The sequence below is a fragment of the Lethenteron reissneri genome, chromosome 7 (assembly GCF_015708825.2).
Source record: "Lethenteron reissneri isolate LAM-NWPU_2019-01 chromosome 7, ASM1570882v1, whole genome shotgun sequence".
Classification (NCBI taxonomy): Eukaryota; Metazoa; Chordata; class Hyperoartia; order Petromyzontiformes; family Petromyzontidae; genus Lethenteron; species Lethenteron reissneri.
This window is the reverse complement of record NC_083785.1, coordinates 3,955,299-4,060,917: the sequence shown is the minus strand read 5'-3', so window position 1 is coordinate 4,060,917 and position 105,619 is coordinate 3,955,299. Positions and strand designations below refer to the sequence as shown.

Genomic DNA, 105,619 nt, shown 5'->3' with positions numbered 1-105,619 from the left:
TAGATGTTTTACAAATGAAACTTTCTACATTATCAACAGTGCAAACATTTCATTTGCAATCCTGGCGATGAAACATTTCCTCGGGTAATTTAAGAAAGAAAAACACCATGTAGATTTTTTTTACAAATGGAACTGAAAACGTTACCAACAGCGTGAGAATGTGCATTTGCCTGAATGCGTGTCATGGAAACTTCGTAACGAGAAACTTCGCAATTATTTGAAGAGTGTACGGTTTCCTGATGTTGATGCTCCAAAATTGCCAACCATGGGCATATTAATGGTACGTTTATGCACAATTCATTTCCAGCCGTATCCCCAAGTCACATTTAGAGTACAAAAGATGAGTCCCCATATTTCTTATGGATTGTTGTTAGCAAGCATTTCTTACGCCTGGCCACAGTGCATGAAGGTAAAGTGTAGCCAGCGCCACACTAATCCACCTTTGTCTCCCCAGTGATGACATTTACCCACCACACTCGGCGCTTAAGGCTTAGTTAACATTTGACGGGAGGTCTAGAACAAGTTTAGGTTTTCAACTTGCCTCTGATGTTATCTTTGGCCGTAAATGAAACTCTGATCACGGATTCGTGGAACACTGTGGTAACCATTGTAATACCACACAAATAATCCCCAAACTGAGTGTAGAACAGTTGGGGTACGACTGTCAATGGCCACCTATTAAGGCTGGTGCAGTATACATAGGGGTGGTTGCTGCCAGTACCACGTGCTCCACCACCTGTTTTCTGCATTGCTGCTGATATTCACTTTACACCAATAAGAGGTTGTTTGGGTAAGATCGCGTAAATGTGTCGTTAAACCCGCCACAGCCAATTAGTCATGTTTGTCATGTAAACGTTTTTCCTAGTGCGAAGTTTCGCCGTACTCGAATTGTAAATGCTTTGGGTTTACTCTCCAACACACCGGTGTGCTGAACTAGTAACTAATTGGCATCTTTGTTTTACGTGACAATCCTTACTAATTGGCTGTGGGTGGTGGCGGATTTAACGACATATTTATATTTACGTGATCTAACCCAAAAAAACCTCTTATGGATAGCACGAGGACCTACATGTTAAATGTCGCATTTAATGCAGTTATTTTCATTTTATTATTTTTATTTTTCATCTACATGACTTTACCGAAAGAACCAAAGAGTATGGATCCTTACAGTCATGAAAACTTCAAATCTATAATGTTGCACCAAGTTTACATATTTAAGAGTTGGCCTAGCAGATTCCCTTTTTGGTTAAGGTAAAGATTTCAGGAACCTCCCCCTCAGCAGAGCCTGTCACTGGCCATAATTCAAGATCCTCTCTGCTAGGCCAACGGGCATACATGCACAACACCAATGACATTTGCTCCTGGTGTCGTGCATCACAGCCAGGAACCGAAACTGGGCGGCGAGAGATCGTAATTGGGTCTTCGCGGCCTCTCACACATGCATGCGTAACACATTTGGGTGAATACAGGTGTACCACAGTTGGTTTCAGACAAATCTCACCCAGCTTTAAGGGCTATCATTTGTTAATGCATTGCATGACTGTCATGCAGCGAACCATTCCTTGAGGGTAGTAAGAAGCACCACATCGTTGTGGGTGATAGGCGCCGATTGAAGCGATTTCAGAAGTAGTTTTGTGGTGTCCTCTTTCCGGACTGTTCCCTGACACGAGGCCCTGCCGATTGAAGGAGTTGCATGTGATCGGTATTTTTCATCCTGTGATTTCGCTTTACAGAGCGCAAAAGGAACACGAATGGCGAGTCCCCAAACTAAAAACCAGCTAAAAACAAATACGCAAAATTCTGTTCACACTTCAAAATGTTGCCTTTAATAATAAAATACAGTATAAACATACAACAAAATAGGTAACGACCTTACATACAATATCATTTTACAACAAAACTGTTTTATTATATTTAACATATTATTCTTTAAATATGAAAACCATAAAATCCATACAAGCATACTGTTGCAGACCATTGTGTGTAGTAAATGTATACATTCTGGCTCCATCGCACATAAAATAGACATTTAACTTACACAACATTTTTATTATATTTCTTATGCTTTGAGTTATGCTTTCCAAAAGGAATAGAAACACTAGACAAAAAAAAAGCCGGAAGAAAATTACAAACAAAACAAACTTGCATTTACGTGCGCAAAACAGTGTCCTTCAAGTACTTTTACTGTTTATCTTTGTAATTTAAACTGTGGATGTGTCAATGATGTTGCACAAACGTTGGGTTGTAGCTATAAGTCAGGAACATACGAGAACTTGCCATTTGGATTGACTCAACTTTTCACGTGCTTTCCATCCTGCTAGGTAGAATAAAAAGCGCACCACTTTCTTGGGAAGTGACCAAAAAAATGAAACACCCTGACCTCTTGGAAGTTCTCACCTGGTTCAACAAATCAACCTGAAACCAATATCAATAAAACGCCAAGCCAGAGGCCGGCAACCAGAATAACAGGAATAGCCATTTGTATTTGATTTCAGTAAAAAAAACAATCTATATTTCAAGAGCCGCAATGGGAGACGGTGGTCATAAATGACGTCACGAAGCAGTCCTTAAAGAGCCGCATGCGGCTCTGGACCCCTCCTCCCCTACTCCAGCGCTGGCTCTAAGCAGCCAACAGAGAGATTAGCAAGGCTCAACACTCATACGCCATACGCGTATGGCATATATTTACGTTTGGCTATCAGCTAATGCCATCATCGACTCAAAGAACACTGTTTTTAAAGTACGCCGTCAATGCCAAGCCATCAAACGTTACATTGGACCCAATGACAAGAATTAGTTAATGCACCCAACCACCTACCTCCTGCTTTGGGGAATCCATATTCCGAGAAGCAATTTGTTACGCCATAAATGTCACCGCTAAGTTGACAGACGCAAATTCTTGCAAACAAATGCCAATGCCAGATTAATAATCATCAGTTCTTGCTAAATTAATTCATTCTTAAATACATTTCTGCTCATATAAAAAAAGACAAGGCAACATGAACCACATACAGTTTAAACTCCGTGTACCGTGATATTTATTTACATATTTTACTGCAACAGTCGTTTTTTTTTCAGGACAGGATATAACAACTATAGTTGTCATTTAAGCAGTTTTTTTGTTATCATTATTTAAATATAGTGTAGACAATTTATAAAACAATTATATGAAAATTATTGAATGTTTTTTTTCAGCAGTAACTACACCAAAATATCAGTCACAACACCCATGCCAAAAGTGACTTATTGGAAATGGCTATGCAAAAACAGTAGCGAGTTACTGGAATGAGTTGTGCCAATAAAAATAAATAAATCAGAAAATAGGGCAGCTGTACAGAACTTTATTGTTGGTACGTTTTTTTGTCAAATTATATTGTAATTAAATGCCCTCTGATGTGATCGTTGATATAAATCCCATACAAATTTCACATTGTAGTTAAAGGTAAGGTTAATAATGCAAAAGGAATCAAAACAGGATGTTTAAAAAGTAACGGATTAACTACAAAATCATTGCAGTCTTGGATCACATCTTAGCAACCGCTTGTCTTCGAATTCCAGTTCTCATTCCACACCAACTTCTACTTTGTTCTGGTTGCCGAGATTACGTCATGAAATATATGCCAGCCAAGGGTAGCCACGTGTAGCCTTGAATTCAGCACGGCAACAGTAAAAGGCCGGCAGATCTACTAACGACACCATCACGCGCTTGACTCCCAATGCGCTGGGATGTGGAGGTGGCCAGTATATGACAGTACAACAAGCGGGATACTGACCTCCAGAGTTGCTCCTTTGTATGCAAGTGTGTTGTCCGAGTACCATAGTTTTGTCCAAAAACAAACACGTTTTGCCAAAACACCCCAATACAGGACCCTCAAACTAAAATAATCTCGTGAGCCAGAGGCATTTCAAGATAAATTTTCTCCACAGTCAAATGAGTGCAGGGTGGTGATCATCGGTGTTGGCAGCTCTGAGCAGTGGTAGAAATCCTAGATCATATAGTATGAGCCAGATCAATTTTTTTTTAAGATTCTTGTAATTAATCAGGTCCTACACCTTTGCATGCGATTGTCAATTGTTAATGTATCCTGGCCAAAAGAGAATAGAGTTTGATAAACCCAGTCCCAGGCAATGAAATATTAAAATATCAAGCTAATGGAGTATTTAATCAATTTTTTGGGACAATTTATAATGGACTCCATAATCTGGCTGGGTGCCAATGCTCACAAATGCATAACGTAATTATATGAGGCTATACAAGTTCAAATCTTTCTTGGGGGTCGACTAAGACCATCGTTTATCCGGCTTAAATAAAATGAGTAGCATTTTTGTGGGAAGTCAACGATACTTCACTTCCACCATGGGAATTTGTAATTTTAAACGTGGGCTTTGGGCCACCAACAGAGACGAGTGATGTCGTATTGCTTGAGTAGGGAGACACTCTTGACTCTTGCCTTAGCACCTGTATATGAGACACGCTTACAGCAAAGGCTGGTGCATGTGTTGGGCCTGTGCATGAATAAGCGGTTGTGCAGACACATAACCTGGGTTCACAGACACTTGATTGTGCACCTGGTATCCTGGATATTGCTGTTGCTGCTGCTGTGGCGGATATCCAGAAGGCTGCTGTTGGCTAGCAAAGGCTGGTGGCATCGGAGGCGTCCCGTACGGATGCGAGGGAGCGTAGCTTGCCGCCTGCCCGGCCATTGCCGGTAGAGATGCGTACTGCATTGCAGGTGGCATGGAGCCGACACCAATGCTGTAATGAAATATCAGCATAAACCCTGTTAATGAGAATAACCAGCATTTCTATGCTCAAATGAGTGGTTGAGCAGTACATGCGTTTGCCGCTTGTTGCAGAGATTCATGTAAATAATTCATCGGCCGCCCTGATTAATGCCACGTATATCAATTATTAAAATACTACACGCCATCCACTTTCACAGTGCACGTTAAAGATCCCATGACCTCAATCGGCAAGAGCAGGCCATTGTGTGCCGACCTCATGGCTGAAATTAGCCAAATTAGAAAATTAGCCGCAAATTACTCAATGGGAATATACACGGCAATAACCCCCCCCCCCCCGCCCCACCCTGTGACCCCCCTCTGGGAAAAAAAGTTCTGAAACTCAAGTGAGGCTTTCCTGGTCAAACACGCAAAATAATCACAATAATAATGTGCATCTCGTTTTTCGTCAATCCAATGCTGGATGAGGGCCTCTCCACGCCTCGTGGACCATGAGGGATATTGTGGGGGGAGTGCAAAACTTTTGCTGCACTGCCCTCTACTGCCCACAACGTATATTCAACTTTTTTGAACCTGGGGGTCACCCATCAAAGCACTTAACTCGACTAAACCCTCCTTAGCATTCCGAGATCAGATGCGAATGGGTGTATTCTGGGTGATTTGGTCAACGACTAAGTGGTACTCCGCTCTCTTGGCAGTCCTGAGTCAGCAAGCAGGAGCAATTCCACATTCCTATGGAGGGGGGCTGTCTCTCCGTATTAAGGCCAATGTTTACAAAGCAAAATATGGTTCGGCTGTACCAGGGGATACCCATATTAAATCCATGTAAAATACAAACAAGGCAAACATAGCCCAGTTTAGTTTTACAGACTGTAGGGGCAAGTGCTGTTGTCGAACGACTATTATGACCGATACTGAACATGAGTGGATGGTGTGGCCAGCGGCAAAACCTGCCTGCCTGGTCACTATTGTCTCCCCAGTACTTCTGTTTACACACCACTCCAGCTACCCATTGACATCTGAGTTTACTTAAAGGAGGGCCCACCTGGGAATTTAATCAGGTCACCAGGATGGCAGTGCAATGGTGCGCATGAACTGCTGCGCCACCAATCTTCACGTAAACATACAGCATATACTCACGCAAAAACACACCCAAACCCATGGTAAATCCCCTGTTGAATAAAGGCCTCCCCCTAAGTGGCAACCATGTCTTGTGATCCTTCGATATAATTGCATACTTAGATACACATCCTTCATTTTTGTACTTTGAACTTCGTAGCCAACACCGCTAATCCATAACACACCTGGGGTTAGTTGTGTGCTGTGGGGGCGGCTGGACATGATGAGGTGCAGTCGGGAATTGTGGCAGTGAGTTCAAGGGGGCCGGCTGTTCATTGGGGGGCACGTAGCCTTGCGGGGGTGCATAGTGAGGCCCGCTTGGCCCAGCATAACCCTGCAAAAAGTGCAAATGTGCGCACACACATACACACGAGTGTGCATGCACACATACAAGCATGGAATACAAACGCAGGCACGTAGACGAACACAGCATACATACACAAGCCCGCATACATAACAAGAGCTGATATTCACCATTAAGTGGCTATGATGCCACCATAACACGATTGCCAGACGAGGCTAGGTGGACTTAGAATCCATATACAGTGGCGTTGCCTACTAGCAGTCAGTCAAATGACAGAGCCAGATGTTACAAGTTTGCACACACGCCACCTGGGCTCTTCCCCATTGCGTCAACTTGCTGCGTTTTATTCATCCGACACTCAGCCCATTGTTGCTCGTGTCCTGGATAAAGGAGATTAGTTTTACCTTATAGCGAGTATAGCATTGGTAATAGCCATGCACCGAGGTGGTTGAATAGGCATACCTGTGACCCTGAGGCAGATTGCTGGCCAGGGTAGTACTGATGCTCGGTGTGCACCTTGGAGTAGGGGCAGTAGTAATGAGTCTCCTTCATCAGCCGATTGTACAAGCTAATGGCGTCGCCAAGGTTTGCATTCATCTCCGAGAGCTCCGAGTGCTTCCTGTTTGCATGAGCGCGAGTGAGGGACAATGGAGATGCAGGGAGGGAGCAGTGAGGCCGGTAGAACTGACAGCAGATGCTTGCGGCTCAGTGTGCCCTTCTTATAGTCTTACGGCTACGTCCGCACACACACTTAAGTCATTTGCCCACTGGACCACACGAGACTTAGATGGTGGATGCCGGTAATGCAGCAGACTTGGAGGCAGGGTTGGTGAATCATGCAGAGAATATCACACGCATGACTATGAGGTGGAAAGTAGTTGATAGCATAACTAGGGTTTCTAACCTCTCTGTATTTTTTTTTGTATGTGGGTCTATCAATACGAGGATTGGCTAAACAGCAACATATATCAGAATCACTTTTCGTGCTGAAAAAAAACCCCACATTTTTACAGGGAGTGGCCTTTCCAATACAATCTAGTAAATCAAAGCATTTATTTTAGTTAGCCTGAAATCAAAACGTAAAAACTACTCTGGTTTTCTTGATTGCTTGCACAGACCCTCCTGGTTAACACAGGTTTAGAAGGCAAATAGTGTGAAAGTAGCAAAAACACATTTTACAAAAAGGATGTGGACAATCTGTGCATTTGTTTTCAGTGTTATGCACAGGTTTGTATGGAATGTGTTTTTTTTTCTTGGACACTCTCATTCTCTCATGCGCGAAAATATCCAAGTGTGAAATTAGCCAAAAATCCAAATGCAGGACACTCATGAAAATGGAGGATACCCATGAAAAAAAAAACGAATCTTGATTCTCAGCGAAAACTTCCCAGAGGAATACAACTATTTACTATTAACATCACAAGATGTTAATAGACGGTGCTGTCGATAGCGCTCGACCGAAAATCACAAGATCATGGGCGAAATGCCTGATGAGTGGTTGACTCGGACCACGAATTTGTTAAAAGCCAGAGTGACTATCTGACGCAGACACCGACCATCAACGTGAGAATGTGGCTCAGGGGGAACTAATGAAGGCGAGCACTGCCCCACACTACTTTACCGTATCACGTCACGTTGACCCTGTTATTGTACAGGGAGTCAATTTCTGGCAAGTGGATTCCAGGTCATGGTGAAGACGTATGGTCCTCTGGCAGGTGTCAATGATCGAGGCATGTTTACATGCAACATATCCAGCAGTATCAACAAATGAAGCAAAATTATAGTTTGCAGAGATTGAAGTTTCCATCTTAAAAAGTGTTATCTTTGCACATTTTGTCTTAATAGACAAATAATATATATTTTAAATACTGCCCATTCTCCACATTGCAAATTTGAGTTATTTTAGCAGCTTCATAAAACCTTAGGCAGAAGGGTAAATCGTTTTATTTTTCTCACAAAGCATCCCAAGTGAATTCACACAAAATAAATCCAATAATGCCACTCACTGACCTACCTAGGTTAACCTATCAATCACATTTACACAGCGAGTCTTGCTACATCTGTCATAAAACATGTAATTTATGTGGCGAACATTCGAATACATTTTGATCACCATTGGAGGCGAGGCTCTAAGAAAAGCTGTCTCGGGTGTGGACCAATCAATTTCAAGGACAGTGCATACATTATCAGAGTTGTGTTTTTTGTTTGCATTCCGACCGCAGGTATTGTGGTCAATGCAAACATGACTAATTGTATAAAAGGTGTCAGTTTTATTGCCAGATAAAAGGGTAAAAAAACAATTATCACATTTTGATCAATGAGAGTTATCTGAAATCCACTCTTCTGCTTCTCATATCTCCTGCCTGTGATGCTGAAGACTGCGAGAATTTTGAGTGGGATTGCGACGGCTGCGTCAAAGCACTAATCTTGTGCCACCTATGGGGGGGGGGGGGCCTGGTTTCAAATGTGCATTTGGGTCATTCATTAGGTTCTCAAGTGTGGCGAGTTGTGCAATAAGTAAAATTAACTTTTCTTCATCCTCATGAGACGACTGATAGAACCGGGATGTAATGCTTCTGTATGTTTAACCACCTGCAAGTACAGTGCATGAGCATCGGACATCTGACGTTACCTGTCTATTTCTTCCAACTTCTGGTCAATCAACGGCCCCATCTGGTGGCAAGATTCTGTGAACAGCAACATATGCGAGGCACACATGATGCTTTACTCATAACTTCAGCCAGGAATCACTGGCTTGTTTAAAGTCAATTCCATATCCTTCACTTAAGCAGGTGACGAAGCCTGTACATTGATTGCTCTTTTAAATAACATAACGGTAAACTTCGATTTAAAGCTTTCGTGACTGCAGGGATTCATATTCTTGGTTCTTTTGGTAAAGTCACGGAGAAGGGAAATAATAAAAAAAATACAAATAAAACTATAAAATTCTCACGACGTTTCGATTGCAACACAAGCAATCATCATCAGGTGTGAAAACCACAGCAAGAAAATGTTCTTGCTGTGAAAACATCGTGAGAATTGTATTTTATTATTTTATTATTTCCCTTCTACGTGACTTTACCGAAAGAACCAATAATATGATGGTAAATGTTATTAAGTAAAAACTGTTCTTATATCAAAATGTTTAGAGACAAAAGTATCTTCCTGCCCAAATTAGTCTGCTGATCTTCAACAGCAACTCTGAGATAGCAGAAATTCAACATTCCTATGGCAGGGACCTGTATTATCAACTCCAGAGAAACAATTGGCGAACTTGACTCCCGACCAGAATTTGAACTCACAACCTTCAGATTGCGAGTCAAGCACTTGATCCCCATCACCCATGCAGATACATTTGCTTTTACGAAAGTTTAGTTTGTGGGTAAAACTTTTAAAAAATTGCATCTGGCCTATAACAGAGGAACATTACGGTATACTCAGTAATGACCACTGGCAGAAGTTACGAGGCAGCTACAACAATCTAAACATGTATTTAGTATCATAATAATGCTACTGGCGTTGTACTATCGTGACTATAATTCGGAGGAACCTTCAAGACGTAGTAGTTCTGCAGACTCAGGACGATCATCTTTGGGATCCAGGCTTTGCAACATGTGCAGCACGTGATCCATGCGCTCCTGTACACAAAAACATCCCGCGGTCAGACTGTGTTGGGGTTCAGTTCTGCTGTGCCAGCATCTAGAGGCATGTGCGGCTATAATATTGAACGGGGAGCCCACTTTGACTTGATTGTGACATGTTAAATTCAAAGTTTATTTCTGTTAAAACAAGCAATGTGGAATGGTGCAATCTCCATCCGTGGCCCTGCAGCAGTGTTAGAAATTATCTACCCCAGTGGTGTGGCAGTCTCCATAGGATGGCTGCTATTAAATTAGACTAACCCCAGGAAAAGTCAGAAATAATGCAACAAATCTAGTCATTATAACTATTATTATGAACATTTTTTTTTAAATCCAGGAATTCCTGACCAAATACCAAACTCTTTTCCAGGAAGGCTTTGCCAAGTTTTTTGTTACAGCAGCGGTGATAATTGCTATGCGTTTCCCAATTAAGTAATTTTTGGAGTAATCTTGGACCATGACGCGAAAACACACAATGGCCTTCTCTTCTTTTAATAAGGTTATGGGATCTCCGATGTCAACTTTGAGGCATGGTTCATTTCGCGCGTATATCATGGTTCATACATCCACAGTACTCACCAGTGAAACGATGTACTCGAATTGTAAATGTTGTAGGTTTACTCTCCAAGGCACCAGTGTGCTCAAGCTGTAACTAATTAGCACATTTTGTTTACGTGACAAACCTTACTAATTGGCTATGTCGGGTGGTTTGGGTTTAACGACACATTTATATTTACGCAATATAACCCAAAAAAAACTCGATTATGGATATTCGTCATAAAAGCCTACTCCCATGTGTTAAACATCCACAGGATTAATGAGGGCACCCCTGCCGAATTCGAACCACGAACCTCTGCAATAAGTGGCAAACGCGCTACTGCTGGGCCACGTCACCTTGCACTGCTTCGGTACACTCGTTGTGCTGGTGAATTTGCAAAGGATCAAATGTGGCAGGGTGAATTTTAGATATGAAGCTCACTTGCGAGCCACCGTCTGGCCGGTGTGTGCACCTTCACCTCATTAATAGACAGGGGTTCTGGGTCAGGTTCGGCAGTGGGAACTTCCTCTGGTTCTTCCCTGATCTCGTACCTTCGCACTGCACACATAAAACCCACACAGCCATTCAAAAAGACAAATGTCCTTTAGTTATCCAGGACATCCTTGCTGACTTTAAATACACTTTGAGGGTCCTGCTGTGGAGGAAACAACTGCCCAGGTTAAATCTACACAAATGTGGGAATAGGTCTTATAGGTAAAAACCTACCTACTGTACTGTATTCTAAGTCATAGCTTTCGACGGTCACTGCATCGCGCGCTTCCAGATGCGCCTCTGCGGCCATCTGGAACGCTCTTCCTTCCGATACTAGGAAGCCACTGGAGCTATGCTCTTTTAAACATAGATTGAAAACTAATTTATTTAGAACTGCTTTTTGTGATTAGTTTGTTGGCCTTCCCCCGCACCTCCGATTAGCACAGCTGGCGACGTACGGTGCAAAAAAAGTTCAACATACACAGATACATAGCTTCAGGTGGGGCGTTTCAAGCATGTGGCGATCTCTGCGTGATCTACAAACCCTCCCTTCGAAGCGTTGGATTACAGGCATGGGCGGTGTAATACTAGCTTCGGCATGTCTCGCCATTACGGCTGTGTCCAAAGTTGTCGTCAGATTGTTGCAATAGATTAATTACGAGTGGCGTGCTAGGCCTACTCTCTTTGCCTTGTCTAAACATGTTCTTTTGTGCCCTCCCTAGTATTCAATCAATGTCTATTTATTTTTCGACTTGCATATAGCAGTGAGGCAACAATTGGCAAGGTGATTCTTGTCTAACATTAAACATTTTTGCTCAATGTCCAAGCCAGCTGATGCCCTTTCAAAATAATCTAGCGTTTTTGATAGGGGGGGATTTGTTTTGTAGAATTTTGGGGTATTCCTCATCCATTTACTACTTTTTGTTACAATGGGAATGATTGACAGACATTCTTAAATAAATCAATATTAGTATGATGTTGAGGGTGGTAAATTTGATGATTATGAATTGTTACATTTATATATAGTTAAATGTTGATTATAGATGATGATGTTCAAACACCAAACACAGATGATTTGATTACAAGCGTCAATTACAGAAGCTCATGTCGATGATGATGTCAACGATGATGACAGTGTTAATTGTTGATGATCATGAAGGACAAAATTTACCACTCTCTGGTTCTGCGGTGAGATCAGCCGTCACAAAGTTGGAGGGAAACAACCCGAGGCCACTCTCTGTCTCGCCTTTCCACCAGTTGGCATCGCTACACACAGACCAAACCACAACAGGGCTTTAGTGAGAATCCTATTTATATAGTATCTTATGTTACCACTCAACTACCTGGCTGTGTGGTGCAGTGGGTTAAAGTGCCTCAAGATCAGCAGTGGAGTTGATGCAACTCCAATGCTCATTTGAGCAGGGTGACACATTTATTTCAACATCATAACTTAATGGATGATTCTTGCGTTTGATATCAGGCCTCCCAGTAACAATAATTATAAAAAGGCCCACCCATTAAGTTAAAACCGATCCAGAGCTGTGACATTTTAACAAAAACATTTTTTGGGGAAATATTAATCCATCTTCATACATGATGTATTGTGGGAGTCACTCTTCGCAAGTCTATGCAGCCGAGTGCGCAGATGAGAATTAAACAATCCGTAAAAAGACAGCACACAATCCTGTAGCGGGGTAAGGTGGCACTAATTTCATATTTAAACAAACAGATGTCAATTGACACATTGATATCGATGAATATTGCTTTATCATCCAGGTGAAATGTTCACAATTCCTAGTTGTCTCACTAGGAATATCATAGGAGAGGCTAAGCAACTTGGAAATAGCAAATGGCAAGAAAGCATTGTCGACAAACAGGAAGAGGAGGTTGCAGTAAGTGGGGCACATTCATTTTAAAGGTAGACAGGCTTCTGAGACAGGCATTGGAGTGACACTCCAAGGTCAGCAACCAGGAAGACTGAAATGCAGTTGTGGTCTTGATACTGTATAAGAGCACACCTTAGAGGTAATGTGTTTGCAGTGCAACAGTGGACGCATAACCATGCGATGGTGAGTTGACTTAACATCAATGGCATTGATTTGAACTTATTTTTTTATTTTTTCTCCCATATAAATATTCCAATTGTGAAACTGTACCCATGTCATGGGACAGATACATTTCCATTCACAACTCTCGCAACTAGCAGTGATAGCATAATATAAGTACTTCCGAAATCACTTCAATAGGCCGCAATATGCACACATGGAGGGTACAGCCTTTAAAGCTGAATAATACCATTTTTTTGGAGGGTCATTCATCACCAGGTTGAGTGAATTGACTCACTCTGCTTGAGAACACAGTTTAATAATGTGGCTACCCTAATTTGAAGTGTCAGTTCGTAGTTATAATCTGGCATTACCCATCCCCTGAACGACCGAGTGAACTTAATTGTTTTAAAGTATTTTTTATTTATAAAAAACAATGGCTGTCTGTACCTGTCATCCAGCACAGTCAAGATTTCTCCAGCCCTGAAGGTCAGCTCATTATCTTCGGCTGCTTCGAAGTCGTACAAGGCGCGCACTTTACGCACTACACCGCTCGGTGCTCCGAGCGGGATGGATGTCATTACAGCCTGTGGGTACAGGCTCGGTGGGGAGGCGAGCGACGGGCCGACTGACGAGGTGGTGGAAGAGGAGGAGCCTCCAACACCGGACAATGAAGGATACTGCTTTTGCTCCTTGATAGAAAGCTCGATGGCTAAAAGAGGGGGAGGGAGAGACATGAGAAACAGAATTGCACAAACGAGTCAACGTGTCTCTGTGTTTGAATGAGCACGGTGGCGAGATGTTAAATACCTCCCCTGTTATACAGGAGTCATGGGTTCGATCCCAACCCTGACTCCTGTATATTTGGAGTTGGAAAGTTTTCCCCATGGTCGCGTGTATTTTTCTCCAGGTCCTCCAGTTTTCCCCCCCACATTTAGAAACATGTGTTTAAGAGTATTTGGCTGCAATACATTTCCACATGATAAGCCACTTTGTTGAGCTATCATTTGTGGCCAGGTCGCTTCTGAAAATGGCTATAGAGGCTGAGTGGGCCTTACCTGATAAAATACGTTTTTTTTTACGAGGTTGTGCTCAGCTACAGCTCTACCATAAGGCAGCAGTTGAGATTCCACACTTTCATGCCTGTGGCCAGTCTCTCCATAGAATATGCAGTGTTTATATAAATTTGTCTTGTTCCCAATTATATAATTGTGCTAGAGGCATAGCGAGACGAATATGTCCATTCTGAACTTTCACAGATAGCAGGGCATCACCCAATGTTTGAGAACAACCTTTTGGAAGGTGATATGACAGATCTGCTTATGATTTAGTTGTATTGCATCTTAGCTATACCTGTAGCTAAATTAATGATGAAGCAGTAGTAATTTTACCAGACCTGGTAGGAATGATGGGCCAAATCAGTCTCGTACCATAATTGCAACTTATAACCTTCTGATTATGAGTCAAGGCCTCGAAACACATTATATATTTTACATGTTGTGCATGCTTTTAAAATGTGTATGTTGCCTGCCACTGACACACATTTGTCTATTATGTCGAACAATGCCATGGGGTCTTTAGTGTCCTCTACACCTTTTGTTTTGTAACTACTAATCAAGTGGATGTTAATGAGGAGGCAGTTGATAATTGATGGATGTATGATGATGACTATACACAAACCTTTTGCAAGATCATCTTCCTCCTTTGACCTGACCACACCTTTTGAAGGCTCCTTTGCAGGGGATCCAAAGCCAGCCTTAGCAGCCTCCATCTCCTGTGTAATCACAAGCACGTCACATTATACAGATCATTGATAGCAGCCAGGCCAGCTCATCAGCAGGCGACAGTGATGATGATAATGATGACCATGTTCACAATGATGGACTGATTAGATGATGATATAAGCAATTGAGATGCAAATGATAATAGCAATAAGTTGACTACAATAACAATACAAGAAACAACACGCACAAGCTGTCAATGTGCCTGTACCTTTGAGCCAAGGGCCGGAAACTCAATTTCCTTATCCTTTAGATTCTTGATGATGAAGAAGAGGAGACACATCTGGGAGTCATTCTTAAACTTCTCCCACCACTCCACCAGCATTGCCTTTAATCGATCGCACACCTTCGGATGTGCCTGCAATCACAACCAATAATCAAAGCATAACCCAACATTTACCTGCAATTTTATTTAAATGAATTCATATTCAGGTGCAGCCTTGGTGGAATGGTCAGCACACCGCCCGTGCAATCCAGAGGTCACTGCTTTGATTTGATCTCCTGGCGCGGCAGGTGAAAGAGCGGTAACGTTTCTTAAATTCCCCAGCCTCTATCCACTCAACAGTATAAACGAGTACAAAACATTCGTGACTGCAGGGATTCATATTCTTGGTTCTTTCGGTAAAGTCACGTAGAAGGGAAATAATAAAAAAATATAAAAAAATCCTCACGACGATTCGATTGCAACACAAGCAATCATCATCAGGTGTGAAAACCACAAGGCCTAGCAGTAGTTGCGTTCGTCACTTGTTGTAGAGTTTTCAAATACAGCAGCCGCCTTGACTGTTACTGCGAGTTTGATAACCATAACAATGCGATCCATCTGCTTCACAGGAGACGGATATTAAAGATCCCTGGCATAATTCGCACTGTGCCATCGGCAGGGTCCAAAGTTGTAAAAAAGAAATTACCCGCAAATTAATCCATTGGGATTATACATTCCTGGTCTCTTGAATTCTCACCTGGTTACACTAAATAATCTATATTCAAAAAAAATGTTTTACCATCATCTGGCTGAGTAGCACTGCTCAACTTGCAATCAGACAGGGAGTTTATTCAAATTCCATTTGTGAGTTGCTGCTGTCCATTATCCATCCATGGAGCAAGAAGACATTGACAAGCTATTTAACCAACAGAGAACATCTACTGAGATTCTATTTCTCTTTTTTTTAAGCTGTCAAACCACAGTTAGTTTAGGGCACTCTTAAACATTTCCAATTAAGTATATCCTTGCTCGGCAAGTGTGCGGTGTCAATTATGACCACTGGAGGTTCTGAGCCAGTGTTGAAAACTTTGATCCCTATGGCAGTGGGTGTAATGTTTTCACAGGATAAACACGGTTGGATATCTTTAGAGTGGGATGTAAACTTGGGGGCACACTGGCTTTGGTGTCTATGTTACAAATTAATCCTTTCCCGTTCCCGTGATGTACGTGTACGTCATTAGTTTTTCTTCCGATTCCGTTCCGATGACTTATGTGTACATAATGAAAACGAAACCGGAAGAAAAACTAAAATAAAATAACATTATCAGTATCGAGGCTCCCACCAGGCCATGCGGGAGGGCGTGTAGCACAGTTTGATGTCAGCTATCATTGAGTGCGGTTGTGTCGCTACAGTTCTCTGCGGTGAATACAATGTCTTTAAACACAACGGCGCTACGGCTCTCTAAATTAATTAAACGCTGAGCCACTTGCACGTGCCAAGATTCAGAGGTGAACAGGACCCACCCTGCAACTTGGGGACATCTCGGAACGTGAAAGGGTTAAGGTTGTTATGTTTCTCAATGTGTCATTGGTATGTGGTGTGATGCAGCATCACTCACCTTCTCCAGAACCTTCGTGACTTCATCGGAGAATTCCTTCGAGCAAATCTGCACTTGGAAGGGCTTCCCACAACTTGACACACAAGCCTCCAGCAGCTGCAACATTGAAATTAACGACATTATAACGAGTCTCAATGGAATCATCTAAATCAAATGTAATTATTACCACCAACACAATCATCTTCATTAGTTCGACCCGGCCCTAATGTGTGGTCAATTATTCAGCAAAAAAATTATTACACTATTGTGGACTATTACTCAGGCCACGTTTTCAAACATTGGCAGTCCTCACAATCTGCCTCCCGAATGAAGGAAACGCCCTCCAAGCCATGCGCAGGGTGGTGGCAAATAATAATGCCAATAACCGATGTGGTACATTTTTTGTTCAGTTATTGATGCGTTTAATATAAGCATGGGCCAGGTAAAACTACTTGGGTTAGCATAAATGTGTATTGTAATTTTCCAGTATTTTAGCACAAAAATGGCCAGGAAGTTAAACAAAGCGAGAGATGTAATGAGGGACGAGCCTTGGCCTGACAGACCCCAGAGTTGACGCTGCTATAAGCATGAAGTACAGCTTCAGGAGGAGCTCAGGGGCCAAGGTCCCAAGCCCTCATGGGTTCAGCACAATGCCAGCACTACATTACCCAGGTTCCCACTGGCTGTGGAAATCAGGTACTGGTATCCAGTCTCCTTCATCCTGCACACATGGCCTACCCATCACAGCCTACAATGCCATGTTCTATTCAAAACATTAAAGTTGCTTACCCGACACTATCCTGCCATGAACATCTTATCGCATGCCATATGCACCTATAGTCAAATAATCTGGCTTTTTGTAAATCTAGCTACACCATTGATTATACTCACTGTCAGAGAATGCATAGCCACCAAAGGAACCTTGTGCTGTACTCTCTTCATGATTGCCATTAAGCAGTCTTTGGACCTGCAAGCATTACACAGGTGAAAAATATATAGAACATGTGTTCTCATGAAGTACAAAAGTAATAGCTGTTGCTTTGCACCTATTCTGCTAGGTTATGTGAAAAAATTGCAAAATTTAATCTGAATGGACTCATTCATTTGTACCTGATGATGGTTGCTTGTGTTGCAATCGAAACGTCGTATTCTATTATTATTGAATTTGATTTATTTTTATGTGACTTAAAAAAAGAACCAAAGAGTAATTCCTGCAGTCACTGAAAGCTTCGAATCTAGTTTGAACCACCTCCACGGGGAGGGTTTGTCGTGCTTGTTTGTTCCACACTTAACTTCTAATTTAGCAATCTTTGGAAGAACGTAATCAACCAGGCTATGCGTTAACTGTGTGCTAACCGACTCTCTGTGTTGCATTGCATTACACTTCCTAATTTGACTAAATTTGCCTTCTACCGTGCTTGTTTACAAGTCCATTCTCTCCTCCGGCTGCTATGGGCAGGAATTCCACACAACGCTCCGTGCTTGTTTGTTTAGAAGTCCAGTGTCCAGCTCGTCCGTCCCATATGGGCAGTAATTCCACACAACTCCCCCTCTGCCCCCCCCCCCCCTGTCTCTCTCTATTTAAGGCCTCGACACAGAGACGTTGTCTTTCTGTGTGCCTATGTGTGTGTGTGTGTGTCTCTCTGTTTGTCTCTGTGTGAGTCTCTCTCTGCTTGTGTCTGTCTGTGTGTCTCCGTGTCTATGTTTTGTCTATCTCTCAAAATTTAGCAATCTTTTGAAGGACGTAATCAACCAGGTGGGGTGTTGACTCTTGTTGGCCGACTCTGTGTTGTATTGCATTATATTTCCAAGTTTACTATGTTTGTTTTCTCATAAATTTGTACCTGATGATGGTTGCTTGTGTTGCAGTCGAAACGTCGTATTCTATTATTATTTTATTTCTTTCTACGTGACTTTACCGAAAGGACCAAAGAGTAGGGCTCGAACATGGATAAAATAAAGCACATTCAACTTAATTTTAAATCTTGATTTGAAGTTTTGGTGACTGCAGGAATCCACACTCTTTGGTTCCTTTTGCTAAAGTCACGTAGGTAGAAAAAAGAAATAATCAATCACGACGTTTCGATCGCAACACAAGCAATCGTCATCTGGCAGAAAGACACAGCAGCAGAACTGCCGAACAAGAAAGGGCTGTTGCAACCAGAGTTTACATACAGGTTTGAGGTGGGTGTCACCCAAGGGCAAGTAGGTGGGGTCCGAGATGGAAATGAGTCCCGTCACGGTGCTCATTTTTAAATCCTTTATATTAAGTTCACTTGCTTGCTTGCTTAGGACCGTGCAAATCTTTCAGTCGTTTTTTAACCCACTTCCCGTGATCCAATCAAGCTGACATTTTCCACACAGACTCGTTGTGCGTGACAATTAATGTTCGTGAAAAAAAAAATCCAAAATTTTACACTTTTTAGGCAAAAATGTTTTATTTTACATATATTCAAATAGAACTCATTCATGGCTTTGGCTGAACGTCACAGTGTAGGAGCCCAGAGCGTGACACCTCCACAGGCCCTGGCGGAGTAGCGCAGTTGGTAGCGCCCTCGCTTCCCATGCCAAAAGTTGCGGGATCGATCCCCGCGTCCTCCACAGGCGAATATATTTTTAAATCCTTTATTAAATCCTTTATATTAAGTTCGCTTGCTTGCTTGCGCGCTTACGACCGTGCAAATCTTTCGGTCGTTTTTTAACCCACTTACCGTGATCCAATCGAGCTGACATTTTGCACACAGACTCGTTATGCGAGACAATGAATGTTCATGAATTTTTTTTTCAAAATTTTACACTGTTTAGGGAAAACAAATTAAATATTTAATTACCAATTGCTTAATGGTGGCATGCAATCATCTGACCCATAGGTGGCATCCATCTCAAACCAGAGGACGAGAGGACTCTAGCCGCCACGCATATAAAGGATTTAGAGTGAAAAACTTTGTTTTTACGGGTTATACTTATTAAATCCTTTATATTAAGTTCGCTTGCGTGCTTGCTTGCTTACGACCGTGCAAACCTTTCGGTCGTTTTTTAACCCACTTCCCGTGATCCAATCGATCTGACATTTAGCACACAGACTCGTTATGCGAGACAATTAATGTTCGTGAAATTTTTTTTCCAAAATTTTACACTGTTTAGGGAAAACAAATTAAATATTTAATTACCAATTGTTTAATACTGCAGACAATCATCTGACCCATAGGTGGCAGCCATCTCAAGCCAGAGGACGAGAGGACTCTAGCCACCACGCATATAAAGGATTTAGAGTGAAAAACTTTGTTTTTACAGGTTATACTTATTCCCATTGTGCTCGTTAGCATTTGCATGCCAATCCTCCTTTGGCGTGGCTGTTGTCCGTGCACACGGCAACGGGACTCCTTTCCATCACGGACCCCGTCTACTTTGCCCTTGGGTGACACCCACCTCAAACCTGTAGATCACCTCTGGTTGCGACAGCCCTTTCTTGTTCTGCTGCTGTGTCTTTTTGCCTGTTGACGATTGCTTGTGTTGCGATAGAAACGCCGTGATTTAATATTTATTTTTTCTACCTACGTGACTTTAGCAAAATAACCAAAGAGTATTAATTTTAAATGTTGTAAATAAGTAAAAGTCCAATTGTTTCTCTTCTCCAGTGAGCAGTGCTCATGTCCAATGACGGCTCTGAGCCAGTAGAGGAAACTCCACATTCCTATGGAATGCGGCCATACAATTGCTCTGAAGACAGGTCATCACTTTAAATGTCGACTCATTATATAATTTTCGATTATAAGGCAGAGTTATTGATGATGGTGATTAATGTTTGTGATTTCCCACCAAGTTGTATTAATTTAATGGACCTTGGAAGGCATGTGAGATGACTATCATCATCATTGCCATAGGCAATCCGATGCTGGATGAAGGCCTCCCCAAGCCTCCGCCATCTCTCACGATCCTGCGATGTAATATGTGACATGATTAAAAATGGTAAAATGTAAGTTACCCATTGGGAGATGCTTCAACTTGACTGCAGATGTCTGTGATTAGAGACCAGTCTTCGGTTGAGTTGCTTTCACTAGTTGCTCGTTCTGTATATGAACAAGATACACACAGAAAATGTACACAAGAGGACAAAGATCTCTCAATTTACCTTAAAAAGCAAAGCAGCAAGTGCCCTTAGCAAGCACCTATTAAGGCCAGTAAGGCACAATGAGGGGTTGGTGTGGCAAGTGTAATAATGCTGGTCACTTGTGTCCTGAACACTGCACCAAATTTAAGGTTAAATGGACTAGAACAGAAGAACAGTTTCAGACAACCGTTGCTACGAATGTATATGGCTGGGAATCGAACCCAGGTAATCAGGATAGTAACGCAGTACATAAACTACTGTAAATGTATAATCTCTGGACATACACACCCGAGCACACAGCAGGCAGCAACATTAAGTAGCAGTTATGTGACCAATGAGCACTTTGTGCCAAGTTCGGTGCACTGTGAGACCATTTGGAGTGGCAAAAACTTGAGTTTACATGACATAAAACGTTGCTATGAGTAAACATGACACAGCTTCAAGCGCCCAATAAAAAATCATGGTGTAGAGATGCACAGATGGTACATTTACCAGTCCTCTGTTCGGTGACCCCAAAACATACACAAACATTCACCAATAGCTATATACTCTTCGGAAAAGCGTCGTTGGAACACCTATCAAGGCCTGGAATGATATAAGAGGGGTAGGTGTGGCCCCAATCCCACACCTGACCACCATTCTCTCTCCAGTGCTAATGTTTATACACCACACAAAATATTAACTTAATGATGAGTGGACCCAGGTAAGGCCCAGGACAATTTCATGTACTTTCCATTGATATTAGCCATTTGCGGAAATCAAACTCGGGCCGACGGGTTTGTGGTGCATTAATCGCTACAAGTAATGCTTTCTCTCTAAACCACATAACAGACAGACATACCACAATTATCATAATAAGGATATCATAACCATGATATTGGTTAGTAGCGCTTGGTGTTACGTTCACCAAAATGTGTTAAAATCTGTGTTACAAACGCAGGACAACTTAAACCCATTGTGAAAACCCACAGATCAAATCTGTTAGGCACTTAAGGAGCACAGTGCAAACATTGGGCATACTGTAATGGCCGGGGTATAATGACTCACCTCTATAATTAGCGTTTTAGAGGCAGAATTGGGTGGAACAAGCGGTGGCTATACAAGGTTACCTAAAGAGATGACATGCAACTTGTCTGCGAAGATTTCAAAATGTTATCTCCTTATTGTATGGGTTTTCACCAGGTACACTATCGTTTTCTTTCCCCTGCAAAACGTTTGGTTAAATATCCCAATTTAGGACCCTTCCGAAGAAGTATTGAGACATAATGAGGCTTTGCTAAACCAATACAAAACATATTACATTACAGCAATAATACTATTGGTACACAATGTTCCACTGTTAAATATAGAGCTACAGGTTGTGGAGTATTTGTATAATGTACACAATTATATATGGCCAATATAGTGTACAAAATCAACATAAGTAATATAAAAAAACGTTTTCAAAAACACGCTTTCATGAAATGTACCCTACTAGTAATTGAAGAACTCCACGACTCCAGGAAGTGGCCCCGAAGCTTGCCATAACAGAAGGGACCGTGGTCAATTACAGCCAACATCAGTTTACCGTGGACAATAAGACCCAAGCTGAAACATAACATCTAAAAAAGATTGTTTAAAAATATTTGTTATTTTTTTATGATATAATATAGTATTGTCATCAGTATGACATAAGTATACCAAGTTTGCAGTCGATACCACATTGGAAAGTGGGTTAAAATTGAGTTACAAGATTTGAAGATACGACAACAACGACAGAGTGAGTTAAATAAAAGCGTGTAATTAAGTCTAAAAACGTAAAGGTGCAGCCCTGCAATTACTTGCTCACACCACTACTGGCTGAAAGGCCTCCCCCTAGGGGGAGCTCGAGAGAGCCCCCTTTGGAGGCTACTTTGGCCTACTCTTCCATGCGCTGCTTAGGCGACGTGAAAGATGGGGGGAGTACCCACACGTTTCCCCACTGCACGCAACCTGTCTAATCAACATCTTCTTTCGTATGGTTGCAGAGCAACAACTACAATTTGACATTGAGGTGGTTAAGCCAGATAGGGCATTTGTGGATCAGGCATTGCCATCGTGATATGTTGTAGAGTCTGTTCTGGATGACCACAGTCGCCCAATAGAGAGTTTTTAGTTTCATTTTATGCATCAGGTATCTGCATCTGCCATGGTTTGTGCGGATGTGGTTTAGGGTGGACCATGAGCTTCGTGGAAGAACCAAACCCAGGCGGATCTTCTGTTGCGTCTTTCACAAGGTGGCCGAGTTCTTTTGAACTCCACTCAGCTTTCCTAATCGACCACCTGTGACGAACCCATTTATCCTGCTGGGTGGACAGAGGCAGTGGGGGGGGATTAAGAAACTTTTCCATTGTTTCAAAAGCCGTTGAAAAGGGCCTAATAGTTAATCGGATTCCTCCAGTATAAATAAGATTCTGATTCTGCATCGAACTGGTGACTGCAAGTCCGGTGTGATAACCATTAGACCACGGCAGCATGCTTAACATTTAAATGCAGATGTATTCAGAAAATTTACAATTCCTTACACCAAAATAAAACATTAACTATACGTTGATGTTTGATTCAACAAGGTCCTAGTTACGCCTTATGAAAGCAAGGGAATTACCCAACTGTATATTTTAAAAACTCAACATAACTCGTGTAACTGTAACCTGATTCAACAAATACTATTTAACAACGATTTCTTAAATATTTGCAAAACATTAGTTCCTTCTTTACATTTCGAAGTATTCCATGACAAATCATGACGCTTCAATCCAGTTTAAATTGCTAAAAACTGTATCGAATATCCATATTGTTTTTAAAACGTAACTCCCTAGGGTAAAATTACATCTTCTTCCCTGTATAGTACTCGGTTCTCCTTTAAAATACACATCCACATCATCATGGTGATGTGTGGGTGTCAAAAAAGAATAGGCTATCTTCAATTGATGTGCTATGTAAAGGATTAACTTTTGAAATGTTGGCCAATCCAGTCAGTTCCCCAGGTCTCCAATTAAATATACAATAGACTTCACAATCTCAATGTGGTTTCACCTGGTTAATGCACAATGTTACAATACTGTAATCCATTACCGAAAAGTGTCATTATTTGACGAGTGAATTATTAAGGTCCGTTCCTTGCATCGTTCCCAGTTCTCCCCTGCAACCATATTACAGTACATTTGGCAATATTTTAATGGTTTAAAATAGTTAAATTATAGGAAATCAAAGTTGTCGTTATCTAAGAGTATCATTTTGTGGACCATTTAGGGTTCATTGTTTGCACCCCTCGAAATAAAGGATAACATTATCTCATTTGACAACTTAACTCGCAAAGCATTACCTCTATCCCTTTAAAATCCCACTTCTGGTAATGTTTTGAACCCGCCCCTAGTGGGCATCCGTGAAAAGAGCTTCATAGCTCAACGGATCCCTCCAGGAGAACTCAACATTCTCATTCTGATACCGCCTCTCTCAATCACAAAGTCAACCTCAAAATAAAAGCTGGACATTTGTATGCAAGCAATCTACTAGTGCTAGCGTTAAGAAAAAAACGCCACTTTTTTCAAATGTTCTTGCTGTGGTTTTCACACCTGATGATGATGATTGCTTGTGTTGCAATCGAAACGTCGTGATAATTGTATTGTTTTTATTATTTCCCTTCTACGTGACTTCACCGAAAGAACCAAGAATATAAAGCTACACCGTCTCATGCCTCGAGCATTACACGTCTCTCTTCTTGACCCTGAAACAAGCGGTGGAAAATCCACATTCCCACACAGCATTGGCCATCATTATCAAACACTGTTAATCCACTATTGGATGAGGGCCTTACCTACCCGCCTGAGATGAAATAATCCACGTCCTCTGGTTTACAATGCTCGTACGTGTAGAGGTGAACTTAGTGGTGTTTCCAGATCCAACGAGCAGTGGTGGAAATTCCACATTCCCTCGTCGAAGCGCATCATTTGCACAAGATAATAAACGAGCTATCAATGTACATTGTGTTTCACAGGCCTTGTATAATCCGCTGGTGGGGGGCAAAAGGCCTTAACCGTGGTGAGTGTCTGGTCATGCTTCACCGCGCTGGTCAGCGATGGGTTGGTAAAGTGTGTGAGCAACAACCGGACCGATCTCGATATTACTCGCCACCGATGTTATACCGTGGTCGTGAATGAATGCAGTGGGACGAACCACTGCGCCACCGATCCGACACCAGATGTCCATGGTGTGGCAATGACGTTACACATGAAAGAGACTTTGGTGGTGGGGGTAACACCATTGTGTTCCGCGTCCACGGTCGTGGTGAACACCTTACGCCTACCCTGGCGACGTAAACTCGCATTTACATTGCGCAAGTTGTACGTTAATTACAGATTTGCGAATTGTTCAAAATGCGAGTACAGTGCGAGCGCGGTACAGTGCTTCGTGTTGTGATGAGGAAGAGAGCGGCACTCACCCACGTCGCCGTCGAACGGGTTGGTGGGCGAGAAGAGCGGCATCTTAGCAATCTAAATTATTGAACAACAACAACAAGTTGGGTCGACGATAGCGAGAGACGTTGGAACAGCAGCAACGACGACGACGGAGGCGACGAGGCGGAGAGAGAATTGGTGGCTGCGTGTCGGCGGGGATACCCGGGAGGTGTGACGTCACGGCGCACGTGACGTCACCACAGTCAGCTGACGGGAGGCGGCGGCATTTAATTAAATATTTATTGATCACACGCAATGATGGGGCAATCGTCGCTTTTAAATCAGCCGGTTCTAAACCTTTTTTTCTTTGGAATGCTTGTTGCAATTTTGTTTTGTTTCAACCCACCACCCACCCGCCCCCATCAAACATGGTTGGTATCTGAGAAATTCTTATTAAATAATTATTGATTACACACAAACGGGGCAATGATGGGGCAATCGTGGCTTTTAAATCAGCCGGTTCTAAACCCTTTTTTTAATGTTTGTTGCAATGTTTTTGTTTCAACCGACCCCCCCCCCCCCAAACATGGTTGGTATCTGAGAAATTCTTATTAAATAATTATTGATCACACACAAACGGGGCAATGATGGGGCAATCGTCGCTTTTAAATCAGTCGGTTCTAAACCCTTTTTCTTTAAATGCTTGTTGCAATTTTGTTTTTGTTTAAACCGACAACCCCACCCGCCCCACCAAACATGGTTGGTATCTGAGAAAAATAATGGTACGAATAATAAACGTTAATATTTTAATCAATTGTTCATTTTATCCTCATACCTGTCAACTCCTTATCGATGCCCTACCTTGTTACAGACCAATTCGGGACCTTATTGGTCACCCCGTGCCCTTATAGATCTCAACGTTCATCCTACAAAGTCCCATCACAAGGGAGAAACACAAACAAATAGACAAAACATGTTTTTTTGTTGCCCGTATTGAAACGGCTGTACGCCGTATGGACCTGAAAAACGCAACTTCCCTGTACAAGAATACTGGTCAACCGTATGGGTTGACAGGTATTGTTACGAGCAATTAGTTTAGGTTACCACATGGATTTAAATGTTATCGTAGTTATTTATATTGCCACATTCATACATGATTGTTCACCAATGACTCATGTATGTATTATATAATTCCACACAATGTATTAATCGCCTCATTGTGAACCACTGGCTTACAGCATACAAATAACTCACATTCCCCAGTAAAAATGTGTGGCCCGGAAATAAACTATATACAATGGTATAATAGGCGACATTTCAGGCAAAGGCCCAACTTCACAGCACACGCAGAGTGGCCTGAGAGAGTGGTTAATAAGTGGCACTTGTTTTAAAATGTTTTATGATGTACACATTTTAAATTGGCATATACAGTAGTTGGATAATTGCTGACGCTCTAAACATTTAACTTCTTTTAATGAAGACAAAAATTATAGGCAAGCATATTTTAATCCGATGCTGAAAATTCTACATTCGTATGGCGAGTACCAGTGCACCCATATGATGAAAGAGTACTAATTTTATGGACCTTATTATGCTCATGTGATTGGGTCAATCTTGATCAATATATTTATTTTGATTCAAGGCTGGGAGCTCTTTTTGGATATAAGCGACAATTTCAATTGTGTTATAGCAATTATTTACATAATACACAATTATATATATTACGTATTCAGCTTACATAACATTGCAACGTGGTGCTTTCATAACTGTTGCCAGTGGAGCTGGGATATAAACGAGTACACTATAGGATTTAAGTAATCGATTGTCCACTCCCTCACCTGGATGTATACAGGATGTCGTCAGTTCGATCACCGACCCTGACCTCTGTATATTTGGAGTTTGCATGTCTCTCTTCCCTTGGTCGCGTGGATTCATCTCCGGGTCCTCCAGTTTTTCCCTCCATATTTAGAAGCATGATGCAATTCATTTCCACGTGATAAGCCACTTGATATAGCTATCATTTGTGATAGCCAGGTCGCCTGTGCATCCATTCACTCTCTCATTTGCACCGACTCCGGTTTGTGTGCCGCGCAATGAGCCTCCGATTATCACGGTTGGCTGTGTACGGTGCGAAATAAGTTCAAAATACTCTACATATGTAGATCTATGGGAGCTTTTTTCCAGTATCAAGACGATAAAAAAATAAGAATAGGTGTCACCCCTTCTGGCAATAAATTAGGTATCACGATATTAATGCATGCAGTGGCAAATCAATCCACTCTATATCATCAAACTATATCATCAAACTGCACCGACCCTAGTTTGTGTGCAATGCAGTGCAATTAATTGACCCTATCAACTCGCTCCATGCTTCTTTGTGCACTTATAAGTTTTCGTTCAATATCTCTCGTTAATGTCCATTTCTCGGAATCATGTCAAAGCAAGGAGCACGTACTCATTTAAATCAGTGCCCTCTGTTTAATTCAGTTAGAGGTGGAGATCAATGCGTGTTATTTCCCTCCTCCGTTGCGTTGGTGGAAGGATGATCGAAGTGTGTGAGACACACACACACGGGGTCTATCAGGTCCCTGTATAAGGCAGTCTTGAGACAACTAGAACTGCTTTTTGTATGTAGTTGTCCTTCCCATGCACCTCCGAATAGCAATTCATTCAGCCTATCATTTCCACCGAGTCCGGTTTCAGTGCAGAGCAGTGCAATTCATTCACAAGTTCATGTATTAGGTATAGCCCTGTGAGCCATTCGGCTCTTGAATCGGGTGCAACCGCAACAAACAAAAAACAAAAACATGAACAAGAAAACATCTTAAAGTGAATATGTGACTAAGTGCAAACAGAAAATCCAAGAAAAGACAGCAAAATATTGCAGAAAAAACACCGTACACCAACGCTGTGTGCAAAAATCCCAGTGGGATGCAAGTCAAATAACAACAACCACACGGCAACTTAGATTAAGGCCATCCGTCTTACTCCGTACTACAACAAACAAACATGGCTAAACTAATAAACTTTTCGAAATCACCAAAATAAAGCCATGAAAGCAATGAAATAGTGATCACCCTGCACCGACCCCAGTTTCAGTACAAAGCGCAGTGCAATTCATTCACAGCATTCGTGACTGCAGGGATTCATCTTCTTGGTTATTTCGGTAAAGTCACGTAAAAGGGAAGTAATAAAATAATAAAAATAAAACATAATAAAATAATTCTCACGACGTTTCGGCCACAACGCAAGCAGCCGTCCTCAGGTGAAGAACATGTCTGTCGATAAGACAGAGTCTGAGTCTCAGACTCTGAGTCTCAGACTCTGAGTCTCAGACTGTGAGTCTCAGACTCTGTCTTATCGACAGACTCTGTCTTATCGACAGACATGTTCTTCACCTGAGGACGGCTGCTTGCGTTGTGGCCGAAACGTTGTGAGAATTATTTTATTATGTTTTATTTTTATTATTTTATTACTTCCCTTCTACGTGACTTTACCGAAAGAACCAAGAAGATCATTCACAGCACCCAATCACAACTGCAACCGACCCCGGTCTCAGTGCAATTCATTCACGGCACCCTATCTCATTGCACCGACCCCAGTTTCAGTGCAAAGCGCAGTTCAATTCATTCACGGCAACCAATCACAATTGCAACCGAACCCGGTCTCAGTGCAACCAGCAGTTCAATTCATTCACGGCAACCAATCACAGCCGCCACCGATGCACGGCGCACGCTGATAGGACGCCGAGCAGCGCGTTCGTGACGTGGCCACGCCCCCAGCCCCCCCCCCCCCTCTCACCCCCCCCAGCCCCCACCCTCGGCAATTGTTTCTCTGCAACAAAAAAAATGGCTGCAGAGGTGGAGGGTGCCGAGGCGGCTCAGCCCGCGGCCTCCGCGGAGAAGAAGAAGAAGGCTGCGGCTGCGAGCCGGGGCAAGGCGAGCTTCCTCGCCACGGCCTGGCTCATCCTCTACAACACGGTCATGACCGCCGGGTAAAAGTTGAACCCCCTCCTCCCCCCCCCTACTCGGCAACTCTTGCTGCCGCACCATCACCACCACCACCATCACCACCACCATCATCACCACCATCACCATCATCACCACCACCATCACCACCACCACCATCATCACCACCACCACCACCATCATCACCACCACCACCATCATCAAGTCACCACTCAACCACGTTGGCTGTCAGTCACTGGCGCGTGTGGAGAGAGTTGAGTTGCAACAGTGTCACGCGTGCGGCGAAACGTCTTCGTGCTTGGATGCACTCGCTGTGGTTGTTGGTGTTGCGTTTGATGTCGGTAGAGTGTGTTTCTGTTCGTTTGTTTTATGTTGGCGGATTGTCCAAGGCCTTGGCGATGCTAAGAAATCTCAGATGCTGCATTCGCCTCAAGCTCTGACATTGGCACAGTGTTTAATATAACGCTTTACTAATTGCAACGTAAGCATCGTCTGCTTGTCGTTGTGATTATTTAAGCTTGCGCTGCATTCACAATAATCGATGGTTTACGTTTTAATATCGCATATAATGGGTTCACGTGGCATGTCCAGCCACTAGAGGCCGCCACATTTAACACATCTTTAAAACTATAATAATTGACACTTGCACGGGATCGCATAATTGATCGAATCGCGAGGATGGCGAAGCTTATCTGACCCCTAGTTGTCATTAGTAACAGGTAAAAGTACAGCCCTGTCATTTACAACCCAGGTCACTGCTTGCGGAAGGGCCTTCTTCACCAGAGGGAAGCAGAGGATCGAACCCTATATGCCCCAATGTTGTTGATAACAGTTAATCGTAATCACTCCTCTAAGGATTCACATAGTCTGGATAATATTTTGGTCTACTCTTTCGCGCTGGCCAAGATTGGAGTATCCCACGCTTTACCCCCATCGCAGCTAACCTGCAATAAGTGAAATATTCCACTTTAAGTGGGCATTAATCGGGCTCTATGTGCCTGTGGTCATAATTCATCTTAAGAATCCTTAAGGATTGACTTAATCTGACTCTTATGGAGCCCCAGTGATTAAAGTGAACCCAACGAGTTTACACATAACACTGGGGTTTGAGCCACGATAATTATCAGTGAACCTAAATAATCGTACAAGTTAGCTGGGCTCGTTTGAGCCTCGTGTAAATAATACTGCATGCTAAGAACCCTAACGCTTAATTAGTCTGGCAACTGTGATCCTTGGGGAATAACGCTGATTTTAAAAAAACCAAGGATTGCCTTAAGTCTGGCTGGCTCTATGATACCCGGGTATTGACGACGAAACCTTAGAATATTGGTGACGTTAATCAGCCTCTCTGAGTCACTGTCCCACATAGAGGCCTGAGAGTTTTGAGCGTGCGTTCATTTTATTTATTGCACTGATTCCCCCATGTACCAGGAATCGTAAGGGTACCTTGGTCTGGCTCTGTGGCCTAGTTTTTATAGATTCTAAAGTACAGTCCTGGATGAAAAAAAATCATGTACTGTGCTTTAAATAAGGGAATGTGTACATGTTTATCCAAGTTTTATCTAATGTACAGTAATGCATTTCTAAGTATGGTTTTTATTTATTAAAGTGTGCTTCCTGGAAACAGACTGGGAGGTACACATAGTGTCCGACGAAAACTAGTACCAGCCAAATACGCCCGGGTCCAGATGGTTTCAATTTAATCACAAAGTCCGCTGTCCCCTTTGCATGCGGATAAGCACACTGTAGCAGTTGGACTTTATTTTTAAAGTTGTGTGATACCGAGTGAAGAAAATTATTTGTGGAACCACGTTGCAGCAAATTTATAAAACATGTCTCCTTTACAAGAGAGACTTTGACTTACTCAGCACTTCAAGTCTGAAAGTCAGATGTCTCATTGCTCGCATGAGCCTGTCTGTCCATTTCAGCGGTTTGGAGCCGATGGTGAAAAATGTTGCATTTTTATGATAGGGCTCATCTATTCATCAGACAGCTACTGTCTTAGCACCATAAGACGTGCTTATTTTTTCACTTCGGCGAGACGATGGGCTGGGTTGAGCCCTCGTAGCTGAGATTTAAATGTTCGCCATCAAGCCTGGTTTAGATTCAACCTTAATTTTAAACCAAGTTAAAGTACTGTCCATCCGCTTACCTACCCAGCCATACAGCTACCGACCTCCTCATCCACCCAGTGAATCGTGGTGTGGAATGAAATCGGAATGGAGAAAGCCAACTCTTTAGACAGGCATAAGTCAAAAGCCTTCTTGTCATACTACCTAATACATGAGACTCCCACCAACGCCATGTGAGTGAGAATCTGTTTCACATGATCAACTGCGCCATCTACTCCCCTTGAGATGCGCGTCATCATGCACAGTATGCAAGCACTCTGTAAATTAATCAGCCCACAGGGAGACAAAAGCAGCTGGGTGTGTGGTTTACTGGCCACATCACCCCACTGTGGCATATATATCAAGCTTAATAGGCGTTTGCTAACATTGCCTGCATCTGGGAAGATAAGATTTGTTGACAACTGGTACAAGTTGTTTGTGTGGACGAAGCTCGCGAAGTTGTACCACTGGGCAGGGTGCGCCACCAGCTGGGATTCGGCAAGCTCCGGAAAAGGTGCTTGAATCTTCTTGTTCCCGGATTGACGTGAATGCAGACTGGCTCTAACTTGCTTCATCGTCAAACATGCCACCCTCCAGTGCTGACTTCAATTCATCACCGTGTGACTGTCGCAATCGGACAGCCATTGCCAACATGCGCGTCACGTTACAATAACCGTGCATTCTTGCATGGGGTCACAAGCGGCCTAAAAAAAAGTTCAGTTACAGTATATCTTCTGGTTGTACTACCAGCGTCATGTGATGAGACAAATACGTTGTCACTCAGAACCGTCACAGCAAGAAGTGCATAACCTTGTGATAAAGAACGCCTCCCAGAAAATAATGACAGAGGTGACAGAACTACTTCCAAGTTACCTAATTTAGACCTCTTTTTCCACACTGGGTGTCAAGCTTTTTTATATGCCCTGTTTGTGTTCACCACATAGAAAGTTGACTTTTAACATTTATTTTAATAAATAGGTCAAATTAAGTGACAGTTTGGAGTAATAATCTTGGTTCTTTCGGTGAAATATAAAACAATAACATTTTATTTGATTGTTTAATATTTTTAAAATTGTATTATTTCCCTTCTACGTGACTTTACCAAAAGAACCAAGAATATCAATCCCTGCAGTCACGAAAGCTTTAAATTAAAAGTTTGGAGTAAAGTTTACTTTTAGTGCAGTTACATATGTAGAGCTGAGATCATCAGTTTTCTACACTTGCAAAATCTGTTTAATTAGAGCTGTCAGAAACCTAGATACAAATTTAGGATCTTATTGTTTGCAGCACAATAACCTCAATCACTCGCTGATATAATTTTACTAACTATTCCCCAAAATCGCAAATAACAATTTCGCATTATGTTAAAGAAAAGTATATCTGTGCTACATTCATCAGCATATTTTACATTGTACACAGTCTGAGCTGCGTCACAAAGAGAGGTAGGAAGTTTTGTGGGCTCATAATGTCTGCATCAGATCCGTTGGACCAACACAGCCGAGATATAATAGGTTTTAACCCAGATTTAATTAACTGTTGATCAATCATGCAGAAGTTTATTGTGTGGTCTCAGCTGGGTTGCCTTTTACTCAACTCAAAATGTCTCCTTGTTCATCTCATCTCTGTTGTTTTCTCTGAGCCGGTGGTGAAAATTCTACATTCCCATGACTTGGGCCAGTATGTTCATATCACTACTGCTTTTGACGTCTCAAAATGTGGTACTAATTTAATGAACCCTGAATGTACATTGCGTTGAATGGGTCATTTTCAATCTCATTGTGAGCCAAGCACTCTAACCACATTGCCATCATGCCTGATTTTCAATCTGCAATATTATACAACTAAAATCTACAATATATTCTTTCATACTCTTTAGTTTTTTCGGTAAAGTCACGTAGGTAGAATTTTTTAAATTTTATATATATATATTTTTCTACCTACGTGCCTTTACCGAAAGAACCAAAGAGTATGGATTCCTGCGGTCACGAAAGCTTCAAATCAATATTCTTTCATGTTTTTATATCTATGGATTTCAAAAATTTGCTTCACTTTACAGCTTATTTTTATAAAAATTATAAATGCAAACAAAAAATGTGTAAACCAAGAAGCACATTTTCCCCTGTGTACACTGTAGACTAAAAACTGCTCATGTCGAGGTGACTAGATGCACAGCCATATCATTCACATTCCTTCTGATATGACCCACCAAGGTAATAGCTCATACAGCTCCAAAGGTTCATCATCTTTGGCACGTTGGCCCTATGGGTCGTACAATTTGTACAGCACTCGGGCTGATAATACAGTGTTTGTATTAGAGTGTGTCGGGACTATATTTAGCATGAAGCACATTGCAGAACACTTTCTAATGAGCAGTGCCATTCAAGTCTTGAGCTATACTTCAGTTTCACTTTAAATAAATTCCTAAATTTGGCTTTACACTGTTGATTTTATGGCTTTTAGTTGATGGTCTTCGTAATGGGGAAAGTATTTTTTATTTATTTAAGTTTGTAATCCATACCTGTGTATGTGTGCAAGCTACTAATACAGAGATATGTGAATTTCGTGACCGTCAGAAATTCATAGGACAATGGCGTGTTTTGGCTATCTTAAGGATATACGTAATGCGCTCTCATGAGAAATGCATGGAATTAACCAAACTCAGAAATTGCAGCGAAGCCCTATGTGGTGCCTCGTGTTGTAATCATAAGTCAACCTGGTCAATGAAAAGTTTTCCATACCTGCTTGGTTTCCAAAATAGCTGATTTTGCCCATTTTGGAAAAGGCTATGTAGCAAAGTTTACTGCATAGATCAATGGTGTATTGTGCCATTCAGTGTGCCATATTCATTTATCATAAGTAAAAACACTCCATTTGCAATCTAAAAATACAGGCCTTAACACTCCTGTGCTACACTGTACTTTCATTCTACTATGCTTGTCTTTATAGATGTAAGAAACACAAGTGATAGTGGGTAATTATATATTTTTAAACCAATGGGACTAGTTTTTTAATTACATGTTAGTGCTGATGTATTCGTTGTCTTGCTATGTGAAACAGGTGTTGAAAAAGCACACTTATTTCATAAATGTTTTTTCTGTTGCACAAAACCCGATGTCGCGGGAGCGATGAGAAACACCTTGGATTGCTCGTAAGTTTACGGTGGTGGAGAAGGGACCATTACATTTCCAGCTGTGGAAATATTGGGCTGTGATTAATAATGAGGAGCTAATGCATGACGGAGCGTGTAATGTGTGCACGTCATGCACAGACGTTATTTGAGCATACTTTACCATGCTGGTCAGTGTGGATTACTGCTGTTGGGGAGGTGGAAGCCTCATTATATAAATACAATAATGCAGTGCTTATGTTCTGCTTAGCTTGCAAGATCAGATGAGATTGCGTGCATTCGGTGTGATTTGTCATACACACAATGAATTGTATATCAATAGTAAAATAAATTGTGGCATTTTAAATGTATCCATGTATGTAATATATAATTAAGGGGCCTCTGTTACCCTAAGGTTGATGAATCCTGAACCGAGGCACTGTGTGAGGGCCTGCAAATTAATGGGTTTGTCTCTGGTTTCTTCACACTCAGGTGGCTGGTGTTGGCTGTGTCCATGGCTCGTTATGGGCTGGCCAAGGGCTCAAACAGGGGGCTCTATCGCTCAATAGAGAAGACCCTAAAAATCTTCCAAACGGGCGCTCTCTTGGAGGTAATTATGATCATGGTATCATCGTGCCATCATCATCATCGTCGCGTTCACAATTAGCAACATCGTAATAGTATAATTATCATGAATATAAATATAATCATCACTGTGATCGTAATCACCATCATTACTATTTTAACTTACATGATTATCACCTACGACCCCTGTCATCATGGCTATGGCCCATCATCATTATCCCCTCAATCTTTTTCATCATCCCAGAAATCACTGTTTGCCATGATGATTATAATTGGCCATCCTAAATGATCATAAATCATGATCATTATCAAGTCCATGATTTTGTGTCACATTGCAGGAGTCTCAAAAGTGAATGAGTATCAATCATAATTTAATGAGATCTGAATTAGGTAAATATTTATGCAAAACTGATACGTGACTTGCATTGAGCAACAGTCTAATAACGGGCCATCATCAGGAATCTGTTATAATAATAACCCAAGCAGGTTTCAGCTTTTGACTCAGAGAGACCAGTGTATTTTAGTCAACTAGTTAAACATTTGCTCTCTATAGTTCAGTTAGTAAACATTGGAGGCATTTTACTGGAGTATATGTCGCTGTAAAACAAAGTTCACCTGCCACAGAGCTGGCTTAAAAAAATACTTTGGTTTTTGCTGTATCCTTTTTAATGTTACAAGATAAAATCTCATAGTGCAATGATTACTGTGATATCAGTTTCTCATAGCTGTGTAGTTGTATTTCACAATTGTATTGTACTTGTTTTTGTGCTTTGCTGTGCTCATGTACAAATAAAGATACTTATAAGTTCTTCACCTGCAGTTCGCTCAGCTTCATCGGTTAAAATTTTAAATCTATAATTTGTATTGTTGTATCTTTTATTTATCCAATAGATTAAATAAACCCATTTAGACACAATGCAACTTTCCAGCAACATTTTATCATTTTACTCTGAATATAAATAAGCTTATTTATAATACTGTGTATTATTATTATTGAAGTGGTTTTTCTGCTGCTCAATAACTAATATTAGTGTAATTATTCATATGCCTGTTTAAAAACTGATCATCATAAAACATTCTACGAATAAAATTTTCATCACGGCCCCAATGCAAAGGCAAGCTGGGTTAGCACACATGCTGTCTGTTACAATGAAACGTGCTTAACCCTTTCCCATTGCGAGACGTCCACAAGTTGGTCCCGTTCATCCACGTCATCGGAATGGGGAAGGGTTAAATAATTAAGTGAATTGTGAAAATGACGATACAATAACCACCATCAGTTACTTCAGAAAAACATTACGCAGCACTTAATTTATGAATAAGAGTGATGTATTACAACTTTATTGAGTACATTATTTCGTAAATATTTTCTCAGGAAATATGATATTTGAGAAAAATAAAATGACTAACTATTATAACAATGATGATATTTTGCAAAACAAACAATACACTTATCACGGATCTTGTATCGTACGATATATTGTAGTATCGCCATATCATGCCAACGATAAAAATAACCAAAGCCGTACATTTTACGTTAAAGACCCGGTAACATGCTTCGCAGAAGGAGGCCGATATTTGTTATCATGGCCGATATTCAAATTCAATTGTAACTAAACTTCCGCAAAGCATTTTGTAGAGGGAAGCAATTTAATTTAAAGGAGAAACCCATGGGTACTTAAGAGTTTGTTTTGTAATTTCCTATTCTATAAAATGCTGTTTTAATATATCCGTATAACAGACAGGGGATCAACCATGTGAAAACATCTGTAATAGCCTGCACAGACAAACCTTATTAACTGTATATGTGGCAGTGCCGTTCGCGAGCACCTGGTAAGGTCTGCCGCTTGTGATATAGCTGAGGACATTACGCCTGCCAGTATTCATCTCTTCAGTAATGATATTCACACACTGAACACTGGTACACATTAAGGCCGAGTAGACCTGAATTTCTATCTTATATTATAGATATCTAGCAATATTCTAACTGTACTTGTCAATTGCTCTTCATAAACAAACCCACTTTGTTTTTTTTTTCACAGGTGGTTCACTGTGCCACTGGTAAGTCTGTAGTCATCTACCTATTCATGTGTGTATTTGCAGAGTGGTGCATTGTTTAGAGTTATCTTCCCACTACAATCCACAATTCCCTTGTGTGTACCTTGCTTGCATTAATAAGTCCTCACAGACAACAGTTGCCTCTATGGTCTGTAAGATTAAATAGGGAACTTCTTCGTGTATGTGTGCACAGAATGGGTGATTAAATTATAATGTGCTTTGGAAAGTATCTGTACAGCACGTTCTTCTTCACCGTTTCAGTATAAGATGTTGCCAATTGTTGTGACATTTAAATAACTGCCTATGAACGGTCTGGGACATCATCCTTAAGGGAAATCTTCGGATATGATGCCTGGTGACTCTAGGTCTCCAGGAGTTAAGGAAGAACCAGGGTTTCGTTACCTCGTGATGTGACTGAACCTGGCAACACAAGTTTGATTCCTGGCTGGGCGAATGATATCTTAATTGATCCAGGGCTTCATTCACCGTTCCATATAGACCAGCATGAAGAAGCATGCTCAATTCCCCCTCAAATAGGCATGGTGTGGTGAGGCCTTATCATGATAGCTTCAGCATACATATCCTAAAAAGACTCTTAAATTAAATAAAATCTGTATTCCCATTATTGATGGTTTATTGTGATATCGGCATTTATAAAAATGATAAAGCCACAGCATTTCAATAAAGCATACATTTTTTTTTCATAATTTTAAGAAATGCAAACCAGATGGCACTCCCAGAAAAGTGCTAAATTCACAGTCACAAAGTTAGCAAGTTCATATCCTGTTTGAGGGTTGACTCAACCTATCATATTTCCCAGGGACTTTAAATTTAGCACTCGTGTCTGGGATGTCCACAGTTGTCATCTTAAGTGTGTTCACTGTCCCCTTGCCAAGAACATGTGGCATTTCCAGTACTGGCTTTTGACTGCCATTGAAAATCGGACCACCTATCCAATTAAAGTAATTCGATGAGTGACTTACATTTAACAAGGGATGTTCTTCTGCCAGTTTGTAGTCATATGATATTTACAGTGAGGCAGTACTGTTATCCGCAACAATTAAAAAGGACGTGCCTAAAATCCCGCTACCCCTTGTTCATCCATAACCTAAAAATTACAGTCTAGCCATAATGAAAATGCTGACTGCAAGTGCGACTATTTCTGTAGCAGCCGCGAGCTGTCCCTCTGCCCTGTGCCTTGTCTCCCTCTCGCATAATCCAGGCGTGGTTTACGGAGGCTTGTGTGGTTAGAGCTGTGGCTAGAGCAGTGTTCTTCACTAACTTTCAGAGAGGTGGCCACTTTCGCAGATAATACATCGTCAGTGCGAGGGCCACCACATATTTGACACCTTTGTGTTTGACAGCATGATGGGGTGTTTTCACATTTGTGTATTGTGGGGGGCCACACGTCAGGGCCAGCACTAAAGGCCAGTGGCTTGTGGGCCTTGCAATGAAACGCATTGGGCTAGAGCATTAGACTAGCAAACACAACGTTTGCAGGTTCAAATCCCAGTTGGTGAGCCAATCATAAGCATCCCTCTGAGATTTATAAAGTGAGTACCACCTTGTTGGAAGTAAAAAGTGGTCCCTATGGTAAGACTGGCTTCCCATAGCAAACATTTAGAATTTTAAACACTGGGCCAAGGCTGCTAAGGAATATGAACCAACTCTAATGCTTATAGGAGTATGAAGACACTTACATGAAAAAATATATAGATATAATTTATAACGGTGTAGCCCTTGCAATGCATTGCCCACGTCACTGCTGGTCGAAGGGCCTCCAAGGAGGTCCAGACATCGTGAAAGAAGTCGGAGTTATTACACTTTACCCCACCACACGCAACCTGCCGATCAGCTAATTGTTGTATACCGTTTTATATTACTGGGTGGACAGAGTATGGGAATTAAAGAAACTTGCCCATAGTTTAAACTGTTGTACGGGAGATCAAATTGAATTGCAGCATCTATATTTACATAAATATACTTTGTGTGTTTATATATGGATAATCAATGATACTATTGCCATTATTTGAACATTAAATCGAGACATTTTCATCTGGAACACTCACAGTGAACAATGTAACACAGTGTATAATCACATTTTGTAAGCGAATACTGGTGGAAATTTACACTACTGATGAAGCCACTTTAATAATCCTCCCTTGCTGAACTTTAATTGGTGCTTTGTTTATGCCCAGACAATATTGCCACACAAGACACAAACCTAAAAGTCATTGTATGTCAAACAACTTAGCTATAATATGCCACGTTAAATTAACACCACGTTTAAGATCAGCTTGCACTGTGCCACGGAGATTATGTTTTAATAACTTGCACCCGAAATGCACATTCAAACCAATGGTCTTTATCTTGCTGGCTCTGTGCTCTAACATGTCCAACACGAGCCTGCTGATCCAGAATTTAATTTTAAACACCAAGGCCAGTGAGCATGCTTGTGTTGCTCTTCCCGCAGGGATTGTGCCGTCTTCAGCTGTGCTCACCGCGTTTCAGGTGTCGTCTCGAGTTTTCTTGGTGTGGGCTGTCACAGACAGCGTGAAGCCAGTAAGACCACACATCACCATCTTCACGATCCATCCTAGCCACCGTCATCAAATGTACACGTTTTGCGCAATAAAAATTTGAAGTCGCTGGGTGGCTCGGACCATGTCCAAGCACCACAACAATCGCCATTTGCCACTAAGTGGCGGTAATGTCACCACAGCGCTTGTGCCAGACAATGTGCACGTTAAGCCCACGTGAAGTGTTGAACGCCCGTTGGCGGGAGGTTACAGGTCAGACCCAGGTGCCATGGGTTGACTGAATGAGATGACTGGCCGATGCACCACCTGTGCCCCTACTGTGCCAACTTGCTGCGTTTTAACCAGCTGGCACTCTGCTCATTGTTGTGAGCGTCGTTCCTCTGCCCTCCATTGTTGCTGAAGGGTGACTGCTTCCAACTGCCCAGTAACATCCTTCACGAGCCTCCTCCCCAGAGGCCAATCTTGACACCGCTGTTATCAGTCATTGGCAAGTCCACTCAGCTCCACGTCCAAGCACGGGCATGGCAAGACCCTCCAATGATTAAACTTGATTCTCAAGTGGAATGAGTTGTATTTATTCCAAGAAAAAAATACATGTTTGTTCCACTTTGGCTTATTCCAGCTGTGCAAACTAAATTTTTCGGCTTGATTGGCATAAGACAAACACTATTGGCAGGGAATGTAAAACGAGTGCTTGTGTGGATAAAGATGCCTTTGGGATGGATTTATGAATTAGTTATGTGATGTTCTCTTTTGGGTTTTTTCTTTTAACTCAAGTTGGCACCTCGTAGTTAGCTTCCCAAGTGAAATGTCTTCATCAACTTAGTGCCGATTGGAATATAATTATGTAAAGGAGTTCCAGCCTGGGTGTGAGTCTTGAACTTTGTCTTCATTACGTCTTCCACGCAGTACATCGCACAACTGGGAATTACTTCGTTCATGAGCCACTCTTCACCCCTTTATATCCCTCAAATGATCTGTCACTCATCAATAATGAGTCATCAATTAAGATGTGGTTGTCATTCTAATAGACAACTAATGTTGACGGCTTCTCATGTTTGCATCCTCGAAGGAATCATGCACTGAGTCAACGCTATGCTGAGATTTGAACGCCACAACCTTAAGACTTTTGAGTGGACTGTATGCAACAGCACCATCCAGCCAAACAGCCTCGGTACAAAGCAAGCAGTTAATTAAGATAAACAGGTTAATCTGATGAATAATCTGAAATAGCAATACCATCGCATTTTATTGCAATGTTAGAAAACGGTTAACTTGGTGCATTTTGATCAAATAACTTCGCTTCCATGGCTGTCATTACATTAAATAACCAATCCAATGTTTTTGGGTCCCACACTCTTCCAATGGCCATTTTCACTCAAACGAGACCATACTTCAGATTTCGGTTACTTGGGTAATTGGATAGGAATAAAAGCTCGTGCACGAAATGAATAAATGCATTTTATATTAGCACGTTTGTATAAACATATCTATTTTTTATATTTGGAATAATATGGGTACATCATTATGCTGTCGAATGTCTGATGCATTGCATATTCTGAACTGTATGAATATAAGACATATGCACGCACAAACCAAAGTCAAAATGTCTACGTTTTTGAATAAGCAATGGGGTGGAGTTCAGAGCTATTGATTGAAACTCCACATTCTCATGGTGGATGCCGTTTGAACATGTACACAAATGATGTTTTTCAGGTTCAGAATGAATACAGTGTCCTGATTTACCTGAGTGCCTGGACTCTGACGGAGATCGTCCGCTACTCATTCTACACCTTCAGTCTTCTCAAGTACCTCCCACGTGCCATCAAATGGGCCCGGTGAGCCACACGTCACTATCAATTAAGTTACCGCTTTGCCCAAGCGCTCGAGGGGACTCAGACGGTGTGCTGGAAAATCACGTGGCTCTGACTTTTCGGCTGGTAGCGTGGCGCAGTTGTACCACTTGTGCCTCAGCAGAAAGGTCCTGGGTTCTATTCCCTACTCGAGCGCCATTCTGCGTGTAGTTTGTACATTCCCCCACCCCCCTGTTCTGCACGGGTTTCTTCCAGGTTCTCCCGGTTTCTTTCCACAGCAAAAAAAACACATTGTAACTAGTATTGACCAAACACCTCTGCAAATTATTCAACTGGGAATACAAATAGTAACATCGTCTCCTACTACAATAATGTGGCAGTACCATCCTGAAAAAGTGTCTAAAGGACTGGGTGAGGCTTTCCTGTTAAACAAGTGAAATAAATAAATGTTACTTTCAGCTTCAAGCTTATGTTGGGATAGCCTTGGGAAGGACAACATAGGTTGCGTATCTGCGGAATATGACTCGATTATTTTCTGAGTTGCATCTGATTTGGACGTATATATTTATACAGGTAGGAACAGTTCCACATTGCCCACCAGGGATGATTTGTCTGTCTGGCGTGCATAGCCACGCCCTCGATTTATATTTCATAGAGCGCTTCGGGTGGGCTCAGCACGTGACGTGCCGCCCCACGCAGATTGCGCCACGTGACACGGATCGCACGAATGCGCTGTCCAACCAAGTTCCTACCTGCCAACTCCGAAAGAACGTGTTTGAGGCAACCGTGCTAATCGGAGCGACGGGCTTGGCGGGCATTTTGCTGTGACGTTGCCCATTTAGGTACACGCTATTCATCGTGCTGTACCCACTGGGCGTGACGGGCGAACTGCTCACCATCTACCATGCGCTGCCCCACGTCTACCGCTCCAAGCTCTTCGCGTACCCACTCCCCAATGCCCTCAATATCTCCTTCGACTACTACTACTTCCTCATCATCGTCATGATCTCCTACATGCCAAGTGAGTGCTCAAGGCCTTTTGTGTCATTTTAATAAAGTCATGAGGAAATAATGACATTGTACTGCATTTGCCCAGGAACGCCTCATCGTTGGACCATAACACTGGTGGCGAGATGTTAACTACCTCGACTGGTATACAGGAGGTGGTGGGTTCGATCCCAACCCTGATGCCTATATATTTGGAGTTTGCTTTTTCTCGCTGTGGTCGCATGGATTTTTCTCGAGGTCCTCCGGTTTTTCTCTCCACATTTAGAAACGTGTGTTTAGAGTAATTTGGCTGCTATACATTTGTACATGATAAGCCACTTAGTTGAGCTATTATTTATTGCCAGGTTGCTTCTGAAAAAGAGCAATGAAGCTCAGTAGGCCTTACTTGGTAAGATAAAAATAGTGAAATAGTTTTAAATTTAAGATTCGATACAAAATATTGCCAGATGATAAATGTATTATCGGTGATTGGGCTGAAACTACAAACTATGCTTGAATCTGTATTAATTACATGCTGTGAAACCCTAGATTTCATTGTTTCTGGCTTACTGCTGTGACACAGCCTTTGATCTCTTCTAGTTTCCTAGCCACCTCACTAGACTCTTCTTTTGAGGTGATAATAATGTTGCCCTTTGTGTATCCAGCAGAGCCTAGCTGAGTAGCGATGCTCTTCTCAGCAGGCTCTTGCATGCAGATGCTTGGTCCCTTTATTTTCAATGTGTTTTTGAAAATGAGAGCAAGTTGGAGAACCGTGTGAAAGCCCATGAATATTATAATCGTTTATACTGGTAGGAACGAAGTGAACCAGCCTACAATAGATGATATCGTCCGTCCGTCCGATGTCCGATTAGGTGTAGCAACATCGCCCCCTACTGCAAACACTTGGCAGGACCCTACAAAAACCTTTAGACTCAGTGAGGCTTTCCTGGCTAAATAAACAAGTGTAACATTCCCTTATAATTCCCTGACATAGTTTTTAATTAAAACATTTAAATTAAAAATTAACTCACAGCGGCCTAAAGCCTACAGCTAGGCGTAAAGCCTAGAACTAGGCCTCAAACTCTCCCTTCGTATCGTACCCCCGCGGGTGTGAAAGGGAGTTAATGTTTAACAATGTTACATTCCCTGATGTTTTTAAATAGAAACATTTAAATTTAAAGCTTTTACATTAATAATTAAAACATTTAAATTAAAAATTAACTCACAGCGGCCTAAAGCCTACAGCTAGGCCTAAAGCCTAGAACTAGGCCTCAAACTCTCCCTTCGTATCGTCCGATTAGGTGTAGCAACATCGCCCCCTACTGCAAACACTTGGCAGGACCCTACAAAAACCTTTAGACTCAGTGAGGCTTTCCTGGCTAAACAAGTGTAATAATACATTGTTTATATTCTTTGGTTATTCGTTCCTACCAGCCCACCCCGCAGGGACCTGTTCTAGGAATGCCTCGTTGAGCCTCGTGAATATTTTTTTGGAGCGTCCCGCTAACAGTTGGGGGCTATAATTGCTTTGTAAGTTCCAATTTTGAAATTTGCGGGTCATTTTTCAAATTTGACAAAGATATGTTGAACTTTTTTCGCACTGGACGTAACCATCTGTGCTAATTGGAGGTGCAGAGGGAAGGACGAAACTAAACACAAAAATCAGTTCTAAATAAATGGGTTTTAAATCCAGATTTACAAGTGCATAGCTCCAGTGGCTTCCTAATATCGGCCGCAGAAATGCATCTGAAAGCACGCGATGCGGTTACTGCGCGATGCGGTTACCATTTTTGTTCGATGGCTAGCCAAAAAAATTACCAAGACGCCAATACACAATGGCCTGCTCTTGCGAATGATGTCGCAGGATCTTTGTCGTTGACTGTGAAGCAGACGGCTTATTTTTACCGTGAATCCACCTGCAGTACCAATCAGGCCGGTTGCTGGAGTATAACCATGAGCCTCTGCAACAGGCAGTGAATGCACAACCACAAGGTGCTGTCGCCCTTGAAGGCATCGCACTCAAAACAGTCCTCAGCAATAGGTTTGAAGCCCACTTGCTTCAAAGCTTTCTCCTAGATACTCTGCAAAGTAGTGGATTAGGAGTTCCAACGCCGCATGTATGGCTCTCCGTTGTTTTTGGGTTTTACCACATGTTGTTCGGCATGATGTCCGACATTTCACTCGACGAGTTCCCGAAGAAGCTCCCAGCACATGAAGCGACGTGTCAGATATAATGCTTGAACAATGCGCAGCAAGACCCAAAAGCACATCGGAGGGCAGTGCTTGTTTACGAAACCTACATGAGCCAATCCCACATAAAATCTGCGGCATATGTCGCTATCATGTCTAGCTGTTGACGATTACATTGTGTCTTTCCTTTGGTCCCTTTCACCAGTCTTCCCACAGCTCTACTTCCATATGATGTCCCAACGCAAGAAAGTTCTTGGAGAGCCGAAAGCCAAAGAATCGTAACGGGCCACAACCTGTACACCAGCCGTCACGGAACATCAGGGACAAGGCTTTCAAAGGAAGATGCAACCCAAAACACAAATGGGCAGTATTTGTCATCATTACTAAAATACAAATCAACCATGATGCGAGTTACAATCTGCTTCTTTAAATCAAAAACTGTCGTTTCACCTCCCAAATCCCTCCTCCCGTTTACGAGACAAAGCGCTGCCAATACGGTTTATAAACGAATGTGAAGAGACCCTCACAATGAACTGCAGCACGTTGGGATGCAGAAGGCTTGGGGCTGCTGCTGCTGCCTCGTGAACGGCGGTGGAGACTCGAGTGCCTTGATTGTCGTGACGGCTGTGGGTTTTGTGTTGCGGTTGCTAGAATGCATCACTTGTGCAGCTGCATGGTGCAGTAATAGACAGATTGTGTGAGCAGGACAGGAGGGTGTTGTCCCCAATATCACACTTGTGATTTTCACCCACGCACACACAAGTCATGAGACGTGTTTTACAGCCATGCCCTGGTGACATCAGTAGAGGGCGCTGTAGCGAATGCCCCTTTCACATTCACGTTCCTCTGCACTTACTAAAACTTAAAACTCGTGTCAGGCGTCGCAGAATATAGACACTATGTGTGCATATCTGCATTTTGGATTGCTTCTTCATAACATTGTAATAGTTTTTCTTCCTCACTGCGTGGAAGACCATTTGATTTTTAGAATCCACTGGAATTTTGTTTAATCTTGTTATAACCATTTGAGGTTGGCATCACTTAAATTAATCATCAGGATAGCCATTGTAACCTTTAGCTGGTTATATATATATTTTTTTCTTTTTTGCAGACACAGTAATTTATCATTTGGCTTTTGATGTCAGAGTGTATAGCATCTATTTAAAAGCATTGGGCTTTGTTTTTTTCCCTTTTAAATGAGTAGGCAGCTGTCGACGTCAAGTCAATTTGGCTTGGCAGATACTGCACTAAATGCATAAAACACTGATTGCAAAGTAAAAATACTAATGTTTTTTTTAAAATATTGGTATGCACCCATCCTAAAATGTGAAATGGGGTGGTGCTCATCTTCGTTGGCAGTGGTGGAATTCCACATTCCTATGACGGAGACCAGTCTCTTTCCCATGACCTATTGCCAGCGAGCTTTTGCCACTATACTTTCTTTAGCTGGCAAAATTGCCGTGCTGGTCACAGCCAAATGGTGACTGTGTTGGCTGGTCGGTTGAGAGGGCAGGTGCAAGACAACCATCATGGTAGTCTTGATGTCCAGTTTTTTTATTGGTCCTCCATGGACTGGTGACTACCATCCTCTCCCCTCTCATCGCTATTGCCCTCCACGAGCTCCAGCAAAGCTTTCTGTTGAATCCCTCAATCTTCGCTCCGTGGGAGGTTGCTCATTCTTCTCTACTGCACCCATAGGCTGGGACTCTTTTTCTACCGCACCGTCCGTGCTGTCAACTCCTGTTCCAGTCCAAAGACGATTTTTCCAACCTGCCTTAAAATATGTTCAGTGTTTCTCTACAGCATCTTGAGATGCAATTACATTTCAAGTCATTACAATTTTTATCATGTCTGCACCTAATCTGCATGGTCATTGACATTTTTAATACGCATTTGCATATTTACCGTCGATATCAAGAACAGATATCCATACATTGCCAATTGAGGACAATTCTGTTTTATGTATGATCTAATACAAATTGGGTTTAAATCTGAATGGGAAATGATACAATTTTCACCCCTATGTATGTAAAATATTTTGGTTTAACCCATATCAGAGTTTGATGAAACACTTATACTTTTTCCCCTCATTAACAAAGGTTAAAAAGCTGCTAAATCACCCAGAACACAGCATATGAATCTCCTTAGAACTATTTTTAAGTTGCATCTTCAGTCTGTGAATGCATTTGTCTTGTATGTTAAAGAGAAAGTAATCAAGTCACATAAATCATCTGACCCAAACAGTGTACAAAAGAGCTAAGTGAAAAATACAAAGCACAAGCCAATTGAAACTGTGACACAAAACATTACCAAGGCTAAATGTTACACAACTTGGGAAAACTTTGCACTCACCTGCTTAAAGTTAGTGAAGTGTTCACATGCTACTTGCTGCCCTTAATCATGTTTACACAGATACAAGCTTACTAAATTATACACTTTTCGACAATGCTTTAGCAGTAGGGCTTTATTTTAAAGTGTGGTTGGTTAAGGGTTTAATTGTGGCAACGCAATAGTAGAGTACTCGTGAAGTTGGTAACAATACTATTGTGGAAATGTATGCCCCAAGAGATGTTGGTGAATGTTCTAATTCATCCGATTGTTGGTGAAACACATGCCGATGTTTGTGTTGTCAACAATTACAAGCTTAGCAAAGGCAATGTGTTGCAGCTGTGTAATCAACATGTGAAACTGGCCCATAGATTTGTAAAGCTGGTGGTGTTATTGGCCTGTTGTGCATACACTGTATTGGTTACCATATGGGCTTTTCCCCACAACACAATGGACTCTTAAACACAAAGGATACAAATAAACGAATGAAACAATTGCTCAAAAGTGTTCGTGTTTTTTCTTCCATATACACAGCTGGCAATATACAGCTGGCAACATGTAAGAACATTTAATATCATATTCTTCTGCGGGCTTTTGCTTGTGTTATGGGCCCTTGATGTGCAGAAGAAACATTCGACGGTGCAGCATCTGTAACCTGAAAAAACAAACGTACCATGTAAAATGAAGAGATGCATACGATACACTATATAGTTGCCAAACTATCCTGTCTTTAAAGTGTCAAAGAGTCTCTGCTCAACTCCACAATGGGGTATTGCTCATCTCTGATGATGGCCCTGAACCAGCCCGTGGAAATACCACATTCCGCTGGGGCCATTCCCTCAACGGGACAACCTCTTGACTTCAACTCGTTTTCGACTTGGGGAAGGGCGGCAGCCTGAATTGATCCTTGTATGGGAAGGGATACAGAGAAGCTGTTTTATTAAAACCCAGAAATTCAATGGTACTGGCTCAGTGCATTAACAGGAACATTGATGATCTCCCTGAGAAATTCCAGCCACCTCTATAAGATGCTACCATTTCGGGTTTTAATTGATTGTGTTCACGCTTACGGTGACTTTCAGACCGCATTCCATTCTCTTCTTCTCCCCCCTCCTCTTTTCCGAACATAGATGGACTCGCCCACCTGACCAACTGTCAAATCGCTGTCCGTGGTGCTGACGTTAAAAAAACGCCACTTTTTAAAAATTTTCTTTCTGTGGATTTCGCACCTGATGATGATTGCTTGTGTTGCAGTCGAAACGTCGTGAGAATTTTATTGTTTTATATTTGTATTATTTTATTATTTCCCTTCTACGTGACTTTACCGAAAGAACCAAGAATAAGATGCTACTCCTTAAAGTGGTGGTCACGTTGATGACATTACTGATCACATTGTTAATAACACTTAAAGTAATATGATGAATGTGAATGCTATTAATGATACTGTTACTGCGATTGAGCATGATGATAATGTTGATTTCAATGATTATTTTATGGTCCTGTTGATGCTGGTGACATGCTGTCGCTACGTGATACTTTGCTCGTGCCACAATGCTCGTCGGTAAGTGACCTACCTGTCGTATGCGATTCCGTATAAGTTCGGCCGAGGCATTGAGCGACGCATCTCCCAGGTCCACGTCCTTGGGGATCTCCGGAGGCAGCATCGGCCCAACCAGCGGCTCATTCACATCCTGATGAGACGTCCGTCCACCCATACCTCCCTCCAACCTCAGCTGATTCCGAGCCTCCAGCAGCGCTGATCGTGGCACAAACCGCGCCACTGCCTCATTCTTCCTCCGCGAGCCTTCGTGGTTCAAGGGACCCCTGGATTCTGTATGTCCTGCAAGCGTTGCTCGTTGCCGAGAATCGGAGTGCTCCCTGGATTCTCGGTACCCCTCCATGTCTTCACTCCGGCGCCATGAGGGCGGCATGCGGGCGGCGGGCGGAAGGTGCTGAGGGGGCGGTGGGATCATGGGGAAAGAATACGTTGGAAATGATGGTTCCTGGTCCCCGCTTGCTTGCTCATCTTCGTTGTGTGGTTCTCTCCGTCCGCGTTTAGGCTCGTGGTGAGGAGGGGAACGGCTCGTGGGTTTACCAGTGTCATCGTGTTTGTCGTCTGCAAAGACCATGCGTGTGGTTAGTATCACTGATTATAACAGCATCTGCATGGCACCCATCAAAGGATATAGACAAATAAAATATAATGAGGGGCAGTGCTTATGTCGATTTGCTGCTTTTAGCCAGTGGTGGAAATTCCTTGTTCTTATGGCAAAGGTCAGTCTATCCACAAGAAAGCACTGTTGGTCTTCCCACAAAGTGGTGCTCATTTTGTTGACCGGGGGGTGGGGGGGGGTAATGGGTTCACAGTGCCAAGTATCATTTGTAAACAAACATAGAATGTTTTCAATGTTGCTCTTACCAATGTATGTCTCATGGATGAAAAATAGTGCAAAGATGGACTTCATATACATGAATAGGCATGCATGCATATAAAATAGCTTGGTAGATTTGTACATCGCCTTTATGTAAACCTGATTATAGTCTAATAAGACACCAGTTGCAATCAAATATCCACACTACGAACTACCTACAAATAACACAAACGGTGAACTCCCCCTTTCCACCCTGCAGATAACAAAAATTCTCAGAAGTCCCACGGCAAATGGCTGCACCTGGCAAGACGGGGCCGGGCATGCGTGCAATTCGCTCGACGTAACGCCGTCTCGCCTGCAGCTTGCTCCGTGCCTCCTCCACGCTCTCAAACTCGGGAGCGTAGCACACGTGCAGCACTCCTCCAAAGAAGCTCCTCTCGTCCAGCCGCCTCTTGGCCACCCTGTAACAGCGAGGCAGAGCCAGGCAGCGGGATTGTGTAGAGGGGGCCATTTTTAATTGGGAGTGGACAAAGCAAAGCCTCCATCATCACAGATGTCCTCAACTCAGTGTTATTTTCTTCTGCTCGGTGCATCAGTGGTTGCAAAGCCAACATGCTGCCTTCAAGGCCCACTCTTTTAGTATTGCCACCAATACTAATGCTCTTGGTAGCATATATTTTGGTGTCACTTCAGTGTCTGGCTCCATAACCCGCCCTCCCTCTATGCTGATCCGTGTGCCACCCACCACAACTCCCTTTTCCTGACTATACAGTAAAACCTTGGATTGCGAGCATAATTCGTTCCGGAAACGTGTTTGTAATCCAAAGCACTCGTATATCAAAGCACTTCAGTTGTGATCACGTGCCGCTCGGCAGACAAAGCGTATATGTACTACTCGTATTGCAAGACCTCGCTCGTTTATAAAATTTATATTTACGTAAAAATTTTGCTCGTCTTGCAAAACACTCGCAAACGAAGTAACTCGCAATCCAAGGTTTTACTGTATATGCCATGCTTTCTAACTCCATTCTGTTGCTTTACCGTATTCCACGTTACTTTCACTACGTCCTGCCAATGCTGGGATCTTCACTTCCTGAAGAAGACCCCAGAACTTGGGGTGTTGACGTCCAACGCTTCTTTGAGAACCGAAGCTCCCAGCATGTGCAGTGAAACGCAAGCCATTGTTCCGAACAACACGCGGACACAACCCCCAAATAAATCCAAGGAGAGCTAAGACGTCACCATGACTGCGGCCCTCTATACCGCGGGTACTTGCGTGCAAGCGGCGAGGAGGACCTTATACCTGGCGCTGTGCACGTCGCCGTACTTGATGAGGTAGACGTCGGTGAAGGGCTCGGCTGGATACTCGTCCATGGCGTGGTATTCCTGCACGGCGCCGTACAGGGCAAACAGCTGCACCAGCTCCTGTGCAGCCCCCAAGGCTGGGACGCCCTGCACCAGCAGGTAGCGCGACTCCTGCGCGATGGTGTACACCTGCAGGAGGCCACAGTCGTGGGTATCAGACAGAGGTCGCAAACGGGTTTTGATTCCTTACCCATACCCGTACCCGGCCGCACCAGGGTCGCAAACGGGTACCCGCTACCCGTACCCTACCCGATACCCGGCTACCCGTACCCGGCCGGGTACGGGTAGGGTACGGGTATCGGGTACCCGATTGCGACCTCTGGGATGAAGCCATGTTGCAGGCGCGGGTGGGTTGATTCTAGGAACTTGAATTGTGAGAAGAGACAAGACGTTGGGAAATGAGTGACAAACAGTTACTCACCAGTGACTCACGGCCTACCCATACCCGGCCGCACCAGGGTCGCAAACGGGTACCTGTACCCGGCCGGGTACAGGTAGCCGGGTATCGGGTAGGGTATCGAGTACCCGGTTGCGACCTCTGGTATCAGACACATCTGGCAAAGCGATGCACTGCAGCAATGATGATATATCACGGCCAATGAAGAGTAACGATTCAGTGGGTGAAATGCAGATACACACCGCCTTAAAATGCATATTTGGGGAAGCACGAAGTTCTATGGGCCACGGTTTGGTGTTTGTAGCCAGAGTTGCAATCCTTACTGCACCGCAGGCATAAGGAGATGTATATCGATGAGTGGCAGGCAGTGCCGGCTTCAAACATGTGCAATGCGGACCCACTTTTTGAAAGCACCTCACAGTAAAAGTGTTTTGTCTATTTCGATTTAAAGCTTTCGTGACTGAAGAACAGAGCTGTCGGAAAGACAGCGTCCTAATTACCTGAGGACGGCTGCTTGCGTTGTGACCGAAACGTCGTGAGAATTTTATTATGTTTTATTTGCATTGTGTTATTTCCCTTCTACGTGACTTTACCGAAAGAACCAAGAATATGTTTTGTCTGTATTCTTGTCTGTGTTGTTTCTTGTACCCCGTGTCTTCTTCCTCCATGCCGATCATCCGTGCGCATCTCTCCCCCTGGGCTCTGAATGTGTCTCACCGCATCTCTCCCATCTCTGCATGCCTGCATCTCTTCACATCTGTTCCTTTCCGGGACTATTTCTGTATCTTTCTCCGCTTCTATTTGCCTCTCCGTGTCTCTCCGTGTCTGCCTGCGTGTACCGTGCGTGTCTCTATCACTCTCAGACCAGTAACTCGCCAGGGCCCCAGCTCGGACAATTGACTTTTGTCTGCCGAACAACACGCTCTAGAGTCCGACGTTTTGCTCCACTTGCCGAAGAATTGCACAACGTGGCTGCGGGGGAGACGTCAAGTGAGGGATGAATGGCAAAAAACCGCGTGAATCCGTAGCTTAAAATCTATCAATTCAATCCACATCGAGGGGAGGTGGGGAAGGAATTGCCTTCCATTCAAGTGCACTAAATCATCTCGTAGTACTGTACAACAATGCTGGGGAGTGAAAGTGTCTCCCGGCTCACTGAGCAATCGATCGGTGGTGGAAATTACACATTACTATGGCGGGCAGCACGCGGCATGTATCTGCTACTGGCGTGTATTTGCTGTACGTGGGGAAAACAGGCAGGGAAATGTTTCAGTACTTTCCTCACATATAAGTCGAAGCCAATATAGCACATTCGAGTGTAAGAATTATAAAATGCGACGTGTTTCGCTACTCAAAATGAGCAACGCTGCGGCGTCAGCCGTGGAAATTCCGCATTCATATGGCGGGCGCCAGTACATCCACAGACAGGCCAACCAATGTTACCTTCTCGCAACGTGTTACTGTCGTCACCAATCCCGCGGTTAAATGCGATACCGCTGCTGCGTTGGCAGTGCTCCACAAGCCACAATTAACGACAACAAAACATTTGTGAATAACATCGCGGCCTTAATGTATAACAGGCGACGTTTCGGTCAATGGCCCTTCGCGTTTGTATTTACCTTCACGGCCCTGGGCCGGTTCCCCTCACGGTATTTAGGTCGATTGAAGCAATGGGGCTGCTGCTGGTGATGTTTATGAGGCTCCATAACGTTGACAATGACATTAACAATCGGAAATGTTTAAAACTTTCCCGACACCGAACACGGCGGGGGAAGTGCGCGGTGCGTGCCCACTCGCAAGTGGCGGCCATCTTACTCGGGGAAGCGAAGCGAGGCGGGGAGGAATCGTGATGACGTCACTTACGAGCGGTCATCTTCCGTTGTCAGTATGTCCCTTAGCAATATGTCTGCGTATCCCTTACAAACATGTCTGTGTACCCCTTACCAATATGTCTGCGTATCCCTTACAAACATGTCTGTGTACCCCTTACCAATATGTCTGCGTATCCCTTAGCAATATGTCTGCGTATCCCTTAGCAATATGTCTGCGTATCCCTTACAAACATGTCTGTGTACCCCTTACCAATATGTCTGCGTATCCCTTAGCAATATGTCTGCGTATCCCTTAGCAATATGTCTGCGTATCCCTTACAAACATGTCTGTGTACCCCTTACCAATATGTCTGCGTATCCCTTAGCAATATGTCTGCGTATCCCTTAGCAATATGTCTGCGTATCCCTTACAAACATGTCTGTGTACCCCTTACCAATATGTCTGCGTATCCCTTAGCAATATGTCTGCGTATCCCTTAGAAATATGTCTGCGTATCCCTTACAAACATGTCTGTGTACCCCTTACCAATATGTCTGCGTATCCCTTAGCAATATGTCTGCGTATCCCTTAGCAATATGTCTGCGTATGCCTTACAAACATGTCTGTGTACCCCTTACCAATATGTCTGCGTATCCCTTACCAATATTGATGTGCATCTCTTACCAATATGTCTGTGTACCTCTTACACTGTCTGTGCATTCCTTACACTATTTCTGTGCATCCCTTGCCAATATGTCTGCGTGTCCCTTAACAAAATGTCTGCGTATCCCTTACCAATATGTCTATGTGCCCCTTACCAACATGTCTGCGTACCCCTTACCAATATGTCTGTGTACTCCTTACCAATGTCTGCGTACCCCTTACCAATATGTCTGCGTATCCTTTACCAATATGTCTGCGTGCCCCTTACCAATATGTCTGCGTATCCCTTAGCAATATGTCTGTGTACCCTTACCAATATGTGTGCGTGCCCCTTACCAACATGTCTGCGTACCCCTTACCAATATGTCTGCGTATCCTTTACCAATATGTCTGCGTGCCCCTTACCAATATGTCTGCGTATCCCTTAGCAATATGTCTGTGTACCCTTACCAATATGTGTGCGTGCCCCTTACCAATATGTCTGTGTACCCCTTACCAACATGTCTGCGTATCCCTTAGCAATATGGCGGTTGTGTACCCGGCGTCATCACAGGGCGCCTCACAAACACTGACCCCGTTGGTGATCGCCTCTCTGCGCCTACGGTCAGTTGACGAGCGTATTGTTGCTGTGCTTGGCACGTTCATTGCAATATAAACACGAGTTCTTTTGCATTCGGTGATCCGTCTGAATGATTGAAGCGCTTGCGAATTGCGAACTAAACCCGCGCGGCCGACGCAAAGCGAACACGCAACAGCAGCGTCTTGTCTGTGTGGGGTGTGGAAGAGCTTGCGAGCTCATCGGATTCCTCCAGTGTGAGTAGATATTCTGATTTTGATTCCGTGTGGTTACGTTGTTATGATGTGAGAGCTGCCACGGTTCGGGTCGATTTTGGGGGGGGGGTAGGCAGTTTAAAGAATGCGCGCAAGTTTTTATTTAATCACCCCCCAAATTTCGATTTCAGACGCTGTCTTTCTGACAGACCTGTTCTTCACCTGAGGACGGCTGCTTGCGTTGTGGCCGAAACGTCGTGGGAATTATTTTATTATGTTTTATTTGTATTGTTTTATTATTTCCATTCTACGTGACTTTACCGAAAGAACCAAGAAGATGCACCCCCCAAATGTGTAACACATCAGTCCCATTATTGGCAGGTTGTGGTGTGGTGGAGTCAAAGTGTGGGTGCTCACAGGCCTCTTCCTTCCAAGACGTCTGACCCGGCGTGGAAGAGTAGACCAAGATGCCCTCTCTAGAGCTCCCCGTGGTTGGAGTCTCTCTCCAAACCGTGGCGTGAGCAAGCAAATTACGACTCTGCGTTCACCTAAACCAGGGGTCGGGAACCTTTTTGACTGGGAGAGCCATAAAAGCCAAATATTTCTTAATATATTGCATTGAGAGCCATATAGTATTTTTAACGTATAAGAAATTAAATGTGTATTACTTTTAATGCAACTTCTGGTGCTGCGTGGTTTTGCTGATGGCCTTGTAGTCTGGTTCGTACGTGGTGAGGTTGAGCTTCGTGCAGGCGTGACCCTGTGAAATTTATCTTCAAAACTAATTTCTGTTTACTTTAAAATGACACAGTATTATTAAGCAATATCACAAGTATTTTAAAATCAGTTCCAAACTGATTTTTTTTTTCAACTCAAAATTGTCTGGGAGCCATATGCCGTCACCAGAAGAGCCATATATGGCTCGCGAGCCATAGGTTCCCGACCGCTGACCTAAAATGTCAAACAAAAATCTCTCAATGCACTGCTGTGCTATGTTGTGTAGGAAATGTGTGTGTAGAGTTTGAGTGTTCGGTACTGCACGGGTCCCCTGCCTGTGGTGCCGAGATGTTCCATTCGCCAGAATGTAAACACAAGAGGTGGTTGCCATAAGAACATAATGTCAGTGCACTGCTGCTGTGCTGTGTTGTGTAGGGATCTGTGTGTAGAGTTTGAGTGTTCGGTGTTGCCCGGGTCCCCTGCCGTGGTGCCGAGATGTTCCATTCGCCAGAATGTAAACACAAGAGGCGGTTGCCATGAGCACACACAACTCTTTGGTTCTTTCGGCAAAGTCATGTAGGTATAAAATAAATCACGACGTTTCGGGCGCAACACAAGCGTCCGTCATCAGGTGGGAAAGCATGGTCTGCTGCTGAGGCAGACTTTTAAATGGTTTGAAATGGGTGTAGCTCAAGGGTCATAAAGAAGTGGCCGTGGCTAGTGATGTTAATGTGAGAAATTAGCATGTAACTGTAAGATAGATGACGGACGCTTGTGTTGCGCCCAAAACGTGATTTATTTTATGTTATACATACGTGACTTTACCGAAAGAACCAAAGTGTATGGATTCCTGCAGTCACGAAAGCTTCAAATCAAGAATGAGCAGACATGTCAATGCACTTTTCCATCTTCATCGTGTCTCCTTTCCAACCTATATGGCCATTTCCCTAATATTCTGTACAGGCCACCGCTTCAAGTGTTAGTATTACCAAATATTGAGGAGTGCTTTGCAGTGCTGCAGGGAATCTCAGGAGATGACCTATGGTTTGCTTCTCCTGACAAGCACAGTGTTCGGTTTGCGCAGAAGCCCCATGATTTCATGAGAGAGTTGCATCTGCCGAAACCCACTCTCAGTCTGTTTAGGCTCCGCCATGTGAGCCATTTGGAATTGGAGCCAGGTGCGAGCTCCTCACTGGGGATGTTTTTTCGCCGACTTCATTCAGCAGTTTTTGTCGCCTGATTTTTCCCGTTCTTTTTGGCAGAGGGAAGTTCTTGCAGATTCCGGTGATGTGGTCAGTCGTACGGGGTGGAGGACTAGAAGCTGTTTCTCTATGACAGACGACGGTGGTGCTGGCTCATGGCCACGTAGCGGATGACGGACGTCCCACTTTATGACTTGCCGGTCGTGGTCACCTGCTAACCTCCTCCTGATGTTAGGGGCGCTATGCCCGTGCATATAGGCAGGGAACACGGGTGGCTCTCAGGCACCCTGATATGATTCTGCACGTGTCATTTAGGGCGGTGTCGACATGTTTACTGTGGGTTGAGCATCTCCAGGCAGAGCATGCATATTCAGCCACAGAGAAACAAAGTCAATGCACTGCTGTGTTGTGTATGGATGTGCGTGTCGACATTGGATGCTGGTGCTAGCCCGGGTTCTCTGTTGTGGTGCCGAGATGTTCCATTTACCAGAATGTAAACACAACACCAGTGACGATTATCTGAACTGGAACCGAGCACCCCCCTAGCCTCAAATGAGTACCTGGTGCGGTGTGTAAACATCGACAATGGAGAGAAAAAGGCGGTCGGGCATGGAGCTGGCCACCCACTCCCTCGTCTGCCGTGCCAGCCTCCATAGGTGCTCGCTAACAGCTCTTGCCCCAACAGTTTGTTAATACTATATGGGGGATATTTGTCTTTGCAGAGTTGAGTGCTGGTGCATGGTGCAGCCCTGTTTCCCTGCTGTGGTGCGCGATGTTTCTGGTCGGTCTCACGGGAGGCATTGCGTCTGGGAAGAGCACCGTCGCCTCAATCTTCCGAGAGCTGGGATGCCCCGTCATCGACGCCGATGAAATTGCTCGTCTTGGTAAATTTAATCAGAATCTGTTCATCTATTCCCATGTAAAATGTGTCCAGGAGTACCAATCAAACATTCCCAAAGTACCTCGGCAAAATGAGCACTAGGTGGCGCCCATATGCACCTTTAAATTCAGATTGGAATTTTTTTTCTTCTATCGAACTGCTTTTTGTGCACAGTTTCTTGTCCTTCCCCTGCATCCTCCGATTAGCACGGTTGGCTAAGCTAAAAAAGATGTTCAACATACATACATATCCATTGTGGCAGCTTTGAACCACAGAAATACCTAATTTATATTCAAATGGACAGCAATGGTGATTATTGCGCTTCGACCACCCGAGTTTGATACCAGGCAATAGCTAAAATGAGTTGCAAGTGTTATATGACCTAGTCCTGAGCCTCCCAGGACCGATGCTAGGCCTATTTGAACCTTGAATTTTAGACGACAACCTATTATTGAGTGGTGCATTTGGTCACAGCCTTGCTTGGTCAGATAACAGAACTAGAATATCCCAAAATAAATCAAACATATTTCAGACACTAACTTTTTTCGAATCAGCAGCCCCGTGTGTTTATTTTTTTCTAATGAGTCGGTGTTACCGAAAGTCGTTGCAGTCTTTTTAGTTTGGCTTGTGCTTTTAAACCACTGCCATAACTGGCCCTTAATTTTTTTGTTAATTAACTGATTGATTGTCGCTTGGTGATGTCATGCACGTGTGTTTGTAGTTGTGGAGCCAGGCCGGCCAGCGTTGAAGAAAATTGTTGAATTCTTTGGAGCGGAGGTGCTGCATTCAGATGGACGTCTCAATCGCGACAAGCTCGGTGCCATCATCTTTGCTGAGCCACAGAAACGCCGACTGCTCAACTCCATTACGCACCCCGACATCCGACGGCATATGCTCAAGCAAATCCTGTGGCACTTTGTGCGTGGTGAGAGCTTCACCAAGTTTGGTTGCATTCCCATTGCATTTACTTATCAATATTAAGTAAAATGTCTCTAGCTAAGATCGCCGGCGTTGTGATCCGAGTGTGAGACTCGCAAGCAGGAAGTGAATTCAGACCAAAGTCGGGGGTTGTGTCAGCCCATCATTCCGAAGGAAGTGAGTCATGTTCTTTAGGAAGTCAACATTGGTCCTATTGGTATACTGCCACACAGTAAGACGACGTATGATTGGGACAATTGTTTATGCTTAACGTGTTTTCTCTTAATGCAGTGCTTATCAGTAACGCATCTACCATGTTAAACGAGGAATATGTATATACACATAGTTTTGGGACAATTACTGTTTGAAAAGTGATCAGTTCTTGATATAGTTATTATTTAAAGGATTAGAGGTAGACTTTTAGCCCATATTTAGGAGTTGTATTAACGTAGAAGTTTTATTGACGTACCATTTACTTGCAATAAATTACATTGGGTTTATTTATTCTGGGAAATAACACTATGCTATGGTTGTAGGCATTTTAACCTTCATACATATGCATTAACTCCTCCTATCTTTGAATTAATGTCATCATAGCCAAAGCTATCGATGTCACCACATATCACCAATGCTTTGCAAGCCTCCTACCAGATCCTGCAACTGCTGCATAGTAGACATGTGACCTCCACGATCTGCTGTAACTGGATCCTACCTACTTGTCCTAAGCCTTCCCCTTACTGGATGTCCTCTTGGAGACCACTCCAATGCCTAACTCGGTCATCGACCCTCCCCCATACCGCACATGTCCCAACCAGCTCAGCCATTTTTAAATCCTTTATATTAAGTTCGCTTGCTTGCTTGCTTGCGTGCTTGCGTGCTTGCGTGCTTGCTTGCTTGCTTACGACCGTGCAAATCTTTCGGTCGTTTTTTAACCCACTTCCCGTGATCCAATCGAGCTGACATTTTGCACACAGACTCGTTGTGCGAGACAATTAATGTTCGTGAAAAAAAATGCAAAAATTTTACACTGTTTAGGGAAAACAAATTAAATATTTAATTACCAATTGCTTAATACTGGCAGACAATCATCTGACCCATAGGTGGCAGCCATCTCAAGCCAGAGGACGAGATGACTCTAGCCGCCACGCATATAAAGGATTTATAGTGAAAAACTTTGTTTTTACGGGTTATACTTATTCCCTATTATATATACAAATTACCTGCCGTGTTCTGTTCTGGGCTTCTGCATTGCTTATCCTTTCTTGCGGTAAAAGTCTGAGCATCCATCACCGATGCTCTGATGCCATCAAATATATTAGAGCTGCATGGGTTCCAGCTCTTTCATCCATACTGTAATACGGATGTCAGTGACACCTCAAATACCCTTTTCTTTACACTTTGACTTATCTCTCTTCTCTTCCAACGTGGTTTCCATTGCCCATCAACAATCTGAAATATAGCAATGTGCCTCTTCACCAAGAAGGGGAAACATCAAAATGGTTTTATGTTGGGACAGGTGTCATCTAGAGTTGTATGTTGTCTCCTATTTAGTGTAATGTTGTGCTTGACTATGCCCAAACACTGTGTGTAGGGTTAGCACAGCAGAAAACCCAGGTATGAATACCAGTGAGATGAATGTGTGGGACTTTGAATGTGCAGATGATGCTGGTTTGGTGCCGAGAAATTGACCATTACCACGTTTTTTTAGTTTTTGTTATAAAATTAGTAATGACATGGAATCACCTGGTTGATTCAAAGGAACACTAATCCAATTGCACAATGAAGATATTGTAATCATGCAAGAATTCCAAGAGCTGGCTTTGACAATCTGATTATAGCAATGTACTAACCCTGGTATGCAGGAGGATTCGATCCCGACCCTGGCACCTGCATATTTGGAGTTTGCATGTTCTCGCTCCCCGTGGTCACGTGGATTTTTCTCCGGGTCCTCTGGTTTTTTCCCTCCACATTTAGAAACATGGGTTTAGAAGATTTGGCTACGATAATGTACACATGATAAGCCACTTCGTTGAGCTATTATTTGTGGCCAGGTCACTTATGAAAACGAGCTATATAGCTCAGTGGGCCTTACCTGGTAAAGTAAAAAGTGTAGTTTATATTTTGTTGTTACTTCCAACTCGGGTTGGCTCCACTGACAAAAATTATTTTAAGCAAGTTAATACTCAGCTTTAAATGCTGATGAACAGAATAATGTATTCAGTTTTCGTCTGAAGAACAAAAGATGCTCTTTCAGTGCACCCCTACACTTCACTTATTACCCTCGGCTAACAGTCTTGGGGTGTACATGTGTAACTGGCATCCCTTCTACACGGTGTGTGTGTCCACCCTTTCAGGATACCACTATGTGATCCTTGATGTCCCTCTGCTTTTCGAGAATAAGACGATGAGCAGATTCATCAAGCACTCCATTGTGGTCTACTGGTGAGTATAACACAACAGCAGTGCCCTCTGTAATTATTCACTACCAGTATTAATTTACTTATAGTAATGTTTTATGATAGTCCCTCCTAGACGTGAATTTTCTCCCAGCTGTCTGTTTTCTGTCAATGCCTTACGATCAATAATTAGACAAATATTCAAACGAATACTTTGCGTGAATATGCAATCGCTAAGGCATACGTGATGTAGTGGGTGAAACAAAGGTGGGTGACTGATGCACGTGATATAATCCTCTTAGCACTTTCTACAACAGTCTTTATACAGCTGTATATGTCGAAACAAGTAAATGTCCTCCATATACAATGCCTATACATCGTGTGTATGTTGAACTTCTTTTGCATCGTACGTAGCTAACCGTGCTAACCGGAGGTGCGGGGGAAGGACAACAAACTAAATGCAAAAAGCAGTTCTAAAAAAATGAGTTGCAAGTGTGTCACTGCGATTTCTTAATTGCAAACAAGCCATGTACATCTTTAATCGGAGGATTTCTTGAATAGAGGATTATTATTATTACATTTGTTGTAAATCGTTTACTTTTCTTCTGATATTATTTGCACAAATTCCAATTAAGCTCTGCCAAAATGAACTACAATCTAGTGGATAGTATATCGGTCACAAATGCAGGCTTTTTAAATCCTTTATATTAAGTTCGCTTGCTTGCTTGCTTGCATGCTTGCGTGCTTGCTTGCTTACGACCGTGCAAATCTTTCGGTCGTTCTTTAACCCACTTCCCGTGATCCAATCGAGCTGACATTTTGCACACAGACTCGTTGTGCGAGACAATAAATGTTCGTGAAATTTTTTTCTCCAAAATTTTACACTGTTTAGGGAAAACAAATTAAATATTTAATTACCAATTGCTTAATACTGGCAGACAATCATCTGACCCATAGGTGGCAGCCTTCTCAAGCCAGAGGACGAGAGGACTCTAGCCACCACGCATATAAAGGATTTAAAGTGAAAAACTTTGTTTTTACGGGTTATACTTATTTAACAGCTGCTATTGGGCGCATAGTGATAGTCATCAATGGGACCATCGTAAGGATAGGCTTGGGCGCACCATGCAAATGTCGACTTTTTACCACATTAGGATACATACGGTGTGAAGGAAGTTATACATACTATTTAAATGTTGCCAGTAAGCAGACTCCATTGCTCGTATGAGCACTTTCATACAACCACCAGTGTGTGGTGCTATTGATCCATGCTGCTGAATTTCAGACACCAAGGTGACCAATATAGCTTGCTGTTGTGCCTGTGGACGTGACTTGGTATCAATCAGTCAGCAGTACGACACGTCTCTTGCAGAAACTAACTGGCGAGGTGGTGCTGCGGTCAGAGCATTGGACTCGCATTTGGAAGTTTACTGGTTCAACTCCCAGCTGGGAGTCACCTCTGCCTATCCTCCCCACTGGTGTCAATAAAATGAGCACCGTTGTGTTAACGGCATGTGTCCGATGGAGAGACTCAACCATGCCATAGGAATGTGAAATGTCACATGCTGGCTCATGGCTAGCAACAGCAGTGAGCAGCACCACTTAGCATTTCTTTGAGGGTGGAGACAATGTTGTTTATGATTAACGATGTTCAAAGTAAATAAAAAGTGTCTCCACAATGCAATTTGGGGCAGAATTAATTGAAATAATTCAGTTTATTGGGTGATGCTACAGTTATTAATACCCATTTTTCAATCAGAAAAGTTGCAAGTTTAAATCCCAATCGGGTATCAACTCAGCTTATCATTCTGCTGGGATTTACAGAGAGCCACTCAATTTGTCGAAATCTAACAATGGTGCACCTATAAACAAACTAGTTACTGCCATGGGAATGAGGACTTTCCACCATTGATCTAGAAATGCCATTTTGAACGAGTACCGTTTCATATTCAGAAGCTGCTTTTTCGTGAAATTAACAGTATTTGTGTTACGGTGAGACTGGTCGCCAACATAAAATTCTGTAAATTCTATCACTGACTCAGAAATACCCACAGAGATGATTTCCCACACACCCAATGTTCGTTTAAGCAGCAAACCACTTTCACTCATTGAGGCTTCCCTGAATAAACGAAGCACCTTGAATGAAGTAGCAGCAGTCTCATGCGCAACGTCGTCTCTCTCTCTCCGCCCGTTGTGCCCCGGGCGCAGTGACCCCGAGAGCCAGCTCTCTCGCCTGATGCAGAGGAACTCGCTGTCGCGGCACGAGGCCGAGCTGCGCGTGCGAGCTCAGATTCCGCTGGACCAGAAGCGCCTGCTCGCCGACCACGTGATCGACAACTGCGGCGAGCGAGAGGCGACACGGCGGCAGGTGGTGCGGCTGCACACTCTGCTCGACGCCTCGCTCCACCACCTGCCCGTCCGCCTGCTCGCCGTGCTTGCCCTGAGCGCGGCGGGCGGTGTCGCAGTGTGGTTGCTCGGCAAATTGTGCGTCGGAGCCGGCAGTGGCCCTTTGGGGCTGGGTTGAAATGCAGGGGAGGGTGCTCGCTCGCTCGCTCGCTCGCTCTGGTTTGTGTGAAATATGAGGGCGATTGAAATTGAAAGGTCTGCACCGTTGTGTAGAAGAAATGAAAAGTGGCATGGAATGAACGGTGGTGATTTGTCTGCAAGCAAATTTTTTGATTTGGTCATTCCGATATAATCACCCTGAATGTGACTGATCTCGACAAATCAGGTTGAGCCAAGGGTTTGGATTGGGCTGTGAGGTGGCCAGGAGATGGCAGTACAGCAATGGATAAAAGCCATCTGTATAGAGATTTGAGACCTACTTCTGGTTTTATTGGGTTTAATGATTTCTTCCAACATGCTATAAACGGTTATGGCATTGGCCAAACATCACATTGTCGGATCCTCCTTGAAAAAAATCTTGAGACTCATGATGGTTTTCTGAATAATGTACATGTTTTTATGATTATTATGAACTAAAATTGACTGTTCAGTTAAATTATACGTTAAATAATGAACATTGTATCGGAGTAAATGAATGCCATAATTTTCACGGGTGACGAAAATAATCAAAATTTCAAGTATTGGAAAATTGAAAAAAATTTGGAAAAGCCAGAAAATTATGACTCAATTTTTTAACAAAGCCTAAATCATGTTTCCCTTCTACGTGACTTTACCGAAAGAACCAAGAATATGAATCCCTGCAGTCACGAAAGCTTTAAATCAAAAGCCTAAATCCTAAGACTTTTTTTAGGAGACCTTGCATTGGGATGTTTTTAAATCCTTTATATTAAGTTCGCTTGCTTGCTTAGGACCGTGCAAATCTTTCGGTCGTTTTTTAACCCACTTCCCGTGATTCAATCAAGCTGACATTTTGCACACAGACTCGTGCGAGACAATGTTTGTGAAAAATTTTTTCCTAAATTTTACACTTTTTAGGCAAAAAAAATTATTTTACATTTATTCAAATAGAACTCATTCATGGCTTTGGCTGAACGTCACAGTGTAGGAGCCCAGAGCGTAACCCCTCCACAGGCCGTGGCGGAGTAGCGCAGTTGGTAGCGCCCTCGCTTCCCATGCCAAAGGTCGCGGGATCGATCCCCGCATCTTCCACAGGCGAATATATTTTTAAATCCTTTATTAAATCCTTTATATTAAGTTCGCTTGCTTGCTTAGGACCGTGCAAATCTTTCGGTCGTTTTTTAACCCACTTCCCGTGATCCAATCGAGCTGACATTTTCCATACAGACTCGTGCGTGACAATTAATGTGCGTGAAAATTTTTTTCCAAAATTTTACACTTTTTAGGACAAAAATATTATATTTAATTACCAATTGCTTAATGGTGCAATGCAATCATCTGACCCATAGTTGGCAGCCATCTCAAGCCAGAGGACGAGAGGACTCTAGCCGCCACGCATATAAAGGATTTATAGTGAAAAGCTTTGTTTTTACTGGTTATACTTATTGCCAATTCCTTTTGATCTCGCGTTTTGCATGTGGGATAAAACCAGGACACCTGAAGAAAACCCACACACACAGAGGATAGTCACGTCAAATTTTATTTTTTAAACACGTGGACACCTTTCTGACACAAATCTGCCACTCAAAGGATAGCGCTCGAAGTTCTGGACAGATGGTTTCGAGACCCGGCCTTTTGTACTGCCATACTTGTTCCACGTAGCAAATTTGACAGTTTTACGAAAACTGATCATCCAACCTTCATCTGCAAAGCACACTAATGTGTCTTGATTTGAAGCTTTCGTGACTGCAGGAATCCATACTCTCTGGTTCTTTCGGTAAAGTCACGTAGATAGAAAAAAATAGCAAAAGAAAACACGACGTTTCGGTCGCAACACAAGCGTCCGTCTTCAACTGACTTGGAACCAAAGTGCACACTAATGTGGTCACGTGTCGGCACGCCCAACTAAAACCAGATAAAATACAGGAATATCTGGATTAAACCCGGACCAGTTCTGCCTGCTCGTGACTTCCATATGTTGTCTTGAGTAAAATAAATTGCGTGGAAGAGAATTCTTCGAGTGACAAGTGATGTGTGTTATGAAGTATTTTCTTGAGAAGTGAGACAATTATTCTGGCTGCGGAGTAAAAAGTCTTGGAACGTTAGTTGACCAAAGTGCATTGAACTTCGATGGTACAAAAATAAGATAATTACGTAGACAAGAAGCGTCCTTCTCGTGTCTATTCCTCCACGTAAAAAAGTGAACTCATCTCAACAGATTTCTGCAAGTGCATTATTTCAAGAGAGTTGGTTTAACAAGCAAACTGGACCGGTTTCAGAATTCATCGTCATGTCAGCAAGTCAGACTTGCTTGAACTAATACTGATGAATTGCCAGATATGTATAGGCACGGACCCTCTTCGTTAAATTGTTAAATACGTAACGTTAAATAATCATAAGCTTGACTGCTGATGAGACACTGTCAAAACGGGTCCAGATTTTGCTGTATTGAATCAATGCTGCTGAAAATGTCGTACTCCCAGAAGCCCATGTGGCTTAATGGAATGTGTAAATCATACTTTGAGTAGATGTAACTTACAATACTTGTTTTTTTTTATCTGGATGAAGAGATATGGGAAGTAGACGTATTTCCTGCTTATGTTTTCTTACCCGGATTCCCCACAACGATGAAAATATTTCTTTTGTGTGGTCAATCATCAATTTCTCTGTTAGGACACAGACTTTTAAATCAGCCTCGTATGATATTTGTCGTTCAAATGTATTGCACGTCTTGCATTTGAACACGAAACCTTCTGGCTGTCACTTAAGCACCCTGATCACTGGCACCACAATGCCTTGCAGTGAAATGAACTCGTCCCAGATAATGGCCCTATATTCTGAAGTCACTTCAACCGTGATTTTATCCACACTAGTGCCTCTTTATGTACGCTGTAAAAAAGGCATTTGTCACATTTCAATCAAAATGATATGAATAGTAATCGGACCTCAATAATAAATATTATTTGAACGAGCTAATATAATATTTTTATTTAAATTACATTTCAGTAATTGGTGACGAGGTGAGACCATCTACTTTCCGACACTTGATGAACCCGTTTGGCGTTTCATTGAAGCCTAATCCAGTGGTGAACCACTCAATATAGAACACCGAAGAGCACTGTTGACTGCTAAGAGATTGCAAGGAATTATTCGTGGTGTAACGATTCATATTGTAATGTCACCTATGAAGGCAGCAATTCCACTCAATAATCAATTGTTTTCGCTTTCATTTTGGCCGTCTCGTTTCTATTGTTGCTAAATTGTGATGTTTTTGTTTTGCTCAGCATTTATTTTGCACACTTATGGATTCATGGAAAGATGCTAGCTCTTGTCGACACAATTCGATACATGTATCTTGAGCCTTAAGCATGGACAACGATTGATGAATCGATGCATCTTTACACCCCTCGTAGTTATGACTGTGTTTATCCTGCTGGGTAGGCGGGTAGCTTCTGCGGTTCGAGTGTTATAGTCGTAATTGGAGTTGTGGCATGTTTAATTAGCCTATCCTGGAGTTGCTAATAATATGCATCACATTGTGGGAAGTAAACAGTGGTTTAAACTTTATTTGAAGCTTTCGTGACTGCAGGAATTACTCTTTGGTTCTTTCGGTAAAGTCACGTAGAAAGAAAATGAATTAAATAGAATACGACGTTTCGATTGCAACATAAACAGTCGTCATCAGGTAGAACTAAATTTGAGAGACAAAACACAGACACGGAGACACAGACAGACACAAGCAGAGAGAGACACACAACATAGACACAGAGACCCAATGCCTCTGTGTCGTGGCCTTAAATAGAGAGAGGAGAGGGGGGCAGAGAGAGAGGTGGGTCTGCTAGAGCAGAGAAATTATTAGCATGTCAATGAGAGCTGTGTAGAAAATCCACCCCGAAGATTGCTAAATTAGCAATTTGGTGTATTTCCACACAGCTCTAATTTAGCAATCTTTGGAGAATGTAATCAACCAGGCTATGCGTTAACTGTGTGTTAGCCGACTCTGCGTTGCATTGCATTACATTTCCAATATTTTGCTAAGTTTGTTTTCTCAAACTGCCTATTTCTCTCTCAAAAATTTACCTGGCTCTCATAGGTCCATTCGCTCTTTCTCTTCCCCGGCCGCTTCGGGGTGGATTTCCACACAACTCTTTCATTGACATGCTAATTTCTCTGCTCCAGCAGACCCACCTCTCTCTCTGCCCCCCCCCCCCCCCCGACACAGAGGCATTGGGTCTCTGTGTCGATGTTGTGTCTCTCTCTGTGTGTCTCTGTGTTGTCTCTCTCTGCTTGTGTGTCTGTGTGTCTCCGTGTCTGTGTTTTGTCTCTCTCTAAAATTTAGTTCTACCTGATGACGGCTGCTTGTGTTGCAATCGAAACGTCGTATTCTATTATTTAATGTATTTTCTTTCTACGTGACTTTACCGACAGAACCAAAGAGTAAACAGTGGTTGTCTTATGCAGTGGCTGGCCCCTACGATAGGTATGGGGCAGGGGATTTGTTTTACATGCACTCAGATATAAGTGTTGACCTATTGCTTATTTGAGTAGAAATAACATAATTCTAGAAAAGTAGATATCACAAAATGTCAGGAAAATATAATTGTAGGATCGTATAATGTGCTAATTTCAATGACATTGATTCAAAGTTTTCTTTTATAGACATCGGAATGCTTTGATCATCACTTAATTATCAGAATAAATTACTGAAAAATATAGCAGGAATCGAATTGTCAACACTGAACAAAGGGACTTGGTGGCATGTGGTATGACGACCAGGCTATACAGCTGTCACGCTTTGTATATGCTCTGTATATGCTCTGCTTACGAGTGTATTCTAACTTTCATTCACGAATGCAGTAAAACTGAACACTATGTTCTGGGATATTCGAGAATGATTTACATTCTTGGGTGAGATTTTTGTGGGCAGGCTCAGAAATAAATGAAACAATTGTTTTAGAGGACATTGATAATATTGGGGGGGGGACCCAGACAGTTAAAGTTCAGTGCAGCATTTTTAAAAGCTGTTTTGTTTTTTATGAATACATTTATTGACAGTTTTAGCCTAATTGGAGTAAGACAGTTTTTCATTTACGTTGACATTTGATCAATGTGATGTACGCTCCCTGTTTTTAATGAATGATTCATATAAATCTGATTATGCGAGACTTCCTCGCTTATATTATATAAACAGATGCGTGTCTTGCGATTGAATTGCATTTTAATGAATGTTGAGTGCAATAGACCATTGTTGATGCAATGGGCATTGCGTAATTGCTGACTACTTAAACTGTTGACAGTATACGTTTTGCATTCATGTATAAATGTGTGGGTGCTCGTGTGTGGATTTGTATGAATACTGCCATGTGTGGGTGTGTTTATTTATTTGTGTGAGGAGCGGTGATGTGGTAGTGTTAAGGACTCTTGTGTTACAACCCCTACAACCTGAGTTAAATTCCATGCCATGCACACCAGTGACGAGTGGTATCTGACTTTGTTTCGAGCCTCCCTGAGATTAACTCGGCCTTGTACACGTGTCACTGAAGGGGGGGGAGGTAACGAGAGCTCCTCTCTTAGCTACCTGTCTCCCCGCTTGCGATGTTTACATACCACACCAGTTACTCATTAAAAGCCAAGCTCACCCAGGGACTTGCTGTATACAGATAGGAATTGCCACAATTGACAATGTGCATCCATAGGATTCGAATTCGTGTCATTGGGACCTTAGCTTGTTGTGCTTACCACTGTACAAGTAGCAGGCATGGCTTGCATGCTGTTGTCCCCGATACCCACCCCTTCGTGTTCCCTAATAGGTGCTCACTAACAGCACTTGCCCATACACTACACAATTGGTAGTTGTAGTGGTTGCAGTCTTAATGGACTTTTAAAGCCATGTTTGTGTATCTGCAACGTGTTTCGAAGTTGTGCATTGACACTTCTGAAGGAAATGAGGTGCTGAGGACTATGATTATGATCATCACTTTTATCACAGGAGACCCAAGGTTCGGTCCTGGCCATACCACCCCCGCGTATGCCATACCGTCTGTCATGCTAAATTGTGAATATTTGAAGCATACATTGCCATACTCTTTGTTCTTTCGGTAAAGTCACGGTATGAAAGAAAATACATCACGACGTTTTGGGCGCAACACAAGCGTCCAATCATCACCTGATGCAGTCACGAAAGCTTCAAATCATGAATTGCCAGTTGCAGAAGTGTGGCTGGTGGATCACTTGCCCTCGGTATGTTTAGTGTCGGAAACCCACCTGTGGGATAGCGAGGTGGTGCCTGTGAGAGACAGTAAGCAGCAAAAAATAAAATGAATGAAAACAACTAAATTAAATCCCGACGTTTCGGGCGCAACACAAGCGTCCGTCATCGGGTGGGAAAGCATGACCTACTGCTGATGCAGACTGTTTTAAACCTTTAAACCTACGTGACTTTACCGATAAAACCAAAGATTATGAATCCTTGCAGTCACGAAAGCTTCACATCTAGAAGTATACAGCAAGTCTATCTTTGACTCGCCACGCTTGTCCGAGGTTCCCTCCACTCGCGCCACCCGAGTCGTTCTCTCTCTTTGAGAGCGAGCCGATGCTGTGCGCCTTTTAATTTGCAAGTATGTTAGGCAAATAAGTTACAAAAGAAATCCTCAACACTCGTCACACCAACATTGCCTTCCAAGAAAAAAACATAAATTGACGATGTTTTGAGCAATGGCTATGAAAAAGGGCCATTGCCTGAAACGTCATCGATTATATATTTTATTATTTAAGGCAGTGTTGCTGATGAGTGTCCAGTTCGTTTGTGACTTGTGCTGTGCATCACTGCTAACGCAGCATAACCAAATAATGTGTGTACATATATGAGTGGGCTACTGAATATTATCTAATGCAGGATTTGAGTTTGCCTCTCGTATGTGTGGGTTGCTTCCTGAACATCAATATTGAAATCGGTCCTTCATCCTCAACCCTTTTGGAAATGCGTTTTAGAACTCAGCGTGGCTCTCATGGGTCTAAGTGTTTTTTCAAGCTAAGAAAATTGTTTATCTTTTTTCTAATTATTCATAGTAAAACCTCATCTTATATCTATTTATATTTCAGTTTCGTCAAATAAGCCATTCGATAATGTAGATGAATGTATATAACAACATTAATTAAAAACCATCATCTCTAATGAATGGCATGACAAGCACTTCACTAATACAGTCATAAAGGTGTTGATCATATTGTGGCAGTGATTAACGCCCGCCTCGCACTTTTTGTGTAAATGTAACACACAAGTTTAAATTACCAATTTACAAATTCACGGATATTGTTTTTACATTAAAGAAGCAGCATGCACATTTGCCTGAAGACATAATTTGCACTGTCTGTGTGTTACTGCCGGGTGGTGGTGTTGGCTATGCACATGGCCTGTAATCCAGCACGGTGAAGGCAGCGAGGGTTGGTGGATTGCGCAAACGTTGGGAAAACTCCCTTCCCGCAGGTGTCGAGTTACCATCACCCTGGCCTCTCCTATCTGTATGGGATGTGTCCCCCTCACACGTGGCGGGTGTTCTCCTGGTGCTCCGGTTTCCTCCCGCATGTGTAAACAATCATTAACTGGCTAGAAACACATTTTATCTGTGCGCCTCCCATGTATCCGGATTGTGCAGCGTTGTGTGACGTCGTATAAATGATACTGTTCTATTTTTTAAAAACCTCAATATTGTCACCTGTCACGTCATGGACCAACAACATAGACAATGACAAAGATGATAGAATAAAAAGATAAAAGTGAACCGTGAAGGGATGGAACGATGAATGCTTTGCATTAAACTGAGATAGAAGGGGTGACGTGTGGATCGGGGAACAAATGAAAATCGGACATCTTCACTGTGAATGAACGTAGGTGTGCTTGAGCAGGGCACATCGTTACAAGGGATGATGGGCGATGAATGATCGAATAGCAGCCAAAGGATATAACTTTACCGAGAGATTGACTGTGGAGATGAGGCGATCTAAGTTCACGTGCAAGAGTGAAACGGATTGTGGCATAACGGAACCGCGAGGGATGGAGATGGTCGAAACGATTCCTTCATCTAGCAGTCGATCATGGAGGATTGTGATAATGCAGTTACGTGTAGGCTAATGGGATGGACACATTGCATAAACTAGATGACAAATTAGAAATATTCTTTGGGTCTTTCGGTAAAGCCACGTAGATAGAAAAATAATACAATTATCACGACGTTTCGATCGCAACACAAGCAATCGTCATCAGGTGAAAAAAATATAGCGAGAGAGCTGCCGAGGCAGGAGAAAATACAGCGGGAGAGCTGCTGAAACACGAAGTTATATAGGCTTGAGATGGGCTCAGCCCAAGGGTAAGTGGGCGGGGCTAGAGGTGGAATTTGCATGTCAATGTAAGATCGGTGATGTACCTCCACGATGACGATGCAGCTGTGGAGGTGGCCACTGTATTGTGAGAGATTAGCATGTCAATGTAAACGAACCAACGCACCGGTGGCTGTGCTAGTGAGACATCCAGCTCGTTAAAATACGAGAAACAACGCCAAATCTAGAAAAGGGAGCAACAGTGGCTGTGTGAGTGAGACGTTTAGCTTGTATGTAACTCGGAGAGACGTAAATAACTGCTAGCATCATCAGGTAGGATGGAAACATCACAGCCAGTTATGACTTAAACTGGTTAATAACATCCTTCTAATGATTGCTCAATTTGTACCCATCTTCTCGGTTGAAGTTATGTCTGTGTTTATATATTTGGATGGCTTCATGATCAAATCTTTGATGGTAGCCCGAAGGTTTGCAGAGTACATTGATCTCGGAAAAAAACAATGTTGTGTGAGCTCACCGCGTTCAAGCAGTGATCATCCACGACAGAGGTATTGGTTCCGCCGTGTTTCAAATCTGCCTTGTGTTTGCGAACACAGTCCGAGACATGTCGTTTCGTTTCCCCAATGTAACTGCTACCGCAGACACAACTTAGTTTGTAGACACCAGGGTATTGCATGTCAGGAATCACATCTTTCACAGATGGAATCAGCTTCTTGTTTCTTTCGGTAAAGTCACGTAGAAGGGAAGTAATCAAAAATAATAAAAATAAAACATAATAAAACAATTCTCACCTATTTTATTTTTATTATTTTTGATTACTTCCCTTCTACGTGACTTTACCGAAAGAAACAAGAAGATGAATCCCTGCAGTCACGAAAGCTTTAAATCGAGATGGAATCAGGTCACAGCTTTTGTGTACTGTGTTGAATTGAAGTTGGATCTTGGGTTTGTTCAACATTTTGGAAATATTTTTGGTAACCCCTGCTATGTATGGCAAGGTGATGGTTTTGATTGGGTCCTCAGATGATTTTCTACCCATGGTTGGGGATACAGCTTTGCGGATTGTGCAGCCCGAATATCCATTCATCTTGAGGGCTTGGCGTACCTGCTCCAGTTCACTGGATAGGTAGTGCTGGTCAGAGATGCAATGGGCCCTATGGTATAGTGTTTTGATGAGGTAATTCTTCTGGACTGGATGGTGGTGGGAATCAGGCTTTAGATAGGAATCCGTGTGGGTGGCTTTCCTGTAGACAGCTGTCCCAACGAGCCATCAGGTCTCTTCTCGATCAAAACATCCAGGAAAGGTAGCTTGCCATCATTTTCCACTTCTATGGTGAATTTGATAGATGTGTGTATGGAATTGATGTGGTTGGAAAATTGGTTCAGTGCTGACAGGCCATGTGGCCAGATGACGAACGTGTCGTCTACGTATCTCTTCCACAAGGAGGGACGTAGGGTGGATGTCTGGATGGCATCTGTCTAAAATGTAGCCGTAAAAACATTCGCTACCACTGGCGATAAGGGAGAACCCATTGGGGTACCCTTATTTTGTTTGTAGAATGTACCATTCCAGGTAAAGTAAGTGTTAGTAAGGCAGTGCCTCACTAAAGTTGGTACATCAGGATTCAGTCCCTGTTGGACCAAGTCTTCAATGATTGCAATGGTGTTAGGTACAGGTTACCTTGGTGAACAGGGAGACTACATCGAAACTGACAAGCAAATCATCTGGACACATTGAGATTTCCTTGATTAGAGAGACCAAGTGAGCTGAGTTAAGTACAGCTGAGGTGGTCTTGCCCGTGAAAGGAAGCATGGTCTCAGACAGAAATCGGGCCAGTTTGTAGGTGGGTGAGTTTATTGTAGAGATGATTGGACAGAGCGAAGTACCTTCTTTATGGATTTTTGGAAGGCTATAAACTCTGGGTGGTCTAGCAGCCCAATGTTTTAGGCAGAGCTGCTTGGTCGGTTCGATTAGAGAAGTCGAATTAGTGATGATATTGTTGGTTTTCGTGGCCAGGCGGTTGGTAGGATCTCTATTGATTTTGGTATAACTGCCATCATTAAGAAGGTCCTGCATTTTTTGTTGTAAGTGGTTTTATCCATGATGACAGTAGCATTGCCCTTGTCGGCTGAGAGGATGACAATGTCATCTCTCTTTTTCAATTGAGCGAGTTCAAAACGCTCATCCTTGCTGATGTTGCTAATGGGTATCTTAGCGTTTTTGAGGATAGCAGCTATTTCAAATCTTGCAACGTCTGCCGGGATGTGTCCCAAACCTTTGAGGGCTACGTCGACCTGGGCAATGATATCATCCACTGGGATGTCTTTAGGGGTGACTGTGAAATTCAAGCCTTTAGCTCGTACCAATTTTAGACTGTCGAAAATTGGGCTGTTATTGTGATTGATGACAATCTTGTTAACATCTAACTTTTTAAGTGTGGCTCTGGCTTTTTTTTTGACAGGAGGTTGAATTTAGCAATCAGGTTAACTTTACATTTGGTTGACATTGAAGTAGTTGAAGAAGCTGTCATGTTATCTAAATGGTCCCAATGATATGTGGACTTTTTTCTGTTAATGCTAGGTGTGATTGTAAGAGAGTCTTGTCTACATTATCAAGATCAAATCGGAGCAGTCTTATTCTCTCTGAGTTTAAAGCTAGGCTAGCCCTAATCAATATCCGTTTAGCATTAGGAGAAGTGATAGCAGCAGATGTGTGTGTAAAGGCGATCGGTATTACCTTGGTGTCGCGGCATCTCTTCAGAAAGGTGAGCGACTCAATAAGGTGAGCCTTCTTGTCTCGCAGTCTGTTAAAATATCTAACAGTTGTGTGAAAACCCTCCCCGTAGAAGCACTTTATCCCCCTAGTGGCTGATATACCATCAATACACATTGACATGCTAATCTCTCACAATACAATGGCCACCTCCTCAGCACAAGCTCCAGCCCCCACCCTCTTGACCGATGCGGCAACCCCCCCCCCCTCCCGGCTCTATTTTCAGGACTTGTTTCAGCAGCCTGTTTCTCACTCCCACCTGAAGAAGGTTACTTGTGTGGTGATCGAAACGTCGTGATCTATTATTATTTTTCTATCGACGTGACTTTACTGAAAGTACCAAAGAGTATGCGTTCCTGCAGTCACGAAAGCTTCAAATCAAGATTGAACCACCTCTACGGGGAAGTTTCCCACACAACTCAAACATGACTTCAACCGAGAAGATGGATGCAACATTTTGCAATCTTTGGAAGCACGTTGATCAACCAGGTGTAGTGTTAACGGTTGTGTTGGCCGACTCTCTGAGTTGCATTACATTTCTAAGTTTTCTAAGTTTGATATCTTTTCTCACTCTATCACCTTGTTCCCTCTGTAAATTGCATTAGCTGACGTTTACTAGCCTTACGTTTGCTAGCCTTACATTTACTTGCAAATTCCATCCCTAGCCCCGCCCACTTACCCTTGGGTTGTGCCCACCACAAACGTCTATAACCTCTGGTTGCAGTAGCTCTCTCGCTACATTTCCTCCTGCCTCAGCAGTCCGCCTGCTGTATTGTTTCACCTAAAGACGATTGCTTGTGTTGCAATCGAAACGTCGTGATCTATTAGCTATTTTTAAATCCTTTATATTAAGTTCACTTGCTTGCTTGCTTGCACGCTTACGACCGTGCAAATCTTTCGGTCGTTTTTTAACCCACTTCCCGTGATCCAATCGAGCTGACATTTTGCACACAGACTCGTTGTGCGTGACAATTTATTTTCGTGAAATTTTTTTTCCAAAATTTTACACTTTTTAGGAAAAAAGAAATTATATTTAATCACCAATTGCTTAATGGTGGCAGGCAATCATCTGACCCATAGGTGGCAGCCATCTCAAGCCAGAGGACGAGAGGACTCTAGCCGCCACGCATATAAAGGATTTATAGTGAAAAACTTAGTTTTTACGGGTTATACTTATTAAATCCTTTATATTAAGTTCGCTTACGTGCTTGCTTTACGGGTAAAATTTTTCTACCTACGTGACTTTACCGAAAGAACCAAAGAGTATTAATTCCTGCAGTCACGAAAGCTTCAAATCAAGATTGGTTTTTTTGTGTTGGTATTTATAAACAGGTATTTATTTCGGCCGAGCTTGGTCCCCTGTTTTTCGTCCTGGGTGAGCACCACAGGGATCGTGTGAGTGGATCTGGCAGAATAGATGGGAGTAAACGTACGCCTACGTTGTTCCACCCACAGGCTTCACACATTGATACTTTCCTCCGTGACTTCAAATTATTCTTAACTCTCAACAAGTGTTTCGTGCCATGTCACGCATATCAACGACTTTGTTGTTTTTGTTGCCAAAGTGTCACACATTGCCCCTCCATTCACACTTCGCCTACCTCTGGGAGCATGTTTATTTCTGCTGTATTGTAATGCGGATCCTTTGTCTCCCGATGCGAACCTTCAAAATGTAACCAATTATTTGGCGATACTGCGTTGGCAGTGACTGCACACGCACAGCTATGAAAAAAAATACTCATCTGTCAATAAGTCTGTGGGCTTTATAGGAAAGGTATATAATCGATGACGTTTCGGGTAACGACTCTAGCTCACAGCACATCAGAAGCAGGACTATTGCCCGACACATCGCCAGTTTTACTTTTCCTTTAAACACCACACAATGTCACTGACGAATGTATTAAGTGTGTGTGTGTTTTGTTAAATATTCAAGCCCCAGTCCAACAATACGCTTGCTGGTGCCCCTCTGACAATGTTTACGGCACAATGGTTACAAAATTCGACTCATTTACCCAACCACAGTGGTGCTTTGGGAGGACAGCCTTTGAAATGTTATTCGTCTCCGACTACTGCTTTAAAATCACAATCAGTCATGGTTGGTCCACTGCTGTAGTGGCCAAATCGAACACTGGATACAGGGCAATGCTATATTAGGGAGCAATGTGTACATTGTTGCGTATTTGATAATGTAAAACAAGTAATTGTAGATTGGGACAAACTCACAATTGCCTGCACATTACATCGAGATTTAATTGTCAATTAAACATGATGTCTCTACTGCTGGATGAAGGCCCCCCCCCCCCCCCCCCCCCACTGTCAACATCTCTCAGATTTGCGATGCGACAATCCATCCAGCTCCTGCACACAAGCTCATTTGAGTAATCCGTCACCGTGGTGGGCGTTTTCTCAACCGTGCTCCCTGCTTGGGCTTCTTCTTCTTTCGTACGGCTGGTGTCGATTCAGAGCAACCGCTACAATGTCACATTCAGGTGTCCAAACCAGATAACGGCGTCAGGACTATCGGGGTGTATCGCTGTGATGTCTCCGTATTTGTGGATCGAGCATTGCGTCGGTATGTGTTGTACGGTCTGTTCTGGATGACCACAGTTGCACATTACCGGAGAGTTTTGAATTTTCCATTTGTGCAGCAGGTATCCGCATCTGTCACAATTTGTGCGGATGCCATTTAGGGTGGCTCAAACCAATGGGATCTTTTGTGTTTGTGAGTTATTTTGAACTCCATTCAGCTCTTGGGCTGCTATTTCTCCATTAGTTTCGACCACTGGCCATTATCCCTTCTGGCCATATGTCGTACCCTAGCCCAATTCTTAAGGGTCAAAATTACGTCTGTAACTGTTTGATGTCTTCCCATCCACATGATCCCCGCCTGCCTATATGCCTAACTCCAAGCATGCGCGTCCCTATCATTCTTTACTCAATTTTAAGCGTTTGTTATTTTTCTTTGTTCGTGTCCTTTGTTGATGGTTCACATGTCATCGCAGGTAATATGCACCGATTGCAAACGTGAATCTTTAGGCACATTTGGTTGAGTTGCTTTTCATGATTATGTTCAGTTTTCTAATTGCAGTCTCAACGAGCTCTCGCGTCAGTATTTCATTATTTTTCTAATCCCAATCCACCTCCGGTAATTGTCCTCAAGGCACACACACTCCGATGTGTTTTGCAGCTGTGTCTTTTCAACAGATATGTTTTAGTTGTTAAGTGAACTTTTTGTAATAAGTGACTAATTAGAATTATGTATTTTGAGCCCCACCTTATAGCCTTCTTTATTGAGTTCATGCATTCCCTGCAATTGATTTCTATCGGTTGTTATAATAACCGCTTCTCCAGCAAATCTGAGATCATTGACCTTTTCTCCACTTAAAATATTTGCCTTAAAAGTCCCAGGGCTAGAAGAGAAATTGGTACCACGTAAGGTAGCCAAGCTTCAATAGGACACATTTATTGACGTGGCCCATAGAAGTTAATAATTCGAGAACCCACTTACCTTAATTAGTTATAACAATAATTCACCGGCATTGGCCACATGCAGACGTTGGAACCTCTGAAGCTCTGCCACCTCAGGTGGTATTGCTAAGTGAAATATCTCATTTGGGCTCAAGGACTATCATTTATTTGATCCAATGTTTTTAGAAAAGATATTCTCACGTTTCCGTCAATACCTTTGGTCAAAAGCGCATCCTCTTGAATGACTCTCGTCACCTGTGCTTTGTTACTTAATTCATGAATGCAATCTCGGTGTAGCTGCGTTTCGTGTAATTTCCCACTGGCACTGGCATAGTAAATGGATCGTGCATTGAAAGTAGGGGGGGAAGGTTTAAAAGCAACAAGGGAAAGTTTGCATAACAATGCTAAATAAATGGGAAGACTAGAAATAGGAGAGATATAAAGTTCATGGAGATGCTAAATAAAATATTGTAGACACAACTTCATGCAAAAATAATAATTGTAGTCAACCAAATCATGCGTCGTTATTTCTACAGTATTGTTATGTACGTATTATTTTTTTGAAATCCTTAATGAACAGGACTGCGATGACATTAATGTAGGCTTTGTATCGCATGTGTAGTGAGTCCAACCGAGTCGCAGACGTTATTCTTCAGAGCCAACACATTTATTTGCAACACGTATATACAAAGGGGTAACTACCCCTTTACCAGATACAGCCTAGGGTGGTGACCACCCAGCTAACTACACAACACGCTACGATGGGTCAGACCCTCACTCGGGTCCCCGGCCACGTGTTGGTGCCTCTTCAGACGTAGGACGTAGAACGTCGAGCTCCCAGCTTGTAGGACGTGGAGCTTCAGCTTGTAGGACGTAGAGCTTCCAGCTTGTAGACGTGGAGCTTCCAGCTTGTAGAATGAAGCGACCCCGGTCCCTCTCAGGGACCCACCTTTTATCCTCCCGGGTCGGGGCCGGCCCCGCCCTCAGCCCCGCCCACCTTCTCGAGCGTTCAAGCTCCCTCTTAATCCCTCTCGAGAGCTCTCCCCGGACACGTGATCACCCCCTAGCCCCGCCCCCCCCCACCTGGGGCCCTCTCTGTGGACACTCCAGATCACGTGTCTGCGGGGTCAACCAGAGTGCCATGGCCTGGGGCAACCCTGCCCCTGGGCTGACACTCTCCCCCTGGTGGGAGCCCGCACTGCACGCCGTGCGTGGTGCCCGCGCTATCCCAGCGCTCACCAAGCCCCGCTAGGGCTGGTACTACACCCACCTACGGGGTGTACGCAATGATGGTGCATCGCACGCCGTGCTGCGCTAGAGCCGGCCTCACTCAGCAACACACCCGGCGCTGTCCGCGATGTGAGTACATCGCACGCCACAGCCCTCCCGGGCCGGCACCATACAGTGACATCCCCGATGTCACTGCACATGGATGTGCTGCTGTCATTGCATTAACCTAAGCTACTGATACAATGTAATTCTAGATTTGAAGTTTTCGTGACTGCAAGGATTCATGCTCTTAGGTTTTTCGGTAAAGTCACGTTGAAATAATAATAGAAATAAAATAATAAATCACTGAATTATTATTTTACTTCTATTATTATTCCAATTATATTTGTATTATTTATTTTTACCTACGTGACTTTACCGAAAAACCTAAGAGTATGATACAATCTATTTTAATTGCTTTTGGAATCATTTTAGCGTAAGTAGAAATTAAATCATAAACAGTTACAACCTGTTGCATGCCAAGTAAAAAAATGGTGCAATTGAATGGGATTGCGCAAACTTTTAATTGGTAATGTGACTACTGTGCACCGGAGCGTTGCTTCCCATCACTGCTGAAACAACATGGCAGTGATGAGCACCACCACCACCACTGAGAGTTGAGTGGGGTGGTGGTGGTGGCTCTCCACATGGCCTGTAACCCAGCACTGTGGAGGCAGCAAGGGTTGGTCGATCACACAAATGATGTAAAACTCACTTCCCGTGGTGGTGGGCGTCGAACAGTGGCCATACCTTGGCTTGCCGGGAGAATGCGATAGAGAAAAACGCGGACTCCGCCTGTTCAATCTGCATTATATCGAGTGGGTGGCCCTCCACACGCATGGGATTTGTCTCGTTGTTCTGGTTTCCGCCCACGTGTAATACTCATTGGTTGGCTTGTAATAGAGGGTGTCCGAAAATGAATATACTGATAAGAAAGCTGAATAGTTGATTGTTACGCGAGATACTGACATACATTTCATATGTATGAATATATATGAAATTAATGTTAGTTTAATAAGTCCGCCTGTTAACCCGAATTAACACCATTACATTTATTATCTGGGGGTTTTTTTTAAAGTAAAGTCCACACGAGCAAACCAAGGGACCTTGAAGAACATAAACAATGCATCGTTGATGCTGCTGCTGTGTCATCACCCATCCCCTACAGCTGTGTTGTAAAATGTTTTCTCGGAGTTTTGACGCCGAATTAGATTAATGATAGTGAATGATTGACGACATGTCGACGTGTATGAATAATTCGAGAATAGCTAATCAATATCATGACGAAAAAACCCGTACAAGTCTATTACGTTAATTCACGTTACATTTAGAGAACCACCGCTTGCCTAAGATTGTGCTGTATGGGGAACTGTCCTCTGGCCATCGCGACATAGGGGCACCACGAAAGCGATACAAAGACTCCCTGAAGAAGTCCGTCGCTGCTTGCTGCATCGATCACCGTCAGTGGGCAACACAAGCAGCTGATCGCAACTCCTGGCGGCACACAGCCCACCAGGCCACCTCCTTCTTCGAAGATACCCGCAGGGCCCGTATGGAGGACAAAAGGAGGAGGAGGAAGAACCATGATCCCTCAGCACCCATCCCAGATCAGACCTATACTTGCAGCCGTTGTGGCAGGACCTGCTTGTCCCGCATAGGCCTCGTCAGCCACCAGCGTTCTTGCAGAAGACGTGGATGTCCTTCCTAGATCTTCGTTCGCGAAGCCAAGCCATGGCTGACTGACTGTGTCAGTATCTCGAATAACAATAACACTATTCAACGCTCTTTTTAGCATTTAATTTTCGTACACCCTCTATATAGAGGACTGCAGAGCTTGGGGAGGAATTTGGCACCGGCTCACCACCTGACCGCTGTTGCTACTTTCCCGCTTGGCTCTGGTTCCTCGCTCCTCTGCGTCATTCGCTGTCTTCGAGAGCGACTGTCCAAATCAGCCAGCAGTGGACTGACAATGAGCTGTACTTTTATAATGAACAGAGTCTCCATGCTGAACTGAACAACGGATGAGGGGTGGGCAAGTGGCCACTCCTATTTGCAGCCTGGACCGGTGGTGGAAAATCCACATCTAAATATTCCGGACCAACTATGCAAACGTAAAAAGATGGGCTTCACTACGAACAGTCAGTGGTACGTGTGAACATGTATTCACGCCTCCGATCAGAGTCGGCCCTAGACCTTTGGGGGCCCTAAGCAAAATTTGGTTGGAGGCCCCTTTGATGTATGCTTTTTTTCACCCACTAGCTCGCAGTGACTCTAGGGGGCCCTCTGCTGGCCACGGGGCTCTTTGCAATTGCAAGGGTCGCTTAGTGGCTGGGCCGGCTCTGCCTCCGATTAGCACGGTTGTCTACTTACGGTTCCAAAGAAGTTCAACACACGTGCAATGATTGGTTGTACTCTACCACCTTTTTTCGTAAAAAATATATTCAATATTCAATATGGCAGGCTAAATATAAAGTGATTGATTAAGCTCAGGTAAATGTCAACGAGGAGGTATTTAGGAAATGTCTTGTATGTTTCCGTCATTATTGAATTCCCATGTTTTGAAAATTGCCTGCAGCTATATGGTTCCAAAAGAGTAATTAATAGCTATAAGTGGACGTGAAATTATCACCATGAGTCAAGTGTTAGGTTTCATTGGTGGAACTTCCACATCTACATGGTGTGTGCCAGTCACTTCCTAGTGTGACCATTTTTGACATTCGGATTAAGTGCTGTTAATTTTAATGTCGGTACTCGGTTAACATTCTACCAAAATGTAATTTCACAGACATCTGATTACCAGTAGAGTTTTTTGTATAACCACAATGCCATGACTGGATACAACAACAAAATTCCCCCTATACAATTTCGACATCGAGCCCAAGTTTTCTTTATAGAAGTGACAATCTATTTCGTGCTTTCACCCGATTAAATACAGGACTGTGATTGATGATGTATTCTGTGCAGCCAATCTCATGCAAACTTCCTCGGGAAGCATTGAAAGACATCTGTTGATTTATACAGCCTGAAACAAAATGCTTTGGTGTGCTCGTAGGCCACATGATATGCGTTGACATTCGGGCCAAATGTTGAGCAAAGTCAATCGGACATAACATTGGCCCAGAGCATCACGTTTACCTCTTAGGGGGCGTCAATGTATAAAACCACAAAATCCAGCGTCCAAAGAGGTCACACTAAACCAAGGGTGGACGGTTTCTTCCCCCCTCCCCCCCACTACAATTTAAAATTCAGGTCAAATGAGACCTCACTTAGCTGAAGCGTAGCCTTGGGCGTTTAAAAAAATAAAGGGTAGAAAGACGGGAAGGGCACGATCGAGAGTGTGAGGCAGCGGGGAGGGAGAGAGAGAGAGAGGAGCAAGGGATGGACATCCATGAACGACAGCGGAGATGGATTGGAAGAGAGAATTAAGGAGGGGGGCAGGAGGGAGGTGGGGTGTAATGGAGGGGGGGGAGGCTTCAAACTCGCGGGAAATATTCCACATGCGTCCTTCTACAAGCCGTCACATTTTCCAAATCCTGATCGCGCACAGCTGGTGCGCAGAAATTTTTTTTTTGTCCCACAACCGCCTGTCCGCGTGGCGGGAAAACGAGCTGATTTATTGAAACAATCTATCTTGGTTTCTCCGCTGTCAAGTTAGCGCTGGTTATTGCTCTATCCCCGCGGTTCGTTCTCTCACCCATCGCACCCCCCGCCCCACGGCCCATGAACGCCCTCTCTCCCCTTCCTCTGTGGCGGCCCATCCGTCAGAAGAGCCCTTCGCCAGCTCAGCACACCCAGCGTCGCTCCCTCGCGCAGCCCACCTCCGCTAAGGCCCTCTCTTCCTTACGACCTAAACATTCACGTCTCTCTCACCTACAACGGTATCTTTCCCCCCCCAACTCCGCCCAGCTGTTTTTCGCTAGAGATTGTTGAAATATGTAAGACGAAAAGGACCTGCTTTTTTAAGTTTGGCCTGAATTACAAACGAGGGAATGTGTATATTATTGGTTCTTTCGGTAAAGTCACGTAGAAGGGAAATTATAAAGTAATAGGAAAATGTTAATATTCATTATTTTATTATTTCCCTTCTACGTGACTTTACCGAAATAACCAAAAATATGAATCCATGCAGTCACGAAAGCTTTAAATTTAAATGAATGTGTGTTCGCCGCTCAAACGTACGTCAAGCCGAGGCGAGCGTTTGAGCTGTACCACTCGCACTGACACGTCTAGTACCTGTGCATCCCTCCCAAAGTTGCTCTCCTTCGGTTAAATAAAGGATTATTCACAACGGACGTGATGTTTGGCTGTTTAGTATGGGTTTCTAGGGCAGTAGTGGCAATTTGAGATATTTGTTATGGGTGCCTGTGCTTGCATTTGCATGCCTGTTTTTATGGGTGTACCTGTTAAATCTTGATTCATGAACACACGGTTATAATTAATATACTGCAGATTATTGTCTTAATGTTTAAAGCGAAGCGGTGCGTAATTACAACCAAAAGACCTGCTCGTACGACTCACAACGGTGCAAAATAAAGACAGTTATCCGCTTGGTGATTTATTTTGCCACTTAGACTTTTAGAAACCTAAGCACTTAAAAAAAACCACTTTCTAATAGGTAAACATGTACTGTAACGTATCTCGAATCCAGCATTTTTTGACTCACTAGCGGATACAACTGGTCATTAATGGATACAACTGGAATAATTAATGCACAGTGTATAACGAATTTTAACTTAAAACCTAGGCTTTCGTAGCCAATGCAATGATCCGAAGGTGTTTTGAATTAGGCCATGTGGTGGCAGTTTTATGCCAAAATTGTTATCAATAACCCCCTCCACCATCGGACAAGATTGTCACGTTTACGACGGTCATATTTTTACGTGGCAATGTATTGATGCAATTTGGACCAACAAAGCTCCGGGCCGGTAGATTAAGACGTTTTGCAACTAAATTCACTAAACTGTTTAAAGCGAAACCTTTTTTTCATTTTTACACGTAAGGCCCACTGACCTATATAGCTCTTCTTCAAAATCGACCTGGCCACAAATGATGGCTCAACGAAGTGGCTTATATGGAAATGTATAGCAGCCAAATACTCTAAATATATGTTGATTCTACATATGGAGGGAAAAACCAGAGGATCCAGAAAAAAATCCACGCGACCACGGGCAGAGAGAACATACAAACTCCAAATATACAGTCATCAGGGCCAGGATTGAACCCACGACCTCCTGTATACCAGGCGAGGTAGTTAACATCTCCTAGCCACCGTGGCGCCCCTGCCCAGCCCGTCCACAGCCAAACTGTGGACGGCTTGAAGTGGCGAAGAAGCTTGATGGCCTTGAAGACTTGGGGATCTCAACTGGATTGAGGCATCCATATCAGTGAGGTACTCAGCGAGACGCAAGACCAAGGGTGCCCCCCTTCGCCAACCCACACTGACCAGTGTGGTGAAGTATGGTCAAACAACCTTGATGAATGGCACTCCTAAGCTTTCGGTTCCCAGTCCCCAGTGGCTCTGAATCCAGAAGCCATTGTGTTAACGTCGTAAATCCTCCTTCAAAAACACCCTCAAGCAGAAGATTAGTGCAGCATACAACTGCATCTGCAAATGTGATTTGTAATCTGCATCCTTTCCCCGTTTAACGACTGTTCAATATTAATGTGCAATTTTATTGAGGGACTGTGTGTTGTCTTGGTGTCCTCTTCGACTGTTTTCCCGTTGTTTTGCTGCCTTGCCCAATCTCAGGGAATTGGTGTACTAATGCAATTTCAACGTATATACTTTATGTATTTTACGCATGTATGTTAGTGATTTGCTTACCTTTCCTATAATTTGCACTACTTTAATTTGTTTCGTATTTACACTATGAGACCTCCTTTACCAGTGGCAAAATATGGTAGTAGGTTTTTACCCTTTAAACTGGTACAAAACTGATACCTTTATACAAGGCATCATGTTTGCAATAACCACAACACAAGTTTTTTTTTTGCATTTTGACTACTTGTGTTGTGGTTATTGCAAACATGATGCCTTGTATAAAGGTGTCAGTTTTGTACCAGTTTAAAGGGTAAAAACCTACTACTTGTTTCGTATTGTTTGTTGTTGTAACTTTCTGACTGGCCCCTACTGGACATCTGTGGAAAAGAGCTTCATAGCTCATCAGATTTCTGCAGGATAAATATATATTCTGATTCTTGCTGAGTAGGTGGAGGAACAGGGGCTGATTAGTATCACTGAATACGAACAGGAAGCTTCTGAATTGTCCCGTTGCTACGCGCAACACCAAACCTCGTTGAACTGGAACCAGAATTGGCAGAAAATATACTGGGATATCGCTGGACTCGACGAGGTGAGGAGAAAATGAGAGAACTCAATACCACTTAAGTAGTGGAGACCTCTACCATAGAGTCAAATAAGATGGCAATTTACGGAGGAACATAAACAGAGTTTTACCATTCCAAGTATTTCCCATAGAATTGCCCAAATGACAATGAGACTCTCAAATTACGACCGGTTAAAGGTACGTCAAATATACGCCTCAACAGCAAGCCATGAAGGTGCATAAATAGACCACGTTTATATAGAGACAACACGTCTTGGGGAGATGCACGCTTAGAAAATGAGAGACAAAAAAAAAAGGAACACACAGACCGAGGGAAAATAAAACACACATGAGAGAGACACGGTACGGTATTGCCAATTACAAAGAGCAAAAGTGCCTGGCCAGGACGAGTCGCCGTCCGACAGGACGATGACCGATGCACGAGATCGGGGATGGAGTGGCAGCCCACGGAGTGAGAACGCGTCCAAGAGGACGGCCACTTGCGGAGACGGAACGACGAGCTTGGTCGGTTCATGTGCAGGAGCGAGAGGGATGGCAGCCGCGTTGGACCATGTGGAATTATGACACCGTGGGAGATGGTGATGATACTCAAAATATGTTTTATACGTTTAGACTTCAGTTATTTAGATTCAGACTCTGTCTTATCGACAGACATGTTCTTCACCTGAGGACGGCTGCTTGCGTTGTGGCCGAAACGTCGTGAGAATTGTTTTATTATGTTTTATTTTTATTATTTGATAACTTCCCTACTACGTGACTTTACCGAAAGAACCAAGAAGATGAATCCCTGCAGTCACGAAAGCTTTAAATCGAAATTTAAGTTATTTAAACTAAACTATTTTTTATTTAACCACGTAAGGCCCACTGAGCTATATAGCTCTTTTTCAGAAGCGACCTGGCCACAAATCATAGCTCAACGAAGTGGCTTATCGCGCGGAAATGTATAGCAGCCAAATACTCTGAACACACATTTCTCAATGTGGAGGGAAACATCAACGCGACCACCAGGAGGACATGCAAACCTCCAAATATACAGCAGGTGTCGGGGTTGGACTCGAACTCACGAACCTCCTTGCATACCAGGCGAGGTAGTTAGCGTCTCGCCACCTTGGCGCCCATCACAGCGTGTCCACTCCCCCCCCCCCCCCCCCTTGTGCCACCGTATGTCGTCGGACACACACGCGGTTATGGATCTCCCACTGGGCCCATGACAGTTTGCTTATGCTGTATTTATTGCCGTACATATTTCAGGGCGCCCGTCAGATCGATACATGCGCTCGGCGGGATTTAGGGGAGCGTCTCTCTTATAATGCAGCTCCCCAACCCCAGGTTCCTGCTTGCCCTGCGTAATGAACCGCGAGTGCACGCACTGAATCCTACGCGGGTCCATTATTCAACGAGCCATCAGATCGTTTCGTGAGAATGGAATCGTGAGATATTTACGTATTCATACTCGTTACCCTCCGCGTCGCCACGTTCAGCATCGTTCAGTAGTCGCCCTGCCAACATCAATTCCACTTGTTGTCATATCTGATTATTACACGCGTGTTTGTTAAGAGGTTAAACTACAGCCCTTGCGATGGCTTTCTCACGCCACCGCGGTCAGAAGGTGGCTTCACTTGAGGGAGCCATGCAGAGCCCCTTTCTCGGGCACAGCCAGAAGTCTTGTGGAAGTGATGAGGGGGGGGGGGGGGGGTACACGCACTTTGCCCCACCACACGCCACCTAACTGCAGCATAACCCACTTACATTGCTGGGCAGACAGAGGGAGGGGGGGGGTTAACAAACTCGCCCCATTGTTTCAACTGCAGCGCCTGGAGATTGCGTTGAACCGACAACTTCTGAATTGAAAGTCCGGAGTCATGGTAATGATTACACCACACCCCCTTGAGCTTTTATTAATTTTCATAAATTATATCAATTGTGGCTGGCTGGCGACGATTACTGATGGAGTGGCATTCAAAGGGCAGACGACGTTTCCGGCGGACGCCGCGCCGCGGAGACGGAGCGATGAATTGAGCTCGCTTGCAGGCGTCAGGCGAATTGTTACAGCGCACGGCGATAGTCTGGGGAGGCCATCACCCAGCCGTGGATTGATTGTGGCTGACAATGGGTGACAGAACGGCTGTGAATGCATCAATATTATTTTGACTCTGATTCGAGACTACATCAATTGGCTGCTGCGTGCTTAGCAGCGGTAATCATATTCCACATCGGAAACTGGCTAACAATGCAGGAGTCCTCGCTACCTGCCTTTGATAATCTGATTACAATCTAATTGAACGCGCAACTCAATGCACTTCCAGCCATGGTCATAACCTGACGTATGACGTTAAGTAGGCAGCACGTGTGTGTACAATGGCGTGGAGTGCAGTGCGTGTATAGTGTCTACCTATGCGTTGCTAAAATGTCCCAGGAGCCCATGACAAATGCTTCTGGACTTCCCGCAATTCAATGTTATATTGCGTTTTATATATATAGCATCACGGAGTGACCCCAAACAAGCAAACAGGGCAACCCATGTACGTGTGTGTGTGTGGGGGGAGCAGTAGTGCAGTGGTTAGCACACTGCACCACAAACCCGGCGACCCAAATTCGATTGCCGCTCACGACCAATAGCAGTGGTGAATATTTCAACGAATCCTGGGCCTTCCCGACGTCGACTCAGCCTTAAATGAGAACCTGCTGCAATAGACAGCACCACTGGGGTGGCAAAGACGGCCAATCGCGACCATCATAGGTGCTCGCTATCAGCAATTACCCCAACAGCCTGGTAACGGCTATATACAGGGGATCTGTCTTTGTGTGTGTGGGGGGGGGGGGGGGATTGTGGCAGCAACCACTGCACTACGTACTAACACAGCGATCTGGGTTCAAATAGCATCGGTGGTATTTGGCATCTGAATGTGCATTGGGAATTCACCCACGTCGACTCAGGCTTAGAGTAGTACCTTGTCTGTAAGCATGATGGGTGTTGGCCACACCACTCCCTCCCGTTCGGGTTGGGAACTTGGCCAGGTTTAACCCAGACAGTTTGAGAATTGGCAGAAGTATTTTCGGCTGACAGGAATTGATTTGAACTGTGGTCTGGTGGCATTCTATTGAATTGTTTTGCAGTATATTGCACAGTTTTGATAGGCCTAGGCTGGCTTAGAAATATGTCTGGGTTTAGTCTACAGTGGGAAAGGTGGCATCCCTACCTTGCGTGTCAGGCTGACCTTAATGGTTTTCACGAACAGCACTTTTCTTTACAGCCATAAAATTAGAGCTCTGCCCTGTGCCTTCCAGCGGGTGCTCCTTTACCACACCACAGGGCAGCAATGCGTTTTGTTATTATTGAAGAGAGATGCCGAGTACAGGCTCAAAGCCCCAAAACAACTAGCAGCCAGCGACAAACAGCACGTGTCAAAGTTGCAATAGTGCTTGAATGAATTAACACGTTCCTTGAATTGAGAAAAGTTATAAGAGCTTGGGGCGAAGGGACGATGACAGGGAATTCCAATGTCGAACAGTTTGGGGGAATGAGCGTCGAGATAAGTGATGTGACATGTGGTGGCGGCGGTGGTGGTGGTGGTGGCAGTGGCGGCGGTGGCGGTGGCGGCGGTTGAACACAGTGGGGATGAGACGAAACAATCAGTTTGGCAGACCGAGTCCTCAACACGAGTGGCGGAACCAGCGAGTGAGGCTCACTGCAACAGCAACCACGGCAGCAGCAGCAAGTAGAAGTAGCGATAGAAGAGTGACACGGAGGCGACTGATCACCGGTGAGCGAGCCAGCGAGCGGCTGGAGTGAATCGACGAGTGTCGGACTGTGAATCGATGTGACTGCTCTACGTGGAATTGTATCACGTGCAGCGAGGTAGGAAATGAGTGCTCCAGACGAAATATGACAAAAGCAGGATTTCAACTTCAACCCACTTAGTGTGCTTGGTAGAGCAGCAGTAATTGTTTGGAGTTAAGGAGGCTTTGCGCATGCAAAAGAAAACCAAGCATCTGTGATGTCTCTTTGACCCGATTAATAATGCATAATGACATATCAGATGAGATTTTTGTTCCAAGCAGATTAATGGTTTTATACGTGTTTGTTGAACTTCCTGTTCACTGTACGTAGCCAATCGTGCTAATCGGAAGTGCGGGGACGAAGCAAGCCCCTGTTCGACGAATCTATTTCATAAACGATTCCACTATGAGGTGCGTATCAGATATTAAACCGATGAGAACAGATACTGCACTTGTTTCTAGCCAAAAGGCCAAACATGATGGGATGAACCGCAGAATTTACAGTCTTATAGGATATAATAATTGACCGGGGATTTAGTGTAGTTGATCGTGATCGGTGGTGATTGACCGTGGGGCATCTGCGCATTGACACTGAAATGTCAGTTTACATTCATATTCTTAGGTTTTTTCGGTAAAGTCACGTAGGTAAAACATCAAAATTAATAAAAAAATAAATAAAATAAAACAAAAATCACGACGTTTCGGAGGCAACACAAGTCTCCGTCATCAGGTGGGACCGTCACAGCCGGATTAGCTGCATCACGGTCCCACCTGATGACGGAGACTTGTGTTGCCTCCGAAACGTCGTGATTTTTGTTTTATTTTATTTATTTTTATTAATTTTGATGTTTTACCTACGTGACTTTACCGAAAAAAACCTAAGAATATGAATCCTTGCAGTCACGAAAGCTTCAAATTTAGTTTACATTCAGCTTGTGATCTAGATGAGTGTGGTGCATGTTGGAGAGAAGGGGGGGACATCCTTGCAAAACGCCAAGCGTTAACGGTGCAGGTAGGAGATTGGCTACCATCAATTAACGCACATGTTGACCGTATCAGTCGGAGCGTTAAAAATTCCAAGCTTGCCGATGAGAGCGGCACTCCGGACGCGGTTCAACGTTTTAGGAACGTCGAGAGCCTATGATGGTTGAGACTCTTCAACATAATGTGATGACGTCACTGCCACCACGTGATTCATGGCGGCTGTCGTGTGTCCGTGTTTTGGGAGGTCAGTCGTTGGTTGCCTTAAGAAGCCGCTGATCCCTGCCATGGGAATATGGAATTTCCACAACTGACTCGGGACAAAGTACTGCTCGAATGCTTGCGCGAGCAAAGAGGCCCTTGAGTTGACATACGCCGTAGAAATTACATTTGATAAATACAAATACGTGTCCTTGTACTGATACCGGTTTTCAAGCTAAATACATACAACATCTCAATGAGCTCTCATTTGGTTTGACTAGGGACGTGTCAATCAATACGAAGTGAGTCACACAGCATGAGTACCCAACATTCTAGGGTAACCAGAGCGTGTTTGTGTTGTGTGACACTGCCAAGGCTTTACAGATTTGTTCCGTGTCTCAAGAGTCCACAGGTAGCCCTGGAAACCAATATCTGTCATGATTTCTGGTGTTTGGGGATGTAAGCAGGATTGTGTGAAGCGATTGTAGTGTCTTTATGCATCCTGCAAAGCCACACTACTCGTTCCGTTCTCATGCTACAATTGTCAAGGTGTGCCTGTGTGTCTAGGAGCGGCAGTACACTGCTTAGCGCCCTGCGCTACGAACCCGGCGACCCGAGTTTGATTCCCGCTCATGGCCAACACCAGTGACGATGATCTGAATCGGTCTTGGGCCTCCCCTAGGTCGACTCAGCCTCAAACGAATACCTTGTGCGGTGTGTAAACATCGCCACTGGGGAGACAAAGGCGGCCGGGCGTGGTGCTGGCCACCCACCCCCTCGTGTGCCGTGCCGGATTTCATAGCAGCACTTGCCCCAACAGTCTGTTAAGGCCATACTGGGGAATGATTATATTTTTTGGTGGTGGGGTGGGCGATGGTTCAGCAGTTAGCGCGCTGCCCTACGAGCCCGTCTACCCAAGTTCGATTCCCGCTCACGGCCAACACCAGTGACGATTATCTCAATCGCTCCTGAGCCTCCCCTAGGTCGGCTCAGCCTCAAATTGGTGTTCAGCCTCAAATTTGTCTCACTTGAACCTCGCAGTGGAGGCAATGCATGATGCTGGCCTGACCGCTCGCTGACACGCCTCGCCGACCTTAATAGGTGCTCGCTAACAGCACATTCTTGACCGACTAAAAGGCCGATCTTTTGTTGGTTAAGTCAAAGCATCGCCCTGCTCAGACGCATTTGGCACGTTGCCCAAGGCCGTAATTATAATATATATATTGGGGAGGACACATCCCCCCCAAGATTCAAATATGTTCAAAATGTCCCCCCCCCAAAAAAATATTGCTATAAAATAGATTTCTGTTTATATTATTGTGGTTATGGTTGTACTTTATAAATCCCTAATCTCTGCCATTACATACAATGAAACAAGAAAAGGTAAAAAAGAAAACACAGAGCAATGTAATACAATATATTATTGTTAAACATAAATAAAAAGTCAATCCCATGTGTTAGTGAATTTTTTAATATTTTAGGCAGGAAATGGCAGGAAAATATTTTCAAATGTAGATTTTTTTTTTGGGGGGGGGGGAGCCCCAGACCCCCTGGAAGATTTGGTCCCCCCCAATGTTGACTCCATGGCTACGGCCTTGACGTTGCCTATCACGATTGGCAACCCTGAGCCAGTGGTAGACATTCTACATTCCTATGGTGGGGGGGGGGGTCAGTCTCTCCACAGGATGACCACCGTTGACTTCCCACAGAGCGAGACTTCGCCGGGATGCTTGCATTCATTTGGGAGCTGGCTAAAGGGAAGGCGAATTCTAAAAAAGAGGGAGGGATGACCGAGCGAGCGCTGCACAACCAGTGCACGCGGTTGGGATGACTTAGACAAATCCTTTCGAGCCGAAATGAGACCCGTGCCCTTGACAACAGCCAGGATACCTCGAACCAAAGCACCTTGCCCTGGGTCCACCCCCCCCCCCACCCCCCCCCCCCCCAGCTTCCAATCCTCGTGACCTTCTGAAATAACACACGCTGGGGTTCCGACGCTTTGACGTGTAACGCCAGCAGGTCGTAAATACTGCACGCAGCCATTCCCTCTTGTGCGGGGAGGACTGCCAGCCGCACGCTCGGAATGACAAGTCAGAATTATAATATTTGTTTTATTTTTATTGGAGGAATCCGACGAGCTATGAAGCTCTTTTTTCCCCACAGGCGTCAAGTGAGTCGCGTCCTCTTCGCAGCCCGGCCTGCTCCGCCTTGCCAACGCGCATTCCACGCTCGGGACGTTTGCGCCCAGCTTGAGGGCACAACATGGGCATTTCGTTCTCTTATATCATGTGCACCAACAGGGGCTTGTGCACAAACAGGTCCACGTATACGTACTCCTCGTGCTCTCTTTTAGCCCCGCCCCCCCTCCTCCCAATACGTTCCATTCATTGGCTACCACATTCTGATAAGCCCCCCCCCTCTCCTCGCCCTTAACTTGTATTTAAGAACTTGCATCTTGGAATCCCTGCCTCACTTGATACAGCAAATCTGGCTGTGACGGTCACACCTGATGCCGGAGACGTGTGTTGCCTCCGAAACGTCGTGATTTTTTATTATTTTTAATTTTAATAATTTTTTTACCTACGTGACTTTACCGAAAAAAACTAAGAGTATGAATCATTGCAGTCACGAAAGCTTCAAATCTAGAATTGAGGGCACTCTGTGGTCCCCAGCTCCCTCCTTCAGCATTCGTCATTGTTACTATCAGCCTCGGTCCATCCACTGCTGGATGAGCGCCTCCCGAAGCTGCCGCCATCTCCCACGATCGCGTGGCGACATCAATGATCCACCCGGCACCTGTGCACGAGCTCCATCCCACTGGTGGACGCCCTCTCGGTCACGTCCAATCCCTCGGTTGCCACTCAGTCATCAGTCTTGAACATCTGCCCGTGGCATTCCCCTTCTCGCGACGTGCTGCCGCCCAAGCCCATTTGCGTTTCCCGACAATTGGAACGATGTCGTCGTGGTCCTGCTTATGTTTTCTAATCCACGTGTTCCTCTCTGCCTCCCAACACGGTTTCACGCACGTGTCTCTCCATGCTTCTTCGTGCACTTTTTCAGTTTTCGTTAAATGTCTCTCGTTCATGGGCATGTCTCGGAATCATATGTCATAGCAAGGAGCACGTAGTTATTTAAATCAGTGCCCTCTGTTTAACGCAGTTAAATGCTGTTGTACTGGCCTGCAATCCAGTGCTTTAGAGGTGGGGGGGGGGGTCTGTGGACCACGTGGAGATCAGTGCGTGTTATTTCCCTCCTCCGTTGCGTTGGTGGGAGGATGATCGAAGTGTGTGAGACACCCACACACGGGGTCTATCGGGCCCCTGCCTAAGGCGGTCTTGAAAACAATGAGTAGGGTACGGCTATAACTGCTCTTTAGTGTTTCGTTTGTTGTCCTTCCCCCGCACCTCCGATTAGCACGGTTGGCTACGTATGGTGCGAAAGAAGTTATCTCTTCCGTGCGAGGGTTGCCCTCTGTGCACTTCAGTCTTCTGCCGCATGTTAGAACGCTCAACAATGAATTGATCAAGCATCCCGATTTAGGATCCTGCTGAAATTGAGTCACAGTCGGCCATAATTGCGGAATACACCACGCCGCCGTTGACCCTGGACATTGACCGAGCAACCCAACGTTCCTACCAGCTCCCTTCACAGGAATGTGTTATAATATGTACTGTTGAATTGTGTTCATAGCGCTCGACTTGCAATCGGAAGGTTGCAGTTCCAGTCAGGGGTCAACTCGGCTCATAATCCCACTGCGGTGAGTAGAATGAGCACCGCTTTGTGTGCGGTCAACGGTCGTAATACTTTGAACGAACTCACACCCGTCATAGGAATGTGGAATTTCCACGACCGGCTTAGGGCCGAATCAGAGAGGTAAGCACGACCCTTCGCTCGTCTGAGCACGGAGACACTCTGGCATTCGCTCGAACGAGAAGACGCGCTGACAACGCGTGGGTTTTCACAGCTAAAAAAACAAATTAAATTGTCACGTTGTACGAGTTTAGCACTGCCTTGTGATGTTTTGTGGGGAAGCGGAGCCCACTGACGAAGATTCACGGTCAAATCGGGAAGTGGGAAGGAAAACTATCAACAGAAAAAAAATAGTGCAGACCAGAAAGCCATAAGTTACAAACTACGTGATGTTTTTTTCTTTCTTCTTCTCATCATTTACAGATTTATTGTTGGCATTAGCCAAGCTGATGGGCCTCATAGCGCGGAGATGGGGACTCCACGTGCATCGTGTCCAAACGCGGGCCTTGCAGCAGTGAGTATTGGTGACCTCCCACTGTGCTGATGAGTCCTGATGAGGACAAAGCCGGTCTCCAGTCGCCTATCTCTGCATCAGTGCTGCCCGTCAGTCGGTCACATTTGACCGACGACAACAGGAGAATGCAATGCGGTTCTTCAGGAACTGCTGCTGGCTTTGGCCCAATGATCCACGGTGCTTATTTTCCACGGCCGTTCCGTCTGTGACGTGAGTGTGTCTGCTGTCGAGAGAATGCCTGGAAGTGAAAGTTACTTTCCCGGCAGCGTTCCATCATGGGCATTTAAATGAAGACGCGCCAGCTGGTGCCCAACCGAGGTAATGAAATACACGCTCGTACTACAAACACTGGACAATTAACACCAATGGGCCACACCTGGCTTGGCCGCTTTGATAGCTAGCTATGAGCGGGGATCGAGGCCGGCCCTGAACGTACGCTATTTTTTGTGTGTGTAGAACTGGGCAAGGGAAGTTGTAGCCTGTGCGTGATTTCCGCAAAACAAGCACATAACAGGCCTGCTCGGTCACGTCTGTTACTGCTGCGCAAATGTTGGCGTTTCTGCACCGGCTTGGGCACAGGAGTAGCAATGTATCACACAGCACGGTCAGAGGCATGAAGGACACCCCGCGTTAGCAGACGGGTTGTTTTTTTTCTCTCTCTTCTAAAGCCAACGTTGAGATCAGATGACACCGAAGGGCCGATGCCAGCAGAATTTGACCGCGTGTTTTTTAAACCTGTGGGTACGTGCGCCACTTGCTGTCGGCGTGCGACGAGTTGAAAGTACCGGTCAAGGTGTCGACATCGGCCCATCGTAATTCCTCGGGGGATCCATACGAATGAGCACCGCTCTGTGGAACGTCAGCTCTGGATGTCGTGTTTGAGAGACTTCCATTCGGTGCAGCTGTCCTCACGTTAACCCACAATGCTCACGGGATATTTATTATTATTTTCATGTATATATATTTTTTATACGAGCCTACAGTAAGCATAACAATACATCTACTGGCAATTTGTTATAATTACCCACTCAAAACATCAATATAATGGATTTGCTGGTTAATGCCTTTGGTAATACACTTTACTCCCTAACACTAACAAAACAACAACCAATCCAGATCTGAAGTTTTCGTGACTGCAGGGATCCATACTCTTTGGTTCTTTCGGTAAAGTCACGTAGGTATAAAATAAAAAACAACAACCGCCATTCGCCACTAAGTGGCGGTGACGTCACCACGGCGTTTGTGCCAGGCTAGGGTGCACTTTAAGGCCACGGGAAGTGTTGGACGCTCGTTGGCAGGAGATCACGGGACAGACCGAGGTGCCATGGGTTGACTGACTGAGATGACTGGCCGCTGCACCACCTGTGCCCCCTTCTGTGCCAACTTGCTGTGCTTTAGCCACCCGGCGCACCGAACGTTGTTGTGAGCGTCGCTCCTCTGCCCTCCGCTGTTGCTGGAGGCCGACTGCCTCCAACTGGCCAGTAGCAGCGTCCTTCACGAGTCTCCTCCACAGGGGCCGATCTTGACGTACACCCGTATACATACATACTTGCACACATGTTTACCGGCACATGTAGTTTCATGCTAAAATCTTTGATTGGACTATTATTGCCTATTTTGAGAAAGTATTTTTTGCGAGCACCTCTTAAGGATGGCTTGGTTGGTGTCGCCAGCTCTGCACTGATGTTCACACGCCACATCACGGGTGATGATTGAATGTGCTTTTGTCGACCCTGGCTCCTAGAGCCCGGCACAGGTTCAGACAACCCTTGCCATTCATGATATCCGTGGCAAGTATTGAACCCAGCTGAGCTGCATTGTAGCACCGTGTGCTACACATTGCGCACACAAGTACACGCAGATTTACGCAATCAAGGCTGTAATTATAATATAGATTGGGGGGGATATTCAAATATGCTCAAAATGTCCCCCCCCCCCCCCCACAATATATTGCTATAAAATAGAGTTCTGTTTATATGATTGTGGTTATGGTTGTACTTTATGAATCCCTAATCTCTGCCATTACATACAATGAAACAAGAAAAGGTAAAAAAGAAAAAAACAGAGCAATGTAATACAATACACTATTAGACATTATTGTAAAAAATAAGTCCATCCTGTTCGTGAATTTTTTGATATTTCAGGCAGGAAATGGCAGAAAATTCGTTTTCAAATTTAATTTATTTTCTGGGAGGGGGGACCCCCAGACCCTCTGGAAGATTTGGTCCCCCCCCCCAATGTTGACTCCATGGCTACGGCCTTGTACGCAATGGTTCATAACAGATGTTTGGGTCACCTCGCGTGAGCACTCTGACAATGTGTGTCGCATACCATCATCCACCCAACACAGCCAATTCAAATGAAGTCACGTGGTAACAAATGTTGCGACGTGTTGTTGCTTCAGCACACCCGGTGATGTTGGAAAGAATTCCACAGCATGTACCAATTGTGTTTGCGCGCTTCGCTGTTTGTTAACACTGAGGATTGGCTGCCACTAAACAAACATCGCATCAAGTTGTTCAGTGCGCGCGGATTTGCCCTTCAACACGCCGGTGTGCTGAAACAGTGCGGAATTGTTAATTCACGTGGCAACTTAATTTGTTCGGCTGTGTCGGGTGGAGGAGGTTGTACGACACAAACTGACATTGCACAACACTTACGGTCTGACTCACCAAACGAAAATAATTCCGAGTCATAAGTTTGGTCGCAAAAGCTCTCCGTGAAATGTTGATACGAAGACAAAGATAAAATATCCCAAGTATAGCCTTAGCAGACTGTTGGGGCAAGTGCTGTTAGCGAGCACCTACGAAGGCCGGAACGGTATACGACGGGGTGGGTGACCAGCACCACGCCTGACCGCCTTTGTCTCCCCAGTAGCGATGTCTACACACCTCACCAGGTACTCATTTGAGGCTGAGTCGACCTAGGGGGGAGGCCCGGGACCGGTTCAGATAATCGTCACCGGTGTTGACCGTGAACGGAAATCGAACCCGGGTCACCGGGTTTATAGGGCAGCGTAGCGATAACCGCTACACTACCGCTCCTCATACACACACACACACACGCGCGCACACTATCCCATACACAAGCCATGTACAATACAAACATACCGACAATTTGAAAATGGCGGATATAATACGGGATTAGTGGGAACATGCCGTTGATAATCAAATTACCACGAAATGCGTTATTTCGCCGACACCATTGTGTTGTTAGGCTGGCCGACTTTCTGTTTCAAGGGATTTTTGCGCGTGTCGCCCTGTTCCGCGTTGTCGTTTTGTCTGTCCTTAACGATTTCCTCTAGGGCTCTAGGCGGTTACGGAACCGGGCACACACACACACGAAATTTCACTCGGCGGGCGCGCTAATGAATCGGTGTTGCGGGAGCGATATGCGAAACGGGCTAATTTAAAGTCCATCTCCCGGTGCCTTGCCACGCGTGGCGGCACGCTAATGGCTTGTTTGGAATGAAGAGGCGGTAATGGTACGATTTGTTAAATGAGCAGCAAAGTCCAGGTTTTTTTTTTGTATATGCTAAAAAAACAAGGGGGTGTGTGTGTATGTATATATACACACAGAATGCTGTACACACAACACAAACTGGCCACACTGGGTGTGTGCCGTGGATAGCGGAGAGCTCGGCTCACGATTGGAAGGGCAGCTTGTTAATTAGTGGTCAGGGTCACCTGTGCACATTCGTGCCATTGGGATTGATGAACGTGCGTCGTTGTGCGCGAACCCAACGGCGGTTATTTTGTTGACAGGCTGGCTCCCGGTCAAGGGAATGTCGAATTTACACCACTGGGTGAGGCACGCCGATGGAGATGAACGTTGATATGTATGGAAAGAAGGAAGAGGAGGGCTAATGTACAGCGTTATCTCCGGATGTGTTGAGTTTATTTTGTACGGAAAGGAGACGCGGTTATCTCTGTTTGCAGTGTTTAATTATGCAATTTTACACTTAACCTTTTGAACGCTGCAGAAACGAATTGCCTTTTATAACTAAACTATGATTTAGTATGCCAGACATGTGGTACAATTGATAGTGAGCATAATGATATATCTATATTTTATCAGAAGTTGCATTTCTTTCTCAGTTTTACGTTTTGTGTTTACATTCTGAATGCGTCAATTTCCTAAGCCCCCATTTTTTTTCCAGTCTTTGGCTTAGGCCTTAAGCAGGGCTGACACTTTAACCTTTGCCTCAGTATGGGGCATTTACACCTTAAAACCCCAAAGTATTTATCTGCTCTAATTAGTCCTTAGCCAGTTATGGAAATTCCACATTCCTTGGCTCCGATATGGTTTCACTTACACAATTCATTGTCTCAGATCTGAAAAGGATGAGAAACCCCCAATCTTAACAGGAAACTGGTACTCGCCCAAACGTCATAAACAAGACACTCAGCCTTTGTGCATTATGCAAAAACTATTAGCAGTTCCTGTAGAAAAAAACCCCATTGTCTATCTTTGTCTCACTGCTGCCTGTCAGTCGATCACATTTGCTCAAAGTAGCCTAAGACAGGAGGACCATGATGTAGTTCTTCAGGAACAGTTTTTTTTGCACAATGCGCAAATGCCAAGTGCTTTTTGTACACGTTTTTGCGTGTTGTTTGAAACTTGATTCCACCTTATTTCATTGTCCGTCCCACACACACACACACACTTCTGAGCAGCTTAGATCACAGTGAAAATGTCCATCACGGCCAGTGCCGTTGATGCCACCACACCTCGCCATCGCTGCCTTCATTCTGCCGCACAATCAACACCCCCGGCCTCTGCTTGTCTGTCCTTGTGGTGTACCACCATCTGGCTCTCGATCGTCGCTTTAAATAGCTACTCAATTTCATTACCTCTCGGCAAAGCCAGAGCAACAACAAAACATCTAATGATAAATTTACACACGGTGACACCATTAAGATGTAAATGTCGCATAAAAGCCTTGGCATGCTGGCTGTGGAGCTGGAGGAAAAAGCCGAGGCTATAGATTCAAGAACGTCGCCGGCGAAAGCCAGAATTGTCGGCCGAGGATTTGTCGATGATTCATTGGCTTTTTGGTAACAAATGGCTCACTCATGAATGCCAGCGTAAAAGCTGTGCCATGTTTTGACATGAGCCTGATCTGTTGCCAAGATAAAATATCCACTCTTTTCACTCACCCTAAGCTGTTTTTTTTTAAACGTGCCCAATAATTTGTCAATGCAACATCATTGCATCTCAACAAAAATCAAAACCAACTTAATCCAAATACTGTCATACTTCTATTGAATCGTTGCCATCAAGTTCATGAGACATTTTACGTGAAGGGCGACAATTACAGTTTTTTTTCCATGATCAACCAGCTGCATAGCGCCGTGGTTGAAGCACTTAACTCGCAATCAGGAATATCAACAGTTCAAATCCCAGTTGGGTGTCAACCAGTATCGGGTCTTCGAGGCCAGCCCTTGGCCTCAAGACTGGCTTGAGGACATTATCTCAACTCTCATCCCTGACCTTGGCCGCGTTCTGAGGACTCATCCTCGAGGGTCAGGCACTGACTGACCTTGACACTGGCCTCATCCTGGAGGGTCAGGCACTGACTGACCTTGACACTGGCTTCATCCTCGAGGGTCAGGCACTGACTGACCTTGACACTGACCTCATCCTGGAGGGTCAGGCACTGACTGACCTTGACACTGGCCTCATCCTGGAGGGTCAGGCACTGACTGACCTTGACACTGACCTCATCCTGCAGGGTCAGGCACTGACTGCCCTTGACACTGGCTTCATCCTCGAGGGTCAGGCACTGGCTGACCATGACACTGGCCTCATCCTGCAGGGTCAGGCACTGACTGCCCTTGACACTGACCTCATCCTGGAGGGCCAGGCAGTGACTGACCTTGACACTGACCTCATCCTGCAGGGTCAGGCACTGACTGCCCTTAACACTGGCCTCATCCTGGAGGGTCAGGCACTGACTGGCCTTGACACTGACCTCATCCTGAAGGGTCAGGCACTGACTGGCCTTGACACTGGCCTCATCCTGGAGGGTCAGGCACTGACTGCCCTTGACACTGACCTCATCCTGGAGGGTCAGACACTGACTGCCCTTGACACTGGCCTCATCCTGGAGGGTCAGGCAGTGACTGCCCTTGACACTGGCCTCATCCTGGAGGGTCAGGCAGTGACTGGCCTTGACACTGACCTCATCCTGGAGGGTCAGGCAGTGACTGACCTTGACACTGACCTCATCCTGGAAGGTCAGGCACTGACTGCCCTTGACACTGACCTCATCCTGGAGGGTCAGACACTGACTGCCCTTGACACTGGCCTCATCCTGGAGGGTCAGGCACTGACTGCCCTTGACACTGGACTCATCCTGGAGGGTCAAGCAGTGACTGACCTTGACACTGACCTCATCCTGGAAGGTCAGGCAGTGACTGACCTTGACACTGGCCTCATCCTGGAGGGTCAGGCAGTGACTGACCTTGACACTGACCTCATCCTGGAAGGTCAGGCAGTGACTGACCTTGACACTGGCCTCATCCTGGAGGGTCAGGCAGTGACTGACCTTGACACTTACCTCATCCTGGAGGGTCAGGCAGTGACTGACCTTGACACTGACCTCTTCCTGGAGGGTCAGGCACTGACTGCCCTTGACACTGACCTCATCCTGGAGGGTCAGGCAGTGACTGGCCTTGACACTGACCTCATCCTGGAGGGTCAGGCACTGACTGCCCTTGACACTGGCCTCATCCTGGAGGGTCAGGCAGTGACTGACCTTGACACTGGCCTCATCCTGGAGGGTCAGGCAGTGACTGACCTTGACACTGGCCTCATCCTGGAGGGTCAGGCAGTGACTGGCCTTGACACTGACCTCATCCTGGAGGGTCAGGCAGTGACTGACCTTGACACTGACCTCATCCTGGAGGGTCAGGCAGTGACTGACCTTGACACTGGCCTCATCCTGGAGGGTCAGGCAGTGACTGACCTTGACACTGGCCTCATCCTGGAGGGTCAGGCAGTGACTGGCCTTGACACTGACCTGATCCTGGAGGGTCAGGCAGTGACTGACCTTGACACTGACCTCATCCTGGAGGGTCAGGCACTGACTGACCTTGACACTGGCCTCATCCTGGAGGGTCAGGCAGTGACTGACCTTGACACTGGCCTCATCCTGGAGGGTCAGGCAGTGACTGACCTTGACACTGGCCTCATCCTGGAGGGTCAGGCAGTGACTGACCTTGACACTGACCTCATCCTGGAGGGTCAGGCAGTGACTGTCCTTGGCACTGACCTCATCCTGGAGGGTCAGGCACTGACTGCCCTTGACACTGACCTCTTCCTGGAGGGTCAGGCACTGACTGCCCTTGACACTGACCTCTTCCTGGAGGGTCAGGCAGTGACTGCCCTTGACACTGACCTCTTCCTGGAGGGTCAGGCACTGACTGACCTTGACACTGACCTCTTCCTGTTGCTTCTGGCCTTGAATCCAATTCTGCAATCAACTAATATTTTTCAGGCGTCATAAAAATGATGTTGTACCACGTTGTCCAAAAATGATTTGTACAGAATCGCTTCGTCCTTGAGAATGTGGAATTTCCACCATTGACTCAGGCATTCCACAGAAAGTGGAAAATGTTCAATGCTCATTGAAGCAGGGAGACACTTTGACTTGACTCTTTCGATATTAATTGTAAACTCGACAATGTTATACACTTGACTGTGAATGCGGTTGGATAAACACAAATATCGGGTGTGCACCTGTTTTCCATTAACTTGAATGGGGTTGGTAGATCACATTAAGTTGGATACAGCGTGTGTGAGAATCCCACATTCAGGGCTATCGAGGTGCATATGGCAGGCAATACAGAAAGTAGGTTGCTGTGTCTGTGCATATATTTTAAATATGTTAATTACGTGTTTGCATGAGGAAGGCAGGAATTGGTCAAACATTCAAACGGCATCGCTCTCATACTTGACGTTCACCCCCTACTTAAAAAAAAATACACCTACGTTAATGCGTGCATTTATTAGTGAGTGGACGTCTCATGCAATGCATAAGAAGGTTAATTAATATTATAATGGGAAAGCAATGATAATGTATATCTAATTGACTGCTGGAATGAGCCCTGATGAAATTCCATCCATTGCATGCAGTTAATCAATTTACTCACGTGTTAATTCCAATTAGCAACAGCGCTTGTGTGCATGAGCCTCAGATCCATCCACTGGCTCCAAATCCAATTCCAGACGCACTTCGAAATTGCCTCACTGTTTACGAAAAGCACTCCCATCGAAGTTCCCCCTGCTTCAGCGATCGGGACTTCCCCTCGAATATGCCCTGCCAATTGCCAGTCGATAGGAGTTCTAGATTTGAAGCTTTCGTGCCTGCAATGATTCATATTCTTAGGTTTTTTTCGGTAAAGTCACTTTACCGAAAAAACCTAAGAATATAGTCGATAGGTGGTTTCTCCTTCTCTGCTGCCCTACGATCTGGAATTCCCTCTCTTTGGCCATCCACACTAACATCCCTCCCTCCCTCACAATAAGGAGTTGGCAACCTGGGAAATAGTTATATGCCCAGCACACCACATTGAGCATACCCCTCGCTCTGGCTGTGGCAACCAGTCACGTGCCATATGCTCCAGCCTACTGGCGCCCTGGAAACTGTTGAGTGATCACAGCTTTTCTGCTCAGCTTGTGTCCCGTCGCTCTTGCGCAGCCTCTTGGGACGGGGTGCTGCTTTAGATGATCTATCAATCTACATTGTGTTGCATGTTGTTGTTGTATAGGTATACGGTATATCTTCTGTATGCATATTGGCATGCGGCTTTTCACTATCAAGCTCCAAGGGCACTTCCACTTGCTCTCATTCATGTCTTAAGTTGTGGGTACCGTGGTGAAGAGAGGTTAACTCCCTCACCTGGCATGCAGGATATTATGGGTTCGATCCCGACCCTGACACCTGTATATGTGGAGTTTGAATGTTCTCCCCGTGATCGCGCGGAATTCCTCCATGTCCTCCGGTTTTCCCTCCGCATTTAGAAGCATGCATTCACAGTATTTGGCTGCTATACATTTGTACATGATAAGCCACTTCGTTGAGCCGTCATTTGTGGCCAGGTCGCATCTGATAAAGAGCTATATAGCTCAGTGGGCCTTACCTGGTAAAATAAAAAGATAGTTTACTTGTAAAGTGTTTAATCGGTGTATGTTTAACTGCTTTGACGCATGAACTATCAGCTCTTGTCCCAAAACTCTGTTTAGGCGATAAGGGGGGTATTTGCCTTTGTATGTAAACGAGATGCAAACAAATCATTGCCTCTGCTCCAAAAAGCATGGGGTGAATGCAGTGTTCGAAATTCCACAATCTCATGGCAGGGAGCAAGAGCGTTTTAATACGTTTTTTAAATATTTGCTGGTTTATTCCAGGATGTTTCTGTTACGCGTCGCCACTTTAAGATGTTCTGTGTTCATATTTTGTTTGTTGCGGTTGCACCCGACTTAAGAGCAGCATGGCTCACAGGGCTATACCTAAAAAATGAACTTGAAGAGAGGTAATAGGAAAACTGTTGCCTTTCCTCAAACTGTTATTTATTGCATACATAAGAAATTGAAAAACGTTATCAATGGAACCGTGACATTTGATTTTGTTTGTTTGTCTGTTTGTTTCAGCAGGTGAGGTTACGTAAGCCTGAAACCCAACTACTTGGCGGCAGGGTTAGTGGATTGCACAGAGATGGAGGCATTCGGTGCATGAGACATCCACCTGCCAGATGCAATAATGCTGCTTTAGGAGGCGGTACAGCAAGTAGATTGCAGGCGTTGTCAAGTTCCAGCGTGGTTTTTCTCCATAGGTCCTCAGTGTTTCTCTCGCGTACAAGCGTTCTCAAGTTGTTGGCCAAATAATATGTGCACTTCTTGACTCGCATCATCAAAACTGTTGTCGAAGGGCAGATGGTGGGGGAGGATGGAGGTTGGGAGGCCCTGGAAAATATTCCATGAGGAATGAATCCCCGGTTTATTCCCACGAACAGTCGACAAGCGCATTGATTGGAATGTCATCAGTACACTTTATTTTGGTCTTGTTGATGTACAGTTATAACGTGTATGTATCAACAGTGCTTAGCGAGTCTGTATTAGCCTCTTTCTGAAACAGTAAATAGTGCCTCGTACTTACAGAAGCAGAGCCGTACATTAAACTATGCACACAGCGCACGTGGGAGCCAAAGCATCACCCTGCCCACGTGATCAGTGGGGCATCTCTCATGTGTGTAGGTGGCCCTGAACCAGCAGTGGAACATTCCACATTCCCATGGTAGGGACCAGTCCCGCTTATAAGACAACCACTCTTGGCTTTCCACAAAGTGGTACTCACTTTATGGATTGTGTAAGAGGAGTCGATCCCTGACTGGGATTTCAACTCAGTGTTCAGTTTAGTCGGACAGATGCTCCCACAGCAATGCCATCTGGTCGGATGTGTTTCAACAGTGAGACATATAGAACAGCAATCATGATTGTTGATATGGTGTATGCTTTCTTCGGCGAAGGTTGCAAGCATGCGAATGTTTGTTCATGAACTATGAACTTTTTTTTTATTTCACCAGCTAAGGCCCGATGAATTATATAGCTCTTTTTTCATAAGGAACCTGGCCACAAATGATTGCTCAACGAAGAGGCTTATGTGGAAATGTATAGCAGCCAAATACTCGAAATGCACGTTGATCCTAAATGTGGAGGGAAAAACGGGAGGATCCAGAAAAAAAATTCACGCGACCACAGGGAGAACGTTCAAACTACAAATATACAGGCGTCAGGGTCGGGATCGAACCCACAGTCTCCTGCGTACCAGGCGAGGTAGTTAACATCTCGCCACCATGGCACCCCGGAGGGAGAGAGCCGAGAGAGCCATTCTAGAAGGCATTTTGGCCTACTCTTCCACAGTGGCAAAGTGTGTTGGAAGAGCTGGGAGTACCCACACTTTACCCCACCACATACGGCCTGCCAATAAACTGCGTCATTTTTACTGATGGGTGGAAAGAGGCGAGGGGATTTAAGAAACTTGCGGCATCATTTTGACTGCCACGTCGGAAGATCAAACCGGCGACCTCTGGATTGTCCATCATCATCATCATCCTCATCCTTCCATTGTGAGGTTAAACAGGCACCACCTCATGAAGAACGTCCCAATCAGTGAGTGGTAAGTCAACAGTGGCTGGGGCAATACCTTGGCTCTGCCACAGCAACATGGACATTGTATAACCAGCTTCGAACCAACAAGCGATGAGCACCACCCAATGCTTGGAATAGCACAAGAGGCGATTCATATCTTTTAAAAATACAAAAGTGCTTTTACAAAGCCCAGGAAGATCTTCTAAATACTACACTTACATATGTTAAATAATTTTTCATTTTAACTCGGTGATATTTCTTGATATACAAGTCATGCGCAAGTGCATTCAAAATGTTTTGTCATTTAATTCAAATATATTCGACTGTAAATGAATATCGATACATTGTGT

The 105,619-nt window shown here is 44.1% G+C and overlaps 4 protein-coding genes and 1 pseudogene across 5 annotated transcripts; 2 read left to right on the top strand and 3 right to left on the bottom strand.

Annotated features, from left to right (window-relative positions):
* Nucleotides 1–1,804: 1,804 nt before the first annotated feature.
* LOC133355985 (signal transducing adapter molecule 1-like) lies at nt 1,805–25,227 on the bottom strand. Its single transcript, XM_061573458.1, has 14 exons — nt 25,037–25,227; nt 20,452–20,536; nt 17,358–17,433; nt 16,488–16,583; nt 14,875–15,021; nt 14,563–14,656; nt 13,333–13,594; nt 12,009–12,103; nt 10,824–10,903; nt 9,717–9,804; nt 8,799–8,853; nt 6,629–6,785; nt 6,048–6,196; nt 1,805–4,756 (listed from the first exon to the last, which is right to left on the bottom strand). Exons 1-14 carry the CDS (start codon nt 25,077–25,079, stop codon nt 4,477–4,479), a joined length of 1,707 nt encoding a protein of 568 aa, XP_061429442.1. The 5' UTR covers nt 25,080–25,227; the 3' UTR covers nt 1,805–4,476.
* A 3,581-nt stretch (nt 25,228–28,808) lies between these two features.
* Nucleotides 28,809–47,175, top strand: LOC133355975 (very-long-chain (3R)-3-hydroxyacyl-CoA dehydratase 1-like). Its single transcript, XM_061573447.1, has 7 exons — nt 28,809–28,986; nt 34,670–34,787; nt 36,805–36,823; nt 39,294–39,382; nt 41,077–41,198; nt 42,017–42,195; nt 44,557–47,175. Exons 1-7 carry the CDS (start codon nt 28,841–28,843, stop codon nt 44,631–44,633), a joined length of 750 nt encoding a protein of 249 aa, XP_061429431.1. The 5' UTR covers nt 28,809–28,840; the 3' UTR covers nt 44,634–47,175.
* Nucleotides 47,167–52,613, bottom strand: RBM48 (RNA binding motif protein 48). Its single transcript, XM_061573435.1, has 5 exons — nt 52,433–52,613; nt 50,355–50,545; nt 49,352–49,512; nt 48,254–48,795; nt 47,167–47,334 (listed from the first exon to the last, which is right to left on the bottom strand). Exons 1-5 carry the CDS (start codon nt 52,517–52,519, stop codon nt 47,254–47,256), a joined length of 1,062 nt encoding a protein of 353 aa, XP_061429419.1. The 5' UTR covers nt 52,520–52,613; the 3' UTR covers nt 47,167–47,253.
* Nucleotides 52,614–53,850: 1,237 nt separating this feature from the next.
* DCAKD (dephospho-CoA kinase domain containing) lies at nt 53,851–64,722 on the top strand. Of its 2 annotated transcripts, none has more exons than XM_061573423.1 (5): nt 53,851–53,891; nt 56,701–56,862; nt 57,580–57,783; nt 60,131–60,218; nt 62,381–64,722. In XM_061573423.1, exons 2-5 carry the CDS (start codon nt 56,751–56,753, stop codon nt 62,694–62,696), a joined length of 720 nt encoding a protein of 239 aa, XP_061429407.1. In that variant the 5' UTR covers nt 53,851–53,891; nt 56,701–56,750; the 3' UTR covers nt 62,697–64,722. The 2 variants fall into 2 exon arrangements, with proteins under 2 accessions (XP_061429407.1, XP_061429400.1); XM_061573416.1 differs by lacking the exon at nt 53,851–53,891 and adding an exon at nt 53,902–54,101.
* A 24,253-nt stretch (nt 64,723–88,975) lies between these two features.
* On the bottom strand, nt 88,976–89,150 carry LOC133358996 (U2 spliceosomal RNA; annotated as a pseudogene).
* Between the last annotated feature and the right edge of the window lie 16,469 nt (nt 89,151–105,619).

Excerpts from the sequence above, each read along its gene's own strand:
- LOC133355985 (XM_061573458.1), bottom strand. The coding sequence starts at position 25,079 with ATGCCGCTCTTCTCGCCCACCAACCCGTTCGACGGCGACGTGG. Across the intron at positions 6,197-6,628 it reads AATCTGCCTCAGGGTCACAG|GGTTATGCTGGGCCAAGCGG; the intron begins GTATGCCTATTC and ends CACTTTTTGCAG. Across the intron at positions 4,757-6,047 it reads CAGCACACAACTAACCCCAG|CATTGGTGTCGGCTCCATGC; the intron begins GTGTGTTATGGA and ends ATTTCATTACAG.
- LOC133355975 (XM_061573447.1), top strand. The coding sequence starts at position 28,841 with ATGGCTGCAGAGGTGGAGGGTGCCGAGGCGGCTCAGCCCGCGGCCTCC. Across the intron at positions 39,383-41,076 it reads TCACAGACAGCGTGAAGCCA|GTTCAGAATGAATACAGTGT; the intron begins GTAAGACCACAC and ends GATGTTTTTCAG. Across the intron at positions 41,199-42,016 it reads CGTGCCATCAAATGGGCCCG|GTACACGCTATTCATCGTGC; the intron begins GTGAGCCACACG and ends TTGCCCATTTAG.
- RBM48 (XM_061573435.1), bottom strand. The coding sequence starts at position 52,519 with ATGGAGCCTCATAAACATCACCAGCAGCAGCCCCATTGCTTCAATCGA. Across the intron at positions 50,546-52,432 it reads ACCGGCCCAGGGCCGTGAAG|GTGTACACCATCGCGCAGGA; the intron begins GTAAATACAAAC and ends GGCCTCCTGCAG. Across the intron at positions 49,513-50,354 it reads GGCGACGTGCACAGCGCCAG|GGTGGCCAAGAGGCGGCTGG; the intron begins GTATAAGGTCCT and ends TCGCTGTTACAG.
- DCAKD (XM_061573423.1), top strand. The coding sequence starts at position 56,751 with ATGTTTCTGGTCGGTCTCACGGGAGGCATTGCGTCTGGGAAGAGCACC. Across the intron at positions 56,863-57,579 it reads CGATGAAATTGCTCGTCTTG|TTGTGGAGCCAGGCCGGCCA; the intron begins GTAAATTTAATC and ends GTGTGTTTGTAG. Across the intron at positions 57,784-60,130 it reads CCTGTGGCACTTTGTGCGTG|GATACCACTATGTGATCCTT; the intron begins GTGAGAGCTTCA and ends CCACCCTTTCAG.